The sequence below is a fragment of the Halichoerus grypus genome, chromosome 9 (assembly GCF_964656455.1).
Source record: "Halichoerus grypus chromosome 9, mHalGry1.hap1.1, whole genome shotgun sequence".
Classification (NCBI taxonomy): domain Eukaryota; kingdom Metazoa; phylum Chordata; class Mammalia; order Carnivora; family Phocidae; genus Halichoerus; species Halichoerus grypus.
Window position 1 is genome coordinate 13,135,090 of NC_135720.1, and position 144,179 is coordinate 13,279,268.

The 144,179-nt window shown below is 36.2% G+C and overlaps 1 protein-coding gene and 2 pseudogenes across 1 annotated transcript; all 3 read right to left on the reverse strand.

Annotated features, from left to right (window-relative positions):
* Positions 1–1,175: 1,175 nt before the first annotated feature.
* On the reverse strand, positions 1,176–68,263 carry OPRM1 (opioid receptor mu 1). Its single transcript, XM_036100230.2, is given in 6 exon segments — positions 1,176–1,561; positions 18,906–19,426; positions 20,141–20,493; positions 67,587–68,029; positions 68,125–68,226; positions 68,228–68,263. Coding segments are annotated over 6 exon segments (1,494 nt in total). The 3' UTR covers positions 1,176–1,522.
* Positions 68,264–96,993: 28,730 nt separating this feature from the next.
* On the reverse strand, positions 96,994–97,154 carry LOC118540887 (U2 spliceosomal RNA; annotated as a pseudogene).
* A 6,576-nt stretch (positions 97,155–103,730) lies between these two features.
* LOC144379159 (large ribosomal subunit protein uL11 pseudogene) lies at positions 103,731–105,926 on the reverse strand (annotated as a pseudogene).
* Between the last annotated feature and the right edge of the window lie 38,253 nt (positions 105,927–144,179).

Here is a 144,179-nt window from a genome sequence, read left to right on the forward strand (position 1 = left end):
GCATATTTGTGTCTTATTATATTGTATTGAGGAACGGATACAAATTTTAATATTGAGTCTATTGGCAGCTTTTAGACTTAGAAATACTTTTATAAGGGAAGTTGGCACCCTGTTGTCTACTATGTCTTCACAGACAACTACAATGTACGTGACTCATTTAATCAAACCAGACAAAAGTTCAAAGTGGAGAGCTTTTTTGCATGGGCCAGCTGACTTGACTGTCTACATAGATCAAATAAAATGGGTGATTGCCAAATCTATACTGCATTTTATACCAAGGAAAACCAGTCAAAGGGGAGGGTTGTCCTACAGAAATTGCTTAGAAGACTGGTATTTTACAAAGGAAATCTTGACATTTAGCAAAGATCAAAAAGACCAACATATTGGTCATGACATTATGTAAACACAATCTTCAGGAAAATATTTTTGGGTCATTGTTAATATTTCATGTCCAAGTAACTCCGCAGGATTGAAAAGAAGATTAACCATTTTTATCTATGGTCATTTGAGTCTTTCTGTTTTGAGATTAAGCTTATTGGATCCATATTTTTAAAAGGGCTTAAACCATTCTGAAAATCAACAACAACAAAAAATCTGTCATTTTATCACACTGATTCAAAAGGCATAGTGTGCTGAGCAGAGTTAAAAAAAAAGATAAAATAATATGCAAAGGGGGCATGCAGTATGGAGAAACTATTGAGAAATGAAAAGTAAGTACATTTTAATGCTTGACTTCCTCCACAGATGAAGGGATGAGCTCATCGATCCACTATTACCTTTTACGAATACTTAGATAAAAGAAGGGAATGGACAATCTCCCATGAAGACTCTCAGGAAGAACCTGCAATGCCCAAGAATTGACCTTTCTGCTGCTGACACATTGCTGTGTTTCAGATTACGTTTCATGTTAATTTCTTCCCTTGCAATTATGGAGCTAGGTAAGAGATGTTATTCTTGAAAAGAATACAAAACCAAGAAATGAAGGTGGAAATGATGTCTTAACCAGAATATAATTTTAAGGTTAATATCAAAGATAGAAAATAGAAAAAAGTATTCCTTACAGAAGACTACATAAAGTCTTGGGCTTTCCACACAAGGTCCTTTGATCAGAGGTAGCACTTACTTTACATGTCACCATGCTGAATTTAACAATTGATTTTTTTTGATGAGGTCATAAATATTTGCTTGAAAACAAAATATTACACACAGAAGGGCCATCTCCTATGATGACCCCAATTCACATACCACGGTGTGTTTGGTCCCATTGGGCATCTTTCTCATGATTATGTACACAAGCTGGACTCTTTAGTGTGGTAGAGACCTTTCCTTCCCAGCACTTGACTTAGTGGAGATATCCTTCACATGTGCAGAGTGGAGTGGCCACAGAGGATCGAGTTTTGATGACTCAGAAGCAGGCACTTTCCTAGGAAACTAGAGCCTCCCACAGGTTTTTGCAGCAACCTGCTTCCACATAGATGGTGGCTTCTAAGCTCAGTGAGGGTCTGAATGGCATGAGACCCACTTAGGGCAATGGAGCGGTTTCTGCTTCCAGATTTTCTAGCTGAAAAAAGAAAGAGCAAAGACAGTGAGCATTTCAAATTGGGTTGCAGTGCACATTTATCGGGCATCTTCTGTGTGTCAGAACTGTCCTGAGGGCCCTCAGTATACTTTCACCTGCAACCCTCAGAGCTTTTCTTAAATGTCAAGACATTAATTAATCTCTTGGGTCATTATGAATAATCTCTTGGATCATTATGACTATGCTATTGCATTTGTACACACTAATATAGAAGAATTATACACTGGTCATCAAAGAGATATGATTGATACTGGCTTCCTTGAAAAAATACATTTTTAATCCAAAACCCTTATCTCCCTCTGTTCTTGATCCTCTTTCTCCTTCTTTATCCTCAAATTATTCATGACTTGACAAAAATTTCAAAAGAAAAAGCGGTGTCTCTCTTTGCAATACCTTTCATGTTCTTCATTTCTAGATGAAGGCATTTTTATTTTTCACTCAGTTCGAAAATTAATGGATTTTTTTTCTGAAGCAACTGATTTGAAGTACAGGGATTGCGCCACCCCCACTTCCATTGTAAAGCTGGCATATACATGGAGCAATAGCACGATGTTTGTTCACACACATAAAAATGTGGCTTGATATTTTCAAATATGGGAGGAGAATTGTGGGAAAGAAATATGTTTTGTAATTAACAAGTAATCACTGCTGTCATTGTTACTATAGTTTTTGGTGAGACGGAAAGGAAGTGTTTATAGAGTCAGTGTAAAGGGATGAGAGGGTTTTTCCTTTAGCTTTATTTTGGTAAATTTCACACTTCAGTAAAAGTGCAAGAATGAGAATAGCATAAAGAACACTTGTGTACACTTTACCCAGACTCACCTGCTATTAACATTTTATCCCATTTGTTTTATTGTTTGCTTTCTATTCCTTTTTTCTGTCTTCTTCTACACACACACACACACACACACACACACATTATCTCTCTGAATTATTTGATACTCAGTTGAATTTTTGTCACTACACATTTCAATATATATTTCCTAAGAATAAGAAATAGAAAGATCAGAATCGCCATTTGGAAAGGCGGTCTACCATGGGCCCTGGGTTTCCTGCACATTCTTGCTGACTGTGCCAAACTACAAGGCTTAACTGTCCTCTGGCCTGGAACAGTTTCTGCCAAGGTGACCACAGCATTGATCACCGTGTGAAGTGTCCGTTTGTTTATTGCTTGCCCCAAAAGGGGCTGAGACTTTAGCTCTAGGTTCCTTAACTGTGACACAACCCATTAAGTGTGCAGTTGCCATCTGGTCCCATCACGCTGCCCTGTGGGATTTGGGGGCAGAAGACGCACTGCTATGCTAAAGTTTCTGCTGTTGCTGTGCTGTGAGTACTAAACTGTCTGACTTTCCTCTACTTTTGGCACCTAAAGAGTTGTGGCAAGACAACCTGCTTGCTTGCTCAGTCAAGAATCTGGTTACTTCTCGCCATCTTCTAAGAGGTCCTTCCCAAACTGGCACCACAAGCAGGATGTCAAGATAGACAATGACTTTTTGGAAGAGAAAAGGCAAGGGCTCATGGACTGGGTCTGAGAATATGAAGAAACTCTTTGGGACCTGGTAGCAAATGTTCTGACCAAAGTGGTACAGAAAGGTGGAGTAGGTTGTCCACTCCTGTCCTCCCTGTTGATGAACGTGACTCAAGTCAATGGATGGGAGCTGAGTGGTGAGGGATAAAGTCTAACCAATTGCCCAAATGGTGCCATGGTTGTTGTTTGCTCTCCTGTGGACTAGGAGGCTAAGAGAGCACTCTGAGCCCCACCAGGGAGGAGAGCACAACTTCACCAGTTTTAAGTCAAGACTAGAAACAACTAGAGGGCAAATGCCTCTATAATGAATACTAAGATATAGACCCATAGTGAGAGGGAAAAGAAGGATATCCAGGAGTGCTTTGATCAACTGGCTGAGGAATTGTTAGACATGTGGCTGATGAAGGAGTTAGGGAGCTTATGCTCTTAGTGAACAAAGCACTTATGCCATCTTACAGGAGACCCCATGTTTTAAGCCAGTGTGCAGATCATTTAACTGGGACAGAATCATGCCTCACAATGAGGTTTGCTATTGTGTATTTCTGTTTCAATTATCACATTATGACCAAACCAAGGAGACTTCCTTGAGGCCAATAAAATCCCATGAAACCTTAGGAGAAAGCTACTCAAAGGCTGAGGTAACTCTAGACTTGTTCCTTCCTGAACAGAATGACAGCCTGATTATGATCCCACATCCAGAGAATGACTGGTTCCTTTTTAAGATTACCCTCCTCCCTGCAAGGTGTAGCATTCTACTTTTTTTTTTTTTTGGTGAGGGACCCCATGCTGGAAGTTGTGCTTGGAGCCATTAGATGCCCAGGATAAAGATAGCACTCTCTAGACCAGGCAGTCTCTGCAATCTAAGACAAGGGCCAGGATGGGAACATCCAATGTCCTCCAAACTGTAAGGCAATGGGATAAGCCTCTTAACATGGGGGATCCCAAAGTAGAGGCTGATGGGATAATCACCAAAGAAATGCAGTCCACATATAAGGCTATGATGGGTCCCAAGGGGGTGGTTAGTAGTTCATACAAATAAAACTCTGTGTGCCTTCCTTTGCGGAGACCAATTTCCCTCTAATGAGGAACTAGGAAGCCATGTGGCTGCCTTAGAGCAAATTTCTCCCTCAGAACCTCTGCTGCCTGACCCGCATTTCTGTATCATGCCTTGAAAACCTTTAAGGATAAGGGATGTGGTAAGGTATTTTCATTTCCAGCAGGAATCAGAGGCTTCATACCCTTAGAAGGGCAGAATGGGATAGGGGAGAAAGGTAAGGGGTGGGGGGTGAATATAAAGTTGTATGTTTTTTTTTTTTTTTTTTGGACGACTGTGCCCAAAGGACTAACATGCTAAGTTCTCTTGAGAGGCGAGGACTACACATTCAATTAGCCAGATTTGAAACAGAATCAAATGGGAAAAGGAAGTGGCTGTTTGGACCCCTGTTATGCACCATTTTTGTTGCTCCCAAGACTGAATGTGTAATTGGTATTGATAATTTACATGTTTGTTCTGTGAGGCTCATAATGTCCAAAGGAGATCTTCCTGATATGGAAGAGCCTCTTGTAGGTGGGTGACGTGGGAGATGCATGCACAAAGGATCATACCTCCGCTTCAGTTTCTCTTCCATGGTCTATAAAAGAAACAATTTAGAATTCCAGGAGAAGAAAAGGAAATCATAGTTTAAATGTAATAGTACTTATGAAAAACACAGTATCTTAATATAATAGTTCTGTGTGGCTAGTGAAAAAAGCTAAGGTGATCTGGAGGCTTATGCAGGATAATTGCCAACTGAATTCAGTTGCTGTTCCTACAACCTGGCTACTCCAGCCATTGTGACTATGACTGAAGCAATTGCCCATGATGGCACCTGGTATGTGATCCTGGACTTTGGTCACGTCTTTTTCTCAACTGCTTTAGCCTCTGGAGGATCCAGATCCTTCACCTACATGAGCCTCCAGAACATACTGTGCTGTAGTAGTAATACTTGAACTCTCCTGATATTTGCCCCCAGTAGGTAGGTTGGCACACAGAACAAATCTCTCTCTTTTTGTTGGTGACATGATCCTACTACATTGATGATATTATCTTGATAAGCCCTAATTAAGTTAGCAGATGCTAACTCATATGAAGCCCAGGAAAGCTTGTTAATTCTGATAAGATACAGGGACCAGCCACCCAAGTCAAAATTCTGGGAGTGATGTGGGCTACAACTCAAAAGTTGATCCTAAAGACAGTAAAGAGAAGAGGACTATGGCTCTCTACCGTCAGAAAGGCAGTCTCACAATTGCACCATTCAGGTATTGGAGATAATATGTATCTTATCAGTGTATACATTTGTTGAGTCTGAAAGTTAACCAGAAAATCTGCTGAATTTGACTGAGGACCTAAGCAGCCTATGACCCTGGAGGTTGTTCCAACACCCCAGCCCCGGGGCCCTTTTGAGCTCCATAGGAGGAGGCAGCCTCCACAAGGAGAACCCTTTCATGCCTCCTTGGTACAATTACCCACTTCAGTTGGGGAAGGAACTCCTTAAATGTTGGAGGTGCTGGGAGAGGGAAATAATGAACCCTCTCTTTGTCTCCAAATTCCAGCTCTACAACCTGGCAAGACAATCACGTGGTTCACTGAGACAAGAAGCATCTCTGAGTGCCAACCTGACCAACTGCTGAGTAGGTCTATGTGCTGTGGGATCAGGAAAACTCATAAGGGCTTGGCTGGCCCTGAGTTACTCTATTGTGTCTGATGTTATCAGAGAAAACTCCTAAATGTGAAGCCCCTTGCCCATGTACAAAGGCACAGATAGATGTGATCTTGTTTTAGTCAGACTCATACCAATTCATATGTTTTTCCCGACACCTGAGTGCTCTTGGGTTATGCCATGTATGGCTATCGAGGCTATAACTACTTGATAACCCTGCCCATATGGACTATCCAAATTAATGTAATGGTGACCCAAATCAAATTTATGGACAAAGTCTGAACTAAAGTAACCAGTCCTGTCAGTTATATGTTTGTATGTGGAGAGAATGGGCCACAGGATATCTCTCTGCTGGGCATGGTTGGGGGCTGCTGGTTAACTCTTCTTTGTCCCCTGCAATTATTGGCAATGACACCATTCCTTGGATCACATTCCCTTTTTTAGGCCCCCAGATAAAGAGGGTTGTCCGATGTTGTCTGACCTGAGGGATATGTGGATTCCTGTTTTCATGTAGCAGTGTGAAAATTGTCCCCCGCCATCAGATTCCACACTGTAGAGACAGTTAGGAACATATCCTTTACTTTAGCTACCATAGCCAATGAGATGGAACAAGCCGTAGGAGATCAACAGATCAGGTTAAACTCTCTGGTTGTAAATGGATCATCGATTGGCCGTAGACTACATTGTTGTTGATATGATTGAATTAATTTGTTGTATTTGAATTAATATCAACAGTTCATGCATACCATGAGAAAGAAAGCTAAATGGTTATCAGAAATAAGCCTTATTCGTCCTCTCTGGGACTTATTCAGTTGAATATAGATCCCGGAGTGCATGGCTGAGGTTACTGCTATAGATTAACCTCATCCTGGGATGGGATTCTGTGGATAATAAGTCTAATCAATTATTGACTGAAATAAATAGAACAGATTTGGTTTTAGCCCCCGTCAGTATGTCTAATCCAAATTGCTATGGGATGGCATATGAAAATTGAGTTCGGCCAAAAATATGTTGAGCTGACAGGTGAATTATTGGGAAAGATAGTCTTCCCAGCATCTCTACACATTCTTGCTGACTGAGCTGTGTTACAAGGCCTATCTTCTGACTCTGAGTCCTTCCTATGGTCACATAGTCAATTAAGAACCTTTGCTGCCTAACTGCATGAGGACCACAGCATGACCATTTTGTGATTGCTTTCTCCTAGGAGAGGATTGGTTTGCTTACTGCTTGCTATAAAAGGTGGCGCACCCCTAGCTCTGGGCTCTTCTGTTGGGTGCAATCCATTGTGTGCATAGGGACAATCTGGGCCCATTGTGTTGCACCATGGGACATGCTGATGCTCCTGCAGTTTGCAGTGCCATGAATAGTAAATTGTTTTCTGTGGTCCATTGAGTCACATTGTGTATTTTTGGTACCCATGGAGTGGTGCCAAACCTGCTTGCTTGCTGAGATACCTCCTTTGGAAACCTGTAACTCCTTTCCATTTCCTAAGTATGGGCTTCTTTCCTGACATTACCACAGTACTGTTACACATTTCAGTAAATTTGACATTTGACATCGATACACTATTTTAATCTACTATCAGTTTTCCAATTTTGTCAACAGCTTTTTGAACTGTTATTTTTTTCAGGAAGTCAACTAGCAAATCCCCTTGGACTATTTTTTTAGCCTATTTTGAACAATAAAATTTAAAAAATTTTATAGATTCAAACTGAAGCTTATTTGAGGCACTTTTATTCTCTAGCCACACAATGATTGGAGTGTGTTTCCTACCCCTGAAGGGAATTTAAAAGATTTTTTTTTTTTAAACCAGTGTCATCATTCTATGGAAGGAAACAGAGGTCTTGAGAGGTGAAGTGACATGCCTGAGTATTGGTTGAGGAAATGTAGTTATATTTTTATTTTTGCTTTTTGCAGCTACTTTTTTCCTTTTCTGTTTTCTCTTTCCTGTTTGTGATGCCATCCAAAGTTGCAACTGAAGCCAGTAACAGAGTTGGGTACTTTAGAAGCTGATCAGAGTTCTAGCCAGCAATAGGCTTCAAAATTTCATTATTATAAAATCATAAAAACAAAGCCACACAAAAAACTGAGAGTTGATGCCTAATAGGCAAAACTCTCCATTTACTTCAATGATATAGAACTCATCCATTTTTTCTAAGCTCCTTTGCCTAAATAGACATATTGGAATCTACAGTATGACAAGGGGTCAAACTTCGGTAAAGGAGAATTCAAAGAGAGGTGAAATAATCTGGTAGTTCAAAGGATCCTGACTCGCTCAGCCATATGCTTCCTCCTGCTCTTAGTGTGTGTTTATTTTGTTCAATATAATAAATCTTTTGTCTCATGAAAGGAAGCTTTGGTGGTTACCTTTGTGGTTCAGTAGGAGAAGCTAGTTCCCAGAGTCTGAATGGGGTGATCAGTCAAACCCAGAAAGGAGCCCTAATTTGTTGGCAGTTAAAAGAGATCAGGGATGTCCCGCTTGGGAAGATCTCCTATGCAGCGACTGGCATGGGATGCCAAGCTCACACAGGGGTTATCGGCAACCTGGCACCAGAACCCAGGCTTCTTGGTTTCTAGTCTTGTGTTCTTTCACGAGAAAGATTGTAATTATTCAACTTTTTTGGAATGCATCTCACTGTTGAGTATAGATGATTTTTAAAAGAAACCTATTTTCCTCAAAGATGTTTTATTCAAAACAGAAGAATGTGCCAATTATGAGACTTATTCTTAGCAATGTGTAGTTTAAATCAGTGAAAACACATCCCAAAGCTACATAGACATTTTCCCCCTTTAGGACTATAACCAGAAAGTGGCAAATTTCAAAACAAAGCAAAACAAAAGTGAAAACCAAAACAAAACACAACATGTTCTATTTCAAACTGAAACAAGTTTCAGTATCTTGCTTGTATTTAGGCCATATATTTTAAATGAGTGAGACTAAGAGATCAGTGATCAATTTTAGAATCCTGGTTAATACCTGGGATAAAATGATGTTGCCATTTATTCTAGTAAAACACTGAAGTTTGAAAATATTTGTGCCTAGCTGGCACTTATGGTCTATAGTGGGCTTTGAAACTGTTTTGTGAAAACTCCATTCTGTGAGATGTTAGGAGACATCCTTTGAAACACTGGACCTGTGTTCAGATAAGTTTGAGAACTTCAGCTTAAAAAACAAAAGGCAAATATATATATAAACTAATTGCGACACACACACACACAGAGTAGGATTTCTCAAAGCCTTTACAATGCTAATACACAGTATCAGTCCCCATGACCAAAATAAGATATGCAACATTTCTGAAAATTTGTCTAAAGAGCTATTTTCGCATGGACTGCATATTAACATTTTATTGTAGTAGTGTGTTGTAAGATCCTTATAGGAAGTTATTTGTTTGACTCCTTAGACATCAAATCTTAACACCCAAATTCTGGCCACATTCCCTTTCATGGAGGCAAAATGCTGATGCTTGAACATTCAAAGCCTCCAGTGACAAGGAAGTCCTTGTATTTCAAGACTTAGAAAAGTTTTTCTTTGGTTGTATTACAATCCCTTTCCCTGTAGCTTCCACCTGTTGGCTTTAATTAGTGGAGTTGTTTCTTAATAATGTTTTAGGCTGAAGATCTTTTCTCTGAAAGAGAAGCTCTGCATAAAATAAAGATTGAAGAATTGTGCTTTCCTCTTGTCTTCCATTAATACTGAGTCTTAATCTTTGCAATGTTAGCAGTGCAGAAGGAAGCTTTCTTTTGAGAAATCAGTGTGGTGTCTCTCAGGACACCTGGGGTTTAGCTCCTACTTTCAGGCACTACCTTAAAGACATCACAACTAATTTCTTCATCAATTAAACATGGTTGTCAGGTTAGATCAATGGTTCTTAACTCATTCCTCCCCTCTTCCTGCCACTGTTTACCCCTTCCCCACTGCCCCCCGCCCCTGGACCCAGGGGACATTTGGCAATGTCTGGAGACATTTTGGTTGTCACAACTAGGGGTGGGTGGGTACTGCTTCCATCTATTGGATAGAGGCCAGGAGTGCTACTAAACATAGCAGTGCACATTTCCCTGCAATAAGAATTAGTTGGCTCAAAATGTCACCAGTGCCAAGGTTGAGAAGCCTTGGCTAGGACCAATCTTATGATTGATTTCTTTTGGCACCATTATTTTATTCCTTTTAAATTTTCTTTACAAGAGCTGTAATTCAGTTTCTTGGGGAAAAGAGAAGAAAGGAGATGAAAAGTGTAAAGCCTCATTGAGTGGCTTAGAATAGTAATGCTAGTCAGTTGTCTGGCAAAGTATGTGGACTATGATACATCACATTCAAGTCAAAACTAAGTGCTAGCTACTACAATTATCACCATTCTCACAGATGTAGCAGTTGAAACTGGAGAGTTTCAGAAACTTAGGAGCATTCAGCTGGTCAGTGGTACAATCTGGATAAATAAATGCTCCACCTAAACTTTTAGGATTTTATATTATATCTGCTATTCTTATCTAATTATAAAGTGTTCCCTTACTTGCTGAAATTTTTAAATAAATTTACATATACCAGAGTATATGTAATATATAATTACCTGACTTTTTCTTTAGTCATAAAAGTTTTCCTAAACTCTACTTGAAAATCAGATACTTGAAAAGATTCTATCATCTTTTATATTCGGAAAAAAAGCACAGAATTAAAAAAGTACATATCTGGCCTACACACTCCTCATTTGTAGGATAAGGCAGTTTGGATTGGATGCTCTCTAGTATTTTTTTCCAGTTCCAATTACCTACGAACTGTGAATATTTTGCATATGCTTGATAAATCCAATTACATTAATGGGATTTAGTTGTTGATATTTACTTATAGTGTAGTCATTTGAGAGGCTAACTGTCCCACTGAATTTCTGAAATAACCAGAAAAATGTTCAGTTGTTAATGTATATGGTAGCCATACTGCGAGCCTCCATCTATCTGCAGCATGGTAAGGTTCTGGGAGTAACGTGTATCTCTTCTATCTCCCAAGGGTAACTCAAATAAAGCATTTTTTTTTAAGTTGATGTTTTGAATTTGAATGAATTTATATGTAATTATATTTGGGGATTTTTGAATATAAAGACAATTTGGTTAACATGATAGAGAAGAAATAAAGAATAGTAAGAGTGAAATATTCTTGCTAAATTGGTAAATTATAGGATGGATTAAATAAGTGATTGTATTGTCAAATATGTAATGACCACATTCCCTTCTACATTCCCTATTCACTGCATTTTCTTAAGGCTTTTTTTTTTTTAAAATAATTTGGCTTTTCTTGAGAAAATATTCTCATTTCTTAATGTCATTTTCCATAGCCTTTACTTTTTTGCTTTTCTATCAGATGTCTTAGAAGTAAATATCTCATCACAATAAGAAAAAGTTATACATTTGTTATGTTTTAAGGGACTTAGGCATACCGTTTTGGGATTTTGGATCATCTTTATCACTATCTCTTTTGACCTTTATGAAGATTTGATAATGTGGGGGGAAAAAGGGAAACAACTAGGTTGGGCTTGATAGATTTCCTAGATTTCTGATATCCCTAGGATTCCTGGTATCTGTATGGAAAACAAAATAGTAGGAAGAATGTGGCTGATTTCAAACATAAAATGTACTCTTTTTCTCCCTCCATCCTGCCCTCCCTTCCTTTCTTCTTTCCTTATAAATACTATGCTTTATAGACAAAGGACCTGAGTTATTTTTCTCCATCTTCATTCTTGGACTGACAGAGCCATTATTTTAAATCACAGTAAAACTTTCAGCTTATATTTATTTAATATTTGATAATTATAGGGAGCTAATTTATCAGGCTAATTATTTATTTACATATGTTCCTAGTAAGTTCAGTTGTTATGGAAAGAAAAAGTAATTAATTTTCTTTGATTCACAAGCAATAAAACCATAAACATTAAATTATATTTAAACTTACCTCCCACCCAGGTATGGTTAGTAAAATAATATTTATGTGTATTCATTCCTTCAGCATACATCCCTGGTAATGCAGAAGATCAAACTCATATGATGTCTTCAGAGCTGGCATTATAATCTTTTGGATATGTATCATGAAAACCATTCATGTTTTGAAAAAGTACTATCACAATTATTTAGCATTCAAAATAAATCTTGTTAGTAGCCTCCTCTTACCCACTTTCTACTCACTTCAATGCCAAGAACTCCATTATATAAGAAATTCCTTAGTGTAAAGGGAGAAGGGCAAAAAAAGCTGTGACCCTAGGTTCTTGATTTCCACGGAAATGATAATTAGAAAAGAAAAATTAAGACATGTTTTATTTTAGAAACTTATAGTTCTCATAAAGTAATCCCCCAAATAATTTCGTCATTTGCAAAATTGTAGCAATTTGCAAATATTTATTGCAACCTACCAAAAGATACAGTAATCAGAATGACAATCAAAAGTTAATGACTGGTTTGTGATAGATCAACTTCATTTAGTTTGTTTGGTATGAGGAAAAAAATGCAAAAACAAAAAAATGCTATGTAACTGCATTTCAAATTCATAAAGGTAGAAGGAAGAATAAATGTGTTGTAGAAAGTTAAAAGAGCAAAATATCCACCTTTCATATTTAGCTCCCAAGCTATAAATATAGATAGCAACTAAAGATTGGCATGTTTCAAAACACTAAATTTTCCATGATAAATGATTATGAAATAGCAATTCACCACTTGAGGTCAGCCAAATAAGTAACATCTCATTTAAAGTTAGTTTTTTAAAGATAAATATGTTGCCGTATTTTATCAGTTAGTTACATCAATTGAAACAACAAGCACAGGAAAATGTTGCAGTAATTATATTAGTTAATTTAATCTTTAAAATTTAACCTTCCTGAAAGATGAGAGTATTCATTCAGGAAGAACACTAGCTAATTCATGCATCAAGTTTCACTGTATGGTTCTGATATGCAGAATAATCTTCTGGTTCAACCCTCTTATGCGTGAGTTGAGAAAACTGAGCTCTTATAAGATGAAGGGCTTTGTTCTATCACATGTTGGACAGGCACAGCATGACTACTGGAACATTCACCTGACTCCCTGTCCTGGTCTCCTCTGGTACCACCACCCACCAAGCTGCCTTCTCTAGTAGGATAAACATGATTTATGAAAATACTAATTGAGCCTCTCTGACATGAATGAAAAATTCTAACTTGTGGAAAAGCAAATAGTATCATTCAGTGAGAATCAATATGACCTTAATGATGGCAAAAAATTTTAGTTCGAATAATTTGGACTCATATAATGATAACCCAAATCCTCATTATCAAATTTTTAATTCCCCAAGCTATTCATTAATCTATTTGGATGTTTATCTTTATACACAGATACACAGATAGCTATGAATACATCTAAACAAGCCTACATAAAGAACGTACGGCATTTGAATTGTTAGTATGTAAATACTAAAATTTAGTTCTAAGAGCTACCATTGAGAAGAATGACAACCAGACTGGTGGGGCAGTAGGGCACATAGTTTAAAATAAAATTTAACTGGGTTCATTCCTCAGTTCCTTTTGTAACTATGATCTTGGGCAGGTGAATTCTGTAAACATTGGTTTCCTCAACTGTAGAGATAATGATCCATACCTCATATGACTAAATAAGATATCCTGGGCACAAACTGGTCAATAAGTGTTATTTCTAATAGCCTTAAAGCCAAATATTTTCTGCGAATAAACATATTTTCAATTAAACAATATTTTCTCCTCCCAGATTATGGCCAAGTTATAGAAATAAGACATTCTTATTGTTATTTGTTAAAGATATTATTCATTTTAAATCTAAATATACTCTAGAGCTACACATACATAAAGAGGCACACCAATACCATGCACATGCGCACACACATGCGTGTACACACACACTTGTAACTGGATCCATTTTCCTTTTAAACCTTAGAATTGAAAGAATAGCCGTTTTGGTTTTATTCACAAAATGTGCATTAATGTGGTCAAGCGCTGTAATTCTGTAAGCTATTCTCATTTGGGGCTTTTGTGATGGAACTGAAATGCTTTTCCTTCTCAAATTATCTCTCCACAGATGTTTTATAAAAAAAATTAAGATCTAGTTTTTGAGAGTGATGTGGTTGATTTAAAAAATTAGGCTTCTGCTTTTAGTTTAGCTGGGGATAAAATAGGTTTGTAGTTAATACAATTGCAAAGCATCTCCTAATTTCTTGACATGCTACTTGGATTAAAATGTCAAGAAAATGCTTTAAAAATGGTAACCAGAGGGCTTAGGGCTGGACTGGCCATATTAATGAGAAGAAGTTGGCAGGAGGTACCATAATATTAACTTTATTAGCGTTATATCTCTATATCCTGTAAGATTCACTGATAGAAAGTTAAGGCTTTGTTCCCACTGTAGCTACATTATTTCGCTAAACACAAGACTCATTTGGTGAAAAAATTCTTACCAATCAGCTTGACTAAAATGGTAGCCAGGTTAGACAAAACAGTAACTTTAACAGTATTTTATAAAGTTACAATTTAAATCAGTTTTCAATTTCATGTTTTATTCAAAATGCAGATACTTGGACCCTACCTCGACCTTGACCCAGTGAACCAGAATTTCTTAGAGGAGTTTCTCAGAACTTATACGCATAATAAGGTTTGAGAACCTCTGGCTGAGACCCTGTAATAATATTTGAGCACAAATCGGCATTGTGTAGGAAAGCAGAGGAAAGTTTTGGGTTAATGTTGGAAGCCCAGATGTTTGTCTGGGTTCTGCCTCTTACTGGTGGTTTGATTTTTATAGTCATTGAGCCTCCCTGAGCATTTAGTTTTTCATGTTTACCCATCAGGGTTGTTGTAGGAAGCCAAGGTGATAGTGTACACAAAAAACCTTTTTAATCTGTAAGCAGTGATAAAAATGTAAGATAGCATTATTTTGATGGTTATGGTTAATACAAACTCTTTAAATAATAATCCAACTGGTCTAATAGAGTTGTTTCTTTTCCCATATAATGTTAACCATTAAAGGACATAATCTAGGTATCACAACAGAAAATGCATTATGGAATACAACCAGGGTGGGAAACCAAACAGCGAAGGCAGGTGGGCATGGCCAGCATCTCAGGTCTGAGCTGATCTGAATTGATCTGAACAAATGGGGGAAGTGCTCTGAAGCAAGGTGGGGTCCAGTAACAACCGTTGGGTGGTACACCTACAGAGAGATTAAATTGCACGGAAAGCAGATGGAAAACTTATGTCTAAGTCTACCCAATAAAAATCTAGAAGCCATAAAGACAATGAGCGGAACATAAATCAGGCATGGAGTCCTGTAGCTGGAGCAGGAGGCTGAACCCTGGGATGCACAAAAGGACATGAGGACATCTTTTATTTTATTTTTTTATACTTAGGGCAAGACCTCTTTAGGGCACCGAATCCAGTTCTTGGCCGGCTCATCAATAGCACTTGTTAAAAATAAAATTAGAAGACAAGCACAAATGTAACAATTTTTTTTTTTTTTGGGGGAAGTAAAACTTTTGATCAGAGGACTAGAGAAAAGAAAACAAAGAACCCCTCCCGTGAATATTTTCCAGTTACTGGAGGGTGAGCCTGGAATAACGTCAGGTGTTATGCAAGCACTGAGGTTGTCCATCAGTTGCATAAGAAAGGGGTCATTCTTACCGCCCTCCATAATCTCCTGAAATATCATAAGCCCTCTGATCATTCATTCATTCAACAGATATTTTTGGAGTACATTTTTAATGTGTCAGACACTGTTTTAGATAGCTGCTGGAGAAAGAAGAAGGAGCAAGGCAGATATGGTTCATGCCCTCAGGAAGCTATGTCTGTCCCCCAGAGCAGCATGCACCTGCTGTAGATAGTTGGCCAAAGAGGCCACAGTGATTTCCCTCCCTATATCCACACCCCTTTGCAATGTAACTGCAGCTCCTACCCTCAAGAGGTAAGATCTGTTTTGCCACCCCTTGAACCTAGGGCCTGGGACCACCATGAGGACAGCAGGGCTAACGTGCTGGAGGATGAGGATCCATGCGGAGCTTGCCACTCTTGCAGGGCTCATCCCAGCTCAGCTAGCTGATGGCAGTTCTGCCAGTGGCAGCTGCCCCTCGGGTGAGCCTGGCTAAGGCCAGAAGAACATTCTAGCCCAGCCCAGCTCAAACTACCGATCTACTGAAGCTCAAACTACGTAAATGGTTGCGTTAAGACACTATGTCTTGGAATGATTTGTTATGTAGCAAAAGCTGACCAAGTAGCCCTTAACTATGTCAATATGAGGCAAAGTTTATTTGGGGCACAGAAGTTTCTCATACGGCTTATCAAATTACCTTGATAACTGCCAACTCTTCATTTTGCGCTGTGTACAGTTGTCAGAATACAGACACCCTGGGAAGGTTTGATATTGGATCTCTGATCTGCAGAATATGAAGTTGACTAATGCGCTTGAAACATGACATATAGAGGATAATCTATTTCTTGGAGAAAATACAAATATATAGGCGGGACATAAACATCTACAACAGTACCAACTCCGAACAAGCAGTCAAAAAGTTCATGCAAATCCAATTAGCTTTGCTTTGCAACATAATGGCTCATGGTGTCAAAACAAAAACATGAATGAACAAACAAAAAACCCAAAAACCTGCCAGTCAGATTCTGAATTTGTCTGACTAACCAACTATGTCCTATAGACATGGCCATAAAGTATCTGATTTTTCCTTCAAATAATTTCATGATTTTGATATCTCATTGAAACTCTCACCAAAGGCTTATGTATCGTTCCAGATGTCTGTGTGTAACCACCTTGATTCTAACGATGGCACATCAGTGGACATGAGTGAAAGAGAACTTTGATTTATCTTAATTTTCAAATATGTCAGACTGTCTTTTCCTCTTTTCCTGTCAGCTGCTCTTTTCTGTCCAGCCCTCCCAGCTGGGCATTTTGGGAAAGCAGCCAATTCCAGGGCTAATGTGTTTCTGCTGTTATCTGATCCTGATGCTGCTTCATAGAGACAGCAATGAAGATAAGCCCTAAGTGGATGTATTTTTAAAGCAAACCTTTTAGTTACTTAGAACAGAGCTTCCTCAATTAGCTTCCTTTCTCTTCTCTCTGGCTGTGCAGGAACCACACTAATGTGAAAATGCTGGATCTGGACGGGAGTCAAGAGCGGGGTCGGGGCAACTGAAGGACAATCATACTGAACTCAGGAGAAAGGCTGCACCAGACAGGCTGGGAGCTGTGTCTCCAGGAGAGCAGGTGGGGGAAGGACACTGAGAGAATCAGACGTGACAAGAGGCCCCCGCAGTGGTCCAGGGTAAAGCTACCCACAGCTGCATCCCAGCGTGCCTGCAAGAGAGGGAAGGTGGGGCAGGCCCCAACTGAGCAAGAATCAATACTTTAGAGAGTGTTCCATCCCTGTGCTCCAATGGAAGTACTTTGTTCCAAGGCAAAATGTGTTAACCTTGGTTTAGGATTGAGAGTTTTAAATTGCATTCTGCAATATATTATCCTCAGGTCAGAGAAAATCTATCTGAATCCCTACCCTCTTTAAGTTACTCACAAGCTTTTGATAGCTGCTGAGAGGGAGAGCTGTTTAGTAGAAGAAGCAGGTTTAGAGAAGTCTTGATGTGGAAAAAATATAGAGAAAAGAAGCAGAGTGGAAAAACATTTCTTCTGTCTATTACTCAGTCTGAAATGGGATTAGAAGTGACACAAAATAAAGTAGTAATTTCCCTTCGGTTGGCAGTCGGTTGGTCATCATTAGCTTATACTGCCTAAAGGGCCCAAATTCCAGTGTTCCTTTTAGCATTATTTAATAGCAGAGGTGTGAGGATTAGCGCCCCCTATGGCAGACCACGTGGGCCTCCTTAAGCTAGGCCTGTTGTCAGTAGGAAAGGGTAAACCTGGGTGGGGCTGGGCTGGGGGCCGGTAGTGGGCGTGGGGGAGACAGAGTGGGGCCTGGGGAAAAGAAAATGGAGAGGAGGCAGCCGCTCTGTACTGTAAGGCTCTCCGTCTGCCTCCTCAATTAGACTTCCAGTCGTTTTTATGGAGGCATCTGTTCTCAGAGTCCTGGCCTCTGACCAGGTTCTGACTCAAGGATTTACTTCACTGGAAGCTCAAATTTGAGTTCTGTGTTATAAAATTATGGAGGCTTTTTTGGATTTTTTGGATGCTGACACTATTATTTGAAAGTTTACTTATTTAAATTAATATTAAGAGTTAAGTGATATGTTTGATTTACCTTCTATCAGATACCAAATTTTGCACATCATTGGCTTATCAAGATCATATTAACTTAGAGACAAATTTTTCTCTTTTCTGATTCTCCTGTGATTATAATACTGTGTATAAATCTTGCCTCTCCCATGCAGGCTGCCCTCTGTACTCTGCACATAGGAATATACCAAAAAATAGTCACTCCTCACCCTATTAACTCTAACTGGGATAATGACTGTTAAAAAGTAAGTTAGTTCTAATAATTAAGTAATATGTTTGATGTTTCCTCTAGAGTTCAGGTATAAAGATTGACAAATCAATGGCTGAACAAGTTAGGACTGGCTGTTTTTTTTGTTTGTTTGTTTGTTTTTGGTTTTTTTTTTTTTTTTTTTTTGGTCTTTTCTCCTTTGCTGTGACACTGACTTGCTGGGAACATCTGGCACCCATCACCACAGTGAGTGAAGTGATGACCTTTTCTGTTTAACCACAGAACCAGAACAGGACTGACTTGCAATGATACGCATGAAACATAAACATTGGGGAAAATGAGAAGAATTCTAGAACAGCATCACTTCCACAATGTGCTAACATCATTAATTTTGCATAGAAGCAACAGCTGTGAAGATACTGCTTTTTAGCAGCTTTATGAATTTCTAGTTGGTGTATCTCTAAATAAATACATACAAATACATAAAGCTGTTTATAAAATGTAAAGTACCTCTCTGTCACAATGACCATAATTTGCTGTTCTCCTCCCTCTGTCCTCACAGGGGGAGAACCTTCATCCCTTAGTTACTGATTCACTTCTAATGGATTAAAACTTGGATTGGTACAAACTCTATAATTTTTATGTCATCCCCAGTAGGTGTACCCAATTCTAGAAGCTGCATACCTGATGGTTAGTCCTATCCACTGTATTGGCCGTGGAGGGGTGGTCTCTAGTGTTCTGACGGACTCGAGTGGAGTTTTGTTGCTCGATGGTGGAGGAAGTTGGGATACAGAACTCTCTGAAGCATCGTTTGAAGTTTTCATCCAGAAATGCGTAAAGGACAGGATTTAGGCAGCTGTTTGTGTAACCTAGAGCAATGCAGAAGTGCCAGGAAACGGTCTGGAATGTAGTTTCTGGGATTGTAATCAAGGCTTTAATGATGACATAAATGTGAATGGGAGTCCAGCAAACAATGAACACAGCCACAACCACCAACACCATCCTGGTGATTCTTCGCAGATTCCTGTCCTTTTCTTTGGAGCCAGAGAGCATACGGACACTCTTGAGGCGTAAGATCATCAGTCCATAACACACTGTAATGATGAGGACAGGCATGATGAAGGCAAAGATGAAAACACAAATTTTCAGCAGGTTTTCCCAGTACCAGGTTGGGTGAGAGAATGTGAGTGTACAATCTATGGAACCTGGAAAACAATAATTATAAGGAAGAATTAGCAGCAACATCTAATTATAGCTTTGACCAGAGCTAACTTAAATCCATTAAGGGAAGCCAATAGGGGAAGATTTAAAGAAATTGAGGGAGAAACTCAGCTCTCTGTTGATTTTCAGGGAGAGTTATTTTTAGATTTTTTTTCTAAATATCTCATTTTTTGGTCCATTTTGATCACATTAAGCTTTCATTCAGTCAACAATTGTGGAACCTTTTGTAAGCTAGATCCTCTATGGGGTCTATGTTGACATAAAAAATACAATCACTGTCCAAAATCTGTAGGAGGTTCCAGCTAATGGATATTTTCATTCCATTTTTGATGGGTGGTTCATCATTCTGATATGAGGACTAGAAAAATAAATTTGTCATGTTAGCAGCCACTTGAAATTTTAAAACAACTTAATGTTTTTTGGGGTTTAAGTCTAATCATTCTTGTAAGAGCTATATTCTTAGTTTGCCCTCATTTTGATGAAGTCAATGCAGAGAAATCAGGAAACAGTAGATTATAGTCTCTTTAAAATGTTTAGTGTGCTTAAAATTTAGGGGAGAATTCATATTACAAAAGATTCAAAGGCATTCTGTTAGAAAAAAATCACTGATATTACAATTTGACTAAGAAGTTGGACCACTCATGACTTCACCAGCATGTCAGTCTATAAACCCTTCATCCCTCAGGTCTGCAACTTACCATGCCTATACTTTGTTGTTGCCATGAACATTACAGGCAGACCAATGGCTGAAGAGAGGATCCAGTTGCAGACATTGACAATTTTGGCATTGCGGGGAGTACGGAAATCCAGGGCCTTGACGGGATGGCAGACTGCGATGTAACGATCGACACTCATGGTACAGAGGGTAAAGATGCTGGTGAACATATTATAGTAATCTATGGAGATCACGATCTTGCAGAGGATGGTTCCAAACGGCCATGTGCCCATTAGGTAATTGACACTCTGGAAGGGCAGGGTACTGGTTGCTAAGGCATCTGCTAGAGCAAGGTTGAAAATGTAGATGTTGGTGGCAGTCTTCATTTTGGTGTATCTAGGTGAAAGAGGAGTGGTGGCAAAGTCAGAAAAAGACCAATGTGAAATGTAGATAAGCTTCTGATAATAAAAAATATTGTGAGGGTTAGTGGAAAGCACTTGAGATTAGATATGGAAGAACTTTTTTCTGATACTAGATTGGCTATTCATAACCATGTGTCTATGAACTAAATACAGTTTCTCTCCCTATCAGTTTTATAATCTGTAAGATGGCCTTAATATCAGCTGCCATACTGATTTATTGTTTCTTTAAGGTGCCAGGCACTGTGATAGATGTAATAGACACAGGGAGTGCTCAGTCATATATCCCAGTCTACTGATATTCATGAAATGAATATAGAATGAATGATAATTCATTTTAACTCTACATATGTAAAAGAAAAATTTCAGATATATATAGTTAAAAGTATGGAAAAGTGTAATCATGCAAGAATGTGTATGTATATATATATCAATGTAATAGTGCAAGTGTGTTTATATGTACGTATAAATATATATCTGTGTATACACACACACACACACAGATTATAATGGTGGCACAAGAAGAAATGAAGGAGTAAGATAAGGGAAGAAGGAAGGTATCTTGGAATTGTAAATGTGCAAGTTTAATCTTACACTGGTAAGGGTAGGTTATTCTAGATAGAACACCTAAATAAAGGCATAGAGTTGAAATAGCATGATGTGTGTGTTTTGGCACTGCCAAAAGGTAAAATCCCACCAGAAAATGGCAATAAATCTGATTGGGTAGGAATACAGAGGCCAGTTCATGGAGGGATTTGTATGCCATGGTAAGAAGCATGAACTTTATCCAACCCATGATGAGGAAGCTAATGCTGTTTGTTTTGTTTTTATTTTTTAATAGCTTTATTGAGGCATAATTGACATACAATAAATGGCATGTAATTAAAGTGTACAATTTGATAAGTCTTGACATATGTACACACTTGCAAAACAATTATCTTAATCAAGATCAGGAATTGGCGAACTGCAGCCTGCAGGCTGGGTTGGGCTGCTGCCTGTTTGGTTGGAACACACTCACATTCATTTAATTACTTCTTATCTATAGCTGTTTTGATGATGCAGTGGCAGAGTTGAGTAGTTGTGACAGAGACCATATGGCCTGCAATGCCTAAAATATTTACTATCTTGCCCTTTACCACAAAAAATGCCAGTTCTTGATCAAGATAATGAACATATCCATCACCCTCAGAAATTTCCTTGTGAAGCTCCTAAATCTTTCCATCTTCCCTTCCCTGACTTGACCCCCCACCCATAGGCAATCACTGATCTTGATCTGCTTTCTGTCATGATAGGTTAGTTTTCATTTCTAAAATTTTATGTAAATAGAATCATTCAGTATGTACTCTTTTTTTTTTGTCTAGCTTCTTTCACTCTGCATAATATTTTGAGATTCATCCACATCTTGTTGCATGTATCAACAATGCATTCTTTTTTATTACTAAGTATGCATATTATTATTATTACTGAGTATGGATATGATTGTGTGGTTATAGATAAACAAGCCAGACTTGTTTATCCATTCATCTATTAATGGGAATTGAGTTGCATCTCCTTTTTGGATACTGAAAGTTAGCTGTTATGAACATTAATTAAGTCTTTGCCTGGAAATATGTTTTTCTTTCCCCTGTCTAAGTATCTAGGAGTGTTAAATGTTCTCAAAGCCACAGAAATTAGAACTTAGAAGAGATGAGCAGGTACAATGACAACACTAATAAGTTATATATGATGGTAGAGGAGCACCTTGCTAATGTGTTGTCCAGTTGTCAGATTATCTGACATTGCACATCTGTTTACCTTAATGTTAGGAACGGTACTCAATTTCACTTGGGAAACAATGCCTTTTCCATGTTTAGTCTGTAGGCTTTGTAGTGGGCTCTGTTACTAGTTCAATGCATCAAGATGTAAAGTGATTGGGGCCATGGCGAATGTTCAGAGCTGGTCTCATGTTTCAACCAGAGCCAATAAAATTTTCGGGAGACTTCTGAAGAAAGAGTATACTCTTTTTAGATAATTAAACCTGAGAGAATGTAAGGTTGTTGGAAAAGCCTGTCTGAAAGTGGATCCCATACAAAGAATGTGGATTTGAGAGAGCAAGAGAGGAATATCTACCTGAAGCCTTGGACTTTTTTGTTTACATGGTACAATCATTCTTTTTAAACTTTAGCCTGTGTATATTTTTCAGTCCCATGAAATTAAGGAGCTAACTCATTTAGCCCAAGATGGCTGTTGGTTGGAGGAAATAATATTATGGACTCATTTTTTTAGGGCCTTAACTCAGTGTTCAGGAAAGTTTGTTTGGTTTCAATAAGCACCAAGAAGCTGAAGTTATATGAACCCTCTCAGAGTCAACAGGCTCGAATTATTTATTTGAGCTCTAAAATTCTGATACCCCAACTTGTCTGTCAAAGTCGCAGAAGTTGTGTTAATGCCCAAAAGTCAGATCTGGGGCCTTTTTTTTTTTAAGATTTTATTTATTAGAGAGAGAAAGTGTGACACAGAGCATGAGCAGAGGGGGAGGGACAGAGGGAGAGGGCGAAGCAGACTTCCCCCTGAGCAGGGAGCCTGATGTGGGACTTGATCCCAGGACCCTGGGATCATTACCTGAGCAAAGGCAGACGCTGAACTGACTGAGCCACTCAGGCACCCCAGATGTGGGGCCTTTTGAATTGCTTTAGAAATTTTACTCCTTTAAAAGATTTGAAAAGGAAAAGGTAGAGAAAGCCATTTAACTTGAGGAGGTAAACCAATTTGATGTTAGTGAGGACTCTAAATGTGGCAAACATAAAAAGGTAATTCAGACAAGATCCGCCCAAGTCCAACAACAAACAAATTAAAACAAAATTAAAACTATGACTTTAGGGATTTTAGAATAACTGACCTGGATGCTCAAGAAGTTAAAAAATTTCAGTATTTATAAAAATAAATTTCTCCCACAAAGAAGGAAAAAAAAACCTTAGTAGTTACACCACTGATAAAAGACCTGCATGATACAAAAGCGTGCTTGACTGCCTTAGTCACTTTCCTACTCAGCCGACCTTACATTTCACATCTTGTCTTTAAGAGTGTATTATGTTAAACAATCAGGTTCTTTACTGTCAGTTTTATGACTCAGAATACCTCTAACCTTCTCTTCAGGCTCATCTTAGCACTAGGTATTTATTGATGTATGTTTATTTCAGTCAAAAAAATTTTTCTCCCCCGGAATGAGATGTTTGTGAAATAAAATTAGGTTAGGGTCCTACATCACAAGAGGAAAAGTGAGTATCTACAAAAGCTGTTTCAATTGGCATTTTACAGGAACAAAGCTGTTTGAATTTTCTCAATTTATCCAAAGAGCCTTTCTCTAAAGATAGCCAGTGTTCTTACCCCAATTACTCACACTTTGAGTCACAGCAATATATAAAAGAGGGCTTAGCAATTTCCTAAATACACGTAAGAGAATTATACAAGACCAAAGATTTGAGAATTCCAGTTGCCTCCAACATGTCTCTAACGGCTTTAAATCTAATGGGACAGTCTGATCAGAAAAGGGGTCATGCAGTCCAGCAAACACGAGCGTTTCATTCTATTCGGGTCTGATGCAGTGGTATGAACGTTGCCTCAGAAAAGTTACATGAACAGTCGGAGTCACATTATAAGTTATAGGAATATACAAACCAGCGTTAGCAAACACGACAAAGAGTGAGCTAAAGGAAGGACCGTCCTTGTGCTCAGTTGACCTGAATGGACCTGAGTAGAGCCCCTGGATATTAACACACAAGCCTCTTGCCATCCTTTGTACCTATTCCTTCTTACTGTGCCATGAATGAGTTTGGTGACAAAATGGACAAAATGACATGGGAGGGATACAGGGCATGTCCTTGGAATGTCTCTCCTGGACTCACAGGGCCTTTCTCACCTTGGCTGTTTTACTGTGTGCACTGAATTGGGGCTTTTCCTCAAGGCAGAGGCTGAAGGTATTTTTTTTTTCTTTCTAATATGTATTTTTAAAAACCTGTTCCAGGTGATTGAGTAGCTTATTTTCTATATAAATTCAAATATATTCCCATGCAATTATTATTTTTGAAAAATTACAGTCTCTGGACCTTCAGTGTTTGACCCGTTTTATGGAGCTTCCAGATGCTGTGTTGGGGGAGGCATTATGAATCCCATTTCATTGGCAGCTCAAATAATCTCCCAGGTTTCATAAACACTTTTTGTTTGTAAATGCCCTTCTTTTCTTTGTGGTTATAAAAGAACTCCTATTTATTTTCAGACCCATTCTTGGTGTCATTTTTGCAATTATTACTACTTGCCAAAACATCATTGATTTTGACCAACCTATGTTAAATGAAGCCACACTGAATAAATTACTCGTGTATACCCAATGGGCTTTGCAAACCTTTGTTTTATTTTGAGTTAATTTTTGAAATGTGATGGCCTTGTCTCTGGCCAGAAAAAAATGACCAAGGAAAGTTGAAAAGAGGAAGAACGTATTCTAGAATCCAGCTTGTCAGTTTTGTACCATGTCAAGCCCTTCACATTGCTCCGCTACCTTCTCTAGAAATTCATAACAGAGCCAGTTGGGATGTGCAGAAGACTTTCACCTCTTTTTGGTCTAATTTTCTGCTCTTTCATGTTTTTACCAAATGGAATTTTTCTCTCTTTTTTCCTGTTTGTTAATCCCAGTGAAGTAGAAAGGTATCTAATCCAGTAAGGATTCAATGAGTCCTTTCCAGCACTGTGCTTGGAAAGATACTTTTCTTCCAACTGCCCTGACTTTTATATCTATCCATCCTCACATAAAGAAATTCACAACTTTAATAGAGAAAATAAATTATTAATTAGATGAGCAAAATGGTTACATGACTACCTACTTAAATTTCTCATTTATTGTCCATTTCATTCTGATATTTCAGGCAAGCACGTGTATGTATTTGTGTGTATGTGTGTATGCGTGTGAGAGAGAGAGAGAGGGAGACTGAGATCTAAATTAAGAACCAAAGCCAAAGCCAGTGATGATACTCTCATTAACATAGAAAGAGACCATATACTAATTTGTTATTTTCTGTTATGTTCTCCACTAACTTAGGGAAAGAAGGAACAGGGGATTTCTCATTTTGCTATAGAATGTTTTAAAATATTTCACTTATATTTATTTCAAAGTCATTTGGTCAATGACCAAATTTCTAATAAGCTTGTACTAAAAAAAGGAGAAAGTAGTAACCTCAGACCTCTGAGTCCTGTGGACAAGAAAGTGACTATTGCCAAAGAAGAAGATAGCAGGAGGGGAAGAATGAAGGGGAGGAAATCAGAGGGGGAGATGAACCATGAGAGATGATGGCCTCTGAAAAACAAACTGAGGGTTCTAGAGGGGAGGGGGGTCGGAGGATGGGTTAGTCTGGTGATGGGTATTAAAGAGGGCACGTTCTGCATGGAGCACTGGGTGTTACATGCAAATAATGAATCATGGAACACTACATCAAAAACTAATGATGTAATGTATGGTGATTAACATAACATAATAAAAAAAAAAGAAAGTGACTATTGCCTGCTAGTTTGGCTCAAAAAAGAAGACAGAGAGAGGCTTATAGAAAATTAAACAAAGAAGCATCTCCTTCCAGAGGTTAATTGGCTCTGTCTCTGTGTCACCAGAATGTGATGACCATCAGGGACTTTTTGGTTGAGTGTTACTCTCTCTTTATCCACACCTGCTTCATTTTTTGTTCTCTCTTTTTATTCTTACTTTCATTCTAGTCCATCTCCCATTAGTGACAATTCATGAGAAAAATATCTTTCACACAGAGCAAGGGAAAAATCTGCTTTCTTGAAGTAGATTGAACGGATGAAACTTTTAAATAGAAAATGTGAAATATATAAGTGATTGTATTTTTGCATTTGTGGCTCGGAAAAATCAGAGTAAAATCTGTGTTTCCTCTTAATAATCGTATAGAATCCTAATGACATTAAAATCAAATACTTTTCTATTGTATCAACTTTACTGCTAATTTCATCATTTCATTCTCTGTTGCTTATTTTTTGCCTACTTTCATCTATATTTCTCTCATTTTATTGTATGCATTTTTGTAAGGTTCTTCAAGTTCTCCTTTTGGAAATGGAACTGAGGTGGAGGATGGAGTGAGAACATGGCCACATGCCAATGCACCACTCCTCTGGTCAGAGGAAAAAGTGAGATACTTCTATTATTGCCAAGAGACTTTGCTTAACCTTTTTTTTTTTTTTTTTTTGATTATGCTTTTTAGAAGTGCTTATTTCCTGCTTTATTTCATTTCTGGAAATTTTACTTCAAGACCTGAATAACATTTATTTCATCAGAAGTTTATATAAAAGCTTCTGTCTTACGAACTTGATGCCAAATTCTGTGATAAATAATATTTATGTGTCATAGAAAAATATTACTATGCTAAATCCTCTGATGTATTTAACCATTATAACTGGTTGAAATATTCTTGTCTATAGCTTTAGGTTTTTGTTTGCAGGAAAATCTCATCTCCTTAGATGAACTGACTTCCAAGACAGCATGAGAACATTTATCTCAGAGCTAGAACTTTTTGGTTCATAGATAAGAAGGTTTTGCTTTTATTTTAAAGAACTAGTTTTTAGAACTTAGAAATATCTTAGATTTCAAATTTGGAAGTTTTAGGAGAAAAAGAAATGTCTTCTATTTTAGAATCTGAAAGTTTTGTACATAAAAAATAATCAAGTGTACATTACCACTAATTTCAAATAATGTTATATCCCTAGGTACTTGTTAAATAATGAAGGAACAAAAAAGAGAAACAATTCTACCAACATCAATATTAGAAAATTGCTTTCTGAAGAAGCTCAAGCATATGCTATAGATTATAAATTTTTAGAAGGCATAGCCTGCCTGTAAAATTATTACCTATTATAGTTCATACAACAAATATAAGGCTTCATTTATACTTTTGGTGATGATGTGCATATAATCACTCACTATACGTAAAATATGAAAGATAGCACAAATGGAAAAGTTAAAAGAAATAAAAATAGGGAAAATTTATCCATTCAGCACAGAACTCAGCACAAGATGGGCACCAGTATATGCTTGTTGAATGGAATTAAATATAGAATGAAGGATTTGGGTTATTTTATTGTAATAAGATAAGCCAAACGTTTTTTTAGGGGAACCAGCAGTTTTTAAAGTGAAAGCAAAGAGGGAATATTCCCTTTTTCCTGTCAGTTCATTGTCAAATTAAAAAGAACTTTGGTCAAAAAGGCCACGTAATGATAAGTAGGTACTGAAAGGGGCTTTCCAAACCACATTGTCTGATCACCTTGTTTTATGGTAAAAGGGCCCGAAGCATGGAGAGATGTACAAATGTTTGAGATTTTTTTCCTCCATCTCTTTAGGCTTCACCTAAAATTACAACATGCCTTCTGTACTGTAATGTGGGCCATGTACATTTCCGGGAGTGCATTGTTGATAACATCGCAAATAGTTTGCCTCGGCAATATTCAGCCCACTATCTAGCTAAAACATGGTAGGTATGCAAAGCTTTTTAATCTTCTTCTCAAAAATGGCCATGCTGGGAACATCTTGGAAATCTTGAGACACTTTCTCATTATATTGAATATTGTAACAGAATCATAGTTTTTAAAGAAGAGCTGAGTTCATATCTTTTGCTTTACTTTCTCACAATCCTTTATCAGTTCTATGTAGTTGATCCACAACCTCTCTTTCAAGTTCTATGACTACCTTTCCAACTCTCTTTTGAACATCTGCACTTGCTATTGGCTTCTCAAATGCAATATTTCCCCAAATGTAGTTATTCTTTCTTACTCCTTAATCACCACTACCACCACCATCACACAATCAGCAACCACAAAAGAATCAGTAACATCATTTTAAAGAGATGTAACATATGGTGAATTGAGATAACTAGGAAGAAGGATCAACAAGATTTAATTACTTTTAAGAAATAAGGAGGGGCGCCTGGGTGGCTCAGTTGTTAAACATCTGCCTTTGGCTCAGGTCGTGGTCCCAGGGTCCTGGGATCGAGCCCCACATCAGGCTCCCTGCTCGGCCGGGAGCCTGCTTCTCCCTCTCCTGCTCCCCCTGCTTGTGTTCCCTCCCTCGCTGTCTTTCTCTCTGTCAAATAAATAAATAAAATTAAAAAAAAAAAGAAATAAGGAATAAAGGAGGAAGGGTATAATATGAATCATAAATTCTAGTATGGAAGAATGGAGAGGCTGGTAATATCATTATCTAACAGGGAAGAAGACAGGGAAAGCAGATTCCGTATTGATAGTTTGATTTTGAGATTATTATGTTGTGGGACAAAGGAAATATGATCATGTTTGAATTTCAGCTGGAGCAATTCATTTGTAAGTCATCAGCCTCTGGATGGTAATTCTAATCATGCGAGAGGATGAGATCACCTTGTGGTAAGATGCAAAATGTGAACGATGTTAAGGCAGAGAAGGACAATGTTTCAGAAAAGGACAGAAGGAAGGGGATAAAGGAAAAGGAGAGAGGCAGAGATAGGATATGAATGTGTTACACAGGATGCATCAGAGCGTGAGTGGGAAGGAAATGAGGTTTGAAATGTCAGAGCCAGAATGTGGGCACAAGTCATACTTTTTTTGTAAGTGGGCTTTTATAAATATCCAATCAAAATAGTTCTTTCCTATCATGACTATATTTCATTATATAGTATAAAATGCAATTATTCGAGGGTAATAAAACTCCTCATGACAATTGTTTGAAATAGAATTTATCAGAATTCTTGATTTTGAAAGCATGAATTTGTAGCAGTCCTAGAGCCGTTTGCATGTCTATATGTGAAATTGCATATTTCATGCATCCTAACATATTGGATCACATATTACTTATTTGATAAATGCTTTTCTGATAAATCTTATAGCTCATATAAGAAATTTGATAGATATTTCCCTAAATTTGACCATTTGTAATTTTGTACAATTCCACTATTAATCTGTAAAGGAAAGAAATTTTTCTAAAGAATCAATAAAAATAAATTTTGATCTACTATGTTAGAGGAAAATTAAATTAGTTTTCTTCTTTTCCATAGAAAATGATAATGCAAGGTTGTATCAAATGATGAGGCATTCAAAAACTATACAGCCTAAAATTTAGGAAAATAGTACCCAAGTATGATGGGGAGTTAACTAATAAAAATATTATTATTATGGATTTTGTGATGTTTGTGGTATTTATCAGCTTTTAAAAATTTGTATTTTTAATGCTTGCTCAACCTAATTATTTGCTTTAATTTCTAATTAATTTCAATTCAATTAATTTAAATTTACTTTCTAAATTAATTTTTAATTTAATTTAGAAAAATCAATTTCTAAAAGATCTAAAGCGTATGGGCTTTGAGCTCTACCTCATATATTCTGAGCCCATCTCTGCCTACTTCTCAGTTCCCACTCACAGGGAGCTTCCTGAGATTCAATCCCATGACCTCTCTGGTTTCTGCCCTGAGCTTTCCACCACACAAATTAACTAGAGGGCTCATTTACTGCATGTGGCAGTGGTGCCTCTGAATGGCACAATAGTTCTCAATTCCAATAATCTCCTACATCCCATTTGTGGATCTCTTCCATGTAATGCAACACCATCTCAGTTCTTCTCTGCCTTGCTATGCCTTGCCACCATTTTACTCCACCATCACTATCCAATGGTACTATGGGATGTTCTGTGAGGCATCTCGTTCCAGAATTCCAGCCAGGTATGAGGTCAAATCTCTTACTGTTTTGGGTTCACAGATTTGTGATTTATATCCCCATAAAGAGTTGGCCCCTGGAGTAAGGTAGTGAGGTGGGTAAGTGATAAGGGCAGGGCCCCAAATAAAGAGTTGACTTCTCTGTTCTCTTTATCCTATCCTTCAAATGGACTTGATCCAGCCCAGAAAGTTCTCTCTCCTCTCTGTTTTGCAGGAAAATCACAATTTTTGCTAGCTTTTTCTGTCCTAAACTCTATTCTCCCAGTACTTTAGGCTGAGCTTTCCATAATCAAGCCCAAACTTTTAGAATTCATTCAAAACATTTTTCCTTTTTTGTCTACCTAGTCTTGCATTTTAAAACTAAGGCTTTCAAACTTTACAGTCAAGAACTTAATTTTTACCATCCTCCCTGAGTTCTTTCATAGGCTCCTCTTCTTTGGGAAAATAAAGCTCAGCCCCATAGTTTGGTCTTAAATATAAAAGAGCTGCAGGATTAACAAGGAATTATTGAAAGGGAATACATGCATTAGATAGTATTTTAGTTTATTGTTTTGCCAAATGCCTATTAGATATCTGGTGAAGAAATGAAATAGTAGTTGGAGTATGGAGTCTAGAAGAGAAGACACACTGAAGTGTGGATTTGGGAGAGGTTAACATTTTTGTAATATATAAGCCTGGGGCCATGGAATACTACTTGAGAAGAAAGTCTCTATAAGAAGGAGAAAAGGGCTCAGGTTAAAGCCCTGATAAAGATGGAGAAGTAAGAAAGAGCCAAGATTTAAAAAAAAAAAAACCCAGAGCTGGGGTTAAAGAAACCTAGAAAGGAAAAAGTGTCATGAAGTCTGTAGTGGTCAGTTTCACCTAATGCTGCGGAGATTAAGTAAAATGAGGACAGAGATACGTTTGCTGGCTTTTGCAAAATACACATTATTAATGGTCTTGACAAGGGCCGTGGAGTGGTGGGGCTGGAAGATATGTAGATAAGAGTTAAAAAGCAAGGTGGGAGGAGGATGTAGAATGCTTTTGCAATATTGTGTTATGCAGAACAGAGGGAGTGTGAGTTCAAGAAAGGATTTTTTAAAAACTTGATCTGATAGACCAGAGAAACGTGTGTGTGTTATGGAATCATGTAGCAATGAAAATTTGATGAACTGGGGAAACAGAGGATACTCATGGGAGCAATGTCCTTGAGAAACTGAAAGGAGATAGCATTCACAGCACATGTGAATGTCCGGTCCCTTCTTGATTATTACTAGCAGCAAGACTAAAAATAGAGAGACAGATACAGGAAAGGTCTGCAGACTCGTTGAATACTTTTTTTGCATGCTTATACTTTTCCAGTGAAATCCTTCTCTTGACCTCATTTTCCATTTTGTGGTTTCCATTTCTGTTTTTTGTTTCACCAAGCTTCTAGGAAAAAAAAAATCCACATTCACTGTCTTCAGTTCTACTGTGTAGGCACACAATAAATATTTGTTAAATGAATGAATGAAGTAAAAGTCTGGGGCATCAATGAACAAAGGTGATGGAGCAAGAGAGGCAGGAGACCTGGCAGAGAGGAGAGCAGGAAAGTAAGTCCATCAAAGAAACATTTGCTTGGCAGTGGTGGGTGCTCACTTGAGATTTGTAGTTTGAAAAACAAGTGGTTAAAATGAGGGATGGGAATACTCAGTTTTGAGGGAATACCAGATTCAGGGTCTGAATTAGGAGATATTAGTCTGAAAGGAGTACGGATCCTTAAAAGGGAGATTTTGGAGTTGTTGATGAATAGTGTTAGGATGTGACTATGGAAGATGGGACTAAAATGAAGCTAGAATAAAATATCGCCAGTAGCCCAATTCAAACACCACCCTTCATGATGCCTCTTGCCCTTCCCATGGTGTGATCTAAACTCTTCCCATAACAACTACTGTTGTGATGCTGCTTCTACTACTACTATGTACTCTTCTTGTCCTCACTCTTTCTCTTGTTTTTCTGCTTCCTTCTCTTCCTCTTCCTCTTCCTTCTCCTTTCTTCTTTCTCCTGCTTCTCCTCCTCCAGTTAATCTGGTTTGCATGCAGTTGTACATTTGTGCTATCTTCTGTAGCCCGTCATTCTTTTAAAATAGGTATTGTGTCAAACTTGTCTTTTTTTCTCTTCAGTCTTTAAATTCATTCCAATCCCTTTATGGTAACCCAAGTTATACACAAGTTCCGGATAATATTAAAGACCTTTTGAAGTCCCAACTCCAATATCAAGTGGTTGTCTCTTTCCCAAGCACAGATACACACACTCTTAGGGCTTTGGTCTGTTACACAGCTTTTACAATAATTATATGCATAAACAGGTACCCTTAGAAAATGTGCAATGTTGCATTATTTTCTCAACTCAAGAAGTACCATGCAGTCTGCAGCATTTTTGAGCTTCTTTAGCTTTTCAGTCAGCAATATGATTTTGAAGGCTCTCCATTTTAATACCTGAGACCTAATTCATTCTTTTTAACTGCTCTCTAGCAGTATTTTATATGAATATGCCTCATTTTACATATCCTTTTAGCTGATTGGCATTTGTGTTGTTGACTTCTTCAATATTAACAAGACTGCATGGATTTCGTGCCTACCCCTTATGCTTGTGTGCAAGTGTTTCTCTGGGCCAGCACTGCTGGGTCATGGACAATGCATGTTTTCTGTTTAGAGAGGGTCTCCCTAATCATGTGGCGAAGGGGCTGTACTCCCACCTATAACATGAGACAGTTTCTGGTTCCTACACTCTTCCCATATTTGGTGTTAAAAAACTTCAAAATATGTATCAGTCTTATAAGTGATATATACTATATCATTATCATTTTAGTTATCACTTTACTGATTACTCTAGAGGTTGAAAATAATTTCATATATTTCTTGGTGCGTTGTATTGCCTATTCCATTAATATGTTTTCATTTTTTGCCCATTTTTGTTGGGTTATCTTTTTCTTATTGATTTGTAAGAGGTTAAAAGTATATGTGGCAAATATTTCCTCACAGACTACTGCTTTTTATGTTATTTGTGGTGTTTTGGCCCCTTAGATGTATCAAATTTTAATTTAACTTATGGGGTGTGTGTGTTTGTGTGTGTGCATGTGCACATTTTTCACAAAGGCCTCTTTTATTCTATTTCAGAGACTGTTAAAAATTGTCTCTAAAATGTCCTTTTGATAATTTAAGAAACTTTTTGAATGCATTTTTAAATTAAAAAATGATGCATGCTTAGTGTAAAAATAAATCAAATAACACAGGAAAGTACAAAGAATAAAATAAACAAAAAAGACTGGAACTCTAGCCTCTGGAGAGAGGGGATTTGGCCATTTTGGCCAATATCCTTCTACATGTCTCATATAAGGGAAGAATAACATTTATTAATGCTGGCTACATGCCTGTTATTGCATCAGATAATTTACAAAATTGATGGGACAGGCACTTTATCATCCCCATTTTACAGATGAGCAAACTGAGGCTCAGGGATCCGCAGTCATACCCAAGGTTGTAAAATCATTGAGTGACAGAAGTGGGATGACCCCTGGTCTGTTCACTGTTCTGTGTTCCCTTCCCCTAACAAACAAAAAGTTCCTCAGAGTCAGAGTCTGAGTCTTAGTACTCTTCCACCAGTAGGCACTCAAAAGTGCTTATTTTATTTGGTTACTTAAAAAATACACTTAACCTTTTTCAAAGAAATCCATGCACATAATTTCACCCTCTGATGAAAGATGCCTGTTTCTCTTATTCTGTCTCATTCATATTGCTCATGGGATCAATTTTAGTACTTGAAATGGATTATTTTAGCGTTTACTTCAACATCTGTAAATAACATGCTTCTAGAGATGTAGAGGATGTAACCTCTGAAATAGCTAGTTTGGTTTGTCATTCAAAGTAGTTTTTGCTCACCTTGAAAATACTACTCCAACCATCTTTTTCTTTACTCCAATGGTATTGATGAGGACTGATTTTATTCCCTTACATCACATTATTTTCTCCTCTCTCTCTTTGCAATTTTACCTTTATCTTTTATGTTCTTGAACCTCATTAAAATGTGAAAATTTCTTTTTAAAGATTTACTGTGCTTGGCATTCAGAGAACCCTTCCAGTTTAAAATCTCATCACCTTCTTTAGTCATGAGAAATTTGGGGCTATTACCTCTTCAGATATTGCCTCTCTTCTATTCCCTCTGTTCTCTGCTTCTAATAGAGTCATCTTAGCTATTCTGTCTTCCCTTCTGGTACCTTATTTCCTTTTTCACTCTCTACTCCTACCCCACTTATTATATTCTTCCAGCTCACTGATACACTCTTCACCTCCCTTCATTCTGTTTTTCAGGTCACCCATAGAATCTTGAATGCTAAAAATTGTGGCCGTTATTCTCAGGATTTCAAATTTGTTTCTATATTTCACAGACACTTAAATGTCAGCTATTGCTCTGAGTGTTTTACAAACATTAAATGAATAGGTAGGTATTATGATTATCTACATTATACAGATGCAAAAACTAAGACAAACAGTGGCTAAATAAATTGCCTTAGGGGCTCCTGACTAGCAATTGCTGGGACCAGGATTGAGTCCATGTTGTTTGGGACCTTAACTGCCATCATTTTTTATTAATAACCATTTCTTATTTCCTAATTGTTTCTTCTTGTTTCATGGGCACAATACTCTTTTTCTTCCCCTGAAGATATTAAATATAACATCTTAAAGTCTTTGTGTGATTGCTTTTCAGTTGTTTCCTTAAGTGTAAATTCTTTTGCTTATTGTATTCTCCCCCAGATGCCATCTCTTTTATGGTGTAGTCACTCATTAACAATATGATGACTATTGATTTTGAGATGATCCTTGAAATTAATATTCCTTGGTAGACTGTTCACATCTCTGCTGTGCAGCCTGACCGGGAGCAGAGGTTAGAATCTGCTCCTGGGCCTCGTGCACCATAGTTTTTCATAAGAACTGACAGTGGGTTGGGCTTGAGTAGACATAGTCCATTGGTGGCTCCCTTCTAATTTTTAGAGCATTGCTGGTCTCCCAGGCATAGCTTAATATCTCTGCTCCAAGCACTGCATCAATTTTAAAATGGACATTGTTGCTTCTGTCTAGTCTGTAGAATGGAAAATACACATGGCTGCCAGCACTGTGGAAATCTACTCTGTTACGAAATTCCCTCTGGGGTGTCCTCCACAACCAGAGGCTTGGATTGTCTATTCTCTGTTGCAGATATTTTTTCAGGGTTTTAGTTTATCTGATGTGAAAGATCTTTTTTCTTCTGAATTCATATTTCATGAGTAGAGTCATCAATGACTCTAGCATTCAATCTTTATCTGTTGCATCATTCACTTCTTTCAAAAGGAGGAAGAGTGACATATTTAGTTTATATGTTTAGGGTAAAGAATTGGATATGTATAGCTCCATCCCTTCTCCTATCTCTTTTTGAGACTTAGATGCTCAAAGGAAACACATGTTATATCCAACTACTTCACATTCTATATTCTAAAGGGGCTGATTTCCATATGGGGAGGTCACTAGTGGTCCAGGACTATGAGTAGGTGGGTGAGTGTATTTCATTCTGGATTTATAATTAAGAAATCATTAATACTGCATATCTAAGGCATACCTACCAGCAAAGTACTTATCCTAATAAAGCTGATATTTTTTTCTCCATTCACTGATTCTTTCATCTTATCTCTCTGTTGGTTCAAACATTGGCAAGGAGAGTAGGCGTGGCTTTAATAGGCTCCTTTAAACATCCACATTGCCTACCAAGAATTTCTCTGTAATTTTCATAAATTTACATGTGTCTATTTTATGCTATTTAAAAAATAATTTATGAAAAAAAAATAATTTATGGGGTGCTTGGTTGGCTCAGTCGGAAGAGCATGTGACTCTTGATCTCCAGGTCATGAGTTCGAGCCCCATGTTGGGGGTAGAAATTACTTAAATAAATAAAACTTAAAAACAATAATTTCTAAAAGTTGTTTTAGAGTTTGGAGGCTGTGAGTGGAGTGCTGTGCTTATTTTCAATCAATCTGAAAATGAAACATTGTATGGTATTTACTCTCAACAAGTACTTGAGTATTCAATAAAGGCAAATCTTGTACTATTAATGAATTTGAGAATAAATTTTTTGCATACTTGCACAATAAATCTTAGTGCTGTGCAACATATGTAGTGATTATATTAGAATTAGCTGTTTTGTCTTTTGGTCTATAAGCTTCTGGAGTACAGGGACCGTGCTCAATCTCTACTCTACTGTCTGCATGATGAAACATGATGAATTCTCCTGACTCAAATGCCTGCATCCATATATATCTCTTTACATATGACATTCATGTTCATCTCATGTTCTTAAGGAATTCTCTCTACCCTAATAGAAATAAATCATACCTTCTCATCTTATGTCATTTTATTACTCCCACATTGATCCCCATTTTTATCCCTCCCCTATTGCCAGAAGAGAGCAGGGGATCATATATAATGGTAGTGAGGTTGAGGAATATGAGGGAAAAAGCCCCTGTCAGCTTTCACAGAGCTAGCCTAGTTGCTAACAGCCAGGCTATGGTATTTTTCTGTGGAACAAAGTTCTATAGAATATTAACATCATAGGAGAATTCTTCATGTCTGTGATGCCACAAGACGAAAACAAGTTGACTCTGTAACTGTGTCTGAATAGAGATAAAACCAAAATCACCCACAGCCATAAAAGTGCCAAACATCTCCCCTCTCCTGGTTAACATTAAGTGACTGCTGCTTCTTATGCAATGATGACTCCCACCCTACTTTGTTTATTCTGTGTCCTAGATAAAAAAAAAAAACCACGGATGCTCATACATCAGATTACTCTTGTTTTGAGCAGCACCCTGTCCAGATAGACCTCTGCTTCCTTGAATCCTATCTTAAATCACTAAACAGGAACTAAAATTCCTGTGGTGTACTGTCTCTTTCACTGCAGCAAACTTAATAAACCTAGTTTTGTTTGGATCCAGGTGTATTCCTGGTGGCTTTCAGCTGGTGAGCATTGATAGTAGAGTGTACTTGGCGAAGGACATTGTACCAGCACCAGAGGACCAACAGCAATCAACAATTAGAGGGAGCATTAGGAATTTTCCGGTGATGTCCACAGATGGGTACAGGCCACTTAGAGGGCATTGTAGCTACAACAGCTGCCTGCACCACTGGAATCCTGGCAAATGTATTCACTCAATGTCTGTATGTAGCAGTCAGAATCCTTTCCAGATGGTCCTGGGTGGGGGGGCAGTGGTGGTGGTGGTGGTTCATATTGGTTACCATCTCATCTTTTTTCAGGGCTGCTCCCCTCTTTCTGAGCCCGTGACCGTGCACACTGCACCATTAGCTGGATCCTCCCCATGCCCTAGGTAACTCTCTTTACCTATTATGCATTGCATTCCTTCAAGTACCAGTTGAATGTGGTTTTTAGGTCTAAGAGTCATGGAAGCAAAAAATCTGCTTGCTCAATTATAGTCATATGTTTTGTATTTATGGTGTTTCTTTTCAATATCTTCTAGAGATATTTCAGATTTTATTTATTTATTTTTAAAGATTTTATTTATTTATTAGAGAGGGAGAGCGAGAGGAAGAGAGAGCACGAGTGGGGTGAGGGGCAGAGGGAGAAGCAGACTCCCTGCTGAGCAGGGAGCCTGATGTAGGGCTTCATCTTGAGACTCCAGAATCATGACCTGAGCCAAAGGCAGACCCTTAACTGACTGAGCCACCCAGGTGATCTGAGATATTTCACATTTTAAAATGACTATCTGATATTTCCTTAATTAAAATCTTAAGTGTTAGGAGATTAAGCAACAAAAATCTTACCTTTTAGAGTAGGAACATTCCTGGCCATTCTCGAGTCATACAAACTGTTTACTGACTCTGAAGAACAAGGCCAGTTCCATTAAAATGTTATGAAACCACAAAACAGTGAATGACTAAAACTACCTTGATTTTGTTAAATTTCCCCCAGTTTAGCATCTTCATCAAGTTGGGAGTAAAACAGTCCCACACAGTCTAGAAGGAAGAACACTCAGTTTAGAATTAGGATACATCGTCTGAGTGCTGTGTCTTGTGATCTTGGCCAAGTGGTTGAATTTCACAACTGTGAATTTTCACAACTGTAAAGAGATGATTATATTACCTCTAAAAATTACCATTAGAACAAATTAAATGATGATGGTAATAGGTGTTATTTTTAATTATTATAACCACAGCCAACATTTATTGAATGTTTTTTCCAGGCACTGCTACACAGTAGTCCCCCTTATCTGCAGGGACTGCATTCCCAAGGATGCCTGAAATTGTGGATAGTACCAAACCCTGTGTATACTATGTTCTTTCTTATACATCCATACCCATGATAAAGCTGTTTCTAAATTAGGTACAGTAAGAGATTAACCACAATAACTAATAATAAAATAGAGAAATTATATCAATATACTGTAATAAAAGTTAAGTGAGTGTGGTCTCTATTTCCACCAAAATGTCTTATTGTACTGTGCTTAACCTTCTTGTGATGTGAGATGATAAAATGCCCACGTGATGAGATGATGTTGGGTGAAAGATGATAGACATTGTGACACAGCATTTGTCTATTGACCTTCAGGTGATATTTTTAGAAGAAGCATCATTTTCCTTGAGGGGACTGGTAACTGGAAGTCTGGAAAGTGAAACCACAGATAAGGGGGCATGGCTGTAAGCAGTTTACATGGATTTTCTTGCTCAGTCTTCCTAACAGACTCACGGATTGCATATTATCACTTCTTTTTGTAGATTAATAAACTGAGGTTCATGGCAGTTAAATAGATTGCTCAGGAATAACAGTGGCAGAGGCAGAATTTAAATCCATATCTGTTATAGTTTACACTCTTCACTATCACATGGCACTGTTACAACACACATCATGCAATTTAAGCTGTCTGTATAATAAATACTAACTTTTAAAAATTGCAGTAAGGTTTACAAACGCTTCTACATACATTGTGTAAACTAATGTTCACAATAGTCTTATTGGTAGCTGAAGCAACTATGGTTATTTTCCCCATTTTAAAGAGAACAGAGGTTTGGAGCAGTGTCCAGAACAAACACGTGTAGCATTATACATTTGAAATACCTGGGCGTTTTATTGCTATGCAAGCAAAATACCTATATGATTTAGATGTTTTGCATGTGGTTTTTGTGTGTGTGCGTGTGTGTCCTGTGGAAATAAAAATTACTAGTGTTTAACAACAGCACAGCATGTTGGAGAGAATCATATATCAAGATACTGTGTAGGGAGTTGAAATAGGAATGTTCTCATTGCTCCTGAGTTTTGCAACAGAGAGATTCAATTAAGATACATGAAGACTCAATTTCAAATACCATTTGTCAAAACTGTTGAGCATTCCCTGTCTACCTCTTCTAATGTGTCATAGAAGCTGTTGTTATCTAAATATTTTGGCATTCAATTAATTCCTGCAAAAATAGCTGTCCAAAATCTTTCAGGACCAACTGAAGGAGAAATAAAGGTAATACATTTAGTTTCCCTAGATCTTCACTTATGTAAAGTAGTCTATTTACGACGACTGTTTTCCACCCAAGAATTATAAATTCTTTATAACTTAATGATCATGCTGACCTGGGATTTTTCTAGGAAACAGAAGTCAGTTTATTGAATTTTTTTTCTAAGTATTTTCAGGCAGAGAGATTTTTTGGAATCTTTCCAAAAGTATTTCCCTTCCCCTGTGGAGAGTTCAATAGCACTTGTTAGGAGAAAAAAAAAAAAGATTCATAAATAAACCAGTAACTTGGGAAAGCAAGTAAGTCCCATTAGTTTTTAAAATTTGAACATTTAGTCTTATGGTGTGATAAGAGTTATTAAATCAACGTGGGGTTGTCTTCCAACTTGGAATGGACTCATTTGACACTATCAACATTTTTAGTCACAATTAATGTATGTAACTGTACTTTTAATAGGAAAACTTCAAACATGATCTCAACTTATATTTTGGTGAAAAAGCCCTCTGATAAATATTTTACTGCTTTTCAAGATCATCTATTACTTTAAAAAAATTTCTCCCCTTTTATTTTCATATTACTAATTGTGTTTTTCTTCATTATAAGATTGCATACCATTGTAAAAAATATGAAGAATATAAAAAGTGAAATACAAAACATCATAAGCCTAACATGTAGAGACAAACTCTTGTAACATTTTATTATATTTAATAGTCTAATTTTGTGATCAAAGGTATACACTTCATATTTCCTTTAGCTTAATATAAAAATTATATGGGACTTTATGTTATGAAATAGAACATCAGAAGAATTATAGACATGTCTTTAATTTTCATATAAAACATTTACATTTTCTTTTTTTTTACAAAAATAATATTATTTATTTATTTTTGTATATGTATTTTTTATTTCAAGTTTTTTAAATTCCAGTTTGTTAACATATAGTATAATATTAGTTTCAGAAGTAGAATTTTGTGATTCATCACTTACATAGAACACCCAGTGCTCATCACAACTGACGTCTTTAATACCCATCACCCATTTAACCCATCCTCCATCCACCTCCTCTCCAGCAGCCCTCAGTTTGTTCTCTAGTGTTAAGAGTCTATTTTATGGGGGTGCCTGGGTGGCTTAGTTGGTTAAGCGACTGCCTTTGGCTCAGGTCATGATCCTGGGGTCCCTGGATCGAGTCCCGCATCGAGCTCCCTGCTCGGCAGGGAGTCTGCTTCTCCCTCTGACCCTCCCCCTCTCATGCTCTCTCTCTCTCATTCTCTCTCTCTCAAATAAATAAATAAAATCTTTAAAAAAAAAAAAGAGTCTATTTTATGGTTTGCCTCTCTTTTTTCCCCCCTTCCTCTATGCTCATCAGTTTCATTTCTTAAATTCCACATGTGAGTGAAATCATATGGTATTTGTCTTTCTCTGACTGACTTATTTTGCTTAGCATAGTACACTTTAGTTCCATCCATGTCATTGCAAATGGCAAAATTTCATTCTTTTTGATGGCCGAATGATGCTCCATTGTGTGTGTGAATGAATGAATGAATGAATAAAATAAATAAATCCTGCATCTTCTTTATCCATTCATCAGTCGATGGACATTTGGGCTCTTTCCATAATTGGTTATTGTTGATAATGCTGCTATAAACACTGGGGTGCATGTGTCTCTTCGAATCAGTGTTCTTGTATCCTTTGGGTAAATACTTAGTAGCACAATTGCTGGGTTGTAGGGTAGTTCTATTTTAACTTTTTGAGGAACCTCCATACTGTTTTCTACAGTGGCTGCATCAGTTTGCGTTCCCACCAACAGTGTAAGAGGGTTCCCTTTTCTCTGCATCCTAGCCAACATCTGTTGTTTTCTGTGTTGTTCATTTTAGCCATTCTGACAGAGGTGAGGTGATATCTCATTGTAGTTTTGATTTGTGTGTCCCTGATGATGAGTGATGTTGAGCATCTTTTCATGTGTCTATTAGCCATCTGTATGCCTTCTTTGGAAAAATGTCTGTTCATGTCTTCTGCCCATTTCTTAACTGGATTATTTGTTTTTTGGGTGTTGAGTTTGATCAGTTCTTTATGGATTTTGTATACTAATCCTTTATCAGATATATCATTTGAAAATATCTTCTCCCATTCTGAAGGTTGCCTTTTAGTTTTGTTGATTGTTTCCTTCACTGTTCAGAAGCTTTTTATCTTGATGAAGTCCCAATAGTTTATTTTTGCTTTTGTTTTCCTTGCCTCCAGAGACATATCTAGTAAGAAGTCACTACAGCCAATGTCGAAGAGGTTACTGCCTGTGTTCTTCTCTAGGATTTTTATAGTTTCCCGTCTCACACTTAGGTCTTTCATCCATTTTGAATTTATTGTTGTGTATGGTATAAGAAAGTGGACCCATTTCATTCTTTTGTATGTTGTCCAGTTTTCTCAACACCATTTGTTGAAGAAACTGTCTTTTTTCCATTAGATATTCTTTCCTACTTTGTCAAAGAGTAGTTGACCGTGTAGTTGTGGGTCCATTTCTATTCTGTTCCATTGATCTATGTGTCTGCTTCTGTGCCAGTACCATACAGTTTTGATCACTACAGCTTTGTAATATAACTTGAATACTGGAATTGTGATGCCTCCAGCTCTGCTTTTTTTTTTTTTTCAAGATTTCTTTGGCTATTTGGGGTCTTTTGTGGTTCCATACAAATTTTAGAATTGTTTTAGCTTTGTGGAAAATGCTATTGGTATTTTGATAAGGGTTGCATTAAATGTGCAGATTGCTTTGGGTAGTATAGACATTTTAACAATATTTGTTCTTCCAATCCATGAGCATAGAATGTCTTTCCATTTCTTTGTGTCCTCTTCAACTTCTTTCATAAGTGTTCTATAGTTTTCAGGGTTCAGATTTTTACCTCTTTGGTTAGGTTTATTACTAGGTATCTTATGGTTTTTGGTGCAATTTTAAATGGGATTGATTTCTTGATTTCTCTTTCTGCTGCTTCATTATGGCTGTATAGAAATGCCACAGATTTCTGTATGTTGTTTTTGTATCCTGCAACTTTACTGAATTCATGTATCAGTTCTAGCAATTTTTTGGTGGAGTTCTCTGAGTTTTCTATATAGAGTATCAATAATCTGTGAATAGTTAAAGTTTGACTTCTTCCTTGTTGATTTGGATGCCTTTTATTTCTTTGTGTTGTCTGATTGCTGAGGCTAGGACTTCCAGTACTGTTAAATAACAATGGTGAGAGTGGGCATCCCTGTCTTTTTCTTGACCATAGAGGAAAAGCTCTCAGTTTTTCCCCATTGAAGATGATATTAGCTGTGGGTCTTTCATATATGGCTTTTATGATGTTGAGGTATGTTCCCTCTATCCCTACTTTGTTGACAATTTTTATCAAGAATGGATGCTGTACTTCATCAAATGCTTTTTCTGCAGCTATTGAGAGGATCGTATGGTTCTTATTATATTTTTATAATTACTTTTTTCACCATAAAATCCTCTAAGTGTCAATATTAAGTCAAACATACATTTATTTAACACCTTTTAATTTTTATTTTCACCAAATTTTGTGGTAGGCAATGGTTATCAATGGAGACATTACCCTCCTGCCTTGAAGGGACCTATAGTCTGCTGAGCGATGAGAGTTGAGTGATTTCAAAATAGCATGTTAGATATTATGGAAAGGTGGGGGTGATGTAGCAATGTTGAGAGGAGAACCTAACCTTCATTTAGTGTCAGGAAAGTTGCAATTATTTCAAATTTGTTTCATTACCTGGGGAGTATCCATGAAAATATCAAATTTGCTTCTCAGAGTCTTGTGTCTCTGATGGTGGTAGGAAGGGATTAGTAGAGGGTTAGCCCCAAATAAGCCAATCTATTATGTTTTCTAAAAGTAAATCTTGCTTTTCCAATTAGTCTATCATGTATCTGTTTTCCAGAAATACTACTAAATACATTTAAATCGGTAAATTTTACTACTCACTTTACTGATAGTAATTATCAAAATTTTATAGCCAGTTTATTTTCTGCTATGTGAACTAGGACTTCTTTTTCTTGACCTAAGCTTTGTATTTTTAAATGTCTGTGAGATGGTTAGTCCATCATGTGGATACATCAGTAAGATGAATCTGGATTTCTTAGTCATACATTATCTTATAATTTATTTCTTTCCATTTCCTGGGGAAGAATCCCACTCCTATTTTCCCTTGTTATGATTGATATTGTCACTTCATCTTTCTTCTCCTGGGGAGGAGTAGTCCATTGGCTTTTCAGGGGGAAAAAAATCTCACCACTAAGAATTCTCCTAATGTTTGTCAGTTTTTGGTCTATCATTGTTTATTCAAGAAGCAGAATTCCATTTACTCATAATCTCTTGGGATACTTCATATTACCCAATCCGTTTTCAAGGCCTGGGATGTGGAATGAACTAGAGTAGAGTGTATGAAAGAATTTGGCATAGGAGCTGAATAGGCTAGGTTTCCATACTTTTCATAAGTGGCCCCATAAGCCATTTGAGAAGAAAAAAGAAGTGTCACAGGTAAGAGCCACAAGTGAGAAAGGAAGATTTCTATTTATTCTATTTAGACTCTATGGAGTAACACCAACATGCCTTGCTGCTTTTATCTGGAGTAATTCCAGCTAACTTGCCTCCAGCCTGTCCATCTGGTGTTTTGCTCACCAGGAAAATAAGGGCATGGAATTGGATGCTTTTCTTTGAATATTTAATTAGGTGAATCTTTGGCAAAGTCCCGAATAAAGGCCTATCTTTCCTTGCAGAAATTCTTCTCGGATTCCTTTAGAATTAATTCTTCCAGATTCCATTTTTCTCATTCACTATTATGTCCTTACAGCCCTTATCTATTTGGGTTCTTTGGGACAGTGAGTTGGAAGAAGGAAAAACAGACTATGGACTTAGGTTCTCTACTTGAATGTGGAAAACAACCCTGGAAAATATCTTTGCTTCTAAATTAAACAATAGAATTTTAGAATACAATTTTACTTTTAGGAATTCTAAGTTTATTTCAACCATTAACTCTCAGAGGAGTGATGATACAAAAATTATTTTCACAGTCCAAAAAGGCGACACTTAAATTCAGAGGTTGAAATTAATCTGGCATAATATAACAGTGTAATCAACTCAATGTACTGAAACATTTCAGCAACTCTATGTCCTATGACCATTTCTTACTCTTTTGGCTTGAGGATAAAAGAGTGAAAAAAATATACAGTCAAATCCTCAAGGAGTTTACATTTTCCAAATTGGGAATTTCCTTTTTTCTAAAAATGTAGGACGGGATCACTGATGTAAATAGAAATATAAAAATGACATGGTGTTTGGGTAGATAACAGATTCAAAAGCCAAGCTTGATCTATAACTGTCAGCACGGAGTCTGGCATACAAACTGTTCCCTGATCAGTGTGTCAATATGAATTATTAGCATCCATTTGTCAGAGCATAAAATCATGCTATTAGGGATGTGTCCAAATTAGACAGCAGCTTTGGATCACAACTGAGTTTTTGTAATTGAAAGTTTCACAAATAATGGATTCTATTAATCAGAACTAATCAATTAGAGCCCTAGATCCAGTTAGTCCAAAGGCATACGTCCACTTCAAAGTGTCACAGTCCAATATTAAGAAGAAACTCCAGATTTAGACCCTGTAAGGACACAAGTTTTCTCTTAGCTTCATTTCCATTTCAATGGGGGCACAGCCTATCAACAAAGGGAAAATCATGAACAGGTTGTCAATTAGGAAATGTTCTTGGAAGTATGATGTAGAAGATAAGATGAAAGTCTAATTAGCCATCCTGATGAAGCCTTGATAACTGGCTTGAAAATCTTGCCTTGATGGAATTAAACATAAAAGTTTTGAAAGTTAAATTTCAGGGTCACATATATCTTGATTCAAATCTTAGTTCTATCATTTATTAACTGGACAAACTTGGGCTTCTTACTTAATTTTCTGAGTTCTATTTTTCTCTTCTGTAAAACTTGGAATATAGTTAGTACCTTCTTTAGATGGTTAATGTAATGATGAAAATTTTTAAAAATGGTGCATTTAAGGATTGTTAATATGGAGTCTAAAGGGCAGTAACTTTCAACAAATGTTAGCTACAAGGATGGGTATACTTCTTGTGGGTTTCAAATTTAATGAAGCTGATATTATTCTCTGACAAGACACTGGTAAATGTTCATAAAAGTGTTACTTTTGTTTTGCTTGTACTAACATTGTTTGTAGCATGTTTCTCATGTGTGCTAAAGTTGAATCCTGACCTATGATTAGTATAAAAAACACAACTATATTCTTTGGCCAATTATCTCTCCCCAGAATGCTTTTAGTTCATTGAGTTCATGACATCATCTATGTTAGCTAGAACGCTAACTGGTATATTATGTTTTATGTGTCAGCTTAACTTCAAACAACTGTGTGAACAAAACATCTCAGTTACACCAAAGCATGTACTAGAATTAAACTTTTCTGTAGCGCAGAAGCCATATAACTTTATATAAAATATATTTTAAAAGACAAAGCAAGTGTGTGTAGATGACATGTTAATTCATTTGTTCATGTATTATTATTTTGAGTTTCTAAATTGTTGAGAAAATAATACTCTTGTGGAAATGATCATTGGTGTGGTTCATGTGCTTTAATATATGCATTGTGGCACTGATTCATGTAATAATGTCTTTTGTGGAAATGTGACATTTATTTTTAGGCAGGAAATATCTTCTTTGTTCAGAGAAGTAATTCTTTTCAAAGGATGGCATCAGTTTTTCCTTTGAAACTTACATCTTAACTTCCATAAAAAGGATAGTAATTTTAGAAAACAGAAGTTTCATATCTGACTTCCAGGTTGAGCTTTCTGTTGCCTGTGTTCATGTTATAAGGTATTCAGAAGTCTGACCATGGTCACAGTACAGTGGCACTAAAGAATCTCCTAAAGCAATGATTCTTGAGATTTTTCTTCCTCCGTGTCCTATTCATTCAGGACTCTACTATTCCACTGCAATATCCTTATTATTTGTAAAATGTTTACAATACCTGCTTTGAGAAATACTTGTAAATTAGGGTTGATAGGATTCTCTTTCACTGTTTTCGTAAATTAACCAGGGTCCTTTCCACTCATTTTTCTCTATCTTGTCTCTGAGACATAAATAATACTTTTAAAAATTTTGGAAAAGTGAATAAACACTTAAGTCAGGAGTTACCCCATTGCTGGGCTTGGTGATAGAGAAAGAAGAACTATACTAATTGATTGTTAAAAAGCTTGGGAATAGTGTTTGCCTGATAGTGTGGTTGAAAAACATAGGTTAGTTGTTATAATCCTGTTGTTGGCATTTATCAACTGGTGAAATGGTTTGATTTTCTTCTCCACTACACTGTACTTTTGGGGACAGGGAATACTATATTAATTTTCTTACTGGTATATCTGGAGTCCCTGGGAGAGTGCTTTGTACATGGTTAGTATCCAACAAGCGTAGCAAATAAATCCATGAGCTTCAGTTTCATCCTCTTTAGTATTAGTCTAATTAACAATTTCTTTCCCTGTCTATGGTCATAAAAATTTTATGAAATTCAAATTAGTCAATGTAATGAAAAAATTAAGGTCCTTTAAAATTGTAAGGTATAATCTTTATTATTTAGATATATGTTGTATTTATTTTACAAAGAAGTTAAATAAACTTTCTTTTGTTTTCAGAAGGACTTTTGTTTCAGAAAGACTTCGGGATCTCAATTTACGCTGTCTAATTTTAACAGGACCTCTTATTTTGGTGGCCTTGGACCACCAGCATCATCAGAAGCACACTTAACTACATTCAACTCATGTGGTTGCCTTTTCATAGGCCATGGGGGCTGGATAAGTATGAAATTATAATGTCTATAATAATTTCCCTTGTTCTTGGCAAGTACAATCAGGTTCTGATGTTCAGGTTATACTGCTGGCAGCATTTTTTTCAATTAACATTTAATACTCCCCCACAAAATGCTCAATCTTTCATTGGCAGTGAACCCACTGTTTTAGTGGAAAAATGCTCAGATAGAAAGAAGGCCTTCCCTTTCATTGATCTCCTTGTTTCCCACAACTTTTATAGCTGAAATAGTCTTAATTCTCAGGGACACTAAGCCCCATGGATATTATTTTTCTACGCTGTGGTTGCTTATTTATACAATTCATTACTCTTAGGACATTTACATACATTGCTTTGCAAGTTCTAAAAAAATCCATTATGAAGGTGTTAGGAACAGATAGACACACAGACTCACTGTATCATCATTAATGCATCCATCATGAAGAGCTCCACCTTTTTGACCAGTTTTACTGTGATTAGTGAGTCAGACTCATAAAAGAAGCTAGGACTCTCTTCCCAGAGATGGAATTCTAAATGCCTAAATTTCCACCTTTATTATAAGTTATTTCTTCTAGTTCAAATAAACAACACTGCTGGCTAAAAAGGAGTTTCATCACATGCAATCAGCATTTAAATTTAAATTCTGCTTTAGATGCTTTGACTGTAATACCAATTTAAATGTGAAACATTTAAGTAACAAAATAGCTCTTTTTTCCCCCAAATAATTGGTTTGCATATTTTTACCACTGAATTTTTTCAGTGGACAGTATAAAAAGACTTATTAGTAAGGAACCAAGTAAATTGCACTTCTCTGTCTTTAGAATTCTCTTAGCATCATCATGGCAGTCAACAAGATGATCTTGGAATAATCCAGTGGTGGGAAGGAGTTGACTGGAATGAAGAGAGGAATGACAAAGTGACACCCATGCAATGCCTTGCTTTGCCTCTGCAGAAATTGTGATCCCAAAAAGATAAACTGTATTTCAAAATATTATAGTGGGTAATATATTTGACCTACAAGAAAGCAAAGCAGTGGGTGAGTGTTCAGATCCACATGCTCATGGTGTGAACCTAGTGGGAAGGAAGATGAATTCCCAGTAGGAGGGGAGCAAGTAATAAAACTCTCTATTTTTATATAGCACTTTTAGTGTTCAACACACACTTCCATATATCTTGTCTAATTTGGACCTAAAATCCATGTGAGATTGAATATGGTTATTTTTTTTAGTAAAGGTTAACTAATGAGATTTAGAGAGGTTGAGTGACAATGTTAACTAGCAAGGGGCAGAGATTCAAACACGGTTCTTCTCATTTCAGGTTCAGCACTCTGTCCACTCCACAGTGCCTATTATTTTAGGTAAATTTTGGAAACACCTTAAGCTTTAGCTTTTCTGAGAAGTAATTTAATTTACTACTTACTCTATAAACAGCTTCTTAAAGTTCAGAGAAGTAAGACATATGTATAAACCTCTTAAACCTCCTTGACAAATAAGATTCCGTTTTCTCATCCATAAAATGAATAGGTTGGACCAGATCTGTGCCTCTTAATCTTGGCTGAACATTAAAAGGCCTTCCTGCATATTTCCAAAAACTGCCCCTAAAGATTTTGATTTAATTAACCTTAACCTTAGCTGGAGGTGGGCTTCCATTTTTTTAAGGCTTCCCAGGTGATTCTGATGTGCAAACCAAGATTGAGCACCACTGGAATGGAAGATCTGGGAGGTCTTCTATGTGTCTAAGCATACTGCAAGGATTTATTCAATAGTTCTGATGTTCCAAGAGTTAATTGGAAGGAAACTCAAATTTTATTATTTATTTTAACCTGTCTGGGTTCCTTGATAGAATATAGATCTAATTCTCACGTAAGTGATTCTGGGAACTATAGAATGTTTTAGCTGGACTGTATATCACCCAGTTAAATCTCTCCTCAACTTTGCTCCCCTTGCAAACTTGTACCCAGGGGCTATCTGGTTAATCCAAAGAATTCCTGTACATGTCAGAAAATTTTCTCTGAGCACAACTCTTCAAAGTAGCAGTCATTTGGAGACAGATTGGGACTGAATTAAAGATGTGGAGCCAGGCAGAAAAGAGATTTCAGTGAATTTGTAGAAAATCAATGAGAAAAACCATGGATAAGAAACCACGGGATTACAAACACCACAGAATGCTTTGGCCTAACTGATGCTCCTTTTTATCCAGCTAGCCAGTCTGAATACGAAATCACAAGGGATAACATTTTTCAAAGCAAACCTTGAGAACTGCAGAAAACAATTTTTTAAAAATGAGCAAGTTACATAAATTAGAAAGAAAAGAAAAAAGAAATCCAAGTAATGAGCTTTTGTGCTTGGAAGGGCATAATGAGAGGTTGAGAGAAATGAAGCTGCCAGTCACCATCTGGGTGCCTGGAGGTGGGTGCAAAGTGGCTGGTGTGCAGGTAGAGGTGTCTTGGAGGGCAGATTTTGTATTTGCTAAGAAGTTAATATGAATTTGCAGATGACAGTTTCAATTTTTCCTGAAAGCTTCAAATAGTTGTAGGTGAAAATACTGTGAGAAAGCCTAGAAAATTGCACTGATTTAAGATAACCATAAAACATATCCAATTGAGGGAAATTTTTCAGCAATGCTCTTTTCTAAGCACTCACTCCCTAATCACTGGTTAAGGGTGGTAATGAATATTGCCAATTATCTGGGGGGAGAAAGGCTCAAGGTAGTGACATAAGAGGATGTTGAACTCACCTCCTCCCACAAACACAACAAACCCACAGCTATATATGGAGCAATTCCTTTTGAAAAGGACCTGTAAGCTAGCTGAACAGTGCCTCCACAACAAAAGATAAGAAGGCCACATCAAGGTGGGTAGGAGAAGCAGAGACATGGTCTTGCAAGAAACCCCACACCACGTGTGGTGACCCATAGTCAGGAGGGATTTCTTTTTTTTTCTTTTTTTTTTTTTTTAAAAGATTTTATTTATTTTGACTGAATGAGAGAGTGTGAGCACACAAGCAGAGGGAGTGGCAGGCAGAGGGAGGGGGAGAAGCCGGCTCCCTGCTGAGCAGGAAACTCAATGTGGGACTCGATCCCAGGACCCTGGGATCATGACCTGAGCCGAAGGCAGACACATTTAAGTGACTGAGCCACTCAGGTGTCCTAAGGAGGGATTTCATAATACACAGCTTGTCCCTCAGGAGTGAGGGGTTTGTGTCCCATATCAGGCCCCTCTACCCTTGGGAACTGCACCAGACTGATTAGCCCCCAAAGAGTTTGGCCTTAAAAACAAACAGGGCTTGCTTCCAGCAGAACCATAGGGTAAAGGGTAGAAAATGCACACTAAAAGGGCTCAGCACAGACTCGCTCACATGGGGACCCAGTACAAAAGCAATTTGAAAGACTCATCTGTTAACCTTAAAGCATCTTTCAAACAGGCAAGAACCTGCTGAGATGATGAGGTGCTGGCAGGTGCCATTTTTACATTCACCTTCTGCCTTATTTGTGCTGGGGCTGGTGGGTACCATTTATCACACCCACCTTCTGGCCTGTTAGCTCCAGTGGGAGTGCCCCATCCCCTCACACCACAGCCATAGTTGTTGGGTGCCTTGCCCTCACGCACCACAGTCAAGTACCTCACATTGCACCTCGGCCATGGGCTGCCTTGCCCCAGTCCCCATGTGTCACAACCACAGCTTGCCTCACCATAGATGATGGGTATGCACAGCCCACACAGTGCATTTCCCTTGAGTGCCTGGCTCTGGTAGCCAGTGAGGATTGTGTTTCTGTGCCTTATGGGTCTAAAATAATCAGAGAGACAGTCCTTAGCAGGTAACCATCTCTAGAGTAATGCATAAACAGCAGACTGACACATATCCCTGGTATTCATGAGAAAAATGTCTTTTTTTTTTTTTTTTTTTTTGTCCTGAGGAGTAGGCTTCAGATTTGCCACACATCTGGATGCTACAGAGGTGTTTCCAGGGAGTGTGGGCAGGGAGATACCATATTAGAGTACTCCCTTGGCCTTGCCACAGCTCATGGATGCATCCCAGAAAGGAGCTTATACACATGACTAAAGCCACATTTTTTTTTTTTTTTTTGCAAATGTTGCTGAGGGGACAGCTCCAGATCTCCTGGTCTAGAAGTCAACAGATTTATGATCACAGACTGAAAAGACTGTATATATACCTATATCTCTATCTCTATCATTCTCTCTCTCTCTCTGATTATATATATATAGAGACTCTATCTATCTATCTATCTATCTATCTATCTATCTATCTATCTATCATCTATCATCTATCCTCTATCTATATCTTAAAAGCTGCTGTCTGATGACCTGGCTTGCAATTAGCCTAAAACTAGTCACTGTCTGAGATCCATCCTTTTGGAACACTGACAGATCTTGGTACACTGTCACAATTAGGACCCATCAAAAACAAATCAGGCTACTTAGATAATCAAAGAGGTCTGAGAAACAACCAAAAACCTAGGGCAAGTTTGAATGATAAGGTTCATCTTCTATACAAGGCCACTCTTTCAAGACTGGAAGGCAGCATTTATTCATCTAATAAATAGGAACAGAGAATTAAGCAAAATGAGGACACAGAAGAATATGTTCCAAATGAAACAATAAGACAAAACCTCAGAAAAATACTTTAATGAAATAGGGATAGGTTATCTACCTGATAAAGAGTTCAAAGTAATGGTTATAAAAATGTTCACTGAACTCAGGAGAAGAATGGATGAACACAATGAGAACTTCAACAAAGAGATAGAAAACATAACAAGGTACCAAACAAAAGTCATAGAGCTGAAGAATACAATAGATGAACTGAAAAATAAACTGGAGCAGTGCAACAGAAGACTAGATGAAAAAGAAGAATGGATCAGCAATCTGGAAGATGAGATAGTGGAAATCATCCAGTTAGAGGAACAAAAGAAAACCGAATTAGGGGCACCTGGGTGGCTCAGTCATTAAGCATCTGCCTTCAGCTCGGATCGTGATCCCAGGGTCCTGGGATCAAGCCCCGTGTGGGGCTCCCTGCTCAGCGGGAAGCCTGCTTTTCCCTCTCCTACTCTCCCTGCTTGTGTTCCCTCTCTTGCTGTCTCGCTCTCACTCTGTGTCAAATAAATAAATAAATAAATAAATAAATAAATAAATAAAATCTTTAAAAAAAAGGAAAACAGAATTAAACAAAGTGAATATAGTTTAAAGGACCCATGGGACAATATCAAGAGAAATAATATCTGCAAACAGAGGTCCCAGATTGAGAAGAGAGAGAAAGAGGTAGAAAATCTTTTTAAAGAAATAATGGCTAAAAAGTTCCCTGGTGAAGGAAATAGACATCAAGATCCAGGAAGCAAAAGAGTTCCAAATAGGATGAGCCTAAAGAAATCACACTAAGACACATTATAATTAGAAGGTCAAACATTAAAAATAAAGAGATACAATAGCATCAAGGGAAAAACAACTTGTTACATACAAGGGAACCCCCATAAGACTCTCAGTTAATTTTTCAGTAGAAACCGTGCAGGCCAGGAGAGAGTGGCATGATATATTCAAAGTGCTGACAAGAAAAAGCTTCCAACCAAGAATATTCTACCCAGCAAGGTTATCATTCATAACTGAAGGAGATATAAAGAGTTTTCCAGACAAACAAAAACTAAAGGAGTTTATCAACACTAAACTGACCTTACAAGAAATGTCAAAGATATTTCTTTAAGCTGAAAAGAAAATGCACTAATTAGTAACAAGAAAACATATGAAAGTAAAAATCTCACTGGTAAATGCAAATATATAGTAAAGGTAGTAGATTATCCACTTACAAAGCTAACATGAAGGTTAATAGAAAAAAAAAGTAGTAAAATTAACTATTACTATAATAATTAGTTAAGGGATACACAAAATAAAAGATGAAAAATATGGTATCAAAAACAGAACACATTGTGAGTGGGGGAGAGTAAAATATAGAATTTTTAGACTATGCTCAGACTTAAGATGCTATTAACCTGAAATAGACTGTTAAATATATAGGATGGAATATGTGAACTACAAAGCAAAAATCTATAGTAGATACACAAAAAAAAGTGATAAAGAAATATAAACATAACATTAGAGAAACTCACCAAATCACAAAGGAAGCAAACAAGTGAAGAAGAAACAGAGAGGAACTACAAAACAACCAGAAAACAATCAATTAAATGGCAAAAGCACATGCCTATCAATAATTATTTTAAAAGTAAGTAGAGTAAATTTTCCAATCAAAAGACATAGAGTGGCTGAATGGATAAGGAAAACAAGACTCTTCTTTATGTTGCCTATAAGAAACTCACTTCAGATCAAAGGACACACTGAGACTGAAAGTGAAGGGATGGAAAAAGATGACCCATGCAAATGGGAGCAAAAAGAAAGTTGGTGTAGCTATACTTATACCAGGCAAAATAGACTTTTAAGAAAGACTGTAGTAAAAGACAAAGAAGGGCATTACATAATGATAAAGAGGTCAATCCAACAAGAGGATACAACAGTTGTAAATATTTATGCACTCAACATAGGAGCACCTAAATATATAAAGCAAATATTAACAGACAAAAGGGAGAACATGGCAGCAATACAATAATACTAAGTAACCTTACTAGACTTACATCAATGAATAGATCATTTAGACAGAAATCAGTAAGAAAACATTAGCTTTAAAAGACACATTAGACAAGATGGACTTAATAAATACATACAGAACATTCCATTCAAAAGCAGCAGAAGTCTAGTGCAAATGAAACATTCTTGAAGATAGATCATATGTTAAGCAACAAGACAAGTCTCAATAAATTTAAAATGATTGAAATCATTATCAAGTATCTTTTCTGACCACAATGGTATAAAACTAGAAATCACTTACAGGAAGAAAACTGGAAAAATAAAATATGTGGATATTAAATAACATGCTACTGAACAACCAATGGGCCAGCAAAGAAATCAAAGGAGAAAAAAATACCTGGAGACAAATGAAAATGGAAATATAACAGTCCAAAATCTATGGGATGAAGCCAAAGCAATTTTAAAAAGGAAGTTTATAGTGGTACGGTCCTATCTCAAGAAACAAGAAAAACTCAAATAAACAATTTAAACTTACACCTAAAGGAACTAGAAAGAAAAAGAATAAACAAAGCCCGAAGGTAGTGGAAGGAAGGAAATAGCAGAGATAACATGGAAATAAATGAAATTGAGACTAAAAAGACAATAGAAAAGGTCAATGAAGGTAAGAGCTGGTTCTTTGAAAAAATAAACAAAATTTACAAACATTTAGCTGGATTCACTAAGAAAAGATAGACAGTAGTTAGATGGATAGAATCAGAAAAGAAAAAGAGAAATTACAACTCATACCACAGAAACACAAAAGATCATAAAAGATGACTTTGAACAATTTTAGCCAACAAATCGGACAACCTAGAAGAAATTTTTAAATTCCTATAAACATACAACTTACCAAAACTGACTAATTATGAAATAGAAAATTTGAGCAGGATGATTACTAGGAAGGATATCAAATCATTAATCAAAACCTCCCAACAAACAAAAGTCTGGGACCAAAAGTCTTCACTGGTGAATTCTACCAAACATTCAAAGAATATTTAATACTTATCCTTCTTTTCCAAAAAAACTGAAGAGAATGCTTCCAAACGTATTTTATGAGGCCAGCATTACCCTGATACCAAAACCAGACAAAGAAATCATAGAAAAAGAAAATTACAGGCCAATATTCCTGATGAACATATGCAAAAACCCTCAACAAAATATTAGCAAGCCAAATTCAACAACACTTTAAAAGGATCATGTACCATGATCAAGTGGGATTTATTTTTGGAATGCAGAAATGGTTCAACATCTGCAAATAATCAATGTGATACATCACATTAACAAAATGAAGGATAAATATCATGTGATCATTTCAATAGATGCAGAAAAAACATTTGACAAAATTCAACACCCATTTATGATAAAAACCCTCAACAAAGTGGATATAGAGGGACTGTGCCTCAATATATATAATAAAGGCCATATATGAGAAGCCCAAAGCTAATGTAATACACAGCAGTGAAAAAATGAAAGGTTTCCTCTAAGATAAAGATTAAGAAAAGGGTGCCCATTCTTGCCATTTTATTCAACATAGTATTAGAAGTCTTAGCCACAGCACTTAGGCAACAAAAAAGAAAAAAAAAACCGAATTGGAAAGGAAGAAGTAAAACTGTCACTCTTTGCAGATGACATGATACTGTATATATATATAAAATCCTAAAAGTTCTACCAAAAAAACTGTTAGAATTAATAAATGAATTCAGTAAAGTTGCATGATACAGAATCAATATACAGAAATCTGCTGCACTTCTATACATTAATAACAAACTACCAGAAAGAGAAATTAAGAAAACAATTATATACAATTGCATCAAAACAATAAAATAGGAATAAATTTAACTAAGGAGATAAAAGATCTCTCTACTCTAAGACTATGGACTCTGAGAAACAAACCGAGGGTTCTAGAGGGGAGGGGGGTGTGGGGATGGGCTAGCCTGGTGATGGATATTAAAGAGGGCACGTATTGAATGGAGCACTGGGTGTTATACGCAAACAATGAATCATGGAACACTACATCAAAAACTAATGATGTAATGTATGGTGATTAACATAACATAATAAAATAAAAATATTATAAAGATAAGGACAAAAAAAGATCTCTCTACTCTGAAAACTATAAGATATTGATGAAAGAAATCAAAGAGGACACAAATAAATGGAAAGGTATCCCATGTTCATGTATTGGAAGAATTAATATTGTTAAAATGTCAATAGTACCAAAAGCCATCTATAATTCAATGCAATCCCTATCAAGATCCCAATGGCATTTTTACAGAAGTAGAAAAAACACTTCTAAAATTTGTATGAAACCACAAAAGACCCTGAATAGCTAAAGAAATCTTGAGAAAGAAGAATAAAATAGGAGATATCACATTTCCTGATTTCAAGCTATATTATAAAGCTGTCATCTTCAAAACAGTATGGGACTGGCATAAAAACAGACAAATAGACCAATTAAACAGAATCAAGAGCCCAGAAACAAACCCAAGTGTATATGGTCAACTAACATTTGACAGAGGAGCCAGGAATACTCAAAGAAGAAAAGACAGTGTCTTCAATAAATGTTGCTGGAAAATTGGATATTCACAAGTAAAAGAATGAAACTGGACCCATATCTTACACCACGCACAAAAATTAACTCAAAATAGATTCAAGACTTGTATGTAAGACCTGAAACCATGAAACTCCCAGAAGACAACATAGGAACAAGTTTCCTTGACATGGGTCTTGGTAATGATTTTTTGGATATGACACAAAAAGCACAGGCAACAAAATAAAAAATAAACAAATGGGACTACATCAAAATAAAAAGCTTCTGCACAAAAAAATAAACCATAAACAAAGTGGAAAGATGACCTATGGAATGGGAAAAAGTATTTGCAAGCCATATATCCGATAAAAGGTTAATAGCCAAGTATATAGAGAACTCATATAACTCAATAACAAGAAAACAAATAACCTGATTAAAATATGGGCAAAGGACCCGAATAGACATTTATCCAAAGAAGATATACAAAAGGGCCAACAGGTACATGGGAAAATGTTCAACATTATTAGTCATTAGGGAAATGCAAATTAAAACCACAGTGAAATACCACTTCATACCTGTTAGAATGACCATTATCAAAAAGTAAAGAAATAACAAATGCTGGCATGGTTATGGAGAAAAGGGGACCGTTGTGCATCATGTATGTTTTTAAATTTGTGTGCCAGCCTAGTATCTAGTGACAGACTGATGATTGATTCATATGGGAATCCATTTTGTTTTCAAGCTATTCCTTTTGATTATGATCAATGATAATAAAAACATAAAACGTGTCTTCATGTCATGAAATTGTCATTATATTTAATATGGAACATACTGATTTTTTCCTTCGGCTGTGTTTTTAAAATATTTCATTGGAAAACATTTGCATATGCAGTCAATCCTCATTATTAATGGATTTTGTATTTACAAAAACCTTACATGCTAAAATTTATTTTAACCTAAAAATATTTACTTATGGGCTATTGTGGTCATTTGCAGATATGTATAGAGTGATGAAAAATTTGAATTGCTCTGATGCGCAAGTTCTCAGCCGAGATCAAAGCAACACTCTGCCTTCCCATTTCAGCTCTCAGTGACACATTTATTTTTTTATTATTTTTTAAAATTTAAATTGAATTAATTAACATATAGTATATTATTAGTTTCGGAGGTAGAGTTTAGTGATTCATCAGTTGCATATAACACCCAGTGCTCATTACATCATGTACCCTCCTTAATGCCCATCACCCAGTTACCCCATCCCCCTCCCACCTCCCCTCCAGAAACCCTCAGTTTGTTTCCTATAATTAAGAGTGTCATGGTTTGTCTCCCTCTCTGATTTTCTTATTTTATTTTTCCCTCCCTTCCCTATGATCCTGTTTTGTTTCTTAAATTCAACATATGAGTGAAATCATATAATTGTCTTTCTCTGATTGACTTATTTCACTTAACATAATACCCTCCAGTTCCATCCATGTCATTGCAAATGGTAAGATTTCATCCTTTTTGATGGCTGAGTAATATTCCATTGTATATATACCACATCTTCTTTATCCATTCATCTGTTGATGGACATTTGGGCTCTTTCCATAGTTTGACTATTGTGGACATTGCCGCTATAAACACTGGGGTGCAGGTGCCCCTTCAGATCATTATGTTTGTATCCTTTGGGTAAATACCTAGTAGTGCAATTGCTGAGTTGTAGGGTAGCTCTATCTTTAATTTTTTGAGGAACCTCCATACCATTTTCCAGAGTGGCTCTACCAGCATGCATTCCCACTAGCAGTGTGACATGTCTTCAAAAGCAAGGGAAACAAAGACAAAAATGAACTATTTGGACTTAATTAAGTTAAAAAGCTTTTGCACAGAAAAGGAAACAGTTCACAAAACCAAAAGACAACCTACTGAATGGGAGAAGATATTTGCAAATGTCTTATCAGATAAAGGTCTAGTATCCACAATCTATAAAGAACTTATCAAACTCAACACCCAAAGAACAAATAATCCAGTCAAGAAATGGGCAGAAGACATAAACAGACATTTCTCCAAAAAAGACGTACAAATGGGCAACAGACACATGAAAAAATGCTCAACATCACTAGGCATCAGGGAAATATAAATCGAAACCACAATGAGATACCACCTCACACCAGTCAGAATGGCTAAAATTAACAAGTCAGGAAACGACAGATGTTGGCAAGGATGTGAAGAAAGGGGAACTCCCTTATTTAGTGACACATTTATAGCATTTTTTTTAAATTTTAAATTTTAATTAATTAATTTTATTTTTTTTAATTTTATTTTGTTATGTTATGTTAATCACCATACATTACATCATTAGTTTTTGATGTAGTGTTCCATGATTCATTGTTTGCGTATAACACCCAGTGTTTCATTCAATACGTGCCCTCTTTAATACGCATCACCAGGCTAACCCATCCCCCCCCCAGAACCCTCAGTTTGTTTCTCAGAGTCCATAGTCTCTCATGGTTCGTCTCCCCCTCCGATTTCCCCCTTCATTTTTCCCTTCCTACTATCTTCTTCTTCTTTTTTTTTTTAAACATATAATGTATTATTTGTTTCAGAGGTACAGGTCTGTGATTCATCAGTCTTACACAACACCCAGCACTCACCACAGCACATACCCTCAATGACGTGGATGGAACTAGAGGGTATTATGCTAAGTGAAATAAGTCAATCATTTATAGCATTTTTGTATTTTTTGTTGGTGATCTCAGTATTTAAAATGGACCTCAATCAGAGTGCTGAAGTGCTGTCAGGGGTTTCTAAGTACAAGATGGTAGTGATGTGTCTAATGGAGAATGTAGGTATCTTAGATGAGCTTCATGAAGGCATTAGTTATAATACTGTTGACCATACATTCAATGTTAATGAATCAACAATATACAGTAAATAGATGCCTTTAAACAGAACCACAAATAACAGAAAGTTATGTTTTGATTAGTTGATGCAAATGAAACTGGAGGCTCATAGGAACCTAACCCTGCAACACCCCTAGAAGCAAAGCTTCCATCTTCTCTAATTTACTAATCACAATGACTTCATAGAACATTACCACCACGAATAATGAGAATTGACTGTATTAACTTTTATTCTTTTTACTCTTTAAATTTTACTTTCTGTATTTCAATCATAAGAGTTCAATCTGTTGTGATCAAGGACTCATGCCCCTCCTTCACCTCAACACCCATGCTCTTAGGTATATATGCATTGCTAGTCCAACAGCCTCCATTTGAAGCCTCCTTGTTGAGGAGCCCTCGACAAGGCTATTTCCAGGTGTCTCTGCTGAGACCTCCATATCAGGAGTTCTTAAAGAAACTCCTCTCCTCTCCAACTCCATACTTTCCCATTCCTATCGTTCACCTCTCCCTCCCCCTGGCCCCCAGGTCCATAAAACATGTTTGTTTGGGGCTCCCTGTACAGCAAGATGATGACTTTCTTTTCCCCTCTGCCACATCTATGCTCATACATGTAACCTGGTGCTCTTCTGTGGGGAAAAATGGAACACTGGGGAGCTGACACCATTTTCCTTTTTCATGTCTTGCTTATACTCTCACAGTAAGTGAATAAAGCCTTGACTGTTGCTTTCGGTTTGGTTCATTGTATTAATTGACCACCACAAAACTGGCAGCTTGGCATTTTCTCTCTCTGACAGAACCCATTTGAGCTTATTTAGAATCCAAAGGGGTGAGATGGAATTGAAACCGAAATTATTTAAATTAGCAGATCATTACTTTTTTCTCTAGATAGTATAGATACAAAAATTATGGAGAAACAAGTCCTTGAAGTTGCCATAGGAATTCTTAGTGCTAGAAGGGACTCCAAGATTTTTAGTTTAATTCTCACATTTTACAAATGAGGAGAATGAGGCACAGAACGATTTGAAGTTGAGCCACAATTGACACTTGGGGTTCTGAGCTAAAGCAAAACTTTTTTTTTTCCATGTGACCTTTCCATTCTAAATGTCTATCTTGGTTCAAGGACCCTCAGCCTGAAGAATTTGTTGGGAAAGAAATAAAGTGGCCTGAAGCAAGAACAGATGGCTAAGGGAAAGGAAGTGCTAGAACAGACTCATTATATGATGTTTCTTGTACATGACATTTCTTGTATCTGTTGTTTCAGCTCACTTTGAGGATCCTGAAATTTTCTTGAGCTTAGTTATTATAAGAACTCTTATAGTTATTATACAACTTGGAATCAGTGGAGAAGGGGGTGGTAGTTTTTGTCTTCTGATAATTTGTTAGAAGGCATAGGAGGCTTTATTTTTTTTACATATCAGAGAGCCTACCGCCACCATCACCTTGAACTCAAGAAGTAACTGAACACTACACATGACTGTTGTCTACGTCATGTCCACAAAGCAAAAATGTACTAAAAAAGACTTTCCTGAATCTTGAGGCAGGAAAACAAATAAAAGGAAAAGCTTCGCTCATGAACTCTCTTCATTGTTCTAATTTGGGTTACTTATTCAAATTTTTCTTAAGAACTTTTAATTATTAAGAAAAACCTATACTCTATGAATATGTAAAGCCCTATTTATTAGTCAGATTTTACTGTGCCAACACGTTGTAGCCAATTATAAAATAACAGGAATTGGTGTGAAGGTGAATCATTTTGGAAAGCAATTGTAGGGAATAGAAGTGGGAACAGAGGTGGGGGAGTAGGAAGGAAGGAAAAGAAGGAAAGAGTGAAAAGAATGAAGGAAAGAAAGAAGGAAAAGAATGTTCTTGAAATGGACACAATGTGGACCACAACTTCTAATGTGCCTTGTGGTCTGCTCCTTAGAACCATGTACCTAAGTGTAGAAGGAAGCTTAGGGGACCATTTGTGCACAGTCTCTCATTTCCCCAGTCAACGGTTGTTTCATGGGGTCGCAACTTCCTCATACTTTCTGATCTGTTAGTACCAGGATGGTTTCTGTAGAGGGTGGTGGAATCAGAGAACTTCCAGGGCCATAGGCAAGGGATGTAGATATAGCTAGGGTGGAGAGTTAACAAGTTATATCCGGGCAAAACTGACTGTCATACCAATCACTGAAGTAAAAGATGAGCTGCAGGATGAGAGGTGAGGTACAACAAAGGTCTGAAACAATATGAAAACCATTGTTTTACAATATTGCCTGAGGGAGCTCTAGAAATTCCATGAAAGTGCCTTGGGGATAGCAATGGAGGGTAGGATGGGGATGGCAGTTGAGCAGTACTCTCTGGCCCCAGCATGTGATTAATCCTGAATAGCTCATTTGATCTCTCATATATTGGCTTAAGAGTTCTTGAAGTAAGCGTCTATGTCTATAAACAAGTTTGGAGACTACTGTCATAAATCGTTATTTTAGTTCATATACATTAAATTTTATGAAGGGTAAAGATATGAAATTCTCATATTTTAAAATTTCACACATTTAGTCTTGGTATTTATCATTAATATATTTTAAAATGTCACATTGTTTTACATTATTTATGGAAACCAGTTTATCTGTTCCTGCTGACCAAAATAATTTTATTTCAATTAATACCTAAAGTAGAATACTAGAAGAAGTAACACTTTCAACTTTTATGTGTAAGAAGCTCTCTAAGATATTCAAAATCCTGAAGTAAGTATTGTTAGCATTTATCACTTGAATGACATTTTGAAGTAGTCAGAAACCAATTATTTTTATTTCCTTCTTAGAAGTAGAGAAATTATACCTAGGTTTTATTTATGAACAGATTTACTTACTGTAGTAGTTGCCAGAAAATTTTCCCGAAATCTTTACAATAATTTTTAACACAGATTTAGAGATAAGTTAAAAGTATTAAGGAGGGCTAGTTCTTTGACATCTTGTTTCTATCATTGATCTGCTGGAACTAGAACAACTCTGGGAAAATAGTGAAATTATGTCTAAATTAACATTAATGTAAAATATAAATGTTTAATATGTAAAGTTCAAAGAACATGTTTAAAAGATTATATTTTGTTTGTGGAAACAGACATCAGAAATAAAAGTTTAAAAATATGCATGAATAATAACCACCAAATTTATAATAGTAATAGTCTCTGGGGAGACAGTATAATAGGAGATGAGAGGAAACTTCTTACATATATATTATATATATGTAATATAATTTATAAATTACACATTATTTTGTATATATATAATTATGTATTACATAACATATAATTATATATAATTATGTATTATATATTATATAATTATATAAATAATGGATATTATTATGTATAATATATAACATATATTACTAGAAGTATATATAATTATAATTATATATAATTTTTATTTTTATTTTTTAAATTTTTTTAAAGATTTTATTTATTTATTTGACAGAGAGAGACACAGCAAGAGAGTACACAAGCAGGGGGAGTGGAAGATTTTGGCTTCCATGGACACAAGCAGGCTTCCCATGGAGCAGGGAGCCCGATGCAGGGCTTGATCCCAGGACCCTGGGATCATGACCTGAGCAGAAGGCAGATGCTTAAAGGCTGAGCCACCCAGGTGCTGTATAATTATATATAATTTTTAAAGGTGAAGATTCTTCTATTACTCTCTATACATTCCTTTATGTTGGAAATATTTCATAAAATATAAGATAGCTCATTCTTTCAAGAAAGAAAGGAGAGAAAGGAGTGATAACACTATGTGAATGACAGACACAGCTTACAATTGAGGAAATGAAAAGCAACTTTTATTTTCTGGGGCACACTGAAGAAGACTGTTCTGACAGAATTAGCACCTGTATGGGACATAGCAGTTAAAGTTGAAATTGTAATAGATGATACTAGAAGCTCTCCATTGTGAAGTGAAAGGAATACAATTAAATTCTTAGGTTTTCATGTAAACCATTATGTCAAGGACAGATTTTATTTAGCAGGATTTTTTTTCCCTTTAAATCCGTCTTCTAACTAGGATATTTTATAGTTTTAAAAAAAAGAAAATGAGCTTTGTATATGAGCTTTCTAAATAAACAACTTCCTTTTTTATTTTATAAAAATTACTAGTGATCATATTCAGGGACATATGCATTGAAATTAATTCATATGTATATATGTATTTGTATATATATATATATATATATATATACACAATATATATAACCTTAGATAAAATATTGTTATTCCTTATTTTCCCAGCAACTTATATATGAAGTAAAAAAGCTTGTAGTTCTGTTCCAATCAGGCATGACTGATCACTTTGTAGCTTAAACCTAAATCAAATATTTAGTATATAGAACAAGTGTTTTAAAATGAGAAATACTTTTTCATGAAAGAAAAATGACAATAAAATCTTGCATATATTTAAGTGCTCTGCTCTGATAACTAGACACATTGAGAATTCATCTAGTCAAATTAAGAAATAATCTGAAAAATGAAGGCAATATCATTTGGCACTCTTCATTGGTAATTTATTGGAAGGATGGTTTACACCGCTCATAAAGATCTAACGGTTTCCAACCCTCTACTTTTTTAAACAGTCTGTGCAAAGGCCATATTCATGACTATATGGACAAATCTTTGGAAGAAAATCTCACAAAATAAATATATGTGGGGCAATATCAGTTTTTATATTTATGGTTAATTCTATATTTGGGTCAAGTGTTCTCAGAAAGTGAAACATTCCTGGTGGCTATAACTTTGTATACTATTTTGGTTAATTAAAAAAAAAACACATTCTTTTTCTTTTAAAGGTTTGATTTTTAAGTAATCTCCATACTTAACGTGGGGCTTGCACTCACAACCCCAAGATTAAGAGTTGTGTGCTCTATTGACTAAGCCAGTCAAGTGCCCCTAGAAAACATTCTTGACAATAGTAAAGTATCATCCCATTTTAAATAATTGCCACATTTTATAGTATTTTATCTCCATATTCTTTAGACTCTGTGGTAATTTTTATAATATTATTATCTTGCAAATATTATTTTCTTTAAAACTGAGAAAGTTTTCATGTGGTGAATAGTTATAACATTTTTATCATTTAACATCTGGATTTTAAATCTTTGGATCATATGATGGTATCTCTTTTCCTCCCTTATGTTCCTTAGAACAGCACTGTCTAAGAATCCTTCTTAAGTTATACTATTTAATAATGTTGTTGAAGGTATAATGATGATGGAGTTGAGACACAGAGCAGAAAAGTATTAATCATGGCATCTGTATTACCACCTACTTTTGTTGTTGGCTTGGTTGCTATAGTCATCTGAGACTCATAATTCATTTGATGTATTAAAACGTTCTAATAAATATCACCTTAATCTGGTTAGAAGAGTGTAACTTGACCATTAACTGCACTTTACCATTCAAAAGTATTTGTTGAATTTTAAATAATAGCAGGAAGTGAGCATTTCACCTCAATAATTTAATAGATGTAGCATTATAGTCATCTTTTTAACAGGGGCAATAATATCTCTGAACTATCATTTTGTAGTGAAAACACCACAGCCTGGAGACAGTCCAGTTAAATATTCTAAGCTAAATAAACATATTTTCTTCAATCCCCAAATGCTTTCTTCATTACTTCATTGGTCACTGAACTGTCCATTTTTCTGTTTTGCAGTCATATTCTCAGAGGGTTACCTGACTATGGAATTAAACACCCAACTTGTCATAGATGGATGTTTGGGGTGATCTTTCAAATCATACTGCATTTTATTCAAAATTTCAGTACAGAGAAATAAAGCATAATATCATGGTCTCACTAAGATGCAATGTCACTATCCTTCTCCAAGTCATCAAGAGGTCAGAAGTAATGCCTTTAAAACAAACTCAATCAACCAGCAATCTCTTAAACACTGAAATAAGACCAATCTTCTTATTTCACAGCCAGTTGCTGCTTTATTGGCTCTCTCTTTATAGAAAAGCATAAGCTAGAGGGGAGAAAAATAAGGAAGGACAATACCAAGAGAAGCAATAAAAGGGAATAAAGGATTATGTTTCAGACAGCAGGATTTCTAGACACTTTGGTATTGTAGAGGTAAAGGTAGAATCCTTTATTCTCCAGGATTCCAGACATAAATTTGGGGTACTTTATTATTTCCACATTATTACAGCTAATTGAATCTACTCTGTCAATATTTTAGTTGAATTAAATCATGATTTGCCACTCTAATAAGAAAAATATATTGGCTAAAATAGATATTATATTGAACTAATACAGTATTATTGAACTAAAGAACTATCTCTCCTTGAAGAAATCACTGATATTTTCTGTGCCTCAGTTTACTCATCTGGCATAGGTAAACTCTAGGTTCCCTTCTAGCCCTATCAGCTTATGATTCTATGAATTTTCTTAGGACGAATGAGAAACATATTTTCTCTTCATAAGGCAGAACTTTAATAATGATTTTTATTATAACTGTAAGTGAGACTCGGCTTTTATCTTTGATATGAGTCTTTGTATTAGATTATACACGGTAAATGTTTTCAAAAATAAATTCTTCCATTGATTTCCTTCCTGCACTTTCCCTTCTGTTGTTAGCCTTCTTCTCAATAGATGGTGCTCTTTTCTCAGAGACACTACTTATCTTATTCTTCATCAAAAGATTAAAGAAATTAGTTTTATTCTTTAACAATCATTAATTAAGGAGATCAGACATACAAGAAATAATCAATTACAAACAACTCGCAGACCTTGATCATGAAAGCATAATAGGAAAAATGATTGTTAAATGATCAAGGAACTCCATTAAAACCTGCAGTACTTGCTGAATAGATGAAGTAAATATTGTAACTAAGTATGAAAATGCCATGTTCACTACATACATAAACCCTGAGTAGGAAGAAAATCCCAAATTAGAAACTATTTTAAAGTGTTAAAATATTTATCTACTTTAGCAAAAATGAATATACAGTATCCCATTATTAGCATGTAGGACTTGAATATGCACACCAACACTAACATAGTTAATATTGAAAGCTTGCACACTCTTTGCCAAATAAATCTGGAACATCTAGGTAAACAGAAAATGGGCCACAAACTCTTTTGAAATAATACCACTGATAAAGGCAGTTTTTCCTCCCAGAACAACCACTGTAACTTCCTATATGATGGTTTATACTCCAGAATTATGCTGCTTTTGGTCACTTCTAATTGGCTTCCACTTTCAGAGGATTTCAAAAACAGTCATGCCCTCTATTTCTCCTAAACCACATCATCTATTCCCAATTCAGTTTGTGACTCTCCTAGCAGATCTGGCAGCTGCCAACTGCAAAATGGTCTAAGCAACACAACTGTCACATTTGTTACTTCAAAGCAACACTATTTACTGTAGAGAGACCCCAGAAAAACTTTCTCACTGAGTGTGGCCTCAGGATGGAAGAACGGTGGGGTAAGGACAAGTGTGACAAGCAAATGGGGGGTGGGGTGGCATGGTACAGTAAAGTACATGGAAACCAGCAGGGGTAGGAAAGTTGCCAAGGTTCATGTCTGAAAAGAACTGAGAAGGGGATTGACCCCCTTATCAGGAAATCTAACTAAAATTCTTCTTCCTTATTCACAAATTACTGTTTCCACAGCTCCTGTGGAAGGGACTGTGGGATTCTGTGCCCAAGAGCCCTCTTGGCTCAGTGTAAGTGAACTCTAAGAGCATTTTTTTTTTTTTTCTCCCAGAGCTTTACATCTTCTACCAAGGCAACTTCTCTGTTTCTGAAATTTTTGATTCTTTTTTTAACAGCAGAGGGAAAAAGAGAAAAGTGGATTTTTGCACTCACAATAACCACTCTATCACCGTGGCCCCCTTATTCTCCCTTGTTTACTTCCCTTCTCTCATCCTCCCGCCAAACACTTCCTGGGGGGGTCAGTTGTCCCTTTATGCCCCTATTAGCTGCTGAAGTTTCTGGTGGGAGCCCTGGCGCCTTCCTTACCTGACAATCACATACATGACCAGGAAGTTTCCGAAGAGACCCACCACGCACACGATGGAGTAGAGGGCCATGATGGTGATGGCCGTGATCATGGAGGGACTGCCGGTCGGAGGGCACGAGCTGTCGCTCCCTCCCAGCTCGGTGCGGTTCGGACCGCATGGGTCGGACAGGTTGCCATCTAGGTGGGAGAAGTTGACCCAGGAACCGGGGCTAGGTGCTGGGGAGCAACTTGAAGAGTGCGTATAGGGATCAGTGCAATTGCTGGCGTTGGCGGGGATGGTGCTGCTGTCCATGGTGCTGACGGCTGGCTGGGACCTCGCTATAAGGTAAACCCGAGCACCCAGACTTTTTCAGGTTCCACGCGTCTCAGCCGCTTCTTCTCGCCGCTGCCACAGTTCCTGCTATTTCTTACACAGACTAACCCTGGTGCAGCCAGAGAGGAGCTTTAGGTAGAAGGGGAGAGCTGGGCATCTGACATTATCCACTGCTTGTAGCCCCCTTCCGCCTTAGTAGTAGAGACACATCCTCAAACCCACACCGCTGTGGGAAGGGGAGGGAGGGCTGTGCGGGATCCGGAGGCTGGAGGGGAGGGAGGAGAGAGAAGGGGTGGATTTTGCGCAAAGCGATCCAACGAGTTGGTCTGTCTCCCCATTCGGCACTCGTCCGTGCAAACACATCTAAGGAGGGGCAGAATGGGGAAAGGAGTTGGAGGGAAGGGGCGGGGGAGACAGAGTTAGTTCTCGGCAGCAGTAAAGCATAAGAAAGGGGCTGACATCAATCTATTTTCCCAGCGCCGTTTTCTCTGTATAATATGAAAGGAAAGACATTGGCCTGGTGCAACCCGGACAATCCTTACACCCCAACGTTCTTCCAGCCCTCAAGTCTGCTGAAATCATTTAGGACAGGGTACACAAACTCCTTTTCTTTAGTCCGCCTTGCCTGCACGTCCACACAAAAGTAACCGTGTTTTTTACATCGCTAAATGAGAATTTTCAACCCTTTGAACCTGTCTGAAACAAAAGTGGTCCTTTCTCTGGAAAAGAAGTGAGAAACAAACTTTTGTGTAGGAAACCTATTCATTTCACTCCATATTCCCCTAATTTCTCTTAAAGTAGAAGTTCTAGTTACATCTGATTTCTATCTTGGTGGGGAGGAAGCATAAGAACTGGTTTACAGAAATCAGGGGGTTGTGGCATCCAGGACAGCCAACGAAGGATAATGGTGATCCTCCACATCTAAATCTCAAAGATCAGTTTAGAAGTATTTATTATCCCTTTTATTGCCGGACTTCCTACATGGACATGTGCTTCTCAGTAGAAGGTGGTCAAAATCAAACATTTGCATTATTTCAGTCTGTTTTCTAGTGTAGAGATTCCAGGAGGAATTTCATAAACATCTGGAACTGGAGTGGCCCACACAAGGTTGAGAAATATTGATACATTTTAAAATTTAATACATAACTTCTAAGACTCCAAATACTTCTATTTTAGAAATAAATTTGTAAATCAACCAGGGATAAGATGTTTCTGTTGTTGTTTATTTGTTTGTTTTCTTGGTAAATTAACACGAATTCTGAAGTAAATCTCATAACTGTAAGTGTATTTGTGTATGTATATATCTTTTAACAATATGCATTGGTATTAGATATCCCCAATTGGTTGTAGAAAGCAATACTCTTGGGGAACAGGGAGAGGAGTAGGTTAGGGAGCTTGGAAAGAACACTTAATTCCAATATGATTTTTACCATTTTCTTGAAAACAGATTACTCATAGGTAAACTCCATTAATCATAGGTTACTTTGCCAATTTTGAGTATTATTTTTATCCTTTTACACTAAAGGGTATAATTTTAGCGATAAAAGTTCATAGAGATCTCCTAAGGACTAGTAAAAATACCTTGCCATGAACTAATATATCAATTCACACACATTGAGCTGAAATCTGTCTGGTATTATTTAGTCTCTTGAGGACAAATAGAACCAGTTTAAGCTTACTTCGTGTGAAAGACAAATAAGCACAATGTAATAAGCCCTGGTCTTGGGCTCAAATCATTTTGTGAATTTTGGATTTATAACTTTTTAGCTGTGTGATTTTGAATATGTTACTTTATCTCACTGAGTAACAGTTTTCTTATCAGCAAAAAAATGTTAATAATACCTCATAGTTGTGTTAGCAGGATTAAATGAGGTATACAATAGTAGTTATTTAATAAATGATAGCTTATTATTCCTCCATTTCATATATTTGAAAATAACTAAGTAGTCTCTTCTACAAGTTAAATATTAGTTTCTTTTGACTGTTTCTTATAAAATGTAGTTTTGGTATTTTTCAGTAGCCTTCCCTTTTTCCTATTCACATTATAGTTTTACGTTTGTTCTTGTTCTTGTTCTTTTCTTTTTTTTCTTTCTTTCTTTTTTTTTGTATGTCTGTTCCTAAGGTACAGCTCCAAAGCTAAAAACAATACCCTAAGTTGGCATGACCAATAAAAATTGAGCAAGATTATAACTTTTCTTTCTACCAACATAGGTATTGGAAGGTCCCATTAACATTTTTTTTTTTGAAGTCACATTGCTTTCTTGACACTCCTGAGGTTTAGTATTGACAACATTCTCTAAACATGATCCAAATGGGTTCAATAGATATTTATGAAAGATCTACTTTGGGTCAGGTGCTGGAGTTTTAAAATAGATTCAATTGTTTTTGAACACAGGAGCTGACTTCTCATACCTTGTAGGTTATGGTTTTCTTCTCCTATAAATTTATAGTTGTCTAGAGAGATCTGAGTAGAAGTAGATTTTTAATTTTTAAATTACATCTCGTTAGATCTAGTTCATGATTCATATCTAACAAAATATTTTGGAATTGTGATTCTGTCATCTTTTGTATGCCTGCTTCCGACTTTATATATTTTATTTACCCTCCCAGCTTTATATACTGTACAATATGATTCCTGAGGGCAGGCCTGCTCACTACATAGTATTTAATACATAGTGGACTCCTTCCTTCTCTATGTATTAAATATATAGTATATATACATATAATATGTTAATTTAATTGAGATATAATTAGCATATATTTCATAAATGCTACCGACTGAATGTGTCCCTCCAAAATTCATATGTTAAAATCCTAACGCCCAATGTGGTGGTATTAGGAGATAGGGTCTTTGAGAAGCAATTAGGTTATGAGGGTGGAGGCTTCAAGAATGGGACTATTACCTTTATAACAGAAACCCCAGAAAATTCTCTAGCTCTCTTTTCACCATTTGAGGGTACAATGAGAAAAGAGCAGTTTGGCAGTCGTCACCATGGAAGAAGACCCTTATCAGAACCTGACCATGCTGGCACCCCGATCTTGGAATTCCAGCGTTCAGAACTGAGAAATAAGTTTCTCTTGTTTATAAACAACTCAGTTTAAGTTATTTCTGTTATAGCAGCCCAAACTCAGTAAGACAATAATATCATCTAAAATAATCTGGGTGATTTTTAAATGGTACAGCTTGAAAAAAAACCTCTTTTATGAATATAATAATAACATTTGTCCTTTCAAATTCAGTATATTCTGTTAACTAGCCAGGACTTAAATGAACAGACATATGGACTGGCCATGGGACTTTTCTCTTAGAATTACTGTCACAGAGTACAAATTCCCATTGTCCTTCTCTAGAAACATCATTTTTTTTCATTCTATTTTATAAATATACAATTATTCTATCAAGTAGGTATTTGAACTCTGGGCTTCAACTACATATTTTTAACTGATATTTGATGTTTTCCTTTTCTATTATTTTTTCTCAAGTTTCATTAAGGAAATTATTATTTCTATTTTGAATGCAGGATTTTCTGGACATCAACGCAAGTCTTTCCTTAAATTTTTTTTTTTTTTAAAGATTTTATTTATTTGACAGAGAGAGACACAGCGAGAGAGGGAACACAAGCAGGGGGAGTGCGAGAGGGAGAAGCAGGCTTCCCATGGAGCAGGGAGCCCGATGCGGGGCTCGATCCCAGGACCCCGGGATCATGACCTGAGCCGAAGGCAGACGCTTAACAACTGAGCCACCCAGGCGCCCCTTTCCTTAAATTATATTAACATCTATATCTCAGTATCTCCTATCTATTCAAAATAAAATTTGAGAAAATGCAGGACAAACTCAATTTCTCTTTTAAATATTGTAGGACAGCCTTGAGAAACCCAGGGAAAAGCTGTTATACAAATAAAAAATTGATACCACACTTAATATATAGTATTAAAGGACCTCAAGTTCCAGTTTCTTCTCTATACCCATTTTGCCTGTCCCCCTACCTCCCTCTGGCAACCAGCAGTTTGTTCTCTGTCTCTGAATCTGTTTCTGTTTTCTTTTGTTTGTTCATTTGTTTTGTTTCTCAAAATTCCACATATAAGTGAAATCATGCAGTATTTTCCTTTCTCCAACTTATTTCACGTAGCATAAAACTCTCGAAGTCCACCCATGTTGTCACTAATGACAAGGTTTCATTCTTTTTTATGGCTGAATAATGTTCCTTTGTATTTGAAAGTATTTATCCTTCACCTTTTGGATTTTTATATCTTGTTGTATGTGGCTTGAAGATTAGCAAGATGAATTACAGGAAATATTACAGTATACTTAATAGCAAAAAACTGACCTCAAAGGGCCTGATTCCTTTAAGGACCTGAAGATGGTATCTATGAGTCCAACTCAGTTAACTCTCTTGAGTAATTCATAAACACAGCTAGTTTAAGTGATTCATAGGCCTAAATATCTTTCTTAAAATATGGATCCTCATTTCTATTTGAGTCTTTCTCTTCAATTTCCAGTTATAGAGGACTGCCATTACTCTATTATAGTCTTGTATCACTTTATATTTAGACAAAAAGTTGTCAGATTTTTTGGTCTCAAGACTACATATTTAAAAATTATTGATGATTCATAGAAACTTTGGTTTATGTAGGTTATTCTTTATCACAGTTTATAACATTAAAAATGAAAACAAAAAATTTAAAAGCATTTATCAATTCATTTAAAATAACAACAGTAAACTTATTATAGGTAAACATTTTTTTTATTGAAAAAAACACTGTATTTTCCAAAGTAAGAAAATATTTAGTGAGAAGAGTGGCATTGTTTTACGTTATGGGTTTATTTTTAATATCTGTTTGAGAAGAAGATATTTGGATTCTCATATCTGCTTCTTCATTCAGTCAGTTGCAATATGTTGTTTGGTTGAAAGATATGAAGAAAATATAGCCTTACACAAATACGTGGTTAGAAAGGGGAAGAGTATTTCAGTGGCCTTTGCAGATAATTGTAATGTTTTTCTTTGATACTAAACCCAAACTTAACAAGTGCTAGTTACTTAAAGGTTAGTTGCATTGTGGAAATTGAGGTAGTGATTTTTTTTCATGAGTTCTGTTACATTAAAATCCATTGGTTTATCTTCCATTTTGAATGAATCTGCTACTCATGCATGATTTTGTAAATCATGCATTGATCATTTGGAAAATGTTGGTTTACTGGATTATGTCAATTTTCCAAATGCTGAAACAGTCCACTATATAATATAAATAAAAATCACATTTGTTAATGTCACCACTGGTATTATAGGAAATTTCGTCAGATACTGGGATGTTATCAAGCTGCAATGGAAGACAAATTTTTCTATTTTTCCAATTTTTCTTGAAAGACTGGATTTTATCATTGGTAAGAAATATCTTCAGTTTTCCTTGAAGTAACAGGCTCATTTCCTTCATTTTTAGGAAAATATTTGCCAAACATACAATTCTGAATACACGTAGTTTATCTTTCAGTCATATTTTAAGTATAATAGTAGTCCATGGAAAAGTTCGTTTCACCCCCACATCACAGAAATGCTTTTCCTGGAGACAACCATCCTACTCTGGTATGCAGCAGAAGTGCTTTATGTGTACTTTCCATTTTATTATTCAAAATATCAAAAAGACATATATTCAGGGGTCAAGATTTATTTTTTATTTTTATTTTTAAAAGAGTCTATTTATTTATTTGACAGAGAACGAGCAGGGAGCCGGAAGTGGGGCTCCATCCCAGGACCCTGGGATCACGACCTGAGCTGAAGGTAGATACTTAACCAATGGAGCCACTCAGGTGCCCTAAAGGGTCAAGATTTAATAAAGTTAACTATTTTTACTGATCCTTCAATGATGTTTTAAAAGTGAAAATTTTTTCTTCTTTTCTGTGAAAGTGTGTTTGTGAAAAATACAGTGACAAGGTCCTAGGAGTTTCAACCCATCATTTCTTTTGTACTATTAATGCAAATTTCAACACTGTGAAAAAGCTATGTAACTTTCTTTTTTTTTTAATTATAAAAACAGTTTGACCTCATGGATCCCTTGAAAGAGTCTTAGAGACCCCAGGAATACCTAGACCACACTTTCAGAACCACTGGTTTAGACTTTTTTTTTTTTATGTTTTATATATTTATTTTTTATTTTATTATGTTATGTTAATCACCATACATTACATCATTAGTTTTTGATGTAGTGTTCCATGATTCATTGTTTGTGTATAACACCCAGTGCTCCATTCAGTACGTGCCCTCTTTAATACCCATCACGAGACTAACCCATCGCCCCCACCCAGTTCCCCTCTAGAACCCTCAGTTTGTTTCTCAGAGTCCATAGTCTCTCATGGTTCGTCTCCCTCACCGATTTCCCCCCATTCATTTCTCCCTTCCTACTATCTTCTTTCTTTTTTTTAACATATAATGTATTATTTGTTTCAGAGGTACAGGTCTGTGATTCAACAGTCTTACACAATTCACAGCGCTCACCATAGCACATACCCTCCCCAATGTCTACCACCCAGCCACCCCATCCCTCCCACCCCCACCACTCCAGCAACCCTCAGTTTGTTTCCTGAGATTAAGAATTCCTCATAATAGTGAGATCATATGATACATGTCTTCCTCTGATTGAATTATTTCGCTCAGCATAATACCTTCCAGCTCCATCCACGTCATTGCAAATGGCAAGATTTCATTCCTTTTGATGGCTGCATAATATTCCATTGTATATATATACCACCTCTTCTTTATCCATTCATCTGTCGATGGACATCTTGGCTCTTTCCATAGTTTGGCTATTGTGGACATTGTTGCTATAAACATCGGGGTGCACGTACCCCTTCGGATCCCTACATTTGTATCTTTGGGGTAAATACCCAGTAGTGCAATTGGTGGGTCATAGGGCAGATCTATTTTCAACTTTTTGAGGAAACTCCATACTGTTTTCCAGAGTGGCTGTACCAGCTTGCATTCCCACCAACAGTGTAGGAGGGTTCCCTTTTCTCTACATCCTCGCCAACATCTGTCGTTTCCTGACTTGTTAATTTTAGCCATTCTGACTGGTGTGAGGTGGTATCTCATTAGGTTTTGATTTGGATTTCCCTGATGCTGAGTGATGTTGAGCACTTTTTCATGTGTCTGTTGGCCATTTGGATGTCTTCTTTGGAAAAATGGCTGTTCATGTCTTTAGACCATTTTTTGATTGGATCATTTGTTCTTTGGGTGTTGAGTTTGATAAGTTCTTTATAGATTTTGGATACTAGCCATTTATCTGATATGTCATTTGCAAATATCTTCTCCCATTCTGTCAGTTGTCTTTTGGTTTTGTTGACTGTTTCTTTTGCTGTGCAAAAGCTTTCTATCTTGATGAAGTCCCAATAGTTCATTTTTGCCCTTATTTCCCTTCCTTTGGCAATGTTTCTAGGAAGAAGTTGCTGAGGCTGAGGTCGAAGAGATTGCTGCCTGTGTTCTCCTTTAGGATTTTGATGGACTCCTGTCTCACATTAAGGTCTTTCAAACATTTGGAGTCTATTTTTGTGTGTGGTGTAAGGAAATGGTCCAGTTTCATTCTTCTGCATGTGGCTGTCCATTTTCCCAACACCATTTGGTGAAGAGACTGTCTTTTTTCCATTGGACATTCTTTCCTGCTTTGTCGAAGATGAGTTGACCATAGAGTTGAGGGTCCATTTCTGGGCTCTCTATTCTGTTCCACTGATCTATGTGTCTGTTTTTGTGCCAGTACCATACTGTCTTGATAATGACAGCTTTATAATAGAGCTTGAAGTCCGGAATTTTGATGCCACCAGCTTTGCTTTTCTTTTTGAACATTCCTCTGGCTATTTGGGGTCTTTTCTGGTTCCATACAAGTTTTAGGAATATTTGTTCAATTTCTTTGAAAAAAGTGGATGATATTTTGATAGGGATTGCATTAAATGTGTAGATTGCTCTAGGTAGTATTGACATCTTCACAATATTTGTTCTTCCAATCCATGAGCATGGAATGTTTTTCCATTTCTTTGTGTCTTCCTCAATTTCTTTCATGAGTATTTTATAGTTTTCTGAGTACAGATTCTTTGCCTCTGGTTAGATTTATTCCTAGGTATCTTATGGTTTTGGGTGCAATTGTAAATGGGATCGACTCCTTAATTACTCTTTCTTCTGTCTTGTTGTTGGTGTATAGGAATGCTACTGATTTCTGTGGATTGATTTTATATCCTGCCGCTTGACTGAATTCCTGTATGAGTTCTAGCAGTTTGGGGGTGCAATCTTTTGGGTATTCCACATAAAGTATCATATCATCTGCAGAGAGGGAGAGTTTGACTTCTTTGCTGATTCAGATGTCTTTTATTTCTTTTTGTTGTCTGATTGCTGTGGCTAGGACTTCTAATACTATGTTGAATAGCAGTGGTGATCATGGACATCCCTGCCGTGTTCTGACCTTAGGGGGAAAGCTCTCAGTTTTTCCCCATTGAGAATGATATTCACTGTGGGTTTCTCATAGATGGCTTTTATGATATTGAGGTATGAACCCTCTATCCCTATACTCTGAAGAGTTTTGATCAAGCAAGGATGCTGTACTTTGTCAAATGCTTTTTCTGCATCTATTGAGAGGATCATATGATTCTTGTTCTTTCTTTTGTTAATGTATTGTATCACGTTGATTGATTTGCGGATGTTGAACCAACCTTGCAGCCCAGGGATAAATCCCACTTGGTCGTGGTGAATAATCCTTTTAATGTACTGTTGGATCCTATTGGCTAGTATTTTCGTAAGAATTTTTGCATCCATGTTCATCAGGGATATTGGTCTGTAATTCTCCTTTTTGATGGGGTCTTTGTCAGGTTTGGGGATCAAGGTAATGGTGGCCTCATAAAACGAGTTTGGAAGTTTTCCTTCCATTTCTATTTTTTGGAACAGTTTCAAAAGAATAGGTATTAATTCTTCTTTAAATGTTTGGTAGAATTCCCTTGGGAAGCCATCTCGCCCTGGGCTCTTGTTTTTGGGAGATTTTTGATGACTGCTTCAATTTCCTTAGCAGTTATAGGTCTGTTTAGGTTTTCTATTTCTTCCTGGTTCAGTTTTGGTAGTTGATACATCTCTAGGAATGCATCCATTTCTTCCAGATTATCTAATTTGCTGGCATATAGTTGCTCATAATATGTTCTTATAATTGTTTGTATTTCTTTGGTGTTGGTTGTGATCTCTCCTCTTTCATTCATGATTTTATTTATTTGGGTCATTTCTCTTTTCTTTTTGATAAGTCTGGCCAGGGGTTTATCAATCTTATTAATTCTTTCAAAGAACCAGCGCCTAGTTTCGTTGATCTGTTCTACTGTTCTTGTGGTTTCTATTTCATTGATTTCTGCTCTGATTTTTATTATTTCTCTTCTCCTGCTGGGTTTAGGCTTTATTTGCTCTTCTTTCTCCAGCTCCTTTAGGTGTAGGGTTAAGTTGTGTATTTGAGACCTTTCTTGTTTCTTGAGAAAGGCTTGTATTGCTATATACTTTCCTCTTAGGACTGCCTTTGCTACATCCCAAAGATTTTGAACAGTTGTGTTTTCATTTTCATTGGTTTCCATGAATTTTTTTTAATTCTTCTTTAATTTCCTGGTTGACCCATTCATTCTTTAGTAGGATGCTCTTTAGCCTCCATGTATTTGAGTTCTTTCTAACTTTCTTCTTGTAATTGAGTTCTAGTTTCAAGGCATTGTGGTCTGAAAATAGGCAGGGAATGATCCCAATCTTTTGGTACTGGTTGAGACCTGATTTGTGACCTAGGATGTGATCTATTCTGGTGAATGTTCCATGGGCACTAGAGAAGAATGTGTATTCTGTTGCTTTTGGATGGAATGTTCTGAATATATCTGTGAAGTTCATTTGGTCCATTTCAAGTCTTTATTTCCTTGTTGGTCTTTTGCTTAGATGATCTGTCCATTTCAGTGAAGGGTGTTAAAGTCCCCTACTATTAGTGTATTGTTGATGTGTTTCTTTGCTTTTGTTATTAATTGGCTTATATAATTGGCTGCTCCCATGTTAGGGGCATAGATATTTACAATTGTTAGATCTGTCTATCTGTCTGATATAAGGATTGCCACCCCAGCTTTCTTTTGGTGTCTGTTAGCATGGTAAATGGTTTTCCACCCCCTCACTTTCAATCTGGGGGTGTCTTTGGGTATAAAATGAGTCTCTTGCAGACAGCATATCGATGGGTCTTGTTTTTTAATCCAATCTGATAGCCTGTGTCTTTTGATTGGGAAACTTAGGCCATTTACATTCAGGGTAACTATTGAAAGATATGAATTTAGTGCCATTATTTTGCCTGTAAGGTGACTGTTATGTATATTGTCTGTGTCCCTTTCTGGTCTATGTTGCTTTTAGGCTCTCTTTGCTTAGAGGACCCCCTTCAATATTTCTTGTAGGGCTGGTTTTGTGTTTGCAAATTCCTTTAGTTTTTGTTTGTCCTGGAAGCTTTTTATCTCTCCTTCTATTTTCAGTGACTGCCTAGCTGGATATAGTATTCTTGGCTGCCTATTTTTCTTGTTTAGTGCTCTGAATATATCATGCCAGTCCTTTCTGGCCTGCCAGGTCTCTGTGGATAGGTCTGCTGCCAATCTAATGTTTCTACCATTGTAGGTTACAGATCTCTTCTCCCGAGCTGCTTTCAGGATTTTCTCTTTGCCTCTGAGACTCATAAGTTTTACTATTAGATGTCGGGGTGTTGACTGTTTTTATTGATTTTGAGGGGGTTCTCTGTGCCTCCTGGATTTTGATGCCTGTTTCCTTCCCCAGATTAGGGAAGTTCTCTGCTATAATTTGCTCCAATACCTTCTGCCCCCCTCTCTCTTTCTTCTTCTTCTGGGATCCCAATTATTCTAATATTGTTTTATCTTATGGTATCACTTATCTCTCGAATTCTGCCCTTGTGATCCAGTAGTTGTTTATCTCTCTTTTTCTCAGCTTCTTTATTTTCAATCATTTGATCTTCTATGTCACTAATTCTCTCTTCTGCCTCATTTATCCTAGCAGCTAGAGCCTCCATTTTTGATTGCACCTCATTAATAATCTTTTTGATTTTGACTTGGTTAGATTTTAGTTCTTTTATTTCTCCAGAGAGGGTTTCTCTAATATCTTCCATGCTTCTTTCAAGCCCAGCTAGTATCCTTAAAATCGTCATTCTGAACTCTAGTTCCAACATCTTACTAATGTTGGTATTGATTAGGTCCTTGGCAGTCGGTACTGCCTCTTGTTCTTTTTTTTGAGGTGATTTTTTCCATCTTGTCATTTTGTCCAGAGGAGAATAGATGAATGAGAGAACAAAATGCTAACATGGTAACAATGGCACTAGAAAACTACACACTACACAAATCAGAAGAGACCTGAAACTGGGGGAAAAGAAAGGGAAAGAAAGACAAAAGAAAAAAAAAAGAAAAAGAAAAAGAAAAAAAAAAGAATATGATCAAATACGATCAGGCTGATGCATAGATCAGTCCACACACTAGATTTGGGTGTAATTTGGTCTGTTAGAAGAAATTGCCTCCCAAAATTTTCAAGAAAGAAAAACTTATATATGTACAAAAATAAGGGTAAATACAACTGTAAAGATGAAAATTATAAAAGATTTTATAGAAAGAATTGATAAAATAAGAAGTTGTTTGAAAAAAGAAAGAAGAGGAATTAAAAAAATGGTGGGAGAGAGAATGTGATCAGGCAGGAGACTAGAACAAAGCCATACGCTAGAGATTTAGGGTATATTTTGGTCTGTTAGAAGAAACTATATCCCAAAATTTTAAAGAGAGGACAACTTATATATATACCAAAAATAAGGTTAACTACTATGAAGGGGTAGAATATGACTCTAAAAATGAAAAATAAAAAAGATTTTTAAAAAAGGGTTTGATAAGATATTGGTTGAAAAAGGGAAAAAGAAAAATTCAAAATAAAGAAAGAAGAAGAAAAGAAAGAAAATTAAAAAAATTAACTTTGAAAGACTAAAGAATCAGGGGGAAAAAAGCCATGAAGTCTATGTGCTGTATTCCCCTAGCCCTGGAGTTCTGCTGTTCTCATTGATCGGTAAACTTGGTCTTGGCTGGCTGTTCTTGCTGATCTTCTGGGGGAGGGGCCTGTTGCTGTGGTTCCCAAATGTCTTTGCCGTAGGTGGAATTGCCCAGCCCTTACCCGGTCAGGGCTAAGCAATCTGCTGGGGCTTGCTCTGGGAGCTTTTGTTGCCTGCAAGCTTTCCATACATCTTTGGAGGATGAGAGTGAAAATGGCAGCCTCCCAATCTCTGCCCCAGAGAAGCCGAGAACTCGGGGCCCACTCCTCAGTGCGCCCCCAGAGAAAAGCAGTCAATCACTCCCGTCTCCCTGGTCTCTGGCCGCACTCTGCGCTCACCCAGCCTGTGACCGAGCGTTTCTATCTCTGGCACATGACCCCATGTGGAGTCTCCAAACCCAGCAGATCCCTGCGGTGTGCTCCCACGCCACTCCTCCCTGGGGAGAAAGGGGAGTCTCACCGGATCTGCCGCTTGTTGGGTCCCTGCTGGAGGAGCAGTGGCCAGACTGTGCCGGGGATCACGGTTTATGGCAACCCCGAGCTGAGAGCCCGCTCCTGGGCTCCGTCTCTGCAGCCGGCTTCCCCGCTCCAATACCTGGGAGTTCTGCCGCACTCAGTCACCCCAGTTCTTTCTGTGACCCCGAGAGTCCTGAGACCACACTGTCCCAGCAAGTGTTCCACTCCCCGCTTGGCCACTGGAGCGACATCCCTCAGTGGAGCTGACTTCTAAAAGTTCCGATTTTGTGCTCCGCTGCTCTATCACTTGCCAGTAGCGGCTAATGGAGGCTCCCTCCCCACCGGGGTCTATCTTCCCAAATATCACCTTGGATTCACTTCTCTGCACGTCCTACCTTCCAGAAAGTGGTTACTTTTCTGTTCAGAGAGTTGCTGCTAGTCTTTTCTTCGATCTCCTGTTGAGTTCGTAGGTGTTCAGAATGGTTTGATCCCTATCTAGCTGAATTCCTGGGACCAGACGAAATCCAGTTCTCCTACTCCTCCACCATCTTGCTCCTCTGGCCTGGTTTAGACTTTTATAAATATTTCCTGTTTTCTGCTTTTGTTTCCTATCAATCTATGGGACATATGTGTCAGTGCTATATAAATCTTCCTAAAATCATTCCTTGAGCAAATCATTCTTTTGTACCACAGCCTTTAATGATTCACCTAAACCAACTTCATTAATCTGTATTCTTATCTACACACTACTCTTATGTTTCCTTTTTCTTAATTCATTTCCCCATTTTTCCCCTCCTTGAACTTCCATGGTCCACAGATCACATAGAAAGTCATGGTGGCAGCTTTTTCCTAGTGTGTTAAATCTGCATTCAAATCATTACACATCTGCCTTTGTACAAAAGACTCTTTTACTTTTGTGTTAATAAAATCAGGCCATTCCATTCTCATTAAAATGGGACTTTATTCATGTTTTTATCTCTAACCCAAGCCCTGCCCCTAATCTTTCCTCTCTTTTCTCACAGCCTCATTTACTCCTCCACACTTAAAAATCTGGTCTTCATTTAACTTTAATGCTAACCTACTGGCATTTTCAGTCTTATAGGATTTTTCTTCCTGATACTCTTTAGTGTCTCTCCTCAACTCTATTTCTTGATTATCCTATCACTCTGATCATACCTTTTCATTTATTTAATTTAATTTATTTTATTTTAATTTTATTAATTCAATTAGCCAACACATAGTACAGCACTAGTTTCACATGTAGTGTTCAACAATTCATCAGTTGTGTGCAGCACCCAATGCTCATCACATAACATCCTTTTCATTTATTTTAATTGTTCCTTCCTCCTTTACTTGCTCCTTAAATGTTGATGTTTTTCAGCATTTCCTCTACTAACCTTCAACATGTTTTTCCAAAGTAATATCAAATCACTCTTGATTTTAACCTCTATGCTGATGGACCCAATCAATTTACATCTCCAGCTCTGACCTTTATCTAAGGTTTCAGATTCTAATGTTTGGTAGACATTTCCACTTGAACAACTCGTGGGTACTGGAAATGCCATATGCCCAAAGCATTTTCACAATCCAATCCAAACATACTTCTCTTAATCATGTCACCATCCCCTGAGTCTCCCAGCTGAGGAACCTGGCAGCCATCCTAGCATTTCTAGATGGGCAGCATGTAGTGGTTAGGAGTGTGAACTCTGGTGTCCCATTCATTGGTAAAATCCCATTTTAACCACAAACAAGCCATGCAACTGTGGACAATGTACTTAAACTGCTAATAGCCAGTGATTTCATCTATAAAATTGAGTTCCCAGTATGGCTTTTATGGGTATAACTTGAGTTGTTGTTAATAAAAGCACTTACAAGAGTCTTTGGCACATGTAAAGATGATATAAATATTTGTTAAATAAACTCATAGACTGCTCCCACTCTCTTTTTATCCCCTTATTCAGTTACCGTGATTGCTGATTCTACCTGTTAAATTTCCTCTCATTCTTGCTATCAGTCTTCTAATTCAGGCTTTTATTACTCCCGTAGAGTTAAATAGTAAATTCTTAAATGTTCTCTCTTTGTCTCTATGCATTCACTTTATGCAATGTTGTGAAAAGAAGATGTTAAAAATGGAAATCTGACTGTGCTGCTACTGATCTTGTTTGTTGGCATCCCATTACTGACAGGATAAAGTTGAATTTCCTGTTGTATACGATCCCTCAGGATAAACCCTTTTAGCTTCATCTCTGGGGTACTCACTGTACTTTGCTCCCTGTGAATACTGAACAACTTATAGTTCCTTGTACTTGCCATACTCTTTCTTGTCTCTGTATTTTCATCATTTTCTTCTCTGGCACACAAGAGGTGTTTAATAAGTATTTGTTGCCCGACTGTAAGGCACTATTTTGGCCCCATTTGACCACGTAGACTGGCACAATGATGGAATACAGCAAATCTTCAGTAAACATCTTGTAACAACTGATTGGCAGGAAAGTGGTGAAGACCCAATGGTTAGATGAATTCTAGACATACGGAGCAGAGTATCTCAGAACTTAATGCATTTGTGCCCAACAACTGATTGGTCATTTCCCTCTTAAGGACCTTTAGTAAAACAACAATGTAAAATTGACTAAATGCCAATATTTTTATATTAACATTAAGGGACTGTGTTTTTGAAATAGGATTTAAAGAGCCATAAATTGTCACAGAGCTTTTGATGGGATTAAAATATCATAGATTTTTCTTAATTTCTTTTTTTTTCTTATTGTTTTTAATATAAAGTTAAGACAAACTTCTATGATAACTCACCATTAGGTAACACTTGGGTTCTTTGCGGCTGTAATTTCTGACCATTACCTTGGATTACATGTTCTAGCCTTCACCTGTGTCCATTTGCAGGTACAGAGAGATATGTTAATATAATCCCCCCCCCTTTTTTTTGTCTTTTCTGTGATCCCTTTTCTACAGGAACAATGAAAGCAATACATACATTTTTAAAGTTATTTTTAACTCTGGATTCTTCTGATCTTCATATAATTTTCCTCCCTTTCCATGAATAGATTGCACAGAATTTGAGGTACGACAATGTCTATCACCCAAACCTCTTGTCCAATCTCCCTATACTTCCCAAGTCCTGTGAGGAAAATATCCCAGAATTTTCTTTACTAAAAACAAATTTGTGAGGGGAAAGCTGAGTACATATCTTTGATTAACACTCTTTTCCTTTTATTTTTAGCTTATAATTTCACCACATTTCTCTTGAAAGAGTCCAGGCAGACAGTAAGATTTTTGATTCAGGCAAACTAACACTTCCAAGCTCATACTTGATAGCACACTCCTATTAAAATTTTTAATTCTTAAAGGAACCAGACATAATCCTATTTTGAATTTTTATAATTTTCCTCAGTATAGTGAAAATTTCTAAAATCCTAGTGTCTCCAAAGTACCTATATCAATTCATTTCCTTAAACAAGTTTAAAGAACCTCAAGAGCAAAAACCAAGATTTACACTCCCTAATATACATTCTTAAGTGTAAATGCGCGCCTGGATAGCATAAAGAAACTCTGAGAAGCGTACAATATGTCAGGTATACTCTGAATGTTTAAGGGAGTATTTCTGAACATAAATATAAATGGGAATTTGTCTTTTCAAACTTCCCCTGATAGGAGCCTTAAGAATTATCAATGATAGTCCATCTCATTTGGATAGAAAATCTTACCTGGAACTGTGCTTCTTTATAATTATTAATGTATCCTTTAAAATAGCCACAAATGTTATAATCTTCTTTCTTTGAGGTTAAGATTGATTTTGTAACATAATAAAAAATTCATTTAGAGCCAAGTTTATGTTTTCTGCCTCTATCATTTTATTTTTGGTTTAAAATAAGATAAGATAGTCAGCCTTAGAGTATGGAGATGGATTTTTAAAACACTTGGTTTATACATTTTTTGAAGGCTATTTCAAGATTAGCTCTTGAAATAGGAAGCTTTCTAGAAATATAATCTTATAAAATGACCATATGAAAAAGTACTTTCATTTATGTTCTAAAGTGCTTAGTTTTTAAAAAAATATTTAATTTGCTGTCATGTTGCATGTATACTACCTTAGACAGTGTCAGTCTTATGTATACTAAATATTTTAAGGAAAAATCAAAGCATAAAAGGGGAACTTTTTAATGTATGAATTTATATTTGAGCTCAGTGGAGGCCCATGGAAGGGATATAGAGACCTGTACAAAGAGGAGGGAAACCTATAAGCTGGACCAAATGAGATGGTCATATTGTTAGAAAAATGGCAACACTACATCAAAAACTAATGATGTAATGGATGGTGATTAACATAATATAATAAAAGAAAAGAAAAGAAAAGTGGTAATAGAATGAAAAAATTTTGTGGGGGAGAAATTCTGTGTTCAGAAAGAGGAAAGAGATATTAACAGGGTGGGAGTAGAGTGCCTGGGAAAACAGCTTAATGATGAATCCCAGGAAGGGGGATCTTACATCCAAATAGAAAATGGTCTCTTCTTCCAAGGATGTATGAAACACAAAAAGAAAGATTATCATAGGTCTAAGCATAGTAGTATTTTCAGGACTTGAGTACTCATTCCTGGGCTTGAGGTGTGGGTAAGAGAATGATAGTGTGCCTCAAAGAGAAATCTAATGTTTTCTCCTAGGGCAATAAGTGACCTTAGTCTACTTTTATTATTTCCCAGAACGATAATAAGTTTTGGACTCCCATATTTTTGATGAGCACAAGTAGAAGAGACAAGAAAGGGAATTGCTGGGGGAAAATGGAAAATGAGAAAGAACTTTGAACCCAGGGATGTGTTATTTATGAAAAAAATCTCGTCCAAGTTTACATGTGTGTGTTAGCAGGCAAATGTTAAACAAAAGTCAGAAGACACTATTAACTCTTTGTGTGATTTCCTTGGGCAGTGCCATGAACAGCTAAATCATTCCACATAGTTCAGTGCTTTTCACATGGTGTGTGATCATAAATATGTACTGTTTCAGTGATTGATTGAGTGGCTGACTTATTTGACTAAATGGTTTGAATGGGTAGATGGCAAAGGACACAGCATAGCAATTCCATTTTAATTGTCTGATTTGATTCTCAAAATACCCTGGAAGTGGTAGCTTTATATATTATATATCAGGGATATTAACACTTCAGTTAGTATTTTTTCCCAGTTTTTCATTTGTCTTTGTTATTTGCTTAGAGTGTCTTTTGCCATACAAAATGTATCTTTTTATTTTATGTATTCAAATTTATCCATGTTTCCCTGTATTCTGGAATTTGAGCAATAGGTAGGCAAAGTTTCCCAGATTATAGATTAATTTAATCATGCTGACTTCTAGAACTATGATGTTTTATTTTTATGTCTCCTTTTCGGTGTTTTTGGAATTTATTGTCATTTATGATGTAAGGAATGGATTTAATTTTTATCTTTTTTTATATGACTATCCGGTTATCATAATTCCATTTACTAAACAATTCATGTTTCCCCTCAGACTTGAGATGCCACCTCTTTATTGTATTCTATATTTTACGTGTGTATATGTAACTGAGTTTATTCTGAATGTTTATTCCATTCCATTAGTCTCTCTGTCTTTTTAATGCAACAGTTTCCACACTGTTATGAAGCTTTACAGTGTATTTTAATTATGATAGGACTAGCCACTTCCCCACTTCTGTTTCAATATTTTTGCTTGTTTGTTTTTTCAAATGAAATTTATAGTTAACTTGTCCGGTTCTGGAAAAGAAAAAAAGCCTGATGATTTTCAAGTGGTATTGTATTAAATTTCTAAATTACCTTAGGGAAAACTGACCTATTTATAGTTGATTCTTCTTAAGTACATGGTCTATTTTTTCATTTGTTTACTTTTACTTTTGTGTCATGTAAGAGTGTTTTAAAGACTTCATCATAGAGGTGCAGATATTTTTTGTTAAAATTTGGCTTAGGTATCTTATATTATTGTTATTATTTTTAGCTGATGCAAGTGTGTTTTTTTCCATTATATCTTCTATTTGGTTACATATATATATATGTATATATATGATATCGCTTTTTGTATGTTAACTTTTTATACCTGCTACTTTATTATTTATGGTAAATTTTTTATTTTAGGGGATTTCAATTAATTTTTGCATGGGGTTACATATTTTAAATAATAACCATCGGGAAATTACTTCAGTTTAAAATTCAAAGCCCCAGAAAACTTTTCAGAAATACATATACTACATAAAGTAAAGACTATCTGTGCTCAATGAGCCACTAGGTAATAAATCCAAGGCCATAGCCCATACTGAAGACTATAGTTGGGCTATATTCCAAATTTAGCATAAGCAAGTTGTAAATCACCTTACTTTGAATAGCCATTAGATTTCCTTTAAGGTATTATATATAGTCGTCCCCCCTTATTCGCAGTTTCTCTTATTACTGTGGTTTCAATCACCTGTGGTCAACCAAGGTCTGGAAGCAGGTGATTCTCCTTCTGAGATATTGTCAGAAGGTCAGTAGTAACCTAATGCTACCTCACAACACCTATGTCATCCCCTTCACTTCATCTCATCATGTGGGCATATTGTCCTCTCCTATCATCACAAGAAGAAGAGGGTGAGTACAGTACAGCAAGATATTTTGAGAGAGAGAAATCACATTCACATAACTTTTATTGCAGTATATTAATATAATTGTTCTATTTTATTATTAGCTGTTGTTAATCTTGTCCTGTGCCTAATTTATAAAATAAACTTTACCATAGGTATGTATGTATAGGAAAAAATATAGTATATATAAGATTCAGTACTATCTGTGGTTTCAGGCATCCACTGAGGATCTTAGAACATAACCCCTGTGGGTAATGGGGGACTACTGTATATAGTTTGTATATATTATTCCATATGTATAATTTACCCATTCCATTTATTGTCTGTAGGTACATATTTCTCTATGGCTCTCAAGTTTTCAGTTTTCATGGCAATTTTTAACTTGCCCAGCATTTTGCCATTTGTAGTTCCCTTAAACATAAAGTTTGTTTCACCTCATCTCATAATCTTCAAATGGCTTTTCCTCTTACTTAGAAAAAAATAAACATACTTTCAAGGGCTTACAAGGCCTTATAAGATCTGTGCCTCAATTCACGTCCTTCCACCACCTGTGTAACCTCATCTTCTACTTCTGTCCCCTCATTTCCTCTGTATTGCCTCATGGTCTTTGCACTTATTTCTCCTGTATATCCCAGTGGCTCACCCTTTTGCCTCTTTAAGGTATCTAATCAATGGGATCAAGTAGATTAACAACCCCTTTCCTGATTACTCTTTTTGAGTAGCCTATACACTGTGGTTGATGTATTGACTCCATTTTTTACCCCTCCCTGTGTCTATACCCTTTACTATTAACTCTCCAGTTCTTTCTCCCAGTGGGTAGGGTGATATACACTGTTCTTTGAGTCTAGGTTCAGCAGTATGACTTTCTGTGGCCAGTAGAATGAATTAGAAGTGACAGAGTGCCAGTTTCACTAAGTCTTAGGAAGCCTTGGCTGTTTCCATATGTTCTCCCTCACCTCTTATAGGGCCCTGAGAACATGCTCAGATTAGCCTGCTGGAGGTTGAGAAACATGAATTAGAGCTGAGTTGCCCCAATCACCTTGGTCAAGATTGACCTTGACCATCCTAGACTCTGCCAATCCCAGCTGAGATCAACATAGTTGACACATGTGCAATAAACACTTACTGCTGAATGTCACAACTTTTTAGTAATCGTTATCTAGTGGACACATCATTGCCACTTTATTTTACTTCATAGTACCGACTTTTATTTAGCACTTACCACTTATCCAACCAATTACAGTGGACCCTTAAACAATGACAAGGTTAGAGGTGTTGACACTCACACAGCTGAAATTCCACATATAGCTTTGATACCACCGAAACAGTAGGCTGTTTGGTTGGAAGCCTTCCTGATAACATAAACAGTTTATTAACACATATTTTGTATGCTGTATGTATTATACATTGTTACAATAAAGTATTATATTCTTACAATAAAGTAAACTAGAGAAAAGAAAATGTTATTAAGAAAATCTCAAGGAAGAGAAAATACATTTACAATTTTATTACAATTTTAATTTACTGTATTTATTGAAAAAATCTGTGTATAAGTGGATTCATGCAGTTCAAACCCATTTTTTCAAGGATCAACTGATTATATGTTATTTTTGTGTTTATTGTTTTCTACCATTCAATATTACTTCCATGAAGATAGGGATTTTTTCTGGCATGAGTAGATTCTCCATAAACATTTGTTAGACGGATAAGTTCACAAATTATTTCCATAAGTTTTGCTAACATGCATTGATTATTTCAGGCACTTGAATGCATTGCTAATAGAGTTTCCTAAACTGATTATTTTCTCACACATGCTTATACTGGTGATTTAAATTAAATGCATATAGCTGCCTTTAGCTCTTAGAATTTTGTACATTATTCTTTGTTTTTTTAAATTAATTTATTTTTTATTGTTATGTTAATCACCGTACATTACATCATTAGTTTTTGATGTAGTGTTCCATGATTCATTGCTTGCATATAACACCCAGTGTTCCATTCAATACGTGCCCTCTTTAATACCCATCACCATCCCTCCACCCCCCTCCCCTCTAGAACCCTCAGTTTGTTTCTCAGAGTCCATAGTCTCTCATGGTTCATCTCCCCCTCCGATTACATTATTCTTTGAAAATGTCCTGTCTGCAACTGGTTGGTCCTTTACATATAACCATTTTCATTGTTCTTGAATTCTCTGGATTATTGGCTGACTTAAAAAGGCAGGAAATCAAATGTTTGGGGCTCAAGTTTAACACCCACTTGAAATTCTCCTCCCCTCTTTTGCAAGCCTAACTGATTAAGGATAGTGAGCAATCAATATTATTAAGCAAATTCTCTCATATTTCATTTATTTTTGGAAAATATTTCATTGAGACTTTTAAATATTTTTAAAAGATTTTATTTATTTATTTGACAGAGAGAGAGAGAGGGAGAGCATAAGCAGGGGGGAGCGGCAGGCAGAGAGGGAGAGGGAGAAGCAGACCCCCTGCTGAGCAAGGAGCCCCTGGGATCATGACTTGAGCCAAAGGCAGACACTTAACTGACTGAGTCACTCAGGTGCCCTCAGCCTTTTAAATTTTTGAACATTGTTGAGAATGAATAAGTTTAAAGTTAGAAAAAATGTTTTTAATTGATTGAAATGTAATTGAAAACATAGACCAATCTTGACCCAAATTCTGATTTTAATGTAGACTCTAAGCTAGGCTCTCAGGTGTTAGAATGTGACATTACTTGTCACTTTAACCCTTTGGAGATATGAGACTCAAGAACGGCTCTGGAAATCAACTGTCATCATAAATGCCACTGTTCAGCCAATAGTGGGAACTCCACAAATTTGTATTTTCATCTTAAGTTTACCCAGCTCCTCTTAGAGGAAGAAAAGAGATGTAGCCATTGATAATCTAGACCAAAGCCTGACGATCTACCTACTGCTGCTCCTCTCTGAGTAGTAAAATTCAGTAATACGTGTTATGGAACGTTCCCATCATGATAGCAATTAGAAGATAAATGTTTATTTCTGTTGAGTTTTACTTGTGATTATTTCAGAAATTTGTGAAATATTCAAAACCATCCTTATGAAAATTTTATCTTGTTATATTTTTATTATTTAGCTTATATTGTCATTTGCTGAAGCAATGATTATAAATACTCAGTTGAATTGGTATTATTGAATTGATCCCATCACATTAAGTGCTAAAGATGTAATTATTTCTCTCTTTCATCTGAGTCCTTAAGACAGAGACTTCATGGCACAAGGAAAAAAATTCAAGGTGATATTTAAGTTTTTACATTTGGAAATGGAAATGCAATAAATTATTTTGTGGATAAAGTATTGCTTAAGTTACTCGGAAAGTCATCTCATCTTGACTCTCGAAGTATAACTCCTTTTGGTTCTGAATGGACTTTTATTCTCATATTTGAATTTAAATCACACTTCTCTTCAAACATTGCTGTAACATAATTTTTTTTAAAGATTTTATTTATTTATTTATTTGACAGAGGGAGACACAGCGAGAGAGGGAACACAAGCAGGGGGAGTGGGAGAGGGAGGAGCATGCTTCCCGTGGGACAGGGAGCCCGATGCAGGGCTCGATCCCAGGACCCTGGGATCATGACCCGAGCGGAAGGCAGATGCTTAATGACTGAGCCACCCAGGTGCCCCTGCTGTAACATAATTTTAATAGCACCATCTGTATTAGGAGTCCATCTGTGAAAGAAATAAATGGGACCTATTTTGTTCTCCATTCCAACAGCTGCCAAAGATTTTTTTTAAAGAAAAATGTCTTAAATGTTCTAAAATAGTCTACACATGATTGAAATGGAAAATTTATTGTGGTCAGAAAATTTTTTACTTTTTCTTGTAGCATCCAGATAATTGAGACATACGTATTATTTCAATTCAAATTGCTTGCCCTTAAATCCTTTTTGTGTGTGACCATGTGTGAATGCACAAAGATATGCACACAGATAAGCCTACAGTCATGACGTAGTTTATATTTATATTGAAAAACAACACTTTTGTGAAACTTTTCATCTGTTGAAGTTTTTGTCTCTTCTCTTCTGCTTCTAGCTGAGTTTTAAAAATATTTAATTACATAGTTAGGAGCCCTAGATTTCCCTCTGTTTTCCAAGCTTCTAGATGTATAATAAAACTAGGAAGTAATCACAGGAACTCTAAAATGACTTGTATAAAACCATACTTCGGCATAAATATTACTTATTCCATAGCCATTCTGGAAAAACACAGATATACACACATACATGCCTTTTCATTTAACTCTCAAAATTGTTAATTACTCTTTTTGTGTTTGTTGTCCCTCATTTGTCTGCTCTTCCATCACAGGGACAAGGCAGAAAGCATAATATTCAAAAGATGACTCTTAAGTAGCCCTTACTCTGCCTTTCCAGCAAATTCAGTAGAAAAGGTTCTACAACAAAACAAATCAGCCCTGTCTCCCTTGTACCATGTTATTTCGGTAATGTGCCTTGTACTGCTGCTTTTCTGCCACAATATGAGAGGATATCAGAGTTCTATGCTCTAGGTTTCCGGGAAAGATTTTGATGGGATGCAAGAGCTGGTCCTTCTCATAGAATAACATTTATCGCATCTAACAAACACAAGAACAAGGGGCTGCAATTATATAAAAGATAGGAGTCCTTTTCTGTTATCTTAGAGCAACTCTGTTCTGCAACATCTACTTGACTGAATTCTCCTGTTCATAAAAGAAAGAGGCAATTAATGCAGGCAAAATCATTACTGCACACTGAATGGAGAAGCACTTCCGACCCAGCTGCTCCATCTTGTTTGCTTTCACTTTTCCCATTGAGTTTTTAGAATGCAGACTTAGTACAAGCTTACAATATTGTGACAGATCACACTTCCCTAAGCTCTGTGGAGTACTCTCCAAATGATCCTGGAAGACTTCCCAGCTTTGGTGCTGATAGATTTAGTTGCTGTACTTCTCAGACAAACAAACTTATTAGGGCGCTAGGGTGGGGAAAGCTTGAACAACAAGCAAATACATAAGCAATGATGAGACAAAGACAATATTATCTGTATTTTGAAATTAAAATTCTAGTTGTCTGTGTTCTGATATAAGATTAAAGGTGGTTTAGGGTGATTTGATTGGGAAGCATCTTTGCTCACTGGAGTCACTAGGATCTCCATTAAAAGGGTAACTTTACCAAAGACAGAACTGCCCCTATACTAATGCCTATCATTTATTAAAATCCATGGTCCAAGTCCTATTTAATTCATTTAAGTCTCATAATAATCCTATGAAGTAAATATTGTCTCCCTTTTATAAATGAGAAAACTGAGATGGAGTAGAAGAAACAAACTGCCCAAGTTCACAGAGTTAATATGGAGTTAGTTAGGTGTCAAACGGAGGCAGCCAGGTTCCCAGCCTACGGTCCTATTTTCCTCTACTGCTGATCACCATGCTACGTCTTTGGAACCATTGGCTCTGGAGTTGGACAAGCTGGGTTTACACCGTGGCTCTGGTAGTTATCAGTTGTGTGTCCTTGGGTAAGATATTTAACTTCCATAAACCTTAGTTTCCTTATCTGTAAAATTAAAATAATAAGGTCAACCTCATTGTGTTCAGTAAGAACAAATCGAATATGCTTGGAGTCCTTACTTGGGTGGAAACTGTTAAATTAAAAAATAGTCCCTTCACTTAAACTTTGTATTTTTCATAGTAAATAATATGACTAGTTTCTTGACTGTTCCCTTGCAACTAGACGTTCTCATTCCTTCACCTATGTTTATTTATCTACTTTTCTTCCCTCCATATCTCACCAGGAGAAGAACTAAAGAATTGTCTTATTTGCTGAAAATATCCTGTGAGTTTGGCTCCTTTTGCAGTAAAATTACAGGAAAATCACACCTGGAAGTTAAATCTGAGGTCAAACCCTCTATCTTTGTTCTGGTTGTGCTTAGTGCTTTTTTTTTAATGGTAATGCTTAGTTTTGCATAGTCAGAGAAAGAACTTTCATAGTAACATGTCACATGACTTACTGCAATTTTACAAGAATTTGCATCAGAAACCATTTCTTTTTGTTAAATAGAAAAATGATTATTTTTGATTAGACAGTTGTTTCGTAAAATTGTGTTGATACTAATGAGTTTTTGCAATAGGTTGGTTTGCACAAATATTGATAGACAGAATGGATTTCCACATATCTTACAGGACTGTGAATGACTATGCAGCTTTTCTTCCTTGATGATGCTAGGTAACTTTGATTTCTTTCCCTAATTTATTTATATATGCTTCAAATTGGTACCATGGCAAATATTCAGGGTCTATTTTAGTGAGGAAAGTGAGGAAACATATATATGTATATATATACAGATCTCTTGACTCCATGTTTCCCTCTATTTATCACTGCCCTTCACTGACTTCTTTCAAAATCATTTTTCCAAGTTATTAGTCACACATGCAGTCTCTACTTCTTCACTTCCTACCTCTTTTTAACCTTTTAAATCTGGCTCTCACTTCTAATGCTTCACCAAAACTGTTCTTCACAAGAGTGTTACTGAGTTTTTTGATCTAAGCTGAAGGCAGACGCTTAACGACTGAGCCACCCAGGCGCCCCGGCTATTGAGTTTTAGAACTAATTCACACATGTATCTCCACAACCTACTCACAATATCTTTCTCAATGTGATCCAGTCAAGTTGACATATAATATTAACTATCACACTTAAGGTCAGTCCTAGGTTCCCCTAATTACGTTCTTTCCTTAGGTGAGTTTATCCAGTTCCATGCCTTTAAATATAATCTAAATTTTAACAACTACCAAAATAATATTTCCATTTCAAATTCCTCCCATAAATTATTTATTCAGCTGGTTACTTAACATCTTTATTTTGATGACTCCTGAGCATTCCAAACTTCACGTGCCCCAAGTTGAATTGCTTTCACCTCCAAACCTTTTCCTCATTTAGTCTTTTACCATCTCAGCGAAGGACATTGTTGTTAACTTAGTTGCTCAAACCAGAAACTTGTCCCCCACCTCTGTGTCTATCCATACACAAACTCCCTGTTCAAATATATAGTCGCTCACTCACTGCATCTCCACCACCTCAGTGTATTTCACTATCATTCTTATCTGGACTCCTGCATTAGTCTCCTACTTGCTATTTTCTTTTCCAGTCTTACCTTCCTCTGATCTATTATACATATGGAAGTTAGAGTGGTCTTTCAGAAACATAAGGATGATTCTGCTGTCCCCATGCTTTAAATTCTTCAGTGACTATTGCATGTAGGACCCTGTATGGTATGGCTTCTGCTTCTCTTTCAACCTCATTTGGTTCCACTCTCTCCTTTGCTATACTTCAACCACAGTGGCTTTATTTCATATCTTTGAACACATTAAGTTCTTCTTTCCTTTCTTAATATTTCAGCACAAGCATATCTCTATGCCCACTCTCTTTTGTGCTGTTCCTGTGATTGATTGTTTTCATTTGGTGGGTCGTTTTATAACTTACTCTCTTAGGACTTTTCTATATCATAAAAATTGATCATTTTTTAACTTCTGCCGCATAGTTGCTTGTTAATTTCCTTCACCTCACCTAATTCAACTTTTGTTTAAATACTTATTTGTTTACTTGTGTTATCCATTTCTTCACTAGATTATATACTTTGCTAGTAAAAATACTGTTTTTTTGTTTCAGATATTATAACCTTAGTATCTCACAGTGTTTTGATGTAGTAGCCCTTCAATAAACATTTCGGGAGAAATGAAGGGGGGGAAATCGGTGGGGGAGATGAACCATGAGAGACTATGGCTCTGAGAAACAAACTGAGGGTTCTAGAGGGGAGGGGGGTGGGGGGATGGGTTAGCCTGGTGATGGGTATTAAAGAGGGCACATACTGAATGGAGCACTGGGTGTTATACGCAAACAATGAATCATGGAACACTACATCAAAAGCTAATGATGTAATGTATGGTGATTAACATAACATTATAAAAAAAAACATTTCCTAAATAAACACATAAGTTAAATAGAGCGGAAAATTTCTTTGAGAAATGGGTGTGTGTCAGCATTCCTTAGAGCAGAGCAAAATAAAGAACAATTACAGTTATAGAGTTTGGGACCTGGTTTATGAGTTCCCTGGGTTTACATTTATTAAAACTTCTATGAACTTCAACCCAACTACAATATAAAGTCCATAAAAGCAGCAGTAAAAGGGAAACACAACTGAGCACTATTCATAGTCTTTCCAGATTATTCCCAGAGTGATTCTCTGCATTGTTCTCAATGCAACAAAACAAAAACAAAACAAAAAAACAACAAAACAAAACAAAACAAAACAAAAAAAACAGTGTCCACACTGAATGACAGCTAGCCAGTCACTGAATTTGGTGAAATGTTCTTCCTTGGAAGTAGCTGATGGGAAAATTAATAGATCATAGCAGTTGAGAAAATAAAAGTTGAGGCAGAATCAGATGTCTTTATGGAGAAAATCGTTCTTCTTCCCTTTATTGTGTATGAAATGAAAAATATTAAGGTAATTTCAGTTCTTATCATTCTTAGTAGTCATCCATTTTCTTTTACCAATAATTATATCCTTGGGAAGAATGAGGGTATACTATATTAAACTTGGTGTCTACTTTTATTTGGATCAGTACTTTGTAAATTTAAATCTTCAATTCTGGGACTTTTCTTTCCAGTGGAAATGCAATGAAAGGAACTAGACTTAACCTCTTAAATAAGTAAAAATATATGAAATATCTATGAAAGTGGTCTTTAAGATATTGGACATCAGACAACAAAGGGCAGTGATGCCTGGGAAATAGGAAACAAACAAGGTGAACTTGAACATTGTCCCAAATTCTTGCTTGAAGAAAGTTTTATGGCTGTAATACAGGGAGATAAAAACCCAGATAGAACCTGCTGGTCTCCTTCAACGGAGAAGAGAGGGCTTGAGTCCATGGAGGCCAACATGGTTTGAGTTGACAGGGGAGAGTACTAGAGAAGATACAGCTGCATTTAGAGAGACCTGTAGAGTTCTTTCTCAAGTCTTCTTATCATAAGTGTATACTGATAAGTACATGTATGTGAGGGAACTGAGACCAAAGAAAGAACCACCTAAAAGGATTAGAGAAAACAGTACTTGAACTAGAGCTGAGAATAGTTCCACCAGCCAGAGTAAAAAACCTCTTAATTGATGGGATATCAAAAAAAGTCCTCAAAAGACTTTTATTGCAGTAGTGGGAAAAATTCATCATAGACTAAATACTGCTTTGGTCTTGCCTAGCAAAGTTTAAAAGCAAGAGCTGAAAGGATCATACTAAAAAAACTTACCTCTGTCCCGGAATAAAGGTAAAGAATATTTATAGAAATACAATAGCATCCGACATACAAGGTAAAAGTCATAATATTGGCAAATAATAGAAATTATTACCAGGTGTGCCAAAGAAGCAGGAAAATATAATCCTTAATGAGCAGTAAAACTAAAAATTAAAACTGAAACAACCAAATGATGCACATGACAGGATTAGTAGATAAGGATGTTAAAACAGTTTTTGTAATCGTAATACACCTCTTCAAGAAGCTGGGGAAAAATGTATATATCCCCTTATTAAACTTCTCAAGATGAAAAAAATAATGTCTAAGATGGTAAATACACTGGATGAGTTTAACAGTAGGTTAGATATTGCAGAGGAAAGAAATCAGTGGACTGAATATTCATATTGAAATAGAGAGAGGTAAAGAATGAACAAAAATGAAGATAATATCAGAGAGCTGTAGAAAAAGTTCGAGCAATGGAATCTCCAAATAAGGAGAATAAGGAAAGGTATAAAGAAATATTTAAAAAATGGTAAATAAATTTAAAAGAAAATGATGGGAAAATATACCACGATAACAGTAATCAAAAGAAATCTGGGGTTGCTACATTAATATCACAAAAAGTAGATTTCAGAATAAATATTACCAGCAATAAAGGGAGCCATTTCATGATGATAAAGGGGTCAATTCATGAATAAGTCTTAATAATCCTAATTATTTATGCATTTAATAGTAGAGCCTCAAGCCAAAACTGACAAACATGAAGGAACTGCAAAGAAAAATAAACTGATAAGAACAGATACTACACTTGATCTTACCCAAAAGGCCGAGAAGCGATAGAACTGCAAAGAAAAATAGACAAGCCCACAATTATAGTTAGTTTATCATCTACTTTTTTTTTTTAAAAAAGATTTTATTCATTTATTTGAGAGAGAGAATGCAAGAGCATGCACGTGCAGGGGGAGGGGCAGAGGGAGAAGCAGGCTCAACCTGGAGCAGGGAGCCAGATGTGGGGCTCCATCCCAGGACCCTGGGATCATGACCTGAGCCGAAGGCAGATGCTTGACTGAGTGAGCCACCCAGGCATCCTGTCATCATCTACTCTTAATATTAATAAAGCAAGTAGACAGAAAATCAGTAAGGATATAGAGAACTTGAATAATACTTGCGACCAATTTGAACTAACTGACATTTATAGAACATCCCCCCCCAAAAGGGGGGGAATGCATAATCTTTTAATTACACATAGGGGCGCCTGGGTGGCTCAGTCGTTAAGTGTCTGCCTTCGGCTCAGGTCATGATCCCGGAGTCCCGGGATCGAGTCCCACATCGGGCTCCCTGCTCAGCGGGAAGCCTGCTTCTCCCTCTCCCACTCCCCCTGCTTGTGTTCCTGCTCTCGCTGTGTCTCTCTCTGTCAAATAAATAAAAAAAAATCTTAAAAAAAAAAAAAAATTACACATAGAACATTTAACAAGGTAGACCATGTTCTAGAACATAAAATGAATCTCAATAAATTTTCAAAGATTCAAGTCATAGAACATATGTTCTCTGAGCATGGTGGAATTAAATTAGAAAGTAATAATAAAGAGAAGTATTTTTGGATTCTTAGAGATCTTCTAAGTAACCCATAGGACAAAGAATTCAAAGGGAAATTAAAATGTATTTTGAAGTGAATAAAAATGAAAACACAACTTGTTAGAATTTGTGTGATGCAGATACAGCAATACTTAAGGGAAATTGATAGTGCTAACGTCTCATATGAGGAAAAAATAGGGTCTCAAATCAATGACCTCAGCTTGCACTTCAGAATATTAGAAAAAGAAGAATAAATTAATCCCAAAGCAAGCCAAAGAAAGGAAATAATACAGGTCAGAAAAGAGATCAATGAAACAGAAAACGGAAATGGGAGAGTTAGTTAAGTCTCTATGACTCCTTTTGGCCAGCAGGAGAACTTTACTTTTTTTTTTAAATACTGGTGATGGGTATTAAAAAGGGCACATACTAAATGGAGCACTGGGTGTTATATGCAAACAATGAATCATGGAACACTACATCAAAAACTAATGATGTAATGTATGGTGATTAACATAACAAAAAATAAATACATTTGAATTTAAAAATGTTCTGTTTTCTGTTTTCTTTTTATGTTTCTTTTCTGTGCCTCAATATGTTTGGCCTTTTTCTTCTCTCTCTCTCTTTTTTTTTTTTGTTCGTCATTTGAGTTTTTAACTATGTCATTCCATTATCTCCTAAATTGAATTGAAATTTATACATTCTACATTTTTTTTGATGGCTGCATTAACAGTGGCAGTTAATAAGTGTTTGATTGCTACACAATACTCACAGGACCTAGAATTATAATGATTACAAGCCTACAGTTTTCTTCAGGAGAAGGAAACAATATAGCTACTTGGGATTAATTTAATAACTTCCAGACAGCAATTTGCCGAGTGCTTTTGATATTCAGTATTGGTTTGTAACCATAAGATACTAAAATAAACGTTGAAATCACTCAGTGTAGCACTAAGAATTATTTAGAATACAAAACTATTATTGGTCTTGTAAAATTTCACATTTTATGTTCCTGTTGTTTAAGTATTGCATGCCACCTTGATTTGACCAAGAAATCATTTAAGGCCACTGATGACACATACAGTAAGTTAAGATTGCCACTGCTTTTTAGTCAAAGACCATCAGAAATATAACTGTAGTTGAGCAACTTGGGTTTATTGCTTGTTTCAGCAAGGGTAAATCTGTGCCATCAAGAACTGTGAGTCATTTCAGTAAGGGAGCTTTAGAAACAACTTTGTAAAATAAGATTTGGGCTTGGTTTATCAATTTTGAAGAGGATTGAGGAAGCAGACTTTGTTCTGGATTGGATGCTGTCAGAGAGTGGAGGTAATTCTGTCTTAGTACATCTTATCAACAGGGTGAGAAGAGTAGACTAAGGTTAAAATTGTAGTCATTCCTATCAGCCAGGATATGGGGATGTGCAGACATTTTTGTGATTTGGACAATGTTAATATTTTTGTCTGTATTCAGACATGATTATGGTCTTGTCTTTGTTTTGATCCATAGAATCACAGATTGGACTTCTCTGGTATTGATGTTCTCTTAAATTATGTTCCATAGGAGAACACCATGGCCTGGCTATGAGTGCCAGACTGGCCTGTGGTTGTCAAGAACTGCTTTTCTCCTTACCAAGATATATTGAAATGAAACTAGCTAAAAGAAATCAATAAAAGAGACATTAATAATAGGAAAGCATATTAAAGCTAAAAGGATGCCCAATATGCAAAATATGCATCATTGTATTAGTCAGGGTTCTCTAGAGAAGCAGAACAAATAGTTTATTTATAAAATGTGTGTGTGCGTGTGTGTGTGTGTGGGTGGGTGTGTGTGTATAGTCCTTTCCAGCACAATGTATCTGGGTTGGCCTTTGACTTACGTTAACCAATAAAATGTTACAGAAGTGATGCTATACCAATTCCAGGTCTAGGTTTTAAGAGGGCTTTCCCTTATTTTAGGAGCCTTTGGCTACCATATAAGAAGCCTGGTTACAGTACTGGAGAGATCACATGGAGAGGACAAGCCCTGAGACTACAACAGGGGAAGAGAGAGAGAGAGAGACCGACCCAGGTTTTTCAGTATCTTAACCACTATGCAACTACTACTGTGTTAATGACATCAACTGAGATCCACCAAATAATTGCTCAGCTGAGTCCAGTCAACAAATAGAATCATGAAAAACAATAACCCTATTGTTTTCAAGTCACGATGCTTTGAGAAAGTTTGTTACACAATAGATAATCAACGTGGATGTGGAAAGGCAAAAAAAAAAAGAAGCAGCCAAAATAGTTAGAGGGTTAATCAGTTGTCCAGGTGAGAAATGATGTGGCTTTGAACTAACATTTCAGGAGATAAGAAGAGATTGAAGTCAGAGATAACAGGATTTGTTGATGGGCTGCTGGTGGGTGTGAGATAAAGAGAAGAATCAAGATATTTTATGTTTACTGACTGGAGCAACTGGGGTGAAAAATATTTAGAGAAAACTCTATTTAAGAAGGGCAAATAGAAGTTTAGCTTTTAAATATCACTATTAGTATAACTACTAGACATAAGTAGAACTGTCATTAAGTAGTTGGATAGATACCAGGAGCGTGTGTAAAAGAACAGATGTTTGATTTTGGTGGACTTGGTGAAACAGGATGAGGAAGTTATCTGTTGAGCACTTCTGATTTTCCTGCTAGAATGATGTTTTAGGGAAAAGTTGGTGTTTTGGGGAGAAATAAAATATTGTGAAATAGTCATCTCAGTAGAGTAAATGCTGTAGATATCTGGAAGCATATTAGAAATGCTGAGTTTCTGTTTCTCCACAGAAGAATGATCTGATCCTGACCCTCTGCCCTGTTGTTATATATTCTGCTGTTTTGTCCAAAAGTTATTGTTGAAATTGTTCTGAATTAAGCTTGTCATATAGAGCTTATGCATGCAGGCTGAGCAAATCACCACAAATTCCGTATCTGTTGGGGACAGATTCAGGATAGCTGTGTTATTGGTCAGGACACCTTATTGGACTCTGTACAGGCAGGCTGCTGATGTGCCTTTGCTTGTCATTGTGAAAGTTTTAGCAACACCGCATGGCAGAGTTATTTCAAAGGATGTAATTCCATTCTGGAGGTAGAAAATGTATTTGTTCTGCATCTACTGAGCTTTTGAAGCCATTCAGCTGGCCTCAGGGTGGTTCCTTGTTTTTTGGCTAACTATGAATTACTGTCAGTGTGATATCATTCTGTCTTGCTGCTCCAGCATTCTCTGCTAAGATTTTCATCATCCATCAACAAAGGTGTTCTTTTTTTTTCTGGCATATACTTATTTATACTTTCTACATAATATTTATCAACAAGGAACCACAGAACTACAGGAATATCTTAAACTCCTGAATTCCATAGATTAGTGGTGTCCAGAAAAGCCTGGAGATTATATATGTGTGTATATATATATAGAGAGAGAGAGAAAGAGAGAGAGAGAGAATGAGGGAGGGAGGCAGGGACTGGTGAAACATATATATGTATATTTTATATATGTTTATATATATATCTCATTGATTTTTAGAAAATAATCATTCAATTATTCAAGTGGTAAGTAAAAAAAAAAAAAAAACGGTATCAGAGCCTGTCTAAATTTTAAAAAGAGAGCAATCACTGTATTTAAAAAAAAAAAAGAACTTTCCAGCATTGTAGAGGGAACAAGGAGTGGGTATTAGTGATGGAACCCATGGAAAAGTAAGAGGGAAATGTGATTTGTCTTCCTCAGCACTAAAAAAGAAAAATCATGGCAATCTATTTTTAAGCCATAACTTAGGTAAAATCAGACCTGTATGAAAACAAAGTCTTACTGACCAGAGAGTAAATATTGATATGTCATGAAACACATAATAATACAGAGAATACATTTATAAAAGATAAATTTTTGGTGCTTGTTCAGAAATGCTCTAAGTGTTCTGATGTTAAATAAAACCCTTCAGCCAATTTCAGAATGTCATTTTCTGCATTGCAGTATATTTGTAATTTTAGACCAAATGTAGGACTTTTCACTTGGGGATAAAAACATCTGGCTTTGAGTCACTGAATTATCTAATGGAATAAGCAGTGGAAGCATTCGGAAGTGATAATAGGCAGATGATTTAAACATGCTCTTTAGCTTCCTTAGCTCCCCTAGGGGATAAATGTTTCATTCTGTGGAATGAGAATTAGCTTTTGAAGTAAGAGTGATAGCACCCAGAATTTTCCCAGCTCTATGTTTCTAGAGAAACTACTTAGTCCAAGTAATTGAACTTTTGGAAATGAGACTGGTGAGCGTTCACAGGCTGAGGTTAAACTCAGACCAAAGCATGGCAAGAAGTTATTTGGGCATATAATAAATTGGGGTAGCAAGGCATGGCCATACACCAATTATTGTAAAGACTCCAGGGTGAGATAGCTGAGAGTGTGTACACTTCCCATGCACTAGAGGGAAAAGCCTAGGGGGAGCCTGAGGATGCTTGTCTTTGCAAAGATGGAATAGAATAGGATATTCTGGGCTCTCAACATAAATACTGGGAATCAGAATGATAACTGTTAGAATTATAACTATTGCTGAATTAAGAAATGTTAAAGACCCCTAGTTTGCAGTTCCTTATCTATGAAAAAAAGCCACATGATATTGACTTGCATTTAATTGTCATAGACTGTTTCACCTTTTCCCTAACTGATATATAGAATTGATGTACTTTTGGGTATTTTTCTGATCTATTGATGTTGGACATGGATGAGGAACTCAGGCATGATGTGACAGCAATAAAAAAGCTTTCATTGGCAGGGAGACGTATTCCAGGGTGCTTAGAGTTCAGAGACATAGGACAAAGCCTCTCAGAACAAACAACTGCTAGTTTAGATCCAAGATGATGTTTGTAGCAAGGGAAAATGTTTTTTCTTTCTTATATGTGTCTTTTTTTCAGAAGACATGGGGAGTGTGGTTCTAATTCTATTCTGTCTGCCACAGGAAATAAATAGAAATCTAAGAGATTTGGAGAACTAAAATGATTTAATTTAAAGAAAACCATAAGGGCCACAACTACTAAATGGTGGCAATTGTAATAACCCTCGCTTGAGGTGCTCAGAGAAGCAGTATGCAGAGGACAGAGACATTAAAATAATTCTAATTCTGAGGGCCATGGGAAATCTTTGATAGAGAAAGAACAACAATAACAATAACAACTAACCTGTTTCTGGGGGAAAAAAATACCATTTAGGTGGTTGAATAAGTTCAGTTCTCAAAATATTCCTCTCTTTCCCATAAAAGCTAAATGAGGAACAAAGTAGTTGAAAAGAATGCAAAAATTCGGCAGCGATAGGCCTGTAGGCAACTGCTCTTGAGCTCTCATGCAGGCAGATCTGCAGAGTTTTTGACCCTTTGCCTGGTTCTGGCAAATCTTTGGAAAGTAGCAGACTGAGCAGCACTTACCATCAGGGCGCTTAGTTTCCCGATCACCCAGAGAGTCAGAAGGAGCTGAAGGAGGAATCAGTCAATTCTGTCCTTGAGGCCAGGAGAGTTCAAGATTCTGAGGAGAAGGGAGGTTCTTCCAGGTACACTGGCAGGAAGCACACCAAGTTCTATAGTACAGCCACTTTGCTTTTCAAGATCTGTGATGCCTGGGGAAAGAATAATTCATCTCATCTGAGGGGATCCAATAGCTGTAAAAATGATTATCAGTGAAGACAAATAGGACATTTGATATAATAGAATTGATTTTATAGGCAGATGAAAAATTTTGGGGACTCCCCCAAATGAGCTTTTAAGGAGATATAAATGTATTACACAGAAGAATGTTTTTGGAGTAAGAAACTACCTACACTAACCCAAATAAATCCATTTAATAGAGGAGTTGAAGGAACATATTGTCACTGTCAAAGCCTGAATTAAAAGCCTTTAAAGTTAAAGGGCATAAATTATCTCAAAATTCAGAGTAAAGACAAGGAGATAACAATTATGAGGAAAAGATGAAAGATTTGGTTGATAGGTCCAGGAATCTAACACGTGAATAATTTAAAAAGGAAAGAAAAGAACAGATAAAGGATATGTACTGCTTAAAAAGAGAAAAAAGATCTCTGAGTTAAGCATAGAGTTGAATCTACAGATTGAAGGGACTAATCAAATTCCTGGTAGAAATGATGAAAAAATGAAAGTGTCTAAACATATTCTGATAACATTTATTGACTCTAAAGATACAAAAATCTTACAAAAGTCAATGGGGAGAGAAAAAGTTGTAGTCTGGCAATTGACTATTCATTTGCAACACTCGATGCTCTGAGTCAGCTGTAAACCATCTCCTGACCACTGACAGAAAAAACTGTGACTCCAGAAATTATTGAACTGTCACAACAGGAGAATTCAGATAGGCTCTCCTGGAGTAAGTAGCCCCGAAACAGAAAAGACAACATAGCTATAGATGAAATGTTTAAAGAAATGAACTGTGGCATGAAAACAAACAAACAAACAAAACACTAGAAAAAAAACTGACCAATCTGAAAGAGAAGCAAATAAAACTTTTAGAAATAGAAAGTGTTGATTGATGTAACTCAAAGGATGCAGATTAAACAGCACAGAATGAATGCACTGAAAGGTATTGCTTGAAGTAATTAAGTAGAATGCATCCCAGAAAGAAAAAGAGATGAAAAAATATGAGAAAGTTTAGGATATAGGGAGCAAAGAATGAAAAGGTTTAAACTATTTTAAGTGGACTTCCAGGAAAAAGAGGACAGAAAAAAGTGGAGCAAAGAAACTACTTGAAGAGATAATGTCTGAGAATTTTATAAAATAAAGTAACAAATCCATAGATTTTTAAGAAAGTGAAACATCCCCCAATCTGGATAAACACTAAGAAATTTATGCTTACATAATTTGTGGTGAAACTGCAGAAAACAAAAGGTGAAGAGAAAAAATTTTAAAAACCATCGGTGAAAAAACAAATCACACAGAGGTTAAAAATTTTAAGTTAAGCAGCCAACCTAAGAAGTTAGAAAAAGAACAGAACAACTTTCCACTATAAGATGAATAAGGTCTGAGGATTGAATGTGTAACATAGTGAGAATAGTTGATAATATTGTACTGTATAATTAAAATTTGCTCAGAGTAGAACTTAAATGTGTATATATATTATATATATATATAATTTTCATATCTATGTATCAGAGCAAAATTTTTAAAAGGTGGAAGAACGATATAAAAACGTTATGGTAGAAAATAAAATAGAAACCAAAGACATAAGGAATCTCAACCTAAAGTTAGTTCTTTGGAGAAAAAAAATTAAAAAATATTTGTAAAATTTTAGCAAGAAAAATATTGGGCAAATAAAATAAGATTAGGTGGGTAAAATGGGCAGAAATATAATTTACTGTAATTTATTAAAAATAAATAAAAATCCTGAATACATGAAATTAACTCTGTACTTAAAATTTTGTTTTCCCCAAGGGTAGCACTTAAGCTAGATAGATTTACAAGCTGATTCTAATAAATTCTTTTTTTTTTTTTTGGTTGTCAATGATCCTTTATTGAAACATTTTCCTTTGTAGTTAACTAGCTGGGCATTCCACCGCACCCTGTTGATGTCCTCTATGATGTCATGAGGGTGGCGGCCGTCAACATTGCAGCCCACAGACTGGGCAGTCCCCAGGATTTCTTTAATGGTTCCAGAGAGTTCTCTGGCTAAAGATCGGTGTCGCATCTGTCGGGCAATATTGACAATCTCATCAAAAGTGGTATTTCCACTGTGCTTAATGTTTTTCTGCTTCTTTCTGACTCTTGGTGGTTCCTTGAGGGCTTTGATAATCAGGGCAGAGGCAGAGGTACCACTTCAATCTGGGCCTGTCTGTTCTGAATGGTCAGTTTCACTGTAATTCTTAGACCCTTCCAATCACGGGTTGCCTTGGTGATGTCATCACCAACCCTTTTTGGAGACAGACCCAGCGGGCCGATCTTCGGGGCCAGGGCAGACGTGGCACCTACTTGGCCACCCGGTGCACCTCAGGTACACGACTTTGATCTCGTTGGGGTCGAACTTAGGTGGCATGGCGGAGGTGGCTGGTGTCGGATGAACCCGGATTCCGGATGACCGAAGAAAGTTGCACCTTTGCCTCCCCGAGCCGAAAGCCAAAATGATTCTAATAAGTTCTTAAGGAATAGAGTATTGCAATCTTATACAAATGACTCTAAAAGAACAGAAAAAGAGAGAACTCCTAATTTATACGTTGAATTCAATAGAAACTTGATATCCACATCAGACAAAATTTTAAGCCTATCTCACTCAATAAAGATGCAAAATTCCTAAACAAAATGTTAGTGAATAAAATCTATAACAGAGGGGCACCTGGGTGGCTCAGTCAGTTAAGCATCTGCCTTGGGCTCAGGTCATGATCCCAGGGTCCTGGGATTGAGCCCCGCATCGGGCTCCCTGCTCTGCGGGGAGCCTGCTTCTCCCTCTCCTTCTGCTGCTCCTCCTGCTTGTTCTCTCTTTAAAAAATCTTTTAAAAAATTTATAAAAATTTAAATATATAAAAAAAGAACATATCATGACAAGCTGAATTTATCCCAAGAAGGCATAAGTGTCCAGAAATATCTTCTACCATATTAACATATTAAAAGGAAAAAGACATGTGACCATATTAATACATGTATGAAAAACCTTTGATGAAATTCAACGTCCACTCATGATAAAAATTCTTACCAAAATAGAAAGTAAGGCTTCCTTTATCTGACAAAAGACTTCTGACATAAACTGAAAGCAAACATTTTGAATGGTAAAGTACTTTAAAAAATTGTTTTAGGAATAATACAAGAATAATACAGGATTACTATTACTACTGTAAGACAAGAAAATAAAATAAAAAACATGAAGATTAAAAAGGAATAAACAAAAATGTAATTATTCACAGATGTTCTATTATTATATATAAAACTCAAAAGTTACTTTCAAATTGTTAGAAGAAATAAGAGATTTCATTAACATAGCTGAATATAATGTCAATGTATAAAAATTCATTGCATTTCTATACACCAGAAATTAAGTTGGTAAAATAAAATGCCATTTGAGGGGCACCTGGGTGGCTCAGTCGTTAAGCGTCTGCCTTCGGCTCAGGTCATGATCCCAGGGTCCTGGGATCGAGCCCCACATCAGGCTCTCTGCTCATGGGAAGCCTGCTTCTCCCTCTCCCACTCCCCCTGCTTGTGTTCCTGCTCTTGCTGTGTCTCTGTCAAATGAATAAATAAAATCTTTAAAAAAATAAAAATAAAAAATAAAATGCCATTTGAAACTAATATATAAATCACTTAGATTTAAGTCTAGCAAAGGATATGTGAATCCTGTACGGAAAAAAAATGTAACCGTTCCTGTAACATTGTCAAGAAAATAAATGGAGAAATGTATTGTGGCTTAGGTTAAAACAATATTGATTTTTCCCAAGTTGATCTATCAGTTGGATACAATTCACAGCAAAATTTCAATTCAATGGGTATTATGCTAAGCGAGATAAGTCAATCAGAGAAAGACAATTATTATATGGTCTCACTGATATGTAGAATTTGAGAAACAAGGTAGAGGATCATAGGGGAAGGGAGGGAAAAATGAAACAAGAGAGGGAGACAAACCATAAGGGACTCTTAATCTCAGGAGACAAACTGAGGGTTGCTGGAGTGGAGGGGGGTAGGAGGGATGGGGTGGCTGGGTGATGGACATTGGTGAGGGTATGTACTATGGCGAGTGCTGTGAATTGTGTAAGACCGAGGAATCACAGACTTGTACCCCTGAAACAAATAATACATTATGTGTTAATAAAAAAATTTTAATGGGGTTAAAATTTCAATAGAATATGTGAATGAAATTTGACAAGCTATTTCTAAAGATAGTTATAGGAAATTGCCCTACTGACCACAAAACCTTTATAAAGATACAGTAGTTAGGTATGTGTGGCATTGGACTTAATAAGAGATAAGCTGACAAATCATACGAACACAATAGGTATGAAGAGTAGAATTGTAGAAGAGGGAAAATTGAATAGACAGTGTTGTGAAAATAGACTGGAAATGAGGAAAACTGAAATTAGATCTCAGATCATATACAAAAATGGATTTCAGTAGATTAAGGTATTAAATGTAAAAAGCAAAATGAAAACTTCAGAAAAAATGTAAGCTGAACCTGTATGAACTTTGAGTAGTAAAAATAAAAAAAATTTATAAAGTGATAATAATAAGTAAATCATTTGACAAATTTCCCTAAATTAAACTTAAGAACTCTGTTCATGAAAAGATATCACTAGAAAAAGTAAAAAGTAAGTTACAGAGTGGGAGATGACATTTGAACACTTTCTGATCAAATTCAGTAAAAATTAATTTATTCACAAGAGACCTGGAGAATAAGGCAATACTTATTAAAAGGAAATTGAAAGAGTAGAAAAATAAAATCAACAGATAAAAACTTCAGATAAAAAACAAATAAAAATATTTACACCAAAATTGCAAAATATCTGAAAAAGAAAAATAATATAAAGACTATATATCTGAATCTTTGACATATAAATGGAATAAAATAACTATAACTAAATAATCAAGAAAAATGAAAGGGAAAGATTAAGCAGTCAATATAAGAACTTAGAAAAAATAAAATTAACCTAAAGAAACCAAAGGAAGAAGCAAATAAAAATAAAAGCAGGATATAATAAATAAAAAAAAAATCATTAGAAATAATGAATAAATCTTGTGCTGGTTCTTTGGGGAAAAAAAAACAAGACCACAAACCTGTTAGCAAAACCAATCAAAGAAAAGAGAATAAAAATGATAATGAGGAAATAATAAAAGATAAAAAAAATTAAGGATGGAAAAGAAATGGTTCTATCCATACTATGCATTTTAATTTGACGAAATACATTTTCTACAAGCATGTAAATTGCCCAAATTGCCCCTAGAAGTGTTGAAATAATAGAACAAAATGTTATTTATTTTGTGCCACACACTGTTCTAAGAGTTTTACATACCTAGTTATTTTAATCTTTACAACAACCTTATGAGGTAGGCACTATCAGAACTTTTATCATTCCTATTCTGCAATGAAGCCATGGAGGCACAGAAAGACAAGAGATTTGCCTAAGGTCACACAGCTTGTAAGGGATAGAAACCAAGATTCTAAACCATGGGCTTTGGCACCAGAGTCCATGCTTTCGGCCAATTTACTTCATGCCTTTAAGAAAACATAAGCCAAATGCCACAGAAGAAAATGGGGATTGCTTGTCACAGTGTTACTTCCTGAAAAAAAGCCCCAAGCTACAGAGAGGCAATTCTACCTTGCTTGGAATGAGATCTCATCAATATTATTTGACCAGTCCCAGAGGATAGAAACAGAAACAATTTCCAATTTATGCTATGTGGCAAGCATAGCGTTCATATTAATGCTCCCAAAATACAGTGCATTAAAGTAGATCAGGAAGCCAAGATCACATATGGATGAGTATACAAACATTCTAAGCAAACAGAACTCTAAGCAAACAGAATGGAGCAACACATTAACAGCATAATAAACTGCATTTTTATTCTAGTTATATAATGGAGTTTCAGCACTGGGAAATCTGGTAATATAATTCACCATCTAATACGTTAAAATGAAGCAATTTTACATACACAGAAATGCTAAAAATAAAGTTGACAAAGATTATTATATGTGATTAGAAAATGTTCTTAAATAATGTTCTGGAGCAGAACATTCATCCACACTGATAGTCTATAGGCAATAACTTTAGTATTGTGGTACTCCAGGCCATGTTCTCCTCTAAACAATTGATAAAAAAGCCAGAGAAATGAACTTAAATATTGAGAAAAAAGAGAACAAGCCCAAATGTGATTCTGCTACACACTCATGAGAATGCCTATAATTAAGCAGACCAACAGTACAAAATCTTGGCAAAGATGTGGTGCAATTAGAACTGTAGAGCAATTTGGAGTGTAAATTGGGACAATCACTTGGTAAACTAAATTTGCAATAACTATTCCTAATAAATATACACACAACCCTGGACCCAGACATTTTATATATACTTACATGTGGGTTATATAAATTCATTCAAGAGAGATGAGTACATATATGCACTCAAAGACATATGTATAAAATATGTTTGTGAAATTCTTTGTACAAAATATAACAGCTTATTCATAACAGTCCCAAACTGGAAACAACCCAAATGCCTATTAATAGTAGAATGGAAAGATACGATATGCTATATATATTCTATGAAGAACCACATGCTACAAACTAGAACCATTGCTACCTGCAACCACAGGCATAAATCTCACTGTCATAATATTGAGTGAAGAAAACTAGACAAGAGTACATAACCTATGATTCCATTTATATGAAGTTGAAGAACAAACAAAACTAATGTCTGGTTGTAGAGGGGTTGCTGTCTGGGTGTGGGGGATAGGGGTGAAGAGTGGGTTTTGGCTGGGAAAAGACACAAGGGAGGCTTCTGGAATGCTAGAAATTTTTATATCTTGATTTAAGTGGCATTTACAAGGGTTTATACATATATAGAAGTTCATAAATATTTGTCAAGCTGTACACTCAAAATCTGGGCCCTTTATAGATCCTTGACTGCAACAAAACATTGAAAAATAAAATAAAAAATAAAACATAGAGGCAAAATTTGTGGGTTTTGAATACAACAGAAGGAAAGATTTCTGTTATGCAAATAGCATGGACGAAATTAACAGGTCACAGGTTTGGAGATGATTCTGATACAACATACAACTAAAAAGCATTCTTAACATTTATAAGAAATCTTAAATATATAATAAATTCTTTCAGTTTAGACAGAATAAGATAGGAAAATCTCTAGTTAGCCAAGAAAAGATGTAATAGGTCAATTACATTCACAGAAAGAAACATGAATACCTAAAAGGTAAAAATTATTCAATCTCAATAGTGAGGAAAATTATCAAATTAAAAAGCAATAATGACATGCAAATCTTTTGCCATCAAAACTAAAGTCAGATATCAGTGTGGAAAACTAAATCTCTTCCTGCTTCTGAAATATAAATAGGTTTAACTATTCTGCAGAACAATCTGTAGTGGATTTGTGTATGTCCGTATGTCACCATTCATTAACTCTGTTTCTTGAGATGTACTTCTGAGAAAAAACACTGTACATATCAATGAAGCAATTGTCCAACATTGCTAGTAAAATCAGAGTAACCATCAGCAGGGACTGGGAAGGTAAGACTTTGGGAAGGTAAGACCTTTGCGGGCCCTGCACGCCCTCTCCCTCCCCAACTCTTCCAAGGCCGGGCACACCCACTGCCGCTGCCAGCATTCGGGGCTCAGGCGTCCGAATACTTTGATGGAATACTTTGCCACAGTGAAAAAAAAAAAACCCAAAACTTCTCTATCTACAGGAAGCAAGATGGAGGAGTCAGAAGTATTTTCAATGAAAATTTTGAAGCAACACAAAGAGGTGAATAACCCCAAACCATTCTATAAATTGTGTTCACATAATTTATGGTGACATGATGGGTTGGAGGAAGGTGAGATGATATTAGGGATGATATACCAAGGGATAAAACGAAGGAAAATTAAAGCACTTGGAAATACATTTAAAAAGAAAAATACAAGAAACAAGCACTAGGGCATGCCACAAACTGACTGATGGCTCCAATTCCATGCACCTGAAGTCCAAAAGAATAAAATAACCTCCCAGAAAACACAACAAAATAACCTAAACTATTTTCTATTTCCTTCACATTGCAATTCATGCAGCTAAATCATATCAAAAATGAACAAATTGGACAAGGCAAGAATATCATTTGTAATATACTTTGTTGCTGGAACTTGTTGAAGTTCAATCTATGCTTAGCTTATGTAATATTCTCTTAGTTTTGTTTTTTTTAGATTTATTTATTTTAGAGAGAGAGAGAGAATGAATGGGGGGGAGGAGGGGAGGAGGGAGAGGAGAGAGAGAATATCAAGCAGACTCCCTGCTGAGCATGGGAGCCCGACTTGAGGCTTGATATCAAGACCCTGAGATCATGACCTGAGCCGAAACCAAGAGTCGGATGCTCAACCGACTGAGACACCCTGGCACCCCAGTTTTGGGGTTTTCAATTAAAATTAAAATGTCATTAAATATGTTGCAGTTTGAAAGATAATGCCATGTGAATTTTCTGATTTCTAAAGATCCAGGTGTCGGAAAAGTTAACCAGATTTATTTTTACTAATTTAAATCTGTCCGTCTAGCTATGATAATGTAATTATATTCTTTTTTTTGGCAATTATATTCTTTAGAGAAATCTACAGTAATAGTCCTATTAGCTAGTCAAATTTTGTATAAGACAATAAACTGAGAGTATACTTGAATAATAATCTTCAGATTGGTGTTACTTTAAGTAATTTGTGATTTCCTCAGTGTACAACTTTTCGTATTGTTACAATAGGGAAATTGTGTTGCTAAATAATGTACCTACTTAAGCTCTAATTTAATGTATGATCAATTCTGGCAATTCTACTTGTTTCACCTGAAAAAACCCACAATTTTATTGATATTATTAATACCATATTAAAACACTGAAAATATTCAAAGTACTGTACAAATTTCAACTATAATCATCACAGTTTTCATCCTGCATTCTAACACGTTAAACTTGCAGGCAAACTAGTTCTAGGCTCATTTTGTTAAGTAAGGAAAAGCCAGAGTCATGATGAATTGCAAAAAGCCATTATTTTAGTGCAAATCTGCAGGTGTTTCTGATCTGTAGATCAACAGGTCACACACTGGAGATGGCTAATATCAACACAACATATCCATACTTTGCAATTGTGCCATTTTTGTTTCGCCTTGAGAAAATCAACGTCTATCTCTAATGCTGGGAGTGGCAACTATGGAGCAAATTCCCTGATTTCAAATCCTAATTCCCCACTTAGCAGTCTGTGTCACTGTGCGTAAGACATTTGATCTTTCTGTGCCCCAGTTTACTCTTGTGTTAAATTGAGCGAATGTCATTATGACCTCCTGTTTGCGTCTAGTTAATTAGTGCCCAGAATATTGTGAAAAGAGTCAGAGAGCCCAGCAATATGGAGCTTAGCCAAACACATCTCCCTGCTAGGTGCCTCTGCCTTAGCCAGGAGCTCCCCCAGAGCTCTTCGGAACAGGACTGTGATACACCCAAGTTTTCTGCAGCTGATGGGCACTAAGGACTTCATTGCCACACACCGGTCAGTGTCAACCACCTTGACAACTTCTTTAGCTGTCAGCTGCAGAGTATGCTGCTGCCCATCAGGAACAAGGGGTTTGTATGCTGTGAGGAGGGGTGGTGTCTCCAGCACCCAGGGGTTCATGCATGCAGTCCTAGGTTGATGTATGGAGGTAGGCAGGGGCTCTTGGTGGGCGCACTTGCCCCAATCTCTGAATTTCTGTTTTTACATGTTATCAGATACTTTTATCCTTTTGTGGTTGATATATCCCTTTTATGATGTTTATGCTAGCTAAGAATATTGTTCTAACAATGCATGGATATTCTATAAATTAAACCTACATCAGTAATTTGAAATAGTTGAGTTGACAATGTTGAATTGGGTTTCAAAATTCATCCCCATTTCCATAATCAATTTCAAAATTAATTTGACAGTGAAAGAAAAAGAAGAGCTATTGGAGTCTTCACATATAATTTCCACTATGGTAATTTTATTTTTTCTGCAAACTTACTGTGAATAAAATTTTATTGATAATCACATAAAAACTTGACTATATCCTCATGTAAAAGCCTTGACCAGGAGCTTCATCTTACCATCTCAAGTACAAGATCTGATATTAAAAAGACATGTTTACAGAAACAGTTCAAATTTCTCAGTTACATTTTTGAAAAGCTGTAATTTGAATGTTTTATAGAAATTCATCATGTGATACATGACTGAACACATTGTTTTTCTAATTATTAACTAATATAAAAAAGTAACAATTTTTTTTCACCAAAAACCATATAGATGTCACCAGTATGACCAAATCTCTGGTATTCACCCCATTTTACCACAGAAATATTATTTTTCTTGTGTGTCATGGTGTGAATAATTTGGGGGAGTACTTAACTAAAGTATGGTATAAACTCAAACTGGAATGAAAAGAAAAATTAAACTTATATTATTGATAAGGGAAAATGTCCAGGCATGGTAGACATTACTAGTTCTCACCAATATTCCTGGGCATTTGGTAGAATGCACTTCCCATCTTTCTCAAGGTTAGGTATGAACAATTGACTAGAACTACATGTTGTCATGTGAACAAAAATGACATGTATCACTTTTGATGTGAACTTTTTTCTTTCTTTTTTCCTGCCCTGGCAACTAGCAACATTTGAAATGGTAGAACTATGTGGAGTAAAGTAGCTGTCCCCAAATCCAATGACCTGAAGCAAATCTTAACATTTATGGGTGAGTCCACTGATCATTGAAGGTTATTCCCTATCCCTTAGCATAAGCCTAGCTTACCCTGCCAAACTCACCAAAATATTAAATAAAAAATAGATTGAAAAATGAATGGGGCTTATTTCCAAACCATATTAAGAATTATTCAAAGAACATAAAAAGAGATAGGTGACCTAGTAAAATTATAGGCAAGTGTCTTGGACAGAAAAGAGGATACACAGTGTTCAATAAATATAGAAAAAGGTGATTACAGAAATGTAAATTAAAACATAATGACACATATATCAGAATGGATAAATTCAACATACTGACAGTACCAAGTGTCGATAAGGATACGAAGCAATGGAAATGCTGACAGAAATGTGAATGGGAATAACCACTTTGCAAAACTGAGGCATTATCCACTAAATTTGAGTGTACTTTGTCCCAACGACTCAGCTATTTCACTGCTCTGATTTCTACAACCAGAAATCCACGTAAAAGAGCCAAAACCTGAACACGAAAGTAGAATAGATAGTTAAATGGTGGTATATTAATATAGTGGTAACCATTCATCCATAAAGGAAAACAAATGACAGCAAGACATAATTACACAGACAAATATCATAAACATAATATTGACTCAAAGAAGCCATATCTAGAAGAAGAGGTACTGTATTTTTCCTTTGCATAAATTTCAAAAGCTTGCAAAAGTAGCCATTTTGTTAAAAGTCAGGATCATGTTATATGTGGGGAGAAGATAGGGGTAGTGACTGTGAGGTAATTCGGGGGGTTTGGGGTATGATATTACATCTTCTCTGGAGTGGTGGTTGCCAGGATGTTCACCTTGTGATAATTCACTGAGATGAATATTTGTTCTGTATATGTTTCCTGTGTGTTTGTAATACTTAAATAAAAAGAGTTAAAGGGACTATTATTAAGGCAAAATCTCTGATAAATATGTGTGTAGGCAAACAAAATAACCTGAGAGTATATATTTCAAAAATTTCATTTATAATTTTCTTAAACTATTATATCTCTTTTCACTTTTTTCAGAAGCATTAAATTTAATATACTATGTTTATAATACTGTTTTAAAAATCTCTACATTTCTGTTTTATTTAATGACTGGTTAACGATTTTTTAAAAACTGTTTTACTGTATCATCAGTAATTTTATTTCACCTTTATTTAAAAAAAGAGTAAATTTGGCTGGGAAACTAAGCCACTGTTTTTGTTAGTTTCTATTAGAAAGTACATTCTGAACTATTAAGAGTAAACAAACTTTTAAAATGTGAAATCTCTGGTAACTTGAAGCCTTTGCTTTTAAGAACGTGTTTATGTGAATATCTCCCACAGTTTGTGCCACAAGAAGGCAGTTTGGTTAAATGCATACAAGTGCACATAAATGCATATTTTATTGTTATTTTTTTAAATTAATCTCTCTGCCCCACGTGGAGCTTGAACTCATGACACTGAAATCGGGAGTTCACACTACCTACTGAGCCAACCAGCACCCCCGTATATGCATATTTTACATTTTGTTTCTCTTTCTACATTACTTAGTGTGTGCATGGTGATTTTTTATTGTCTTAGGGCAAATTTTGTCATAGAAGGTTATAACTAAAGTAATAGTTTCTAAAATGTGTTTTGTGAGGATTAATCCTGAGAGGTTTTATACACACACACACACACACACACATCTTGTTTTCAAATATATCTGGAAGTAAGGTACACTCTAGCTCCCTTAGGAAGTTAACAAGGCATATGAAAATGTTTCGGACTTTAAGTAGTCTTGCAAAAAACAAGCATTCTTTGTTAACATTAACACATTCTTCCTTAAATTTATTTGAAATTCTCCAACATTCCTACTCTATGAAATCCTGGTTTACCTCTAAGTCATAACTGACTGCCCCACATTCTTAATGCAGGATGCACTGTTTTGTTCTCTGACTGAGAGACATCTGTGTAATTCCTTGGCATAAATTTGAATAAAATGGAAATGATTTTTGCCTTTTACCTTTCCTTCACTCAAATACCTTTGTTTTCTTCAGTTTTACTCTTACTGGTAAAATTAGGATGCGGTCTGAGGCAAACGATTGAATATGTTGTTTTATCTCATTTGCTTCTACAGCCAAGTAATCACAGCACCTCTCTTGCCCTGTACCACTGACTCTCCTTGCAGGCAGCGCTCACCCTGCAGCCCATACAGCCTTTCTCAGGGGTGGTCTATTATCTAAAAGGGGGCTTCCCTCCTCTCTTCTAACCCATTACAACTTCCATTTTCTGGGTGTAGTTGCTTGGAGAAAGTCATTTTCACAATTCCACACAGTGAGAGATAGCCTAATGCATTTCTCTCTCTTAAGATTGGAGCTTTTTTTTTTTTTTTCTGGCAAACAATGAGACTAAGTAAGGAATTAGAGCTGATAAAGTAATCAAGTGCATTTCATCCAGAAAGAACACGGGGAGATATCATGTAGAAGGGATAACCTCCAATCTTGTGTAAGTTCTGTACCAGCTCCCCTGGGTCCCGGAGGTGTTGGCTTGGGCAACCGGGCCCAATTTCCGTAGGTAGATTTCCGCTTCCACTTATACTCCCTACAAGGGTTGGAACTATGATCTAGAGCTCATCTGGGGGGCAGCCCATGAGTTAAGGATGATCTTTACATTTTTAAATAGTAGAAAAGATATCGAAAGAAGAATATTTTGTGGTGCATAAAAAATATGAAATTTAGCTTTTGGTGTCCACCAATAAAGTGGACTAGAACATGGCCACTGTCATTTGTTTACTTGGAGCCTCTGGTTGCTTTCAGACCACAGAGTTGAGTAGTTATGCCACACTCCATATGGCTTCCCAAGCATAAGGTGTTTACAGTCTGGTTCTTCACATACAAGATTTGCCTAACCTAACCTGGAAGACAGAAAAACACCCACACAGAACTGCAGCAGCAAGTTACCACTTCCTGATCTCGAATAACACTATGTGTCTTTATGTTCACACTAATAGGGAACTTCTTCATTTGCTTTTTGAGATCTTTAAGACTTTATATTTTAAATTACCAAAGTAACACTTTGTTTATACAAAAAAACCCCAAAGAGTTAAGAGATTCTTTCAGAAAAAATTGAAATATTTTTACCAAATCTGTAAAATCTCTCTACCAGAAATAAGCACTATTAACAGTTGGTCTATATATTCCACAAGTTGCTCTATGATTAATCAAACAGAAACAAACATGTATAGAATATGGGTATTGGGTTGTGTGTGCGTTTAAGAGCTATCCACTCTATGTAAATCTGCAGCTTAAAGGGCAGCCCCTGATAGATTTTCCACAACTCATTGTTTTTAGTAGTTCCTTGTAGCTTCTAGTTGGATATACCATAATTTATGCAGCCATCCACTTGTGGACACACGTGCATTTGACTTGCAGTATTTAACCCATCCGTGGTAGACAAAGTTACATACAAATCCTTACATAACAGAGATTGATTTCTATAAGACAGAATCCAATGTTGGATTGCTGTACCAAAAGATTTATGTCATTAAAAAATCCAATTTTCTTATTACTAATACAAAAAAGATAAACACTCTTCTAAGAATGCTAAAAGAAGTTTAAATATTTTTATGACATCTTGTTTTTTAAGAAAGACTCAGTCTCAGTGAGAGACTATGGACTCTGAGAAACAAACTGAGGGTTCTAGAGGGGAACGGGGTGGGGGCAATGGGTTAGCCTGGTGATGGGTATTAAAGAGGGCACATTCTGCATGGAGCACTGGGTGTTATACGAAAACAATGAATCATGGAACACTACATCAAAAACTAATGTAATGTATGGTGATTAACATAATAAAAAAAAAAGAAAGACTCGGTATTGTAGATATGTCAAATCTCCCTATCTTTATTAATTTATAAATGCAGTGTCCCTCTTTGATTTATGTAACATTATCTGCTGTGAATTCAACATTATTATTGCTATTATTATTATTTATTTTAATGTTTGAAACTTTTTATTTCAGAGAACAAACCCATTTTTATTTCTTATATATATATCTACTTATTACCTAACTACCAAAAATTCAACCTTATTATTATTGTTAAAATTTCATATTCTTTTTGTTATTACTTGCTTGACTTAACGTTTTACCCTTTAACTGTAATCTGAGACACTTGGTTTTAATTGTCTCATTTGTAAAAAATGCATAGCTTGTTTTAGTTTATGCAATCAGGTATGGATCTTTGTTTCAATAGGTGAGTTTATCTTCCATTTCAAATTCCTGATAAAACTGGGATAATTAGTATTAAGTTTTAGATCTCACCTTATTTTCTGTTTAGAGTGTTTCCTACACTATTTTTTTCTTTTTTCTTTTTGCTAGTTGGATTTCCTTTTTTTTTCTATTTTGTTTTCTGTGGAATGTGTGAGTTGGTATGTGACTATGTTTTTAAGGTTCATTGTCTGTTTTTACTCTTCTATTGGATATCTTTGTATCTATAACACCTAACCTGATCTTTTTGTATAACCACTGTAGGTGCATCTTTATTAATGTCCTATTTTGAAAGATGAGAAAATCAACACAATTGTACTTCTGCCCTCTTCCTTTAACAGATTTCATTTCTTCTCTTTTAATAAGTTTATCTCATTGGCTTACACCATTCATCCTTGATTTATCCATTAGAGGAAGTGACTGTTGAATTTCCTTCAAGAAATATGAGGAAATTACATACATTTGTCAGTTTTTTTTCTGTTACTATCTCACAATTTTTACTTATTAAAATGTTATTTTAGTTTCTCCCAATTTATAGCTTTTATCTTCTGTGATCATATATCCCGTGGTTGCTTAGATTCATTCCTTATTATTAGAATACAGTCAATAATCATAAGCCATCAGACTTGACTATGATATGTCCTCCTATCCCTTGGTTACCTGCATTCTATTGTTGAGTTCTGTTTTTAAGAATGACTCAAGTTACTCAAGAATGACTCCCTAGGTTTCTTTCATTTTTTTGGATTGTATGTCATCCTAGTAGAGGACTCTTAGTCATACTTTCCCTCTGTACTTTGTTACTCTAGCTTAGTAGTTCTGAACTAGAGGACAATTTTGACCTCAGCCTCCACCACAGGGATTGTCTTAGTCCATTCAGGCTGCTATAACAAAATATCTTAAATTGGGTAGCTTCACGGCTACAGTTCTCAACTCCAGTTCTGGAAGCTGGGGAGTATAAGATCAAGACACTGACAAATTTGGTGTCTGAGGAGGACCTGTTTTCTGGTTCATAGAGGGCACTTTCTCACTGTGTCTTCACATATGGAAGGGGGCAAGGGGATATTTTGGGGTTTCTTTTATGAAGGCATTAATCCCCATCATGAGGGCTCCAACCTCATGACCTGATCACCTCCTAATACTGTCACATTGGAGGTTAGGATTTAAACACATGAATTTTGGAAGGACACATACATTCAGACCATGGCAAAGACATAAGGCATCTGGAGTCATTTTTGGGTAGAGGTCAGTGTACTATGGAATCTTGTAGGTAGAGGCACGGGGCGGCTCTTCCATAACAAATACCTGACCCAGAATATCAGCAGTGCTGAGGTTGAGCAATCTTTGCCTCGTTTCCAGGACTAAATGCACCTGGGCAGAAATATAAAGCCAGCCTGATTCTTATAATATCATTGTAACAGTCACTTGATATTTTTGCACAGATACCCAAAGAATTCATTTTTTCAGCCTTGAGATTTCAGTATTAAATGATCTGCATCAATTTTTACCCAGCGTTGTTCTTTTGCTCTCCAAATTAGCCCTACTTTTAAGGAGAGGACTTTTTGAAGTCTCATAGAAAAGCCAGGTACTCAGTGCTTTCTCTTCACTTTGGATGGTCAGGGCTACAGCCTCTGTGATCTCCTGAATCTCATTCGGCTAACAACCCCCAGGATCTGTTCTTTGCCTGCCTTGCAGCCTCGCCTTTGGTATGAACAGCTTAGTCTGTGGCCAAAATTGCAAATATGGGTATTTCTTAATCAGCTCTTCTGGGGAGTTCCTACTTTAATTCCAGTCACCCCAGCCTCCTTGGAACCTGATTTCTGTTTCTTCCCCTCTGTGAGGCTGATCCTCCCTCTTTGGACTCTACTTGCCTGGGCCACAGCTTGACAATTGCCATCAGGTGGGCAGCAAAGATGAATGTTGAGATCATTTCTGTGTTTCCTTTCTTTCAAGCATCACAGGTCTTCAGTGCCTGCTGTTCAATGCCTGAAAATAAGTGACTTACGTATTTTGTTTTTAGAGGGTATTGGGTAAATTACTCCATCATGGCTGGAACTGGAAGTAGGTTTTACATTTGAAACTTTGTCTTCCACTTAATTTCACATTTTTGAATTTGTCTCTATGTTTATAGATTGATTGTAAGCTCCAATCACAGGAGAAATAAGTAAATCTCAAAAAGTACAAGACATGGAGAATTTAAAAATGATTTATAGAACAGATCTTAAAGATATAGAGAGAATCTGCATCCAAGAAAGATAATATACATTCATTTTTACCACACACAGAACATTCCCAAGAAAATCAATCAAGTACTAGGTCTCAAAGAAAGCCTTAGTATATTCTAGAGCACTCATAGCATACATAACATTTTCTGTTACAATGCAATAAATTTAGGAATCAATAGCATTAGTTTAGCTTAAGAAATCCCAACTGTCTGAAACCTAATAAATTACTTCTGAATAACCTCTGTTTCTTTCTGTGAGTGTTGCTTTAAATATGACATTGCAGCCTCCTTGGTTACTATTTAAAGGTTGCCTTTTTAATTAAATTTACCCTTTACATTGGTAAAACAACATCTTTTTCATTAGATAATATATATCATCTTCAGGTCTATGAAAGAAATTTTAATGATATTCACTTGCTTTGACCAGTTTCCAAATATTACATTAACAATGAGATATAAAGAGCAATTTTCTCAGTTAAAATGGGGAGGAAAAGTTAGCCCAGGGAACGTTTGTGATAGGAGACAAACGTGAATGCATATTTTTACAAAATATTTTTTACAAAAATAATTAAGAATAAGAGGCATCTATCATTTTAAAAATATTAGAATGGATTATTCCAATGATTATTAAGTTACTGAAATTGCCGATCATTTTAATGAATTTTTATGTGCTATGGGAACCGGGTAGTTATTGGAATTGTGCTTGCTGTATCCTAACTGCCTTCAGGATATGTTGAGCTTGATCTTCACTATGATGGAGATTTGGTAATTTCTTTTCTCTTTAGTCTTTCTGAATGCATCACTGGGGTACCTCGTGATGTCCGTCAACACAGAGATATTTACATTTGTTTGTTTGTAGATATCTATCTATATCCATATCCATATCTATATATCTTAATAGTCAAGTCTCTTTAATTCCTGAGTGTCGTTAATGAGACTCTCAATAGTAGCATCAGATATAAAGGGGATATGTTGATATTCAAACCCATTTGCATCCTGGATTTCAGAATGAATGGGAGAATTTTGAATAGTAAAACATTTATCAAGCATTTGTCCAAAATTATTTAGCTCCAAAGTTTGGACAGCAAGATTTCCAGTTGCCAGGGATAATGATATGTAATTGTTTTACACAATGCTGAGCAACATCAGAGGTTTCAGTACAGTTGTGACAAAAGTTGACACACAGAGAATTAAATTTCAAGGAAATGTCAGTGATTTATTTTATTAACCAATTTCTGCTGTAGGAAAACTCATACCATGTCAGGATTTATAGTGAAATTAAGTTGACAAAGCATTTAAGGAAAGCCAAGTCTCATGGGTAAAAGAGGCACAGTTCCCAAGAATACATGAAATTCTAATTCACTGTTTCTTTCAGTGTTACCCACTTCAGAATGAATAAAAATCTGACTGCAGAAACATCTCTACCAACTTTAAATTATTGCTCTTACCCATTTTATGGATTAAATTAGAGCCTTAAAATAGCTTGCTCTATCTATCCATCATCTATCTATCTATCTATCTATCTATCTATCTATCTATCTATCTATCTATATCTATCATCTATCATCTATCTATCATCTATCATCTATCTATCATCATCTATCATCTATCTATTATCTATCATCTATCTATCTATCATCTATCTATCTATCTATCTATCTATCTATCTATCATCTATCTATCTATCTATCATCATCACCTATCTATCTATCCATTCATCCAACAGTGATGGACAGTTTGGAGTGCAGTCCTAATCGAAGCTAAGGACATCACAAACTCCCTGCTATTCATTGTTCAGTTGTGAATTATTTTTAAGGCCCTCTCCAATTCTTCTGAAGAACTAATATGACAATTCCTAAAGACTGACAAACTCATATTTTTATGTGAATCTGTGACATAAGATTCTTTTGAACCATTTGCCAACCTTTATTTGAGGAGAAGTATCACTTGCTAAGGAAAAAAGCAATCCATGTGAAATTATCTGGTATAAATATAAATCATCATATTTAGCGTAATATTTATACAGTAAAACTTCTTAGAAGGTAAATAAAATTGGGGAATTATAGAGCTCTGAATGACATAATTATAAAAAGAAGCTTAAGTTTATCTAGTTACTTACATAGAGTATCAGAATTTGTACCTAATTTGTTTCTGCTAGTTAATGACCTCTTAGAAATAAAGTTAATAGATTTGTAGGAAACAAACTGAGGGTTGCTAGAGGGAAGCTGGGTGGGGGATGGGGTAACTGAGTGATGGGCATTAAGGAGGGCATGTGATATGATGAGCACTGAGTGTTATACTCAACTGATGAATTATTGAACCCTATATCTGAAACTAATGATGTATTATATGTTGGCTAATTGAATTTAAATTAAAAAAAGAAAAATAAAGGGGCGCCTGGGTGGCTCAGTTGGTTAAGCGACTGCCTTCGGCTCAGGTCATGATCCTGGAGTCCCGGGATCGGGTCCCACATCGGGATCCCTGCTCAGCAGGGAGTCTGCTTCTCCCTCTGACCCTCCCCCCTCTCATGCTCTATCTCATTCTCTCTCTCAAATAAATAAATAAAATAAAAAAAAAAAGAAAAATAAAGTTAAAAATTTAAAAAATTAAAAAAACTGGAATGAATATAGAAAAATTAGAATTTATTTTTTATATCTACATGGACCTTGCTAATATAGGCTTAAGTTCTTTCAAACAGTTTACCTTCTTAAGTTGGTTTGCATTCTTTCCCTCCACTCATAATCTAGTTTACTCTATATTTAGTTTATCATTCATTGTTTTCATAACATAATGCAAAGTGCACAGTAATAGATTCTAAAATACTAGAGTTAAAATTAAGAATGCTTTAGGCGTTACTGTGTATACAAAGTGACCTTGAACAAATGTAGAATATATCATGAATAGATGGTACTGCTATATTTTCTAGTTTATCTGAGGGAAGCAATATTAAATTATTATTAACATTATAATATAATATCATATTGATCTGAATGTCTTTTAGAACTGACCCAGTAATGTGTTCAGAAAAAATTCCATGTAACAAAATATGGCATATAACCATGGCTGCTGGATAAATTATAGGATGACAAATATAATAATATTTATATATTAGATATAATAATATAATGTAATTAATATAATAGAATAATAACAATGGAATCCAGTCAAGCCAATATGCAGAGCCAGCTAACAAAGCTGCTTTAAACTGTATTATTTCTTTAGACACATTAGGAGACTGTTTGAGTGCTTTAAAAATGCAATTTAAGGACTTAATGCAGGCAATTTTTGCTTGCATACATCTTATAATTTTTAAAAGTAATATTTAAATTTTGCAAACTTGAACTTACTATTGTGTTTCCAAGTTGACCTTTTAGAGTGTAAGCACATAAAAGGATAAAATCAAAATACTCCTCATAAGACTATTTTTCCTCCACATAGGATGAAACCAACTCTCATAAAAATTATATATCTTGAGCAATGTCATACAGCAGGTTAACAGAGTTGATGCGACTCAGACTCAGGTTACCTCTTCCCAATCTTTGTGCCTTTCCCATAATAGAATGATACATATAAAAGACAGAAGATTTTGTAATTTCAGGGATAAGTCTGTGCTCAAGAGTTTATTAAAAATTATTTGATGGAGGGGTGCCTGGGTGGCTCAGTCGTTGGGCGTCTGCCTTCGGCTCAGGTCGTGGTCCCAGGGTGCTGGGATCGAGCCCCGCATCGGGCTCCCTGCTCGGCAGGGGGCCTGCTTCTTCCTCTCCCACTCCCCCTGCTTGTGTTCTCTCTCTCTGTCAAATAAATAAATAAAATCTAAAAAAAAAAAAAATTATTTGATGGAGGGCATGTGTTGTGATGAGCACTGGCTATTATACGCAATTAATGAATCTTTGAACACCACCTCAAAAGTTTATGATATACTATATGCGGTGTAACTGAACATAATAAAAAAATATTTTGATGTTTCAGGTCTATGCAATCACTCCATACCTCCACCCATCTGAAAACTCCAACTAGAAGTTGCGTTAAGGAATTAACTTCAGCCAAGTTGAAGCCAATGAATTGTTCTAGTATTTTCTTGAGAGATGAGCGGAAACTAATATTTATTAGGAGTCCAGAGTTCAGGAAGAATGGGATTGTTATGTCATTTACCAGCAGCTAGCAGGAGACTACTTAGAAATTAAATTTCATTCCAACTTTCATCTTTATTTGCCTACTTATTTGACGAACATCAAATCCATTTTCACTTTTCCCTGGTTTTCAATGCACAGCTTTGATAGGCTTGTTATTCCTCATGATTAAATGATCATATTTTGGTGTCCTGTCTTGTCATTTATTTCATTCTTTATATGGCATCTCTAATTCTTTTGTCTATTTCTGGCAGCCTGACTCTTCATGTTTGAGGCTTTCAGTCACTACAAATTATTGGATGATTTTCCATTTGCTGCCACATTGCAGCATAAAGACTGCAGAGAAAATTGTATAGTATTTCTAATTAGTAGCTCTTTTGAGGGAGCAAGAGAACTTGAAGGAGGAAGATCCCTAATCTTGGCAAGATCTAATATAGGGGACAGCTGAGACAGAGTCTTCTTAGAAGCTCACTTAGCAAATTGTGCTGTTAAGTACTTTACATTGGAATTTCACCTTTGCAAGGAAAGTTGCGTTAAGACTACCTATGTAAATCATTCATATTATGCTCCTATTCCTGCAGTGTACACCATGTGGTCCCTTCGTCAGGGAGGTGGGGACCTTCAGTGCTCATGACATGAGCCAAAGGCGGATGCTTAACCGACTGAGCCACATAGGAGCCCCAGAAATTTCTTCCTTCCTTCCCTCCTCCCCCCTTTCTTCCCTCCTCCCCCCTTTCTTCCCTCCTCCCCCCTTTCTTCCCTCCTCCCCCCTTTCTTCCCTCCTCCCCCCTTTCTTCCCTCCTCCCCCCTTTCTTCCCTCCTCCCCCCTTCCCTCCCCTTCCCTCCCCTCCCCTCCTTCCTTCTTTCCTTCCTTCCTTTTTTGCTCTCTTGGTCTCTCTTTCTCTTTCTTTTTGCCAGATTTATCTTCTAGTAATTTTCTACTTTTAGGCTTTCTAAAACTTACAAACTTTCTCTTTTATTTTAATATTTCATCTTTATTAAAATCATATAACTTGAAAATTTTTTATGTGTTTATTATAAAAAAGTAGAAAATAAGCAAAATGAAGAATAAAATCACCTGTAATACCACCACCAGAGAGAACTATTGTTACCATTTTGATGTATTTTTAAAAGTGGATTGTGATATAATCTTTTATTCACTTAACATATTTTGTAAGTATATTTATAAGTTGCTAAACTTACTTCTATATTATATTAAAGATGAATTACATCCATTAGATATTTCATCATTATTTTCATCAATCTTTATTGTACATTTTTGAATAAAATACTTATGATTTCATTATAGCAATTTTCAAGAAATAAGGAGGAACATTTTAAGACTTTGTGAAACTAATTCTAAGTCATCTATAATACTAACTCTGTATCTTTTGATTATACATATAATGTTTATCTTACAGTAAAAATGTGGTAAAAGCTTATATTTATTATAGTCATTATTATTTCATATATGTAGTATAGTAATAAATACTATTGCAAAAACACTAAACAAAACTCCTTGAAGGTAGAAACCATGTAAGACTCATCTCTGGGACCTAAGTGCTTAGCTAAAGCCTGGGGTGTGATGGGTCTACATTTTTGTTTAATGAGTGATTGAACATGAATGAAACCTTACATTTGGGAAAATAATATGAATTTAGGATCCCTAAATCACTGTTTTCTCTTTCTATATTTGATATAAAAATTAGTACAGAATAAAATTATCAGGAACATTCATCAAATTATCTGAAATAGTTTCATTTTTTTCTTAATTGAACTCACAGCAAGGAATATAATCAGTATTGAAAATTATCTTCTGCTGTTTTCTCCTAATGAGGATAAAGCAGAAATGGACATGACATAAGACATCAGAATGTCGTATGTTGGCAAAAACAATCACCAGGTGTTTTGAGTCAGTTGTAGTTCAAGATCATACCAAGAAGACACAGAAGTCACTTCCTAAGCTCTTCTCTGTTAACAGTTTTAGTCAAATCTGTAATTGGGAAAGGATTTTGTTTCTAATATGTCTGATGCAAATTTGGGGAAATTAATGAGTGATAAATACAAATTAGGCAGTAGGTATTTTTTAAAAATACAACTTATTTTTTATTTCCCTTTACCAAAGTAACATTGAAGAAATTATAGATAAGAAAAAAGATGACAGAATCTTTCCTAACATATTGCTTCACCTTTCCAACTTCTTTGCTAATATGTCTATATAAATGGAATAAAAATATCATTTTGTGGGGCGCCTGGGTGTCTCAGTCAGATAAGCATCTGACTCTTGGATTCAGCTTAGGTCGTGACCTCATGGATTGTGCGATAGAGCCATGGGGCTCCGCGCTCAGCAGGGAGTCTGCTTGAAGATTCTCTCTCTTTCCCTCTGCCCCTCCCCCATTCAAGTGCTCTCTTTCTTCTCTCTCTAAAAATAAATAAATAAATATTTTTAAAAATATCATTTGTATCTCTAACTGGATGTTATAAAAGATACATTATATTAAGAAGATAATTTGCAAAGTTACTATCTTTTTCTCTTTAAGTAATGGTGATGCCAGAGACATAATACAAAAATCAGTGTATTTTTGGAAAGTATAATGAAAGAATAATTGTTAATGAATTTAATACTTATGTAATCAATATATGTTCTTTTATAATAGATTATTGGAGCAAAAGAATACATTGTTCAAGCATTGTGTTTCTTTCCTCCTACCTCTAGGGAAGATGGATGGGTAGAGAAGCTGGCATCGTTTTTGTTTTGTTTTGTTTTAAGATTGATTGGTTGATTGATTGATTTAGAGAGTGCAGTGGGGAGGGGCAAGGGGAGAGGGAGATAGAGTCTTAAGCAGACTCTGCTCTGAGCATGAAAGCCCCACACCCGCAGATCTCAGGACCCTGAGATCATGACCAGAGCAGAAACCAAGAGTCAGATGCTCACCTGACTGCCCCCCGCCCCCTGCCCAGGAACCTCATGAAGTGGGAATGCTTTTTGCACAGAAGAGAGAGCCTGCATCTAAATAGCAACATGAAACAGAAAGTGATGTTGTTTACCCTCAAGAAGTGTAAAGCTATATAAAGAAACCAGTGTCATGTCTGTGTTCCCCTAACCAAGGGTTTATTCTCACGAGTCTATCCAAATATTATTTGTAGAGATGTTTTAGCTCTACTTATCTTTAGTTTTTTTTTTTAATTTCTCTCAGATATTACAGTTCTCAGTCTGTTTAGCACTTGGCAGGGATTATGGAGCCTAATAAACTGTGTCTAGTTATAGCTTTATTGCTTCTCTATTTCTTCAGTTGGTTGAGTGAAGTTATTGAACCTGCTGATTTTTACGCTCCTGAACAACAGCATCAGAAAGGAAGATCTGCAGTGAAGATTCTAGATCCAGCAGGAGTTATCACATGTACAGTTAGAGTACAGCCTCAGTGCACCCAGAGAAACTATGGTGACACTTCACACCAAGAACTAGAGAACTTTGGAAAACTCAGACACACTTCTGAAGGGTCAACATCAACTGATGTGTAGAATTTGAGACTGAGTTAAAAATGGACTGGCTGAAATCCATGTGGAGGATCATACCTGTTATTTTTGTAACATGTTCTTGGTTCCATGTTGAACTTTTTTTTTTTTTTTCAAAAAAAGAAGGAGTCAGTTAGCACTTACTTGTTTTCTCCTATTAACTGCTGTTTCTATAAAGTGCATTGGCAGAAAATGTTTCTGATCTTTATTAATTTGGCACAATGTTAATCCCCAGGTCATAGGAGTTGCTGCAATCTACACAGCTAGGGAAGAGAATGCAGAGCTTAAAGGAAAAATAAAGTCGAGACTGTACCATACTATATGTACATGGATGTTAAATGCAGGACGTTAAATCCAAATAATTCTGTCACTGACACTGATTTACATATGGACAAGGGATACAGGGGTAGCAAAGAAGAGGAGGAATTCTGGATGCATTTGAAGAGTTCATCTATTGCTATGGAAACAGATACATCCTAGCAACAGCTGCTTGCTACGTAGCTAACATGCAGAGTTTAAGGCCTTAAACGAGGAAAATGAGCCATGAAGAAATCTTTAGTATATATAGCATTTATATTTTTGAAGGTCTGAAATGAAGAGTGGGAAATTCATACATAATTATGTCAAAGAATAGAAAGTTACAGAAATCGAGGTTTATCTTCTCACCATCATAGAACCCAGAATATTACTTGTTATATTGTAATAGCTGTTATTATCCTGATTGCAAGACAAAAATGTCACTTATCAGATAGCCAGTGCTCCTTGAACATCTTTTGCTGAGTCTAGAAGATAGTATTCAACCATATTTTAATATACATTCTTTGTTCTTAGCAGTTCTTAGAATCTTATCAGTATAAACTACTTCAAACCTTCTTCTGTAAAAGGAGAAAATTCAGACAATGGCTTAAGATTTTTATTTAAAGCTTGAAAAATATTTTAATAGTATCTTTTTTATTTTAGTGAATAGAATAGTTTTCTGATGCTTAAAATTTTCTGGGTAAGTGTGGCAGTGGTATATTTTACGTGTTTAAATAAACATTTATTTAGATAAAATAAAAATAACCAAATATTTGTCATAATTTCACATCATTCTCTATGAGAGGGGTATGTGTATGTGTGTCCGTAGCAAATAGTTTCCAGGGAGCAGAGAATATGTTCCTGTAACTTTTTAATATCTGAATGTAGATTCAATACATACCTTGTAGACTTCCCCTTCTCCTATTTCTGGAGCCATCAAAATTAGTGACACAGCAGTGGAATTAATCATATCGCGATAGACCCTTTTAAGAACCTATGCTGCTCTACTCTTTTACCTATCACTTTTAACTTCCAGAATCATAATTTTAATATTTAAAATATATTCTCATACTAAGCCAGAGGACAGACCAGAAGATAGCTATTGAAAACATGACCTTTTAGAGAGAGCAATTCAGAAAATTATAGTAAATCAGTAGAATTCACTATGTACTTAAATGCCAACACTATTAAGTGTCCATCAGTTACAAATGTCATTTTTTATATTAGTTTCAGGTGCACGATATAATGATTCAACAATTCTATATCGCTCAAGATGCATTAAGAACCTCCAAAGCCCCAAATAATCCGTTCTATTTTATTTTAATTTAATTAAATCCCCACTCACACAGGTAACAAAACCAGATATCTGAGAGTCATCCTAGACTTTTTATTTCTGATCTCTTATATCCAATCACTAAGTCTTGTCAATTTTATCTTCATTAACTTTTTTTCCTGAATTACTCTAACAGCCTGCCGCTGTCTGTCCTAACTTCAATCAGTTCTCACAGTTGCTTCCTGAGCTTTCTATACCCAATTCCAGTGATGCTCTCTTCTGCTTAAAAATTTTCAATGGCTCCCCACTCCCCTCGTGATAAAGTACAGCTTTTTTCATAGGGTACAGAATCCTTGAAGATCCGACCTCTGCCTACCATTAACCTTGTATTCCCTCTGCTCTTTAAAGGAACAACCACACAAATGAATTGTTTCCTGAATTGTGCTTACTTACACTTTTACACTTTTATTCTTCGCTAAGACACTTTCCTTTAACCTCTAATTTAAGTTCCATTATTTGTCCTTCAAGATTACCAGGCATATTGTTCTAACTTTTTTTTTTTTTTTTATGTAGACTAAAGAGTATAATGAAACCCTATGTAACCATTACTCAACTTCAACTACTAATCCAGGGTTAATATTTTTCAGATATGCCTTGTTCTTCCTGTATTATTTTGAAACAATTCCATTAGCCATTACTTCTGTAAATCCTTCAGTATACATCTTTTTAAAATTTTATTATGTTATGTTAATCACCATACATTACATCATTAGTTTTTTTTAATTCTTTTTTTTATTTTATTATGTGATGCTAATCACCATACATTACATCATTAGTTTTTGATGTAGTGTTCCATGATTCATTGTTTGCGTATAACACCCTCTTTTTAACCAAATCACAATAACATTATCTAAAAGAATTACCAATAAATCCTTATCTATAATATACCCAGTAAGTGTTCAATTTCCAATTGTTTCATGTGTTATCATTTTTAGAAATTTTCTAATTTTTAAATGTTTTATAGTTTGCTATTTGAATCTGAATTGAATAAAGTCCAAACTGTGCAAATAGTTTATGCGTCTATGACCTATAGTTTCTTCCTCCAGCTTTTTTCCCCTTGCAACTTAACTGTCGAAGAAATTAGATTATTTATCCAGGGGAATTTTCAACTATCAGGATTTTGCTAATTCCCTTCTATGTTCTTCAGTGTTCTTCCCTCTTTTGTCTGTGTTGCTAGTTGGTTGGATCTGGAGACTTAATCATATTCGGTTCAATTTTTTTTTAAAGATTTTATTAATTTATTTGAGAGAGACAGAGTAAGAGAGAGAGTGGGGAGCCCTATGTGGGACTCGATACTGGGACTTGATCCTGGGACTCCGGGACCATGATCTGAACTGAAGGCAGATGCTTAATGGACTGAGACACAGAGGCGCCACCCCCCACCTTTTTTGCCAAAACTACTTCAGAGGTAGTCTCATTGTTCTTCCATCAAGAACACATGCCTGGTTACCTCTATTTTTATGTATAAAGAGCTGCTTACACTGTCGATTCATAAATTCACTAGGGATTGTCAAATGGTGGTATTCTTCCTCATTTAATAGCTAGATTAATTTGATGAATAAAAATATCTCTTGGTTATCAGTGATAGAGCTTACATCTTTATTTACCAGTTTTTATTTATTTGCCAGTTTTCAAAGACATTAATTGATCAACATTTTATTTGGAAATTTTAAATTTTATCTGGAACCTTTATGAACTCATGACTGACATAATGTCATGGTTTTCAAACCATTTTAGTAATTTTTCTTATTGATGTTCAAGTTGCCTCATTTTTGGTCAGTGGGAATCTCCTTAAGTTGGCTCTTGAGTTCTTTGGACGAACTCTTTATATCTTTACTCTTCTTTGTATCCGGCCTAACAAAACGTTTCAGGTTCAGCTTTATTTCTTGCCCAGACCTGAACTCAGCCATTTCTCCAGTGAACTCTTTTATTTCTTTGAATAAAAGATAAGGAATATCATATGTCACAGTTATAATACTTCCAAACCAAACTCATGATCACAAAGTTTTACTTAGTCTCTTACACCTTTTATTTGTATCTTAACAACCACACTGAGAATCCTGGTTCTAAAGGATTGGCAGAGGGAGAAGCAGGCTCCCCACTGAGCAGGGAGCCCGACTCAGGGCTCGATCCCAGGACCCGGGATCATGACCTGAGCCTAAGGCAGATGCCCAAGTGATTGAGCCACCCAGGCACCCAAAACAAGGGATATTTAAAGAAGTCTAGCATCCACTTTTACTTGCTTGCAATTAATTCTTCCTCCATTTATATAGGTATTTATTTTTAAAATGTTTATTTCTTTTCATTTTTTAATATCAACCATATACATATATACAATTATATTAGAGTTTTTAAGAGATAAATGATAACATATTATATATTATATAATAATAATATATATCAACTGTTTTTCACCTTGCTTTTTTTCTCTCAAAAATATTTCCCTAAGATTGATACCTAGTAGTATTTAGAAATATTCCTCATTCATTTTTAGAGCTATATGGTAATCCATTGTGTGGATGTATCATGGAATTCAACCAGCTTCCTACTGATGTATATGATGTGTGTTTAAATTGCTCTAACAAATATTCCTGCAATGCAGTCTTATGCAGAAGCTCTTTTTTTGGCCACTGTATCTGTGAGATAGATTCCAGCAACTGAGATTGCTGGGTCAAAATATAAATGCTATGTAATTTTGCTAGCAATTTCCAAATTTTTTTCAATAGCTATTGTTCCATGTTGCATTCTCCCTAAAGATACATGAAATTGCCTCTTTTCCCACAGTTTTGCCAACAGAGTATGTTTTCTGATTTTGTTCCAAGTTAATATGCAGAAAATGCTCTCTTCGTATAGTTTTAATTTGCATATTCTCTTATTATGACTGAGGTTGAATACTTATTCACATAAAGCCATTTGTAGTTCTTATTTCTATGAATTATCTATTAATTTCTATATATGGTCTTACAGGGCCATCAGCCCTTTCTTATTTCAGAAGCACTTAATATATTAGAGATATTAATTATTTATCTATGATTTAAGTTACAAATAAGTAATTTGTTATTATTTATGGTGTTTTTATTTTTATTTTTAATTTTTAAAGATTTTATTTTTTTAATTTAATTTAATTTTTTTCCTATATTTTAAATTTAAATTCAATTAGCCAATGTATAGTACACCTTTAGTTTCAGATGCAGAGGTCAGTTATTCATCAGTTGCATATAACACCCAGTGCCCATCACATCACATGCCCTCCTTAATGCCCATCACCCAGTTAACCCATTCCCTGACCCACTTCCCCTCCAGTAACCCTCAGTTTGTTTCCTATAGGTAAGAGACTCATGGTTTGTCTCCCTCTTTGATTTCTTCCCATTCAGTTTTCCCTCCTTTCCCCTATGATGCTCTGCACTGTTTCTTATATTCCACATATGAGTGAAACCTTATGATAATTGTCTTTCTCTGACTTATTGACTTATTTCACTCAGCATAATACCCTCTAGTTCCATCCATGTCAATATAAATGGTAAGATTTCATCTTTTTTGATGGCTGGGTAGTATTATGAATGTGAATATATGAATATATGAATGTGAATATTATGAAGTGAATAATATATATCACATCTTCTTTATCCATTCATCTGTCGATGGACATCTGGGCTCTTTCCACAGTTTGGCTATTGTGTATTGTGGATGTTGCTGCTATAAACACTGGAGTGCAGGTGCCTCTTTGGATCACTACATTTGTATCTTTGGATAAATACCTACTAGCAATTGCTGGGTCATAGGGTAGCTCTATTTCTAACTTCTTGAGGAACCTCCATACTGTTTTCTAGAGTGGCTGTTGTATCTTAGATGCGTGAGTGATTCCTTTTTTAAGTTATAGAGTAATTTATCCCCATTTCTTCTAGCACTTATATGATTTCACTTTTTGTTTAAATCTCTGTTTAAATCTTTGTTTAATCTTTGTTTCCATTTGAAACTTATCCTGTTGTATCCTGACTAATGGATCCAATTTTACTGTTTATCCATATGGCCATCCAGTTATCCCCTTATCATTGATTAAAAAAACCCCAGTATCTATAATTTAAAATGGTCCTTCTATCATATATTATTTGTGTATTATGAACCAGGCATAAATCCCATATAGTTCTAATACAGAGGTTTTATAGATTGGATCGTTTTAATATCTAATGGACCTAGCCCTCCTTCTCCCTTTCCTTGTTTTCTTTCTGTATTCTCCTGGGTTTTATAGCTCACCAGTGTGTGTCTTTCACCTCATTAACTAGACTGGTGTCAGTCATTTACCTCTTGTCAAATTCTTACCTCCTGGGGAGGCAGATCTATCTTGAATTCTGAGGTTTTTTTCAAATGCCAAAAGATAAATGTGTAAATCAAGACTTCTGATAATTTCTGATTTTATCCATTGACCACCGAGGTAGAGGGTATGCTCTTTGCTAATGCCTTATTTCCTGGAAATTTAACCTTGACCTGATAAAGACAAAACTACAACTGTATCCTGGAAGTAATTCCTAAGCTCTCTAACGGACCATGACAGACCACATTCCAGATAGATAATCTGGATAATCAGTCTTTTTCTAGATAATCTTTCTGGTAAAACACTGAAAATTAGGAAAGTATAAAAAATTAAATTCTTAAAATTTTCAACAGTGTTGATGTAGACTATTATCTCTAACACTTGTATTATTTTATTTTGTTTTATTTTATTCTATTTTTATTATAGTTGACCCATAACATTATATTAGTTTCAGGTGTAAAACATAGTGATTTGACAAGTCTATACATTATACCAAGCTCACTGCAAGTGTAGCTACTACCTGTCACCACACAAGGCTATTACAGTACCATTGACTACACTCCCTATGCTGTACCTTTCATCCCTGTGACATACTCATTCCATAACTGGACGCCTGTATCCTCCCCCATCCTCTTCACCCATTTTGCCCACTCTCTCCCTCCTCTCCTCTGACAACCACCAGTCTGTTCTCTGTATTTATGGATCTGTTTCTGCTTTTTGCTTGTTTTGTTTTTTAGACTCCACATATAAGTGAAATCTTACTTTATTTTACTTTAAAAATTACTTGCATTATTTTAATTTAGAAATTACTTAATCCCTGGATAACTATTTGAAATATTTATATATCAATTCATCTTATATTAGCATAGATCTGACTTTGCATTTTATAGCTAGAGAAAAATTAAATCCCATAGCTATAGCTGATTGACTAACATTTTGGCCATCAAAAATAATAATATAAAAAGATAGACTCCTTTGTACTATGGGTTGATGGATTCTACAATCTCCCCTGGTCCTAAAACATATTCCTTTACTACCTGAAATGAGGGTAGAAATTTCCAGAAGACATACTTCTTTATGTGAGGCCCAAAAGGCTTAGCTAAAATTCTATTTTTTAAGGGTTTTATTTATTTATTTGAGAGAGAGAAAGAAAGAGAGGGAGAGAGCACAAGCGGGGGGAGGGAGGGCAGAGGGAGAGAGAGAAACAGGCTCCCTGGCGATGTGGGGCTTGATCCCACGACCTTGAGATCATGACCTGAGCCGAAGGCAAACTTCTAACTGACTGAGCCACTCAGGCACCCCTTAAAATTCAATTTTTTTAAATGGCAAAACATAAAGATTTGTTATATCGAATAATAACATCTTAGCTTGGAAATGAAACTATCCTACCCAGCAGGACCCTAAAGATACAGATCCCAAGATAAGCAAGTTAAAATCTAACAACAGAAACAAGTGCTACAGTATCTTACATGTGAGTAAGGAACTCTCTGACATAAATCCCACAATACTTAACAGATATAAGAAATTTGAGAAACCAGGTACGTAAGGGAGGCAACCATAAGGTGTCAGTCTACAGGATCGCCAGGTTATGGTATAGTGGGCTCTCCTTCGAATGATATTTTTACAAAATTTACATAATTTATATATACTGTTTTATTATATAGTAATTTATGTGTGTGTGTAAATCTATACATGTGTATGTATTTTACATGCATGTTTTATATATAATGCATGTATAATAATGTATATTCCTGTATAAGCCCCTTACATGTCTGGACTCTGTCCATCTGTCACTGTAGACCATTTTGTAACACGTGCTTAGAGCAAAATTGGTGCTCATTTTATCAAATGACAAAGACCAAACTTTGTCATTTGTGACTAGGTCTGACCCTTCTTACACATAAGTTACCTGTGCTTGGAAACAGGCTGCAAACAAATCCCACAGTTCAGACTTTAACAAATTCCCATATGGTAGGATTTCTCCCATAGAAGTAATTCAATACCGAGGAATAATATTATTGCTGTCTTAACTTTTGTTATTTCTGAGATGGTAAATTGGCTTTTGCATGGAAAGTTTTGCTCTGTAGGAAAAATCACTCTGAAGGCTGGAAGCTTAAAATATTGTACCTAAATGGAGGGAGATCTCTGGCTAATTTGCAGGTCACCATCAAAAGTGAATCTTGAATAACAATGTAATTTGCTTTCTGCTGGAATGACAAAATGTGAAGTTTGTTATCCTTGAGTGGTTTGGACTGAGATGGAGGAGCCACAAAAGAGTCATAAAAGGTGAATCAGATTTGGAGTCAACAAAACTGTTTTGTTGTTGTTGTTGTTTTGTTTTTTGTTTTTTTTTTTTTAGAGAGAGACAGAGAGACAGAGAGACAGAGCATGAGCATTGGAGGAGGGGCAGAGGGAGAGAGAGAATCTTAGGCAGGCTACACATCCAGGGCTGGAGCTGGACGTGGGGCTTGATCTCTTGACCCTGAGATCATGACCTGAGCCAAAATCAAGAGTTGGTCCCTTAACTAACTGAGCCACCCAGGTGCCCCTCAACAAAACTTTTAAAGAAATATTTAATTTTTGCATACTTCCACTGTGATGCACAAATTTTAAGTGTATTCTTTTTATGTAACTACACAGCCGATGTCATTCAATCATTTAGTATAGTTAACCATTTTTACATTTTCAAATTCTCTCATGCTCTCTTGTACTTTATTTAAGCACAGAGACATTTTCAGTGTTCAGAATTTTATGCTTCCTTATTTTGGCAAACAGTTTTCAGTGACTTCCTTTTTGAGCCAGAAGATCAGAGATTAATACTTTGCTTCTTTATGATTAGTGTTCATTCTTTCATTCTAGAGTATTCAGAACACGAGGGAAATAACTATAACAAGAAGAACACGTGCAACTCTATAATTTAAACAAAAAAACCTGAGTTTAGCAAAAATATTCTGATGAAATGAAAAAGATAACATTTTGTTCACATATCAGCTATTATTTACAAATAGTACAATTCGGTTTATACTTGATCTAATTATAGCAAAATGAAGTGCCTATATTTTTAAATGTTTAGACATGGTTTAGCCACACAAATTTTGTCCCAGAGGAGGCCAAAAAAAAAACAAAAACAAAAAAAAACAAAAAACAACAAAGTGGAGAAAGGGAAAAAGGGGGAAAAAAACCAGAAAGATGGGGAAAAAAGTGAAGAAAGAGTGGAGAAAAGACTGAACATGGCATCAGACAAAATTAAAATGTATAAATACAGAAAGTGTGCCTGAAACACACAAAATTAAAGTAAAATTTGAGGCAGTTATTTACCTAAGTAAATACCCACTGGAACTCTGCAAAATAAGTATATCTAAAACATTCCAATAATTGAGGATATGTGAAAAAGAAAACATATCTCAAGTCTTCACCAGGCACCGTATGTAGTCTCGCCTCAAGCACATTAATTGGTTCTCAATTAAAACGTTCCACTTGTTCGGGGGTGTGAGAAGGTTATAAATGCATGAGTTTGGCACTGATTACTCTAAGATTAGAGAGTGTGGCAGCAAGCTATTGCCAGATTCTCAAGCAGATACCTTTGGAAAGATACAGCAATAAAAAAGCGCGCTGGGTTCAAGTACGACGCAGCAATTTTTCTGGCTTGCAGTTCCAGCTCATGACCAGAGATGGCGCTGAGTGTACAGGGAACCTCGGGCCAACCTGAATCAGAAATCAGAAAAAAATCCGGCTAAAGTCTGTGTATATGTATCCTCGGCAGCACTTCTAAGATAGTGAATATGTAGGAAGGGGAAAAAAGCATAAAGAACAAATAAAGAAAGACTCGAATTAGGGGAATCACATATGGGAAAGGAGATAGGAATGAAAATCCTGACAGGTTAATATGGGGAGCATCAGGAATATAGATCAAAGCACTGAGAGAGTTGGGGCATCAATGTCTTTTTTTAGGTTAAATAACCCGTTATGGAAGTTCTTGTAATATTTAATAAGTGTTTATATGGCAGAGGGGCTATGGGAGTTTTCGTGCTTTTAATGTTATATTCTGAAGGTGTGTGCGGACTGGTTATACTTCTGTCTTTAACAAATAAAGATCCAAAAGTAATTTGATGTAGCCATAGAGTACAACTCTCGAAGTCTAACGATGCGTTTAAAATTTCTTTTTGATGAACAGAGTTTCGGCAAACAAAGATGCCTTAAGTGAAAAAGGCACAAACTGCTTGCAGCCGCAGCTGGCGTGCATCTCTCTGGACTCGTTTTCAGAAAAACAGAATTGAAGACACCGCATTAAAAAAATATTACTCAACCTCCCTCCAGTAAGTATGGCAATAATTTCTAAAATTATTTTTATGCTTTTGTGTTCTTTACCTTTTAATTTTTTTAAAAAAAAATTATAAACGTAAAACCAAAAAATTTCTAATTTATACGAAAGGACTTCAAATAGAAAACCAAAGTGTCCTTCCCTGCCTTGTGTGTACACCTCCCTTTTTCCATCTCTCCTTGGAATTCAGAGCTAGAGCATACACAGCTGTGGTCCAAAGGTGCTAAGTACTTTATCCTTGCTATGCAAAGTGTGGGTTGTGAGTCAGCAACATCAGCATCCCCTGGGAGCTTGTCAGAAATGCAGAGTATGAAGCCTCAGCCCAGATTTAATGGATCAGGATCTGGATTTTAACAACACCCCCAAGTGATATATATGCACATTGAACTTTGAGAAGCTCTGCTCCATATTCCACAGACAGAACTATTGAGGGAAAGTCCTTCTCTTCCAGGTTTGCAAGAGGTTGCAGAAATAGCCTATATTGAATGCCCCATCCTTAGACTATAGAGAGAGGGGACTAGGGAGGGGGAGTCTAAGTCAATTATGATCAGAGACATTGAGAAGTAATGCTCACAGCAAGAGACTGTCTCATCTATCTAATCTCCAAGGAAATTCGTGGTAGATATTAGTGGTGCTGACAATAAAGGAACACTTACATCTCAATCCAAGGCTGGGTATTTGTTTATTTTTCAGAATCTACACAGCCACCCTGGTGCTTTCCTTGGAGTAAAAGGGAGCATGCAAGTGCTTGGATGAGCCTGGCAGTGTTTCCCTAGAATTTAGGGACATATGTAAACATCAAGACTGTGCCCATTTATGGTCTTGTGATTTTTAAATGTGAGAGGCTTCTTGTAGTAGCCTGTGACAATGCTGTGAGACGAGACTGTGGTGCACTATGGCAAGAAGATGGGGGTCAACCAATTCCCCAAACCATCTCAGTTCTCTGTGTTCTTGGGAGGGGTCCAAAACAGGATGCGCATAGTTCCTGTGGTTCCATGAGATGAGACCCAGAGATTCAATGAGGGAGTATGCACCCAGGTGACTAATAAGCCTAGCAAGGTTTTGTCCCTTCCAGAGAAGTAATTACAGGCATGAACCAGTCATAGCTAATAGGAGACATTGTTGCTATCTCTGAATGAGGCATTGGTGACAGAAGAGGACTGGGTGCACACTGGGTGAACACTGCCCTAAGAAAAATGTACCACACAGGAGGACCATTACCCTCATGGAGGTCATGAGCAGCCAGAGAATGAACTCAAACCACAGCAAGACTGGGGTCTAGTGTCCAGCAACGGCATTCAGGTAACTATATTAGATGAACCTCACTGCTACTATCTCTCCTTTTGCATGTCTTCCTCTAAAAAGATCTAAACAGAAAAAAGGGAGAGCAGGAAGACAGAACAGATCCCATCTTCCTCCATCACTCCAAGAACATGGGTTACAACTCAAATCTATTCTCAAAAGTGAGTAAGAAAGGAAGAACTAAGATTTCAACTGTGTTTATGTTCTTGGTGCATAAAATTAGATTAGACTTCAATAACTAAAAGTGATCAGAAAGTTACAGAACCTTCCCAAGATGTAGTCAATGGATGAGAAAGCATTCAAAGTAGCAGGGTTGGAAGTAACGGTAGAAAACATAAAACCAATGTCATCTATTCACTTTTCTTTAAAGAAAGAATTATAAATGTAAATAACAAACATGTTTAGAAATCTTGGTAAATCATCCTTTTCTGTTTTCTCCATGATAAGCAAGATGAGGAAAGTGCAATTGTCCTACCTCCTTCTCTCCCAAGTTCACATTTCTTGATTAAGGGGAGTTACATTACTGCTGTTTTTATTTAGTGGATAGGTTTATAACTTTGCTAAAAGTCATATAATATTAGTTATTGTTTAGGAAAAGGAAGTACAGCTGACTCTGCAAATACATTGAAGAAATAGTGAATGCCTTTACACTCTGTCCACATTTTCTCTTAGCATCCCTACATTTGTTATTTGGGAGTTACTCTTCATGCCCTTTCCTGATCTCCTAAGAACTCCTGAGAACTCACTTCCCAGGACCTGCAGAAGGAGTCCTGCTGCCAGCACCCTCGCTGTCTGTGGGGAAGACCGGAAGAGCTGAGGACGTAAGGCTCTCTGGAGAGTCCTCAGCCAACGATTGACAAGAACTGGAGGATAAATGCCGCACTTCCCTTTCCTTGCCTCTCAAGGAAGGACAAATCTGGGGTATGTTCTACACCATTTCCCAGAAGTTTTTAGTGCGGAAAATGGAAATCATTAAAAAATAAAGCCACTGTGACAGAATGGGTCTAACACGTGCATTACCACATGAAGCTCGATCGACTGATCCAGAGTCTAAAAATCATAATAGTTAATTTGCGTAATGGAAAGAGAGCCTTTCTCTGACTTGCCAAATGGGATAAGCAAAAAATATAAAATAATTTGGGCAGTTCACAATGATCATAAAATGGTGTTATACAATACTGTGAATAGAATCACTCCAAGTATAATACATTTTTGCAGCCTATTTAGAGACTTTTGAGGGGCTGTTTATCCAGTTTATGTTTTTAGCGTCTTTTATTTTTCCTCTTCCTCCCTGAAACCTACATTTTAAAACATATTATTATTATTATTTAAGCTTGAATGAAGTTAGGAGACAGACAGATAAACCTCAAAGTAGTTTGTTTTACTCTTGTTGAAACAGTTTTGTGGAAAAGGCAAGAAGGAAGGATCTGGAAACACTTAATCTAAAATCTCTCTCAGACCACCTGTGGATTTTAATTTTTTTATCACAGTTTCAGTGTTTTAGGTGTGTTACTTATTGTCAGGAAGAGGCCACCCACACATACACCAACAGTCACATTTGTCCATCCATCGGGAGATTAGATTATGTTTAGGATTTAACTCACCAGGACTACAAAAATGTTTTGGAAAGTAATATGACTATGCAGGGCCTCGGGATCCAAAAATATATGCAGTTGCTGGTGAAACTGCCAGTAATTTCAGTAAAAGGGCAATTCTTTGTGCCCTGCCGCACTTTAGTTTTGGGACATACACTATGACTCAGGCAGAGTTTATACAAGGAATCTGTGTGCTTCCTCTTGAAGCAGGGATTCTCCACTTCAGAGCTACTGACTTTGGACCAGAAAATTCTTTGCTGTGGGGGGCTGTCCTGTGAATTGAAGGATGTTTAGCAATGTGCCTGACCTTAACCCACCAGATGTTGTGACAGCCAAAAATGACTCCAGCTGTTGCCAAATAGACCCTGGGGGCAAGAGACAGCATGCAGTCGAAAACCACTGAATTGATGTAATGTTTACCAGTAGTTGGCTGTCTTGGTGCTTGCTTTACACGTAGCATCATTAAGGTAACGTCATCATGTGGGGGGAAGAATGGAGCCAAGGCCCAGGAGCTCCTGAGCGATAGCTGCATACGGCACCTCTAGTCCCTGAAAGGTCATGTCTGCAATAGCTCTCCCCTCGCCACCTAAAGTATCACCCCTGGTAGAATTTTACATATTGACAATATTGTATGACACGAAATATTTAAGTGCTTGTTCGTACCATTTATAAGTGTGACATTATAATGATCTTCCCCTTTTGTATTCTTTTTTCCTTTTTCCAGTGTTTTTCTCACTTGGCACTTTTCTGTTTATTGGGCAAGGTCATTTTTGTAAGTGGGAAGTAACATAGTCATGTCTGGAATATTGCTGTTATAAATTTAGGTTTAATCCGTAGCACAGTCAGTCAAATTATGAGGTGGTTACAGTGGTGTTCTGCATTATATGATAAAGTCTTTTGACCATTTATCTAGATGCAGTATATGTTTCTCAGTTACATCTACCCTGCCATAATTCCTGTTTATATTTTACCCATTCCACTTTTGTTATGGTCTGTTTTGGTAGATGTTGGCAATTTTACAGAGAAATAACATTGTATTTGCTACCAGAAAGATAAATAGACTAGCCAGTCATCTGAAGAACAATAATAATGCATTTTGTATTTTCCATTGATAACTGTAAGCAACAACTTTAAGAAATGGAAGTTTTAAATGAAAAGAATAAGCAGAGTGAGATCTCTCCTCTAGGGTAAAGGCAGAGGCGGAACACCTCTAACTGAATTTATTATTGTCTTGTATACACACCTTAATAGTAATGGCCCTTCACCAGGACAGTTATAGCTAGTTTGAAAAATAAACAAGTTGCTTCTTGCCCACTAAAATGGTTTTAATAAAAAAGGCAGGCAATAACAAATGTTGGCAAGGATGTGTAGAAGCTGGAACCCTCATACTTTCTTGGTGGGACTGTAACCTGTTAAAACCACTTTGGAAAACAGCTTAACCATTTCTTTAAAAAGTTAGACATAAACTTACCATAAAACCCGACAGTTCTACTCTTAGATATCTACCCAAGAGGAATATAAACATACCCACATGAAGACTTGTTTATGATAACAGTATTATTCATAATTTAAAGAAGTGAAAACAATCCAAAGGGCCATCCACTAGTAAAAGAAGAAACAAAATGTGGAGTATCCATACAGTAGAATAAAACTCAGCAATAAAAAGGAATAAAGCATAGATTCATGCTACAATATGAATGAGTATTAAAAAAAAACCCATTATGTTAAGAAGTCCAATGCCAAAGACTCCTTTTGTATGATACCATTTATATGCAGTGTTCAGTAAAGTCAAATCTATAGAGGCAAAAAGCAGATCTGAGATTTTCTAGGGCTGGGATTAAGATTAGGGATTGATTGACAATTGGCACAGGGAATCTTTCTTGGGTGATGGAAATGCTCTAAAACTGGATTGTAAAGATGTTTTCATAGCCCTGAAAGTTTAATAAAGATTATTGACTTAATATAATTAAAATGGGTGAATTTTATGGTATGTAAACTATACCTTAAAAAAGGTCTAAACAAATACATGGGAAGACAGATTGCAAATAGAAGGACCTGCCTTGTTGGCCTTTCTTTGATTATTTTAGCTGATATTTGTACCTTTGTATACAACATATCAACTTCATGTGACTATGTCTTAGTCTCACTATTGGTCCCTCACTTCCTTGAGGGTCATTTTATTATACTTATGATTGAGTTAAATCTCAGTTATTGCACTTAGTTATTATGTAATGAAGAATTAATCTTACTCAAGGAGAGGGCTGGCTTTTGCTCTCTCTGTTGAGATGCAGCTTCTAAGTCCTTACAATTTCCTGCCTGTTAAGAGTGTCTTTGTTGGACTGGAGACTTTGACCACTAACAATCTAATGATGTAATCTCCGAATGGGAGCTTTGGGTTATGTGGTGTTTGTTTTGTCTCCAATAGGAACTGGAAACTAAAGGTACCAGCCTGCTCTTTGGGGGAGCATGGCAACTAAAGATCAAGAGCACGGGCAGTATGTGAAACTCCAGTTAAAATCTCCTGACAGCAAGGATCAGGTGGGCTTCTCTGGTTGATGGTACTCCAATCATATTGTTATGCTGGGAAAGTACTATGTCCTTGCTCA